Consider the following 144,179-nt stretch of genomic DNA (forward strand, 5'->3'; position numbering starts at 1 on the left):
TTTTGTTTAGTGGTTTTGCTTTGGTTTAGGTTTCTGTTGGAGGATAAAGGTGCAAACTTTTGGGGGAAATGAGGCCTGTTTTCGTGGGGAACTTCGAGTTCGAGACTCGACAGTCAGAGCTGGAGCGTTTGTTTTCAAAGTACGGGAGGATCGAGCGGGTTGACATGAAATCTGGTAAAATATCGATTCCCATGACTATAAAAGCAATGAATGTGCCCTGTTTGGATTTTAGTTTAGTGTTATTAGCTGATTGAATTTGTTATTGCTTTTTTGTTAGATGGTGGGCTCACTGAGTTGAAGCCTTTCTGAATCTAAAATTCATTTTTTTTTGTGTGTGGTTCGGTGAATCTTCGCGTTTATATTTTGTTCATAGTTGACTGAAGTGTAGTGCATTTATTACTATTTTCATTATTTTAGTTGATAAGGGAGTTTAATATCATGGTTTTTCTAATCGTTCTGGATCATTAGGAAATGGTGGCGTCTCGTCATTTTTTTTCCCACTTAACTTCAATGGAGTTTCTCTTATAACAAATACCCTAATGGAGTTACTCTTTTTGTTTGCTTCGCCCTTCACGTGGCTATGGCTAACTTTTTATTTATCTCTTTTTTCATCTGAAAATAAGAACAATTTACGTACTAATTTTGTTCTTTGCCTTTTTGCCTGCCAGCTGAGCATCTTGTTATCCTATGTCATATCTTTTCTTTAATAATGCCTTAACTGACTTGAAGCGAGTATAATGAGGGGAATATCAGGAGTGATTTATTAAGTAGTTGTGCTGCATATATCCTGGCTCGAGGATGCATGTGGCATTGATTTTTGAATGAACAAAAATGTTAAATGGGCATTTACCTTGTTTCGAAATTGGATGTCAGATATACAACATCTACAGGGGTCCGTATATCTAATCACACTTTCCGGGAGAAATTAAAATGTTATCCACGGGTTTTCAATTTACTGGAGAAAACCTCCATATTAAGTGTTTGTTTTGACGCAGGAACTTCTACTAGGGAAAAATGAGCTTCTATCCGGGTTCGTCAACTTTCTGCAAAAAAATTCTATTGCAATGGAAATATTCCTGCCCGCCTGCTCTCCTCCCACTCACAGATGGCACCATCCTGCATATTCTTTACTCAATCATGTTAGTCACCCTCCTCACTTGCTGGTGGGGGCCTGTCAAATTATCATGTCATGCCTACTACCTTTGACTATAGAGGATCACTGAAATCTATCATGTCATGCCTCATTTCTGAACTCCTGCTGTCTGAATGGCGAAGCATGCTTTGCAATGATGTCTCAGACCCTGAAAACTTGGATTTTAACCTTTAACATGCCACCATCTTGATTTAGTTCATCATGCAACGCTTCTTCATCCTTATGTGCATCAGCCTTTCCTTCACATATGTGCAGGTGTCGTATATTTTTCTTAGTTCTTGCAGGGAAAAGAAATCCTGTGATTTGGCTGATGTACCTGTAGTTGTGTGGGTATAGCACCAATTGGACAAACTTTCATTTCTGCCTCTGATTTCCGTTTATATTGCAGGGTTTGCTTTTGTTTATTTTGAGGATGAACGTGATGCCGAAGATGCTATTCGTGGACTTGATAATATTCCTTTCGGGCATGATCGGCGGCGACTGTCCGTGGAGTGGGCTAAAGTGTGTTATTGTTCTTGCTGAGTTACTCCTTTCTGCAGTTTCTGGTTTTGAGTTTTAATGGGTATGAAATCAATAATTTCTGATTGTAAGGATAATTTTATTGTCAGGGTGAACGCGGTCGGCATCGTGATGGTTCTAGATCAGTAACAAATCAAAGGCCCACCAAAACCTTGTTTGTTATCAACTTTGATCCTATTCGTACAAGGGAACGAGATATACTAAGGCACTTTGAGCCATATGGGAAGGTTCTTCATGTTCGCATTAGGCGGAACTTTGCATTTGTACAGTTTGCTACACAAGAGGATGCTAGCAAAGCCCTCGAGGCTACACAAAGGAGGTAGAAATATACTTGTTTTCTTATTGATTTCATGGCTGGATGGTATTGCTTCTAAAGTTCTATGTTGTGCCTTTACAGCAAGTTACTGGACAGAGTTGTGTCTGTTGAATATGCTTTAAGGGATGATGATGAGAGGGATGGCAGATATGATAGTCCTAGAAGAGTTGGTGATGGTAGACGTGGTGCTAGTCCATATAAGAGGTCGCCAAGTCCTGCATATCGCAGGCGACCAAGTCCTGATTATGGCAGGGCTCGGAGTCCTGTTTATGATCGCTATAATGGTCCTGCTTATGACAGGCACAAGAGTCCTGAGTATGGGAGGCAAAGGAGTCCTGAGCATGGCAGATATCGCAGGTAGCGATTAAAGCCATTTATTGTTGCTTGCTGGTTCTTTAATCTCTTTTTTGTTTAGTTTGTTTTGCTAGTCAAACATGGGTCCTTACTGTTCATTGAATTAGCAGCCGATCACCTGCTCGAAGGTCCCATACATGAATGGCTGTCAGATTCATAGGGAAAAACTTGTTCAACGCCTGGGTCCTCACGTATTTTGTCTTTCTCTGCCTGGTTGAGTTTGTGTTTCGTAGCTTTTTTCTCCTCTTTCCCATTGTACTCTTTTGTTGGGAGATTCTTACGTCAAACTACAATTAATACTCAGGTTGTGATTTTCAGTTCAGTCTCAGTTGGAATTTATGGGCGGATTATTTTGGTTAGCTGTCAAGAACCTTTTATTCGTGTTAATATATGTAGTTGTTTTCGTAAAAATGGCGTTTGCTGGTTACTTCCCTAATATCTTCTGTTGCAATTTAATTGATTTATGATTTTCTTGCAAGATTTTATATTCCCAATTATTTTCAAATATTAGGATTGAGAAATCATCCTGGAGGACCGGAAGGGTTCCCTGTTTTTGTGGATTTGTGAAGCCCATGGTTTTCCATAAGAAGTCTTCTGATTTCATCAGGATGCCCAAGTTCTACGGTAAATAGATTCCATCGAGCTGGTTCATTCGAGTTGGCTCGCGACCGAATTGAATTAACCCAAATTGATAAAAAAAGATTAAAATGCAAAAAATTTGAACTCAGAAAATTTTGAATTAAAAAAAAAAATCCAAACCTAGAAAATTCAAAACAAATACAACTCCATGAGATAAAAAAATATCTATATATCTCAAACCGCATAATCAGATTCTATGATTTGCACGTGTGATCAAGAACGTGATTTTTATGAGACTTGCCTGCAAGTTTGAATCGAGTATATGGTATGGACTCTAACAAACCATCAAATGGATCATAATTATTTTTATTAACAATAAACCTTGCAGTACAATAAGATGAATACAATATCTTGATGCACTAGATACGCACACAAAGGATCAAGCTGAGGATTTCCCTAGCTCTTGATCAATGGCCTTCTGAAGCCAAGTCTCAGCATCCTCCATCATTCCAGGGCTAAGCCTCACCATCAGGATGCAGAACTCAGTCTGGTTGAGTGCTCCATCTTCGTCAATATCACCTTCTCTAACCATCGCTTCGGCTTCCTCTTTGCTCATACCATCCATGCCTAAAAGTGCACAATTTCTCCTCAGACTCTCTGGCGTTATCAACCCTTTTTGCTGGTCAGCTAGAAGCCGAAACCCTCCACATATTTCAGACACAAAAGCTTCCACATCCAGCTTTTCCGCCATCACAGGTAACAAATCCTGGTACTCACTTCTTGTTGTTGTTGTTGTCTTTCTTCCATTAATCCTCTCCTTTTCCATCTTGAAGGGTTGCTGAAAGAAGCTTTTCCTGGTCCAACAAAAAACCAATAGTGAGGGAGCGGGTTATATAAAGGCTCGCAAAGCTAGATTTAACAATTCATTTATTTATATTGTATTTATTTTATATCGAATAAATATGTATAAAATATAAAAATTATTATGTTATAATTTTTGTTAATATAATAATATGACACATTTTTTATTTTTACAAATTTATATAAAATTTTTATTAAAATTTTAAATTATATTATTTTTATATCATATCTTTATTTCGTATTTAAAATTATAAAATCTAAATAAAATCTCTACGAGCATTATTGAGGAGTGCAATAGTCAAAGTGTCCAAGATTGATCTCATAACTCACCTTATAAAAATGGACGGTCTGATTCATATTGATGAGACGATTTTTTTTAGCCTATTTTATAGTGGTTTAACCACTTTATTTAGTGCTAATTGGTATCAAAATAATTTTTTTATTATATTTTTGTTATATTTTACTGATCAGTTAATCAATATTTTGACAGTCACATCAACATTTACACGTAATCTCAAAGCTAATCACCTCTCATCATTCATCAAATATAGAAAGGAAGAATCAAATTAAGAATGCAACATCCTTTAATTTATATTTTCTCTGCTTTCTCTCTCATTATCTTTTTCTTTTTATTTTATTTTTTTCTTATACACCTTATTGAATTAAACGTCAGAATGCATCTCAAAACACTATCTCTAACACTCTCTGATCTTCTTTTTTAGACTTGTCACGCTCTCCAACTCAATCTCCTCTAAAGTCTTCTATCTTCAAGAATTATATCAACAATTTTATTCTCAATGGTTTCAAGGAAGGTGCATATGTGGGGGATAGGGGATCCAGTAGATAAATACAATCCTTTTGACAGAAGTTATTGCCTAAATTGTCCAGTGTTGGCTTTCTATGAAGGTTCCTCTGCCCTATCTCTCTGATATATGCTTGGATTCTTGCAATTTTGTTGTCAGCCAGCCCTGTTGTCCATTATATCTACCGTCCAATTTCTCACTTATTCGTAATATTACAATTTTGTTTTTTTTTATTTCACTCTATTAGCTTTTTGGGTATTTTTATTTTCAATCTTCATGAAAAAATATATATATGTTTTTTTATATTTTTCTTCGAATGAAGTGTCATTTTGATATTGAATCGGAAATTGTCATCTATGTCGTCGTCATGACGTTGATTATATGATTGCCTAATAGAAAGAAAAATTATAATGAAATTTGGTGTCTAGCCCCAAGGGTCATTCTCCATTATAGACCACAAAAACGTTAAAGTCGACAACGTACATAAAGCCAAATGAAGTTTCTTGTTTCTTCTCTGGGGCAGTTTTTGTTTCTTTTCTGGGGGTCTCTCGACGTAAGCCAGTCTAGTTGGTCCTTCAGGGCAATTATAAAATGGGGTCATTTTTTTTTTTTGGAAAGGAGGTTTCGACTCGAGAATAAAGGAAGTGATTATAAATAATGAGATTCAAATTTTTACTTATTAAATATCATTTTTAAAGAATAATTACGTTAATTAATTGAGTGAAACTCTAACTTTAAAGGGTCCTATATCTCTTTCAATATATATTTATACATGCGTGACAACTGTCTCCTTGCACATAACTCTTGTTCTTCTGACATCAAAGCTCGAGGGTTTGTTGTTTCCATATTTTTTTGAGTTGGTACCATGATTTTGGGGCAGTTAAGTGTTAAAGCAAATATTTTATATTTAATAAATATCTAATTTTTTATAATTTTTTATTTAAGTAGAATTCTTTCGTTTATTATTAATTAATTTTAAGTTAAATGATTTTAACATTAAACATATAAAATGTTTATTAAATCAATAAAAAGTTTTTGCCATTTTTGAAGGCAAAAACTCTGGCCTTCTCCCCAAGGTGACAAAGGATAGTAAGATAAAAGCTTCATGTCTGAAATTATTGTGCCATCAAGCCGGTTCTATGACATTAGTTCCTTGCATTATTGGGAAGACGTGTGAGAAAAAGTAGTTTGTTGGTTTCATTGTTCAGTAATTACATTTATAAATTCAAAGTTTAACTTAATTAATCTATACATCATCTTTAAAAGATAACATTAAATAAGTTTAAAATTTAAATTTTAATATCTGAAGCTCATTCTCCTATCTCAAATTATGATTTTTTCTGTAAATAAAAATTAAAGCAATTAACAATGGAATAATTCATGTGCTCAATCTTTTGTTCTTAGTGCCTTTAGATTTGGTCAAGATTGCCATATAATATAATGCACTCACATCTAAAAAGTGGGCTATGATTTTCTGTCATACAAAGTGGATCATCCATCTTGGTTCATGCATAATCACTTGCCTAACTTATTGAAAACATATTGGAAATGAAATGAGTTTATTAAGACTAGTAATGCATAATTGCTGCTAATTTTTTATGTTGCTCATGGGTTTTTCTAGATTGGAATTTCCCTTTTGCACCCAAACTTCATAGCGTTTTCCAGCGCAACACAACTCTCGACGATCAGAGTAGAAAGGGTGAGCCAATGGTGCAGATGCTGGCAAAAAGGTCGCGGGTCCTGTCTAGGTCCCATGGTAACAATGGATCTTTGCAACTCAAACAAACAGTGTTCGTAGCAATGTTGGATTTAAGATTTTTTTTTTTATAAATATTTTATGATACTTTAATTTCATATTAAGATATTCTAAAAATTTATGCATCAAAGTAAACAATATATGATAGGTTGAGTGCGATCTCCACACTCATTTATAATATATATATATATATATATAATTAATTGTAAACAAAATTTTAAAATAATATATTACTATATTATTACAACTGTTTATGATGAATTCTAATATTATTTTTAAAAAATATAATTACATCATTATTAATACTATTAAATATATATTTTTTAAATACATGTAACTAAACAATCATTTAATTAAAAATAGCCGATGAATTTACCAATTCTGTCAATGTGTCATGAAAGATTTTGAGGTTATCCAGAATTTTTTTTTTTCAAAATTTTTGTTTTCTATTTTTTGATGTGTCCATAAACACTCAATTACTTTAAGACATGGATCTGCCTCTGCTTCGCAACAAGAAATGAATAGTTGAAAGTATCAAAACATAAATCTGGAAATTCTGCAAGCGCATGCCATTATCGTTAGCTTACTTTTTTTTTTTTTTTTCATTATTTTCCTGCATCAGGCACTTCTTATGAATTACCAGGGGTCCAGGGCCACCTACATCTTTATTGCCATGAAATCTAAGTCTAACTCAACCTGATTCTCATTGAGGTTATTCCACATCGTTGTGAAAGGGGATTTATTATTGCAAATTATGTTCATGAGATTGGAGATATGCAAAAGAAGATGCTGCAACAAGGCGTTACTTGCAAGTGAAGTTAACTGAGTGAAGTTAGGTGCACATGAGTATTAACTATCTTATTTAAATCAGGTAGAGTCAACACTGATTTGATTATGTGTAGTCAAGATTTCTTGAAGGCCAATGTTGTGATAAAATTTGTGTCAGGTGGAGATTTATTAGATATCGACTCAAATTCTAATTGAAAATCAATTTGAATTTCAGTAAAATTTTATTAATTAAAAATTACTTTGTAATTAAAAATAAATATTCTTAATTGGTAAGAGTTTTTAGTAAATAGGAATTTTTAGTAATCAAGTAATGAAGCTCTATAAATATAGAGTAAGTATTAACTTTTATAATTATAAGAGAGAATTATAAAATATCTATACGAGAGATAGGTTTGTTGAGATGTGAAAAATAGTTTATTAGGAAAAATACCGATGGTATGGGATAAAGGATATTCCGTGAGTTATATACTAGGGAGCATGGAAATTAAAATTGTTTCAAAGGCTTGAGATTAGTGTTTGTTTATGGTATTTTATACTTTTTGTAATCACTACGTTTATAATAGATTTTCTTTCTCATCCGTAGATATAGATAATTAAGTCAAACCACATTCAATATTACCTATTGCGTATAATTTATTTCATGTTGATCTAATTATGTTTTAAAAATCCCAACAATTCCAACAACTAAAGTCTTCTTTTGATACCCAAGCACTTATAAGCATTATAGATGAGAGATTAGGCTATACTATTAGTTGTTGTTTAAAACCATATGCAGTCCCATCCCAATGAAACATACAAGAAAAAACTTTGAGACTCGATGTTGTGCTATGTGGTTGTAACATGTGTTAAAATAAAATTCTTTTCCAATATTTTTGGTGTCTCTGTTCACATTAGACCAGACTATTTACACACGATATAATAAAAATATAAAAAAAGATTAAAAAAATGATATGGTTTAAAATTTTAATAAAAATTATATATAAGTGTGTAAAAACCAACAAATGTTTGGCTTGTTAATATGAATTTAACAAGATAATTTTTTATTTCTTACACATATTTGACATGAGACAAAAAGGATAAAAATATACAAATTACAATAAATATGAGAATTTCAGAACATGTATTAAATACTTTTGCTACTAATATAATTACAATCAACTCAAATTTTAGGATTTATCCTTTAGATGGTTTGATCATTTAGTCTATCTAAAATAGGTGATTTGTTATTATATTGGTGTCGTAATGGTTTTGGAGCCGTCCGATGAATCTAAAAATGAAAATAAAAAACAGAGTCGTCATAAATCTTTTTTGACTAGAAATGATTTGATCATCTATTAAAATTTATCATTTTAATAAAATTTCAAGGTTAATTAAAATTTACTATAAAGATAATTTTAGGGTTTGTAAAACAATCTAGGTTCAAGAGTCGGTTACGCGTTGGGAAGGATTAGCATCCTCACAACGCCCATTTGAAACGGTACTAATTAACTACGTGTTATCCATTGATTTTAACAAAAATAGTCTTAGTTTCGATATTTGAAAAAAGAAAAAAATAATTTCCTTGACTTTTTTTGTTTACTGAAAATTTGTTTTTTTTTAATTTTTTATTATTGTTCAAATTTTATTCAAGAAAAATAAACTATAGCCCTTTTATTAAAATGATTTTAAAATGTTTCAGTACATTAGTAACATTGAAAGAACTCTTTTTTATCTAAAGATTTATTAGGCATCGCTCTTAGAATACCTTAGAATCTCATCCTCGGAGGCTCAAATTTACTTTTCGTAAAAAATTATATCATGCATGCAATACAAATGCTAACATGTTGATGCACACATTTTTACTTTACTCTTTAGAAATTTTATTTATTTTTATTAATTTTTTTATTTAAAACTTTGAAGAAAAGAGAAATTTTTATTATATTGAAGACTTTTTTATAAATATTCTAATTCACTGGTAATATTTAAAAAAATCTTCTCACCTAGGGATTTCTTAAAGTATATCTACTTAAAATACCTTTAAAATCTCATCATCGGATAAAAATTTTTTTTCCATTCTTTATTACTTATTTTTAATAAATTAATTATTTTTTATTTTTTTATTTTTTATTAATTTATAGTAAGAAAAAGAAATTTTTTTATTATATTGAAAACTTTTTATAAATACTCCCACACGTTGGTAGTATTTTAAAAAAAATTTTCACCTAGAGATTTCATAGGTATCACTATTCGAAGTACCTACAAATCTCATTGACGGATAAAATTTTTTTCTTATTTTTTTAATTATTTTTTAATTATCATTTTATAAGGTTTATTTTTAAAATTAACAAAATTATAAAAATTTTAATTATATACTTCATCATTTATTTTTATCATTTCAATAGAAATTTATTCTAACAAATATAAACATTTTTAATATGTAGAAATAGTAATAATAAAATTTAAAATAACAAGAATAATATAAAAAAATTCAAAAAAATTTATCTAAACCGGACCCGTCAATGGTCTGGTCAACACCGATTCGATCGAATCGGTTCATCAATCTGGGGTTCAATGGACCAACGGTTCAACACCGGTCCAACTCAAGATTGGCAGCCCAACCCGCCCCTGACAGGTTTCAACCCGAACTCATAGGATCGATTTTTTTTTAAATTGGATTTCTGATCGAGTCGGGTAAAACCCAACCCGAATCCATATTTTATAAAAATTAATATTTTAAATTATTTTTTAATTTTTTATTTATATATATTTATATATTTATATTTAAAAAATAATATTTTATATTTAAAAATAATATTTTATTAATTTCAGGTTGAGTAAGGTACGATTTATACAATATCGGGTCAGATCGAGTTTGATTTTTATGATTATAAAGTCAAGTCAGGTTCAAGGTGAGTAAAAACCTGCCCCGACCCAACCCGTTGCGAACCTTAGTCTAACTAAACCGATTTAGGCATAGGGGAGCCAAGTCATCGAGTCAGTTGTGCGGATCTCGGGTCGGGTCAATTGGTTGAGCGCGGATCCTGGGCTTAAAATGACTCTGTTTTAGTCATTTAATTAAAACAACGTCGTTTTGGCTTTCAACTTTTTATAAAATCCTCAAAATTTTTTTAGCTCATTTTTTTATTCTCTTTCTCTGTCTAACTCCCTCTCTCTTTTACACTCTCTCTTTTTCTAAGATGATCGATCGATGGTCATCCGTCGTGTTAGTTGTCGATCATCGATCGTCGATGTTGTCGTCAGCTATCGAAAAATCTCAAAATTTACCCACAAACACCTCTCACCTCTCGCTTTTCAAACCTAGGCCTAGTTTCGCCTAATATCACTGAAACACCCTAGATCAAACCTTTTTTGTTTTTATTAAAAGCTAAGCTGATTTTTTTTTTTTTACAGGAAGGCTTTAGCACTAAGTTCCTCGTCGAATTTTTTTTGCTTTATTTTTTTTTGTAGCTTTTTTTGCTGATTCTGAATATGTTTTCTTTCTTTGTGTATGTTTAATGGGTGCGAGTTTGTAGGCATGGTTTTCTGGGCGAGGTAGGATCGGGTGTAGTAAGGGCTTGTGAAGGGGTTGAAAATGGGTGCTGAGGGGCTAGGTGTATAGGGCTTGGTCTCGGGCACGGGTCCGTCTGTGTATAAGAGTGGTACTAGTGCTTTATAGGCTTTTGGTGAACAGGGGCACAGGGGGTTTGGTCCAGGTGTTACAGGGTTTGCAAGGTTAAATAAGGGTGAACAGAAGTGAACAACGGGGCAATAGTGGTGTTGTGCATGGCACCCATTGCCACCAACCCTTTTGTTTTTTTTTTTTTGTATTTTTTGCTTTTTTATGTAAAATTGATAAATTAATATTAATGTAAAAAAAGAATAAAAAAAAGGCAAGCTTTGGGCCTTAAATAATGAAATCAAGCCTCAGGCTCGATTGGGTCTAAATTGGGTCTCGGCTCAAAAATAGGGTTAAAAATCTTAGACAAATTTATTGTTTACAGCTGTTCCTCTTTACGTATTGCTAAGAATTATGAATAGTGCAAAGACAAAGCATCAATTTTTTCCGGGGTCAAAAGATTTTTTTTTTTTTTGAATTTAAACTAATCAGAAGGCTTTTTTCATCAAATTGAAATGCTCCTCTTACTCAAGGCTTAACAACTTTTGAAAATTTAAAATCTGACCAAAAAAAAGCTCATTTTGGTAGAGGCTCAACAACTTTAAAAATTTTTATTTTGAAAAAACTTCTCTAAGCAGAGGCTCAACGACTTTAAAAATCTCATCTTGAAAAAGTTTCTCTCAGCAGAAGTTCAACGACTTTAAAATTTTTATCTTGAAAAAGCTTCTCTAAGCAGAAGCTCAACAAAAATAAATTAAACCATTAAAAAATAACTTCAAATATCACCATTAAAGGATAAATAATCTCATATATCACCACTGATAAGATGTTAATAACTTCGGATATCGCCACCAAAGAAAATGCAAATGATTTTTAACATTCAGATATCATCACCGAGAATATGTAAATGATTTCGGATTTTACCATCGAAAAAAACTTGAATATCACCATCGAAAAATCACCATTGAGAAAATGTAATTGAAGCTTTAACACTCGGATATCACCATTGAGAAGATATGAATGACTTCGGCTATCACCATCAAAGAAAACTCGAATATCACCATCGAGAAAATACAATTCAAGCTTTAATATTTGGATATCACCATCGAGAAAATACAAATGACTTCGGATATCGTCATCGAAGAAAACTCTAATATCATTATCGAGAAAATACAATTCGAGTTTTAATACTCAAATATCACCATCAAGAATATGCAAATGACTTTGGATATTATCACCAAAGGAAACTCGAATATCATCATCAAGAAAATACAATTCAAGCTTTAATACTCGGATATCACCATCGAAAAAATAAAAGTGCAAATTCAAACTTTAAACTCAAATATCATCACCGAATGATTTAAAGAATGTCTTGGTTATCACCACCAAGAAAATGAAATTTATACTTTAATACTCAGATCTCACCATTGAGAACTTTAAAAATAATTTATCATAATATTTTTTCTTGACTGATGCCAATTTCACTGGATTAATAATTTTTTTGCTAGCTAAATTAGACTTAAAGCTCTCATTTTATGCCATCTCATTAAAATTCTTGAAAATTTTTTATCTTTTAAATATGTTTTTCCCCTTTTTTTCTCTTCTTTAATGTTTCCAAAATTGGTGAACACTATTATGATGCAAATGAAATGTAAATATCTTTTCTTAAAATGATGCTCATGAGATGCAAATGTCTTTTCTTAAAAAGATGTACATGAAATGCAAATGTCTTTTCCAACAATACTAATGCATATTTTCCTATCAATGTTGGACAAGCTAATGATGCAAATGCAAAGTCAAAATATTTAAATGCTCAAATTTTTCTTTTCAAAAATAGCCAAGTCAAGTTATGTAATTGCCCAAAATCTTCTTTTCTTAAATTTTCCAAAGTTCTTTTTCTTTCAAACCCGAATCTTTCATCTCAATTCAATTCCAAATCGTTTCTTCGCTGCTTATTCTTCATCAATTTCTACTTTTTTTCTTCACAATTTGGATTTTTTTACTTTTCTTTCCATTTTTCATCTTCAAATCAAACATGCATATGATCAACTTAAACTTGAGGAAAGGGAATTGAAGAAAATAAGCCATCGAACTGTGGTAAAACTTAACTGATTAAACATACTTTTGTATTAAAAAGTGTTTCCCATAGTTTCCCTTATTTTCCTTAAAGATTTTTTTTTTCAAAATTTTATTTTCCTTCCCTAAAAACATTTTATTTTAATGACAAAATTCTCACAAAAAAATTACCTTAGTCAACCTTTATGAAACAATATGACTTTAAGTCTAAAAAAAATGGTGATCATTATTATGCACATGTCTAAATAACATGGCACTTATATCTTTTCAAATGATTTGGATGATTAATTGTTAAATTAAGGTCCATATGAAAAATTAAATTTTTATCCAAGCTTAAGAACAAATTTTTTAAGGAGGTTCTTTTGTGGTTAAATTAGATTTGACACCCATTTTAATATCATAATATGGTATTTTAATAGATGTTAAAACCAACTACGATAAATTCAATATCATATTGGGAAAGGCCAAGATTTTCTATCTCAATCATTGGTTGCAATGAGTTTTTATGTTGCAATCTCATTCTTGCTCTAAACTGCCTATTTCAGGTTTTCACATTAGAGCTTTATTTTTTCATTTTTCTCTTTATTATTATTTTTTTTACGATTTCATCATACACTTAAGTACTCTTATGAAAGAAAAAATTTTGTAAAAAAAATAGACAAAAGAGAAATTGGTCATAAAGATTCTACAAGGAATAAATTTTTCAATTCAAGTATCCATAGTTGATCAAAATGGACTTTTCAAGGTATGTAACATAGATCAGAGTTCAAAGTTTTGAAAGAATGGATAAATAATCCCAAAACATGTGTTTGAAGGTGATAAGACCAAGGATCATTTCATATCATGTAAAGGACTTTCTTTTGGACATTCATCCCTTTTATTTCTTCGATCGTGATATCCAATCATCTCATTCTTCTTCTTTTTTTGCTTTGCTTCCACTTTTGCTCTTTCTTACGTATTTCGACATTTGCTAAAATATGTTCAAAACTTTTACAATTGAATTTGTTTGACATTTGCCCCTACAACTTAAGGCATTTTTTTTTATTGTCAAATCATGACTTCATCAAATAAATATTTATTTGTATTTTTTCCTAACGAACAAGGTAATCCTTAATCAAGGTTCATTTAGAAAGAATTCACTAGGCTCAAAGGGATAGTAAATAGATAATTTTTTATTTCTAAAAGGATGAAAAAATATGGCTATAGACACCCCATTTTATCCGGGATTATTTGTCAATTGAGACTAATCCAAGCTCAGTTGCAGGGATTTTTATTCATTTTTATTTTAGATTTTTTTTATTTCATATTTATCACTTTTTTATTTATTATCTGATTATTTTAAAAAAAAAAAGAAAGAAAGAAAGATTGAGATTAAGTTGGATGATGATCAGAAAGCATGATTGGTGGCTAATCTTTAGCATTGGAGGACTAAGTGGAATAGAACTGAAATTCTATAAAAAACAGCATGGTTTTAGGAAACGAAAAAAAGATGGAGGAGAAAGAGGAATAGGAGAGAAAAAGAATCCGAATAGGAGACAGGAAGAAAAAAAAGGGAGAAAAGATAGAAGAAGAATTTGATTAGGGGAGGGAGAGGAATCCGAATAGGAGAAGGAAAGGAGAGAACAAAAAAAAAGGAAAGAGTCATAAAAAGACTCTGATATTCATCTATTCCCTTGGACTCTAGCAGCAACTGAACCCAACGTCACCCTTCTCCATCATTGCCATCACTAGCCTTAGTCCCGTGGGATGCCATGGCTAAATTGAAAACCAGACCTCATATTACACCACCATTTCTACTCAAGCCAAACTCCCACCATTGCTGCCAGAGCCACTATCTCCATTCATAACCATTTCCAGCAGTATCCAAAACTACTTTTCACCGAACCACAATTCCAGATTCGGCAATAGAACCCAAGCAGTCAATAGCTAGCACTCAGCAACGGCGCGACGCCCATAGCTCTCAGCAGGCCAAGACCGTATCAGTTGCGCAACACAGAAAACAGAAGGAAAAAGAATACTGGTGGAAAGAAAAAAAATAGAGAAGGAGAATCGAATAGGTGAGGGACAAGCAATAAGAGTACAGAGATTAGGGAGAATCATAGGAAAAAAACATAGAAAACAGAATCAGACAAAACCCACGACCTCACGTGACAAGAAACCTGCGAAGCCGTCAAGCAGCCGCACCGGCGGCATAAGCACGCTCTCGGATCTGAACAGGCGGTTTGGACTCGATTTCGACAGCGATTCCGATAGCCCCCAGGAGTATTACACCGGCGACGAGAAAAGTGGCATGCTTGTTCAAGATCCTGTAAAGAATAATGATGTAGATGAGATTTTCAATCAAGCTAGGCAACTAGGAGCTGTAGAAGGGCCTCTCGAACGTCTTCATTCATCATCAAGTTCAACAAGTTTTACTGGAATCGGTAGATTACTCTCAGGGGAAACTGTACCTTCTGCACCCCAGCAGCCTGAGGCTGTTATTCACAACATAATTTTCTGGACCAATGGTTTCACTGTAAATGATGGCCCTCTGAGGAGGTTGGATGACCCTGAAAATACACCTTTCTTAGCGAGCATAAAAAGTCTGAGTGTCCTAAAGAGCTTGAACCTGCTGATAGAAGGTCTGCTGTTCATGTCAATCTAATAAAGAGGGACGAGAAATGCCCTGAACCAGAGAAGAAGCGACAGGCAGCATTTTAGGGTGTAGGAAGAACTCTTGGTAGCAGCAGTAGTTCGGCAGCTCCTGAACCAACTATCAGTTCCACTCCTCTCAACACTGGTCCTAACCGTTCTCCTGGATTGGTTGTAGATGAAACTTTACCATCAACCTCAATTCAACTTATGTTGGCTGATGGCACTCGCATGATAGCCCACTGCAATTTCCACCATACAGTTGATGACATCCGTTCCTTCATCAATGCATCTAGACCGAGGAGTGCAACAAATTATCAATTGCAGATAATGGAATTCCCTCCTAAACTTCTAACTGATCCAACCCAAACCAAATATACGAGGCAGGCAGAAGAGGAATATAGCTATTGTTCAGCACTGGTTCCTTTTGATTCCTCCGAATTTGACTTTTACAAGGGTTTAGAGAGCAATGGTGGATTTAGGCAGAAACGTGAGTTAGCAAGTTGTGCTGTTTCTATGCAGGTTTGCCCTACTACTCCTTTATGGCTTTGCAAGTGTTGTCAAAGATGGGCTGCCAATCTTGTACAGGAGTTCTGTCCCTTTTACGGGATATTGCTACAGAGATCACGGCCAGAATTTCTTCTCTCTGTACTGCCAATGTAATCTTCACCCCAGAATCCGACATTTGCCCTTTGGACCTTGAGACCTGATCACTTTTCTCAAAAGCGAACCTTATCCCATTGTGGTGGTAAAGAAAGAAGATCTAGCATCTGGCTGTTTGTTGCCCACCACTTTAAGTCGGCATGGTCTAATCTTGGAATGGCTCCTAACTCTGGAAGGATGCATAAAGCTTTATCGCTCTCCCTTTCTGTGCAGAGTGGATAGAGATAAGCTTTTTGATTATCTTGCAAGTATCAGTTTTGAGGAACCAGACATTCTTCTCTGGAAATTTCTATTGAGCCACTGTGGGCCCATGGTTGTGTTGATGATCCGTCAGACTCTGTTTCAAGAAAGGAAGCTCTTGAAGGGGTCTTGGTATTTTTATTTATTTATTTATTTATTATTATTATTATTATTATTATTATTATTATCTATTGACTATATCTAGAATTATTTAGTACTTTTTTTATTTTATTCCATTTTTATCTTTATCTTTATTTTTATTTTTATTCTTATTTTTTTATTTTTTTTATTTTTTTTATTTTTTTGTCTTCTTAAAATAAATTCAGAAAAATATTTTTGGGAAAAGTTGAAAGTATCAATTTTCCTTAAAAATAAATTTTCAAAAAAAAGGGTTTTTGAGGAAAAGTTGAAAGTATCATTTTTTCTTAAAAATAAATTTCCAAAAAAAATATTTTTGGGAAAAAGTTGAAAGTATCAATTTTCCTTAGAAATAAATTTTCAAAAAAAGGGTTTTTGAGGAAAAGTTGAAAGTAGCAATTTTCCTCGAAAATAAAAGTTTTCAAAAAATATTTTTGGGAAAAAGTTGAAAGTATCAATTTTCCTTAGAAATAAATTTTCAAAAAAAAGGTTTTTGAGAAAAAGTTGAAAGTATCAATTTTTCTTGAAAATCGAAATTTTCAAAAAATATTTTTGGGGAAAAGTTGAAAGTATCAATTTTTCCTACAAAAAAAAATCATTATTTCCTTCCTTTCTATCTCAATTTTGATTTTGTTTTTTTCTTTAAATAATCCGATGATGGAGCCTCTGCAAGTGAAACAGTAGTTTTTCTTGCATACTCTTGAGGTGAGGGAATTTTCTCAATTTTCTGCTAAAAGTATTAGAGTCAATTGAGAATGATTTCCAACAATTAATTACTTGGTAAAATTTTAAGGCTTATTGGATAACACAAATTTAAACTGGTACCATTTTTTGATGGGCATTGTGAGGGTGCTATAACCTTCCTCACACGTAACTGAATTCCCGAACCCTGTTCTGGTTAGCAGACCTGAACCTATTCTTTTAGGGACCCTTAAACTTAGGTGTTCCCTGAAATGACAAATTCTTTAGGTGGCCAATCGCACCTAGATAAAAAAAGATTGGTGGCGACTCCCTAAAAGTCAATGTCTAGCGATAGATCTCCGGATCTAGACATTACGACAATGGCTATTTGTCATCTCAAGCCTGGTCACTTGTGCTGAAGAGTGATTCCTTGAAAATTTAAAAATTTATTTTTATCACCTCTATTTTTTTATCATTTTTTCATTTGCTCTTTTTGGGATCGTTTGAATATCTACAGTGCATGATGTAACCATTAACATTTTTTTCACAACTCATATGACAACCAATCTTTGTCTTATCTTGGCAAGTCAATAGCGTTTATGCGACAATGAAAATCATGTTGAAATGGTCTATTTAGGTCTCGATTGCGCACATCATCACCAAATTGGATAATGGCATAAACTAGGCAATTTTTGGACAATTGAAAATCATTATCTTCTATCAATATGCCCTTAGATAAAAAAAATGTGCATTCGTGTATTCGTGGCTATCTAAATGACTTTTTGTTTGAAGTATAGTCTTGACACCTATCAACTCACTAATATTTAGATTAAAAAAAAGCATCATATTAGTCTAATTTTCAAAGAAATCAAAAGGTTTTTCCAAATTGATCATTTCAGTATTTGTTCAGTTGACGAAAGGTATCACAAGGTTTAAACTTGTATCCTTTGGAGCATTAAGATTTGTTTAAGTGATTTTTAGGACATGAAAAGGACATAAGAATATTTTATTTGGATAGGTTCATAATAACGACCACCAAATTTTTTTAAGACTTTTTATTATGAAGAGAAAAGAATTTTTTTTTAAAAAAAAAACTTGAGTAAAAAAAAAAACACTCTCTCACTTAGCATTTAGATTCTACTTTCATACAAGTCATAAAGTTCATACATATGTCTAATACAGAAATGAAAAAAAAAAAAAATGGGCATACTTTTTGAATCAATCCACCTCTTTGTAACACCAAATGAACCATCATTTTCTCAGAAAAACCATAAAATCATTCTCCAATTCCTCATCTATCCATTACATCCAAATTATTCATATTAATGCTTTAACACCCTTAGTTCACCTTTTTTTCAATATATCAAGGATACAATGATCACTATTAGTTTCAAAATTTATTTTTTCAGCTTTAATAAGATCTCTAACCTTGTATTTTAATGCAAGATAGGTCTCTGTCGAGTGACCTTGATTTTCATTATGATAATCACATTTGGCATTAGGATCATACCATTTTGGGTAAAGTGGTTAAAAGGGTTCTTGTTGCACAAGTTTCAAAAGTTGATTCTGGATAAGTTGGAGTAACAGTTTTGTGTAAGATATGAGAATAAGATCAAAAGTGGTTCTTTCTTAGGTATTTCTTGAGGTTTTTGAACCACTATCCAAGATTAGGTTTTCATTTTGATCTGGTAGATGAGACAGGATAGTTGCATGAATAGTTGAGTATTCAAAAATATGGCTAAAAATAAGGTGAATAAGCTGATTGTTGTAGTGACTGATATAGTTGACATGGATGAAGGATGAATGTAACATTATATATAAGAAGGCACTAGGTTTGGTACATTGGTGTGGGGTATGGAGTGAAACTTCTGAACCATTGCCCTACGTAGTTCACTGCTTGGGCTTTATTTTTTTTATTTTTGGGAGCTTTGCCTTTCTTTACTTCACTTATCTATCATGTATCGAGCTTGTCAATCTTTATGATATTTTCAATAATCTCACATGATATCACCATATCTGTAAAGTTTTTTATTGCATTGCTTATCAGTCTCTCATAATATGATGGTTTCAAAGTATACACAAATAGGACAGTTGTCTTTTCCTCAGTAAATAAAGGTTGTACTTATACGACCATATCTTTCCATCTATGTGCATACTTTTTAAAGCTTTCTGTTGCTTTCTTTTTTATGTTCTGTAGAGATAGATGATCTGGAGTTAGATCTATGACATGTCGTATTGTGTAAGAAATGCCTTGTGAGCTATTATTAGAAATAAATACAAGTTCTATCTAATTAAATATACTATTTGGCTATAGAACCTATAATGCTATCCTAAAATATGTGCATCAATAACTTTTCGTTACGAGTATATGCTGCCATCTGTCGACAATATAATAATATAAGTTAATATGCATTTTATGCCATCATATTTTTTAAATTTTGGGCCTTGAATTTAGTTGGAATAACCATGTCTTAGACCAAATAAAGCTTAGCTGTATCTATGAAACCATAAAAATCCATTCTCTCTATGGCCTTAAGTTTTTCTTCTAATAATTTTATCTTCTATTGAGCACTGATATCTTTTACTTTTTTAGGTGTCTTTATCCCTAGCTTTTCTCTCTCTTTAGGATCATCCAAGTTAGGAACCAAGATTGGCTCGAAAGGTTTTTTTCATCATAACTGGATTAGTAAAATTTTGGATTTGTAATGGAGTAAATATGGATGTCATTCCTGGATAAGGATTAGAATATTCTCCGAGAGTAAAAATTTGTACTCTAGTTCCTTAGGAAGGTTGGGTTGGTCGTGGCTCAAACCCTAAAGGGTAAATAAGATCTACCATGTTTAGCAATTGCCTTTGAAAGCTGAGATTTCTTCCACCACTTTTCCTTTATCAAGATTCTTAAGCATATCCATTATTTTATCAATATCCCCTTTTAGTTCTTCTTGAGTCTTCTCCATCCTCTCAAATCGACTAGCCTATTCTTATTCTATGATTCTTGTTTGAGCTCTGGTATTGTATAAATGACGAGTAGGTTTGGTTGAAATTTTTGGTGGGTGAGCTATTCTTAAACCTTTATTACCATAAATTTTTAAAAATTAGAATGCTATGTGTTGAAAATTGTATTTTTTATTTTTTATGATTTTTTTGAAAGAAAATAAAAATGATGCACATGATGCATGAATGCAAGTGAAACATTTGCTCTTGGATAAATTTCAGCACCAAAAATTTTCATTGATTCATACAACTTTTGTTACATGAGATTTATCATTCTAGAAGAGGATGAGCAAATTTGTAGTTCTACTGGATCCATGAAGAACTTCTCTGGAGAAAGATATCCCAAAACAAATACTCGATGCAAAACTATATGATATAATTTATGTAAAAAAAAAGAAAGGAATACAAAATTGAGTTAGTGTGTTTATTTTGTTTTGTTTTTGTTTTTGTTTTTGTTTTTTTATTACATACAACTTTTATTCTTACATATTTTGGACTTAGATATTTTCTACAAGGGGGTGGGCAAGACTTTACCTAAGCCTAGCTTCTTAGGCTTATTTATATGCTTAGTTTAGGTTGACACTCATCTAAAGGTTCTCAAATTGTTCATATTGTCATCCATGCTAGACTAATGAGGCACCTTGATCTTCACTCATTACATGCTACAAATAGAAAAGGTTCAATTTAAGTGAAAGTATTTTGCTTGCCATTGCGAAAGTTATCATCTCACGAGGGCATAGGTACTTTATTTCCTCTTATAAAGGACGATGCCCCGTATAGAGCTTATGCATAAAATGCATCGTGTCATTATGTGTGCCAATATATCCTAATTTATCAATGGTACTATATACAAAAAAAAATAAAGCATAAGAAACATATGTGAATTTTTTTTTGTTTTCGACTTTTTTTATTGAAAATGAAAAATTAAAATCTAAGAAATTAAAATTTAAATATCGATTAAGACTGTTTAAATCAAAATTTAAGGATAACACGTAATTAATTTTGGCTTAACTCTCGAAAACAAATGATATCCCTAGTGGAGTCGCCAAGCTGTCGTAACGATTTTAGATTCGCCCGATGAATTTGAAAATGAAAATAAAAAATGGAATTGCTACCAATCTTTTTTTGTCTAAGTGTGATTTGGCCACCGTTAAAATTTATCCTTTTAATAAAATATTAAGGTTAATTAAAATTTACTTAAAAAATAATTTTAGGGTCTGCAAAATAATCTAGGTTCGAAAGTCGGTTACACGTGAAAAAAGATTAGCACTCCCACAATGTCCGTTTGAAATTATACCAATTAACTACATGTTATCCATTGATTTTGATAAAAACAGTCTTAGTTTCGGTATTTGAAAAAAGAAAAAAAAATAATTTCCTTGACTTCTTTTGTTTATTGAAATTTTATTTTATTTTATTATTATTGTTCAAATTTTATTAAAGAAATATAAATTAAAACCCTTTTATTGAAATGATTCTTAAAATGTTTTAGTACATTGGTAACATTAAAAGAACTCTTTCACACCTAAAAATTTCTTGACATCGTTTCTCGAAATACCTTAGAATCTCATCCTCAAATGCTTAAATTTACTTTTCGTAAAAAACTATATCGTGCATGTAATGCAAATACTAACATGTTGATGCACATATTTTTACTTTACTCTTTAAAAATTTTATTGATTTTTATTAATTTTTTATTTAAAACTTTGAAGAAAAGAGAAATTTTTATTATATTGAAGATTTTTTATAAATATTCTAATTCACTGATAATATTTTAAAAAATCTTCTCACCTAGAGATTTTTTAAAGCATCTTTACTCGAAATACCTTTAAAATCCCGTCATCAAATAAAATTTTCTTTCTCCTCGTTCTTTATTACTTGTTTTTAATAAATTAATTATTTTTTTATAGTAAGAAAAAGAAAATTTTTTATTATATTAAAAACTTTTATAAATACTCCAATATGTTGGTAGGATTTAAAAAAATCTTTTCACCTAGAGATTTTATAGGTATCACTACTCGGAATACATACGAATCTCATCGTCAGATAAAAATTTTCTTTTCTTATATTGTTTTATTATTTTTTAATTATCATTTTATAAGGTTTATTTTTAAAATTAACAAAATTATAAAACTTTTAATTATATACTTCATCATCTATTTTTATCATTTCAATAAAAATTTATTCTAACAAATATAAACATTTTAATATGTACAAATAGTAATAATAAAATTTTAAATAACAAGAGTAATATAAAAAAATTTAGAAAATTAAAAAAAAATTACTTGAACCAGACCGATCAACGGTTCGATAAGATCAATTCAGCAGTTTGGGGTTCAGCGGACCAATGGTTTAGCACCGGTCCAACTAGATAGGTCTAGGCATAAGGGAACCGAGTTGTTCAGTCGATTGCACGGACCCCGAGTCGGGTTAACGGGTTGATATGCAAATCTTGAGTTTAAAATGACATCATTTTGGTCCTTTAATTGAAACGGCATTATTTTAGCTTTCAACTTTTTATAAAAACCCCATATTTTTCAGCTCATTTTTCTCTTCTCCTTTTTTCTCTAACTTTGTCTCTCTCTCTAAAATGATCGATTGGTGGTTGTCCACCCCGTTGTCGTTGATCCTTGGTAGTCGATGTTGTCGTCAGTCATCAAAAAATCCTAAATTTTGCCCACAAATACCTCTCACCTCCCTCTTTTCAAACTTGGGCCTAGATTCGCCTGAATACCATTGAAACGCCCTAAATCGAACCCAAAGAGTTCGATCAAACCTTTTTTTTTTATTAAAAGCTAAGTTTATTTTTTTTCTTTTTTTGCAGGAAGGCTTTAGCACTAGGTTCCTCACCTATCTGACAAGGACTATGATTTTTTTTTTTTGACAAGTCCTTTTGTTGATTATGGGTATGTTTTCTCTTTTTTTATGTGTTTGATGAGTGCTGGTACGTGGGCATGGTTTTTTGGATGAGGTAGGATCGGGTGCAGCAAGCGCTTGTGGAGGGGGTGAAGATGGGTGCTGAAAGGCTAGGTGTATGGAGCCTGGTCTCAAGCGCGGGTCCGTCTATGTAGGAGAGTGGTGCTAGTGCTTTATAGGCCTTTGGTGAACAAGGAGTACTGAGGGATTGGTCTAGGTGCTATAGGATTTGCATGGTTAAGCAAAGGTGAACAGGGGGTGGCAGTGGTGTCGTACACGGCACCCACTGCCACCAACCCTTTTGTTTTTTTCTTTTTTTGTTTTGCTTTTTTTTGCATTTTTTATATAAAATTGCTAAATTAATATTAATGTAAAAAAAAAAGACAGGCTTTGGGCCTTAAATAATGAAATCAGGCCTCAAGTCTGATTGGGTCTAAATCAGGTTTCGACTCAAAAATCGGATTAAAAATTTCATACAAATTTGGTGTCTTCATTTGGTTTTGCATGAGTTTCTGATCCTTCGTAAACTTGGATTCTGCAAGGCTCGCCAGCTGTTTTACTTCATCAACAACTCCTATTCCCGCTGTAATTTCTACCAGCAAAGAAACAACCGTGACCAGTGGAAGAATCACCATGATAGGAGGTACGTTGGCTGCATTGTCGTTGGTTGATTCTTCTATTGCTGATGATGATGGCACAACTAGGTCGCTAGGCAAAGATTTTAAAGCATCCTGAAGTTCTTGTACTGCGAAGTTCATCTCTGCAACTCTGAAATCTATCCTGGACGACCTTTCCATCTTCTTGATTGTTAATGCCAATTCCTTCAAGACATTAGTTGAATAGAAGCTGACTTTCAAGCACTTATCACTAAGATGTTTCCTAGTACATGGAGGTGCCTGCGTCCATGTATAAAATCAATAGTTTAAGCTTAAATATACCATTTCTGTTAAAAGCTTTATATATCTGATTGAGTTTATCCATATATATATATATATATATATATATCTATATATATATATATATATATATATATAAAACAAAAGAGAGGATAAATGAAAAAGTTGCAAGTGTTGAAATTTGAATTTTAAATTTACTAAATAATACTTATTAAAGGTGATTACATGAAACAATTAGATTAAGCTTCTAATTCTTATTAAGATATCCAAATAATACGTATCCAATGAATTGTCCTATTTTGATTTGATAAGAACATTTTTTTTAAATTGAGAATCAGGTTAAAAAGGAGTTTTAAGATGTTTCACTCTTACCAACACCATGATATATACAAAATATATAATTTTTTTTTTTGTTATATCAAGAGGACAAAACCTTATTACAATTAAGGGAAAAAGGGAAAGTCTAGCTCGAAATCAAATCTTTAATGTCCCTTCAAACGTTTTTAATTATTAAGTCAAAGGCTTAAAAACTTATTTAATTTTATATTTATATATATGTATATATATTAATAACATTATTATTTAATATTTTAATTTTAAAATATTAATTTAATAAAAATATTATATTCATATATAATTAAAAAATAATTTATATAAAAAATAATATTTTATAAATATAATATTAAATTAAAATTATTAAAATAATTTTGGATCAAATGCGAGTTATATCGGATCGGAATTAGCTATCAAAAAATGATATTCTAATATCAAATTTAATCGAAATCGGATAAAAAATTTTAAAAGTCAGAACAGTCCTGTCGCCTTATAATTCCTAGTTCTAAACCCTTATCTTTTTATACAGCTAAGATATCTACCTGAATTTCTGAGCCGATGCAACCATTGAGAGTCTCAATGCAATAAGCGCGGTTGCGCAATGAAGCACGAATCTTGAGGTATTGTTTCCATGGATGTCCAAAGTTGGACCGGCCATGTGTTGGCTCCCATCTGGCAAAATTGGCCGGTGAAATTGATAAAAAGAAAGATTTTCAGTTTTCAAGGAAACGAAATATTAATCCCCTTAAAAGACATTTTTTATTAAATTAATAATTTTCTACCGTAGATTCTTCTGTTTCCTTGGAATTAAGCACATATTTATACCCCTGCATCTTCTTGTTCAGATCCTCCTCACTAATTGTCAACTTTCCGTTGCCTTTGAAGTATTCAGCCACACACCCTGCAATTAGTTCGACAAAGAAAGTTATTATGTCTGGATCCATTTAGACAGGTGATAAAATTAAAAATAGCAATGACGATAAAATAAGGTGAGATTGATACTAAGTGGTAATCTTAATATATGATTGGTGGTGAAAATTTTCATTTTCATATTAAGACAAATTCGTCTATTTATTTATACACTAATACTGTATCAAATATACAGTAGATCTTTCCCTCTCTGTCACAAATGTAGATCAACCGGCGGCAACTGCACCGTGAGATGCTATCCAAATGCATTCAATTGTAATCAACTTCAAAAAATTTGGGTTCCACTGGACCTCCGGTGTGGTGAAATTCAAACTGGCCCTTAATCTATGTTACATATAATCTCATTTCATTAGCAATTATTTTTTTCTTTATTTTTTCTTATTCCAATCGGTGTGGTGCGCGTTTACATACCATCCAATGAATCCTCAAGCTTTTCCACGTTTTGATGAACCAGACAGTGAAGCTCGCAACCGGCCCAGATGGGACAAAACAGCATGGTTACAAGGATGCACAAGGATGTTCAAATGGTAATTGTGGCTAACCTCTGATGAGCCAACTCAAACAACTCTTCCACGCGGTAGCCAGAAACTGATACCAAGCTGAAGGTGAGGATGAATATCAAAGCGCCATAATCGAAACGGGCCTTAACCGCTGGGTTAAACCTAGAGAAAGTTGCTGCTGAAGCTGAATGAAAAAATAACAACAATATATATAGGGAGTTTGAACTGAGAAAATCGACAATTTCTTGGCATTTGTTTTTAATTTACTTACCAAAGAGAAAAACTGAGATACCAATAATTATGGGTTTCCATTCATCTCCTGATTGATCAGCCACCCAGTGAATACCAACACCAAGTGCTCCAGCAAGAAATGTTCCTGTTGCTCTGTTAATGCACTTAAACAATGTAGCGCCTGAAATGGAAAATGAGTTATCAAATTCAATATCGAAAAACAAGAAAATTTTCTCTGACATCTCAGACATCATTTTTCTTCAATAAAATTAATAAATTCGTCGGTATTTTTTATATATATATATATATATATATATACATATTATAAGTGGACACCTCCAAAAAATATCTGAATTCGCGACTGCATAAAACATGAAAACATTTCAAGTCACAGGAAAGAGAAGAGGCCTTGAAGACTAACCTACAGTGAAATCGAAAACAACCACAACGGTCATCATATCCCACATAGCATTCCCTCCAACATCATCATACAAAGGCCTCATGTAGTAGAAAAGTGACACAATAGAAAGTGGCAGCCCTACTTTGATACAATGGATGACCTTTCTAGGGTCTGCAACTCCTAAATCCCAAACCTTCATCAAAATCCCCCAAACTTTTGAAATTATTCCTCCCATAAAACCTTTTAATCCTAGACATATGTTGGCTGCTAGCCCAGATTCAAGCTGCAATATCTTCCATGTCCCATCAGGTACATTTATCTTCCATTCCAATTTGCTAGAGGCTTCCTTTTCCATGTTGAATGGAAATAGAACTAGTCAGGCTGGTGGGGTTTTGATTCTACAAAGAAAGGAGACCCGCACTGTCATTGGACTAAACACCATTGTCAAGCACATATTTATACATGGGGAGCCTCTGAGGCCCTGATTATTTGACTGCTCCGAATAAATTCAGTAGAATTTATGTTGTATTATCCCACTATGAGAAATAACAATTTAAAACATGGTATGAAAATAAAAAAAAAACGAAAATGACACAATTTAAAATTTTTTAATTTAACAAATATCAAAAAATATTTTATATTTTTCATGTCGATATAAATTATAGCATTTAATTTTTTTATATAAATTATCAATATTTTATATGATATAAATATACAAATCATAATATTTAACTTTCGATAGTTAAGTTAGTGACCAACACTCGGCAATTCTTTTTGGTCCACTGTCCTTATTAGGGTATATATTGGGACAATATGGCTGAAAAAATTCGATCACCTTTCTAGCTGAGCGTCATTTGCTTTATGGTTTTTACTAGTAAATGCAAACCAAGGTATTTTTGCTGTTGTCTTTCATGACAAGTGGATCTTTTATTAAGCATAGAGAAGAGAAGATCTCTCAGTTCTCACTGTCATTATAACAAGATATGGAAGCAGCACAAACTCAGGAAAATGAACTTAAACGTTTGCAAATAATATGGTAGCAGTATTAATTAATTCTAGAGTAAAACACTAAAAATGAAGGGATTCTTAGGACAATAATACTGTCAGCAGTTGTGTGATCGTTTAATAGAGTGCTTCACATTTAGTTTCAATACTGTCAAAATTTAATTCGTGACAATTTCATTAATTCGAGAGTAGAACACTAATAATGAAGGGATTCTTAAGAGAATAACATTATCAACGATTATGTGATCCCTTGATAAAGTGTTAAATTCTCAATTTCGATGACGAAAGTTCAATCCTCAATAATTTCAAATTAAAAAAAAAATTATCACATGCTAATACTGATGATTTTTCTAATTACTGCATCTGCCTTGTTCAGGCTAATTTAGGTTGATGGTCCCAGATCAGTGCTTGGTGATGTGATCGGCACATGGGATGGATGATCTTAGGTACAGTTGGCCAGCTTATTGTCTTTGCTGATCATTGTGCAAAACACAGCAAAAGCTAGCCAATATGTATTAGTTAGTTGCTGATTAATTCAAAGATAGTACATTTTCAGTTTGAGAAGGCATGTATCCAAGTGACTGGTGCTTTCATTTTAACTATATGGATTGAACAAATTTTAATTTAACCAGCACCTCTAAAAACATTATTGATGAAACTCTGTTTCTTACATGAAAACTGCAAATGTAACCTGCAAAAACTATATAGCCTCTGCAATCATGACAAATAATACAGTAGAAAACAAAATATAATCTTTTTTAGGGTAGAAAACCCTGGGTTAATATCATGCTCCTTCTTAAATTCTTCCCATCATTCACAAATTTTTTTCAGTCTTATATAATTTGCATACCAAAAAAAAAAAAAATAAAACCCAACATAAGATTAAGTTTAGCAAATTTCCATCTCCAAAACTTAAATATTCACATCATATATATGCAAAATTCTGTTCCTCTACCAACTGACCATATAATGAGTATATCATATTAAGCTATTTGAGCTTTTTTATTTTTTTTTATACAAAAGAGGCTGAAACCTACGAAATAGGAAAAGAGAAATTGCAAATATCGGAGATCAAATCTTAACTTTGTAAGAATTCATCTCTTAAAAAAAATAAATCAACCATTTGAATTAAGTCTCAGGTTCTATGTAATGACAAACATTAGAAGAGAGATACCTAATTTAATGGGGTCCTCTTTTTGTGAAGGCAAGAGAAAGAGAAATTATGTTAATATCCATTAACCAATGACCAATGTAGTTAGCCATAAGTGGAAAGGCACCTTCAATATAAAATTCATGCATATCAACTACTAATATAGATCAAATATCTGATAGTACTACAAAGATATCCAGTCTGTGGTCTTCGAGCAATGAACATCAATTAGGATTTGCCAAATATGTTTCGCTTATCATCACCACAAAAGATCTGTATACTATATATATGACAAGTTAATTTCAAAGTCTACTCAATTGGTTAAATATTCCTGTCAAATCAGGTTATAATCTATTTGTACCATGCTTAAAATCTAGGGATCTTCTCCTCCATGAGTTTTTTTGTTTATCTAATTTTGATGGGTATTTGTCCAAATCATGAAATAAAACTGAACACTTGACATTACTTAATATAATGACTTTTCATAGCAAATGTGGTTTGAAAACCTAGCTGCTTTGATTTTCTATCAGATATGACTAGTGCTTTCCAGTACTGGTACTATATTATCTGCTTGTAAAGAAAACAGCAGCTCCCGGCTCTTGTTTATCAAGTAGGAAAGCATAAACATAATCCATCGATAGATTATTAAATTTTTAATTTTAATAATTAAATTTAAATTTTGATAATTTTAAGCAAATAAATAATGAGCTTGATTGTTTTAGATACAATTTCTTTTCATGTTTTTTTCTATTTTTAATTATTTAATCTTTTCATATGTTCAAATAGTAGTTAGAGATGTAAATTAATTGAATATAAACAAATTTTATTATATTTGTGATTTATTCGTTTAATTAATAAATATTAAAATATTATTTTTTATCTTTTATTAAGCTTAATAAATGAATATAAATGAATGTAAATCAAATTTTTTCACATAGGTTTATCAAATACTTTGTTCGTTTACACTCAAAAAATAAATGAATCAAATATGAATAAATTCTATTATATTCGTTATCTAGTCATTTAATTAACGAATTTTGAAATATTATTCTTAATTTTGTATTAAATTTAATAAACGAATAAAAATTATATTTATTCATGACTTATTCATCAAACCGTTCTGCTTACTTATACTCCTAATAATAAACACTCTTTAGTTTATTCAGCCATGTAAGTATCACCCAACAGTGTGAATAGTGGGTGATTAAGGATCCATTCAAAGCTTTAATGGAGATTTGTATCTTTCAAGGAGTTTAAGTCGATTGCTTTCTCTATCCAATTATAAGTTGATGGCTTTGGAAATAGCAATCGATCACGATGATTAGAATATGGTCCAATCCTCACCGTTTTGCTATGAGAAATACTGAACAAAAACAATCAAGAGAAGTTTCATAAAAATTGAGTAGGACAGCACATCTCTACTCCCAGAGGCAGACTCAGTAGCAAAGGTAAGATGTCCATAAATACTTTCAAAAATTGAAAAACAAAAAAATTTAAAAAAAAAATTCTCTAAATACCCTCAAAATGTTTTTCTTAAACATTTCTACCATCGATGGAATTGATAAATTTTTTGTCCATTCTTTTTTATAAATTATAAGTTGACACATTAAAAAAAAAAATTAGGAATCCGCCATTATCTACTCCCATGCAAGTTCAAGATAGCTTCAACGTCTATTTTTCATATTTTTCCTCCCTGTCATTATCCGATTAATAAACAAAATGACCCACCTGCCTAATCTTCTTATATTAATAGTGGTTATCTATTCAAGTTTCAAGCAAAAGAAAATGTTGATACGACATGCCCGATGCTGCTGCTACAAGTTTCGGCCCGCAAGCTTGTCGCCTGGACGAACATATCTCAGTTTAGGCCAATCTCTCGTCAAATATATCAGAGTATGGGTCAGCCCAGTGGTATGAACAACTGAACTGGCTAGCTCTAGTGCAACTTTTAATTCGAGTTGTTAATTTTATGGATATAGAATTCGATTTTTTTTTTATTTGAACAGAAGCATATATGAATATCAAATTTAATAAATGAGGATAGGTATAAATATGAATTTAAAATATTTGGATATGAGAATGAATAATATAACATTTGTCTCATATTTATATATATTTAAATATATTTGATGAGTTGATTTATGGATTTGAGTGGTATTGAATTGTGTTATTTTTCGATGATGGGTTTTTGTGTGATGGACTGATTCGTGTGATTTTGGGGGTTTTTTTTTTTAATTTTAGATATAGTTTTATTTGATCATAATTACGAATGATAAAATAATTTATATTTGATAAATTATAACTCATTACGAATGATAAAATAATTTATATTTAATAAATTATGACTCATTTTAATTCGATAAGATTAATGTTTTTTTTTTTTTGTGTAAATCACGTCGGATTAATTTTTTCTAAGGTTGGATTAAGGTCAAAGTTGGATTTTATGTGGTATCGTCTCAATCCAGTTTATATATATATATATATATATATATATAATTTTTTTATTTATTTAATAATTTAATTTTAAGATGTTATTTTAATAAAAATATTATATTTATGTATAATTAAAATATAATTTATATTAAAAATAATTTTTTAATATTATTATATTAAAATTATTAAATTAATTTTGAATTGAGCAGTTACAATTTATAAATATATGAATCAAATGATTAAGTATGAAAAAAATAATATTTTATTATCAAATTCAAGTATGGATATTAAAGGATTGGGTCAAGCGAAAACCACCCCGACCCACCCATTATCATCTTTAATTATGATTTGATTTATGCTAAATTATGGAATAATATTACTCTCTAATCCTTTCTATCAATCTATTTCATAGAATTATATTTGGTTTTTATCATTTGGATAGTACAAAATCCCCTTTCTAATACATTTTGAATTTTTATTTTTTTAAAAGAACATGAGTATAGAGATTCTCTATTTGTAAATTTTCGCAAAGATGAAAATGTTATAAATTTAAAATAACTTATGAGTATGAAAACAAATATAATAAAAAAATAAGACAAAAATAAAAAAGATATTTTATTAATTTCATATCACTTATGTTGACATTTTACTTTTAACTCATTGATTCAAATTATTCTGCAAGTGCACAGGTTATACAAATAATAATAGAGATTAAAAATCTATATGTTGATCTTATGATGATTAGATAAAGAGATTCTTAACCTAAATATTTTTTATCACCATACTCTATCTAAAGTTGGTTCAATCAAATAAATGTAAATATGAAATTAAATTAACTAAAAAAAAAAAGTTAAACAAAGCATTAAATACAAGTATAGTAATATATAAGCTTACAAAATGCAAACTAAGTAAAGTAAAATAATGTGTAAAAACAGTAAGTAAAATACAATGAACTAAGTAATAATTAAGATGTAAATCCAATCTAAGAATTGAAAATGACAAGTGGAAGACTTAACAAAGATAATAGCTAAGTAAACCTAATTGAATTAACTAACTTTAATTAATGGCAACTAACTTTAATTAACTTTTAACTTCCACCTAGAGAACTACTCGTAAATTTTTAAAACTTGATCCTAACAAACTAAAATTCACAAAAACAGAAGGTAAATTGAATATCCAAATAGCTTTACAATGGAATTAATGAAGCAAAATAAAAAATCTAAGCAAAACATGCCAGACTAAATATATGCTTCAAAACTAGAAAACTACATGGTCACTATGAAAAATGGATCTAAATTGCATCAAAGTAAATGAAATCAAACATGAAATTGCAAAAACAGTAAAAGATCTAAAGTAAAAACAGAATTGAAGTGCAAGTGATGTAAGGAATTATAAGATCTAAACTAAAGAAGTTAAAATCAAAAGTTGCTAACAAAGTTGAAAACTAAATGATCAACTAAAAATCTGGATCTAATTGGTGTAAAATAGAATGAACATAAGCTGGAAATAACAAGAACATTTAAAGAACTATGAGAAAGACTGAATTAAAGAGTAATAATTGAAAAGAAATTGCAAGAATTAACAAAGAAAAGTGAAAAATTAAATTGAGTTGAAAACTGGAAACTACCTAGTCACAAAAAAAAAATTAAATCTGGAAGTTTCTAAGAAAAACGAATTGAATCTGAGCTAAAGCAAGCTAAATCAACAAGTTTAGAACAAAAATCAACAAAGAAATCGTAGCAAACAATTGAATTACCAGCTCATTGAACTATAATTCCAACCTAATGCAAAAACTAGAAATTTAGAGTAGTTACAAAGAAAATCATCCAAAAAGCATGGAAAAACATAAATTTAAATGTAATTAAATGAGAATTAAAAAAAAAAACCAAATAATGAAAAGATAAATAAAATGGTAACTTGATTAAGTATATATAATATCTTAATAATTAAATGAGACATTCTTTAATTAAAGAATGCATGTTTGCACATAGTGTGGTAATAAGATTTTAGATAATTTTATAAGCAAATTATACAAACTAATAAGTTTATTACACTTACTAAAGTAAGATCATTAAAAAAAAGTATTTATATATCTTAAAAGGACTGAAATAGATTGGTTTATTTATTGAGTTTATCTAACTGTACTAGAAGTATAATTGTATTAAATATGTATAAAAGTATGGATATAGAATGAATGAAATTTACAAGTATAGAGTTTTTGCCACAATCAATACCAATTTAAAAAAAAAGAATGAGACAACAATGTTAAAGTATATAAATGATATGTAAAATAAAATGTTTAGACATGTTAGTTTTTAAAGTAATTATATTAAAGATTCAATCTCGAGTGAGAGTAATTATTATTAAAAAAAATTGAATTTCATGATATTTGATTAGTAGTATTACAAGTAAAATGGATTTAAACCCTTACTATTAGACATCAATAATGGGAATCTAAATTCGAATTAGTAACCTCTAATTATAAAGTTTAATGGGTAAAAATAAGTTATTATTATGTGTTTATTAAACATTAATAAGATTCATTCAAAGTTTAAAAACTAATATGATTCATTGTGTGGGAAAGATGAATTTTATACTTTTAATAGAGTTTTTAAATGCCTAATGCAATGGAGATATAATAGAAACTCCATCTATTTAAATACAGAAATGGTTTTCTTCAACAAGAAAAATTAGGATTTTTTTGTAAATATTTATAAATATGATAAATACATTGCTATAATAATGTTAAAAATTGTTATAAAACTCTTATAAAAGAATAAATAAGTATTATCTATTGTATTTTTAATTTTAACACTAAAAGTTGATATTCAATTTGCGGACACTATAAACTTCTTTAGAATTCTAAACTATATATGCTTATTTGAAGGTTTTAATTAAAAGATACATTTTTGTATTAATAATATTTATTTGTGTAAAAAATTAAAGATTAAGTACTAACATTTCAAACTAGTAGGAGATTGTTGATAGTTTAGAATGTGATGCATCCCATGTTAGATAAAAAAGATTGAATTATTGATAAATAAATTTAATATTTGTATTAATTTTATTCATATTTTAAATAATTATATTTAAACAGAAATAATTATTATATAACAAATAATCATAACTATTTCAATATAAATATATAGTTATAACTATTTAATTATAATTAGATGTTTGTTCATATAAGTCATAATTACATTAATGGTTATAATCATTTGAATAAAAATTTATATTTATTTATTTATTATAAATAGATCTTTTAATATAATTATTTTCACTACTCTACTTAAACAGTTTTAAGATTTTGCTATTTTCTAAATATATAATTATCTTTTAAAAAATATTCTTTACATGCAAAACCAAAATTTTTTTTTATTATTTTATTTATTTTTTCTAACAATATGTATTTTAGAAAATCTAATTTGATTTTAAAAAAAAAAAAATCAAGAGGAGAAAAATGAGTTATTTTTAAGTGAAACTGACACAAGTGATGGCCCGACGACATAGCACTATGACCAACAGTCGAAATCTAGAGAGAATTAGAGTGAATGAGCGAAGTATTAAAAGAGAAAGAGACAGAAAAGATGAGAGGATTTTATTTTAGTTTTTATACTTACCCTATCCACCTATTTGGTCCGGTTGAAACTTTTATAAGAAGTACTGTTGTATTAGAGCTCTTTTAAAAGAATTGTAAACAAAAATTAAAAAGAGTTTGGTAAACTTTATTAATAAATTAGTAAAAAATATTTGATAGTATTTTGTATATTTTTAATAGATAAAAAATAAAATAATTAAGTTTATTAAATTAAAACACATGCTTTTATGTGAAAAATATATAAAATATAGAAATATTTTATTAATTATAATAAAAACAAATAAATTTTGTGGAAAAATGAGCCAAATAAAAATAATAATGTGAAATAATATAACCATTCTTATAATTTTATAAATTATTTAAAATTAAGATGAGAATGTAAAAATTTTCATTAAATACTTGTTATTAAAATTAGCACTTTTTTTAAAAAAAAATTAATTTATATCTTCATCTCAAAATATTAAATCTATTTTTCATATAAGCAGCATTTTTAAAAATTTTGAAAGACAAACACTTGACTCGACTTCTGTTTTTGCAATAGATAAATCCTTTATAAGCTGGGTCAAACACACATTAACCCTTCAAACAACAAATATAAGAAAAAAAAAATTGTTTACAATAAAAATTATAACCTTACAATTTTTAATTACATTCTTTCATCCCATTTTATTTGGTTTTTTTTTTTTTTATATATGACATCTAAAATTATTACTTTTTAATTGATTATTTTTTAATAAAAATTGACATTTTTAAAAAATTATATTTATAATTTTTTTAATTAGATATAGAATAAAATAATGGTTTAAGAGTAATATAAAAATTTTATAAAAAGGCTACTGCTTTTTATATTTTAAAATTATTTTTTATATTTTTATTCTTAAAATTAAAATTGATAAAATTTTAATTTTATAAAAATAATTTAAATTTTAATATTAAATACATTAAAATCTCTCTTTTTTTTTCAACTCGTTGAAAAATAGGAAGTCCCGATCGATATCGATGGCAATAAGGTATCATATGACCCTTCATCCCGTCGTCATCTTTTACAGATTAAAAAGGAGGGACTCTGGGTTTTTGCTTTTTAGATTCAGAAATCAAACAAAATAGCAAAGAAGCCAAGTTTTTGATATATAAATCGATCAAATCAAAAACCAGGGTGGCTTTTGAGAAAAGGGATTTGGTGAGTATTCAAAATCAATGGCGAATCTGTATGTGAAAGCGGTGCCACCTGCGGATCTGAATCGGAACACGGAGTGGTTTATGTACCCTGGAGTATGGACAACCTATATTCTAATTCTCTTCTTCTCGTGGCTCCTTGTTCTCTCCATCTTCGGTTGCTCTCCTGGCATGGCTTGGACCATCGTCAATCTCTCTCACTTCGTTGTACGAATTCTTTAATTGTCTTGTTCTATTGAATGTTCATTTGGGTTTCTTTTTATGCTTGCAAATTACCCTATTTTCTTTTTTATTTTGGATTTTATTCTTGTTGAAATTGGCTTTGTATGGGTTGGTTTTGAGGGTTTTGTACGGATATGTTGTTGTTGCAATTTTCCTTTTTGTTCATTTGTGGTTTGTTGATTTATTTTTGTTTTAAGCTGTGATTACAATCATTTTTATCATTCTATGTCTTATTTCTCATAGAACAATTGTTTAAAGTTTGAACTTTGCCTTGTTTTGCTGACCTGCTCTCCATTGAGAACTGAAATCATATCAATTGATGTAGTGTATGGGGATATTTGACGAGCATAAGATGGACCTTCCAATAGTTTGGCATGCACCGCGGCAGATCCATGATTTTTTTTCAGTGGTGTTCATTTATAGTATATATAAAAAACCTGCGATGAATTTACCAATTTTATCAATGAAAAGGGTGGTGGGGGGATTTTTAGGGTGTCCGGAGGAGTTTTTTTTTTTCAATCTCCATTTGGATCCGCCCTTTTGCATGCATATATCTTTGACTTGGTTTGTGACATTTTATTTATAGATGGGGAACATGGAAATCAGGGGTTTTGGTCATTGAACAATGTCATAAGTTCTGAGAATTTGTTTCGAATTGAGATATTGGGTGTTATATATTCAAATGCTCATTTCCTAGGCATTTCCACGTCTGACATCAGAAATTAAGCTTTTGTTAACGCAAACTTTGTCCATGTTGAGCAGTTTGGCTGCTTGACTAAATATTTTTACCATACTAGTATTTTGGCACACACTTATTCATCTGTTTGAATTTGTTTGTGGCATGCTTTATCTTCTGGTTCATTTTCTATTCTATGTTCAGTCGTTAACTTATTAGAAAGTCAGCATCTTTGTAATCATATAAGTTTTTTCAACTAGTTGATTCTTGTGTTTAAAATATTCATGGTAGTTCAATCTAGCAGATCCTATGCTTCTTTCTCTTGTAAAAATAAGTTGATTTGCTATTGTACAAAAACCTTAAGCCTTCTCTAAGAAACTTTTGTTTTTCTGGTAATGCACTTATGTGTCATTCTTTCACTTTTTCTATTTTGTTTAACAACATGACTGATCTGCTTGAGAGCTATCTGAACCAATATAACGAGAGTGGTCTATTTTCAGGTCACATACCACTTCTTTCACTGGAAGAAAGGAACCCCATTTGCTGAAGATCAAGGGATTTACAATGGCTTGACTTGGTGGGAGCAGATAGACAATGGAAAGCAGCTTACACGCAACAGAAAGTTTCTAACTGTTGTACCTGTGGTGCTGTAAGTCTGCTTATATTATAGGTTACAACTTTTCCGTAACTTGCTGATGATCTTGTGCTATTGGTTTTTGCTGTGTATATGTAATTTATGTGTTTATGTTCCTGTTCATTCTCAAGCATTGAATGTTGATTATTCAGCTCTATTCTGTTTCCCATAACTGGAGTAACAAACTGACTGGAATACTAGGCATGCCGGCAACCAAAAATGAGTAAATACATAGGGATTGCCACCAATCAATACAACATTGTTTGTGTCGTAGTATTGCAACTGGATTTGAGCCAGATGGCTTTGTTATTATGATATTTGCATAAGGTCTCCTCTCATTGATCAAATGTGTATTCCTGTTGCCTAGCTGTAAACAAAGATCAAGTATGTTTATGTGTACTGTTAGTTATTTCCTCTTTTTCATTCTGCTAACATGTATTATTCCATTGGATTTCTAAAAAAAAGATTGTGTTTATAACATTCCTTGGCTCATCACCAACATGGTTATGTTAATAAAACATAAATGTTATGCATTCATGTCAACTGGATATTTTTAATATTTCAAGTTTCTGCCACCTTGACATCCATATATTAGCTTTAGACGCATATGTTAGTGCTAGTGCTAATTTTTTCATAATCATTTAGATCAACACTATTGTGATGCTGTATCTTGTATAAGACATCATCAAGGAAATTCTGCCTTATTTAAATGATTTATTAGCTTTTTTCTTGGAATTTACTTCAGTGCTCAAGATAAATTGGAACTAGGTCCAATGGTAAACAGAATGTCCAATGACTTGGGAAGTAATAGGTTTAAATCTCCCACCCTGTGTGTGTGAATAAATTGTTCAATATTGAAAAGACAAATAGAGAAGAGCCTCTATTCTGTGATCAGATTATAGTTTTGCTATGGGATTTGGGAGATTCTGTCTGCCAAGGATTGCAGGTTGTGTTCAACTTGGCGCAGACTGCAGAATCTTGTTATCTCTGAGAAGTCTGATTAATTGCCCTACAAACCGGATATCGACAATATTTTGATAAATAAAAGCAACAGCTTTTCATCCTTGATTCTCTTGCTGCTATTATGAACCTCTGTGACATGAGTTCGTACATAATTTGTTGTCTTTCTTGTTTTACCAGAGAGAGTTTGCTGTTTTTAGTTACCATGTTCTTCTTTTTTCTTTTTTTTTCCTGACAGATACTTGATAGCCTCGCATACAACCGACTACCAACATCCTATGCTCTTTTTGAACACTCTTGCAGTGATCGTGCTCGTCATTGCCAAGTTCCCCAACATGCACAAGGTTCGAATCTTCGGAATCAATGCAGACAAGTGAGTGTGCCTTCTGTTAAGAATACTTGATTTTGCCTGCTAGAAAGCCACCATGCCTTCCCCTCTGTTAAAATGGGTATATCTTTTTATAGGAGGACATTTTGAAGGTGTAATGGTTTTTCCTTTTTCTGCTTAGTAATGCTGAGTTTGCGGAATATCATTATGCTCTTAGCAGCATTATCACATATCTTCATACTTTTATTTGTTGAAATTTCATATCTTTAAAACTCTTATGGGAGCTGATCAAACATACAGGAGAGCCGGGTGTTAATTTGTAGACCTGACCATTCGTGTACTTGTTATCTATTTATTTTGTGTTTAACACATGTAAAATATAAAAATTGACATGTTACATTTCATGTCAATATGTCAAACAAAAAATACATTTTTTTGTTTAAACACGACACAAAAATTACTAGGTCTAATTATAATTCTCTTATATTTGTAGTTTCGTTTAAAAACATGGGTTAATATCATGAATAGCCTCTAAGGTCTAAATTACAATAAAATATTTAATGTGGTACTTAAATTTTACAAATATCTAATGTGGTATCAAAATTATGAATCTGTTAATTAATGTGATATTCATTCTTAATGTGATTAGTTTTAAATGATGAGACATAGGGGACAAACTACCTTCTACGTATTAAATTAGTTAATAAAGTTGTAATTATCATATTATAGATTTTTTAAAGTTTAGATATAAATTAAATATTTTATTATAATTTATGGTTCATTCATAATATTAACCCAAAAAATCATATGCAATCTATTATTTACTTTTTTGGATGTGGATTTTCGTTTGAGTTTTGATTAAAATTTTTTCATAGATGAGAAAATTCAATATATATGCATATAAAACTAAGTTGAGTTTTTTTTTTTTTTTTTTTTTTAATGTCTTGTTGTCTTTTATATATTGCTTGCCTAAGCAGGAGAATTTTACACTGTCCAAGAGCCTTGACTTTTCTTGAATATGCTTTTAATAGAAGGTTAGGCTTTTGTTAGTGCTTTGGTGGAATTTAAATGCATTACCATAATGGGGGGAGTTGGAGTATGGTTGGAAATCATGGAAGACATTTGTCTGGTAATCAAATATGAAAACATTGGAATATTTATTGATATTCTGCATTTTTTTTGCTAATCTTTTGGATAAAATTAAATATGATAATTTATATATTGATATTTGTTTCGTGTTAAATAAATATAAAATATAAAAATTATAATGTCACAATTTGTATTATTAACATATAAACATGAAATATATTTTTTATTCTTTTAAAATTTATATATAATTTTTATTGAAATTTTAACTAGTTTTATTTTTATGTGTGCATTATTTTATTGTGTTAACAGGGCTAATAAAAAGTTAGGTAACTCCCAACATGTTTTCCCTCGTAGCTTTAGTGTTAAATTTTTAATTTCAATGACAAGTGTTTCAATCCCTACAATTCCAAACATAAAAAAGAGTTCATTTCAAGACAACCGAGAATGTACAAATATAGATCTTGCCGTGGTCATCCTCGCAAAAAAAGTCACTTCCAGTCAGCAAATTTGCCCATGCTTTGGTGTTCTTTCTTTTTTTTTTTAATGCGGTCTGGAAGACAAGTTGCCGACAATTAATTGGCATTAATTTACGAGCATTGTGGTTGTTGATATTTTTTCCACCCTAATCGAACTTATTTTATTTTATAAACCAAAATTATTATTATTTTTAGATATTTTTAATCTGAAGGTGTCTTTGAAAATAATAATTTATTCAAATGACGATCACATTTAAAAAATAATAATCTATGATAATTTTATCATTTTGTATCTAGCAATAATTTTCATATTTGCACATTATAACATTTAATCGAACAATACTTAAAATATACGATCCAACATTTTATCTTTTTACCTGATAATTAGTGTGCGAGCCGCGCGTTGGTATAATTTTTTACTGATCATTTTATTTCCATTTAGATAGAATCAGAGGTTTGTGCATGCTGTGAATTTCTGATTTAATTTTATATATATTTACCAACAAATCTGATCACATATCAAAAACAAAATCCGAATTCTATTAACAAGAACGTATATTTAATTAAATTTCATGCACCTTTTTCTTTTCACCTGCTGCACACTATATATTTATTTATTGAATCTAATTAGAACATAATAAATTATGAAAGTATGATCAATTTTTGTCAATTTGTTATGAATACGTTAGAGAAATTTGTTAAATCTATGTGATATGGTCACATGTGATTCAATTATAGCACGGATTAAAGAAAAAAAAAAGCCAATGAGGCTTCCGTTTAGTGATAAGGAAGTTTTAAAATCTTAAAATTTCAAATTTAAGTGGAGTTTGATTATTTAATTAAATTATAATTTATTAATTGATTATTTTATTTATTAATTGATTATTTAATAATGTAACAACTGATTATATAAATGTAATATTTGATTACAAGTGAAATTAAAAAAAAAAAAAACTAATGTAGATTTGTCAGTGATGGTGGACTCATATATTTATGGGTCAAAACCTCCTTCAATTCTGGCTTCAATAGCTGCCTTAAATCTAAGTTTTTTTTTTTTTTTTGCCAGGAAATCTAAGTTTAATCAAACCTTTAATTACTAATTCCATTAATTAATTTCCATTTCAACAATTTATGATATACAGTATCCTATTCATTGGTGGGAAAATTTTAGATGAAATTTCTTAGGTGATGAAGTTTGAAAAGTTGTCTATTGAAAAAAAATTAAATAAAAATTCAAATTAAGAGATTAAAAAATCTTGTTAAATAAATCAAGTATATTAAATTTAATAAATTTTAATTTATTTTTATATAAATATTTTTACTAAAAAATTTTATAAAAATTTTATAAAATTAAAATTATAAATGACATTTTTAATATTTTTTTATAAATCTTTTCATTAAGTTTTATTAATTTAGCAATTTAAATTTTTTATTAACGTTTTCATTGCATTATTTTAATAAAAAAATTTTACAAATTTCATCTAAAGAATTTTATATAATTCTTACTCTCCATTGCTCCAACAAAGGAAAGAAGAGTAGCAATAATTTATATATAAAAATAATAAAAAAACTAATGTGATATAATCAACTTCATTAATTGGCCAAAAGAAATCAACTTCATTAATTAGATTAATATGGACCTTAAACTGACTATCACATGTTTCCATTGATATGACGGCCATGAAGATATTTATACGTTCTTAGTTTATATTCCACATAAAGCTTAGACTTGGTCAATAAATTTGAGAAATGTATATAATAATATTATTATATATGAGATATTTTTTATACATTTTTTTATTTTAATAATTAAAATTAAAAAACTATCACATATTTTATTTTTAATTTTTTTAATTTTTATCATTATTTTACTAATCTTGATAGTTTATATTTATCAATTTGTGTATTTGTAACGTATTTATTTTTTGTCAAATTATATGTAACACAAAAAAATTATCATATTATAATTTATATTAACATAAAAAAGAAAAAATATTTTTAATTTTTATTAAATTTATATACAAATTTTATTAATTTTAAATCATATTATTTTTATTTTTGTATTATTTTTTATTATGCCTACATGGACAGATGGTCATTATAAAGAACTTGGCCCCAAAAAATTTAAGAAACTCGTAAGTTATATTTTTACATGAAGTTGTAAAACAATTATATTTAACAACTTATTATTTTATACTAATTTTATAACTTCACGTAAAATTTTATACCTTTTTTTATAACTTTATGTAGGATTAATATTTTTTTCAAATCAATCATTATATTTAACAATTTATTCATATTCGTCATGTATATAAAATTTTAATATTTTATAATTTTTATTTTTATATATGATAAAATTCATAAAATAAATTTTATAAAAAAAAAATAAAATATAACATTATTTGGTCCTCTTAAAGTCAAATCTCAAAATTCGTCGATGCTTGCCGTGTTCAAAAATTTTAAATCTTCTAATAATAAAATTTAGAAACTTTATTATCAATGATGTGATAATTTATATTTATATGTATTAAAAACAGTAAAAGGAAAGATAATGCAAGGGAAGCTAGAAAAAGAAGATGAGTATAGTTTGGTAAAAACTAGGGATGAGGAGTGAGAAGGGCAGATGGGGGAGAAGGGCCGTTGGGTTACGTGTGAAATATTCTGCCACAAAAATATATATATTTAAATTTGGTCACGTGATTTGTGAATTGTACAGCGTACAACCTTTCATTTACGATCCAAGCTAAGCTAAAAATAAATATTGAATTGATTGATAAAATTATTTATTAAAAAAAAAATTTTTAATTATGATTTTGTTAAAAGTAAAAATAAAAAATATATATCCTTTAATGGTTTATTTAAAGAGTTTGTTTATATATATTTTTAGTACGGTGCATGGTGTATATTTAATATATTATTAGTATATAAAATTTAATATATTACATATCATCTTTTCATTAATTTATAATTTTAAAAAATTTGAAATCCTTAAAAGATAAATTGGGAAAAGAAAATTCAATAATTACTTCTATTTATTTAATTAAATAATTTTAATTTTTTTAAATATTCTAAATATTTTAATTAATGATGTATCTGCATATTATATATTTATTGTATCAAATTTATACATGTAAATCAAATATAAACCTTTATTAATATATCTATTTTAATTTCATAAGTAAAGTTAAAGAAATTAATATAATGTTATTGGTAATTAATTTTTAAAATTTTTTAATATATCATAAAAAACGTATCGTTTTACTAATTGAATTTCTAAAATCTCACTAAATGAAATAAATTCTCTTATTTAAAAGGAGAACGCAAAGCTTTCGGCTACTCGTGCTCCTAAGAGCATCAGTCTTTTGAACTAAATATCCTCTTCTCTGTCTTTCTTGTTCTCTGTCTCTCTCATTTGTTAATTTCATTTTTGATAAGAATTTAAGAGAGAAAGAGAAACAGAGATTGTGAGTTGAGTTGAGTTGTTTGAGTAGCTAGGCGATAGCTAAAACGAAGAATAAAAATACAGAGATGGGAAGGGCTCCTTGTTGTTCAAAGGTTGGGTTGCATAGAGGGCCATGGACACCTAGAGAAGACACATTGCTTGTCAAATACATTCAAGCTCATGGTGAAGGTCATTGGAGATCACTTCCAAAGAAAGCTGGTAATTGAATTCAACATTTTTTTAGTTTAAAATTATTAAAATTTAAATCTGACTACTGAAATTAAGAGTTCAATTCTCTGTGAACACACCGGACGACACGGTTGCTATTTTTTTCACGAGTGATTTCTTTTTGTGGGGTTTGTGAATTTGTCATGTAATTTGATTTTTAAGTGGTGAATTTGCAGGGCTGCTTCGGTGTGGAAAGAGTTGCAGGCTGCGATGGATGAACTATCTAAGACCAGATATCAAGAGAGGGAACATAACACTCGATGAGGAAGATCTTATCATCAGATTACATTCACTTCTCGGCAACCGGTGGTCTCTCATTGCCGGGAGGCTTCCTGGTCGAACCGATAACGAGATAAAAAATTACTGGAACACCCATCTCAGCAAACGACTTCTAAGCCAAGGAACTGACCCTAATACTCATAAGAGACTATCACAGCCAGTGGTTCAACAAGTGAAGAAGAGGAAAAAGATTAGAGGTAGCAGTAATTACAAGAAGCAGAACAAGAACAAGAGCAAAGAAAAATCAACAGTTGAGCCTGCAGAAAAGCCCAAAGTCCATCTCCCAAAACCCATTAGGGTTTCCACAACTTTCTCTTTACCAAGAAATGACAGCTTTGACCAATGCAATACATTCAGCACAGTGTCTTCAAGCCCAGTTTGGTCAGAATATGTCAATGATGATGCAAATGGGACAGGCTTTCTTGCTGCTTATAACAATGGTGATCATAATGATTTTGTTAATGGCTCAGGTTTTGACTGCAGGTCCCATGTCCCCACAAGTGAAGATGACAATTCTCTAGAAAAGCTTTACGAAGAGTATCTGCAGCTTCTAAATACAAACAATGACCAAGAGCAGTTGGATTCTTTTGCTGAATCATTATTGATCCGCTAGCAAAAATAACAAAATAGAAGTCGTATGTTCACTGTTATGTGTGCATGTCACATGGTCTAATGTTAATTTTCTCCCAATAAAGTTGGTTGAAGTTGAATCTTAGCTTTCACGTGCTTACCTTCTAGCAACATGTACTTCTGTATATGGTAGTTGATTTTACATATATATTGTGTAATTATGTGCGGTGGACGTTAATGAATGATACAAAGGATTTTGTAGTACGAAAATAAAAAAAGATTCAAAGGTGATTCGATTCTAATAAATTCAAATTTTATTGAATATAAATTCTTAAAAATTATTATATAAATTAATTATACGTTAACGAAAATATTAAATTGGACTCGAATTCCGATATCATCATTCAATTGTCACTTTCCAAAATCTTGGGGGGGGGGGGGTCTGCCCTTCCTCATCCCTAACAACCTATTGAATTGATTTCTAGTTAAATTTTATAATTACATTAATATTATAAGTTATATATTATTAATAATTTATTGTGAGGAAAAATAAACGGTGATTAATTTTTTTTTAGGAACATATGGAGGACATAATCTAAATTTTGTCCTTTTTTTAGAGAGTCATGATATGAAAATAAAAAATATATATAACATTTAGAATTTAAATTTTAAATTTGTTGATGTTATTTTTTAAAAATAATTGTATAAATTAATTAAATTAATTTTTTTTTTCAATTATGCTGATTTGTTGCAATATTAGCAGAGTATCTTGATCTATACAGTCCAATATTTCATTTAATTTTCAGATACATTAATTATGGTTGCTTCCCTATCTTATTAAACCATTTTGGACATCATTTTCAGTAACGTTGTAGGGTGAATCTTAAATGCGAAGCTAATGGTCACACCTCACAAGTCTTCCACAACTTAGGGAAGGGAGAGAAATATCAGAAGCGAACCGGTCAAAAGTAACGTGGACAATACAGTACTGATGTACTGTATATGGAAGTGACTTGCTTATTAGTCCATCATTTCCAGTTATTTATATTTTTATTCATGAAATATCTCAATTCTTAAGTGTTAAGAATTCAAGATTCAACTCAATTGAGTTATATAAACATAAAATAACATTCAATAAATTTAAATTTAAATATCAAATTTTATATTTTTTTATTGCGAAATTAGAATTTTTTTTATATAAAAAATGTAATAGTAGTATTAATTTAGTCTAAAAAAAGTTTTTTTTTTTTTTTTGCATATTTTCTTATATGCATTTGTTGCAAATGAATCATTTAAACTTCCTCCTAAATAAAAAAAAAATTGTAATTATTATCAATAGTAGTTACTAATATATGCACATATGCAAACACATATAGATTTAAATTTAAATATGATATTTTTAAAATTTGAAATTAGACCATTTCAACAAAAAAAAAAAAATCATTGGCAAAGTTAGGATTTATGTATGGCACATGACCAAAGGGATACATTCATTTTTTCATAATATGTTTATTCCATTTAAATCTTTCACTCAAAAGTAAACACACATTTTTTTAATTAAATAATTAGGTTCGAATTTCCCATACTAATAGGTTAAAGAAGCATTTGCATACTAAAAATAAGAATATAATAATTTCTTTAAATTTAAACTCATAAAAAAAGCATGAAAATTAATTAATTAACTTTTATTACTAGAATAATCAGACAGCTACCATGCACGTTCTCTTTGTCTTACTAAGTTTTTATGTACTAAAATGAACTATTCATTTCCCGAAAGTAAAAGGAAAATGGATAACATTTCTCTTTTTCTTTTGCAGAAACTCAAAAAGTTGAAGTTTAATTTTGCAAAAAAAAAAAAGAAAAACTCTAAGAAGAAATTTTAATAGTGAAAGCAACCATTCCAACTAAAAAAAAAGGTTGTAAAGTTCTTATATGATTTATAAATAGAAATTTCCAATTAATTCATACAATGAATTTCTTGATTGGCAGCTTGTTGTCTTGAAAATATTAAAACAAAACCTAAAAATAAATGGAGTAAATTCCTGGTGAACCACCAAAAATAAAACAAAGGCCTGGATAAAACAAATAATATGAATTCCAGAAATTGCAATGCTATGGAGATGAATTAAGGAAATGATGAGTATCCAACAATACGAAGATTCTGTCCTTGATATGAATACTTGAAAGAAATTAATAAGTTCAATTGGATTCATGGTGGCAGGCACATTCATGTTGGGATCATATTAGTACATATAACCACACAAAAAAAACTCATTTTCGACTTTGAATCTTCAAAGCTTTTATGATATTATTTTACATATTATTTCACATCGATATTATTTTAAAAAATGAAATTGTAAAAATCAGATTCCTTCGATTTTATTCGATCGTGTATACGAAAGAAACTCATTATTTTTATACAATTTCGCACTCAAAAAATTCAGTTCTCACTTCTAAGAAAAGGAAAAGAAAAAACATTCCCGTGAAGAGAAAAATAAAAGTCCAAATTTCTCTTCTTTCTTATAGGTAACATTAATGCCTAGAACATGTTAAATGACAAAATCTTTTGAAAATTAATCCCCATATATTTGTCTGAAATGAGAACAAACAAAAAAAGGGTGACATCAATATGAAAGGTTTGTTTAGAGAATAGATTGATTCTCAACTTATTATTTTTTATAAAAAAAAATTACAGATATTAAATTTTGAAAATATTAAATTTATTACATGAATCAATTAAATTAATTTTTCGATTTGATTTATTATTGAAGTGAGGAACATCAGTAAAAAAACGCAAAAACTTAAAACTTTGTTTTCATATGCATTGGCTTAGACTTTTGAAGTTAGATGAGCTCGTGACCAACTTCTATTCCAAAATTGGTAGATGCACAATTTACTTTGACAATATGGCGAAGAACAATGGTTATAAAAAAAAAAATGGATGATTGATAATTATTGTGATGTCGACACTTTTTACTTTCAATATATCATAAAAATTTTCCTAAGTCGCCAGCTGATTAATCAAACAAATTATGTTCCTAACTTACTACATTGTGCAAGGGTCAAATGATATATTGGAGTCATGAATATTTTTAAAAATTAAAAAATAAAAAAAAATTTGAAGATAAATTTTTTTAATTTATTAATATTTTTTATATATATTATAAGTGAATTTCTAAAAAAAATTATTGAATTCTTCATTCATTGAATTGGACGGGGACCTTAAATTCTTCGAATCAAACAAGGGAAATTACGACTGAATGGCATGTCATGAACCTTGAATTGCGGTCCAAATTTAATAGTTTAATATATGGAATTGCAGAGTCCACGTCACTCGACATCTTTGTAGAATGTAGTGGTTAGCTATGACATGATTTCAGGATTAATTATTCCGATCTCCATGCCTGAAAATCAAACCATACCTAAAAATTTTAACTTTAAAATGCTTTCAGTTAGGGAGCAGTTATCTTAAAGTGACATATAAATTCAATGTCGAAATGGAATTTAATTGGTTAATATAATTATTTTTAAAAATTAATATTTAATAATTTTAAATTTTAATATTTATAATATTTTTTTTATTTAGATTTGATAGTTTATATATTTTTATAATGTTTGTATTATATTAAATATATATAATATAAAAAAATTATTATATTAATTCATATTGACATCCCAAATGCAAAACATCTTTCTTTTTTTTTTTTTTGTTTTCATCCAATTGATATGCAATTTTTTAATAAAATTTTAAATCATAATTTTTGTATCTTCTTTTATATTGTTTTTATTACCTCACTATACCATATTTAAATTGATCATATCTACATTTATCCTCGAGTTGTAACCTTTTTGTACAAAAAATAATAATATAAAATTTAAATTTAATTCAATTAATTTATATAATTATTATTAAAATATGATATGCAATAAATTAAAATTTTAAATTTCAATATCAATAAATCTTTTTTCATATATTTAGATTTTAAGACCTCTTATATATATTAAAAAACAATAACATGTATAGCTGGACACTGCATCCAAATTTTCTATTGCAGAATTGCAGTTTCTTTGTAGCTTAATTCGTAAGTATTGGGCTGCTAGGTTTGAAAAGCACATGAAATAGCACAATGATGTAAGGTGACCAATAAGTTTTCTAAAATAATTGATGATTTGAGTCAATTATTGTTATAATTTACACAGAATTGTTAATCCACGGACGATTTCGATCATGATTGGTAGACAAATCTTAATCAATTGCCAAGTTGCCTTTGTTTTTTTTCATGGTAATCATGCTGTTTATTGCAATTCAAGGGCTCTCACTGGTTCGTTTTAGCTAGGATAATACAAAGATAATGACTGGTCAAACTCTTGCCTTTTCTTTTATGGGGTTTCATTTTCCTAACTCATCCTGCAGGAAGAGAAATGGACTTATGAATGCCACGTTCAAAGTCCTATAATTCTCACTTAATAAACAATTTATGATTTGATGTAATTTCAGATTTGATAATTGAAGAATTTGTTAGAGATTGAATTGAAAAATATATCAAATTTATCGTAAAAAAAAAAAAAAATTTAAGATGTCATAGATAATATTATGGAGCACGTTCTGATATTCAAATCAATCAAATACATAAGGAAAAGGAAAAAAACAAAGGAAAGAAGAAAATAATGAGAGAGGAAACAAGGAAGATGTAAAGTAAAAAAACTAATGTATGCTTGATTTTATTTTAAGTTATGCTTTATTTTATTTTTTATATATTTTATGGATAATGATGGGATTAGTCAAATATGTATGTCTATCTTTAAGCCGTTTTTCCATTAAAGATGTGATAGCCAAAACGTTACTTAGCCATTAAGCTATAACAGTATGAATTGAAAATCACATCATATATCTTTAAAATTCTATGTTAAAAAATTTAAGAAAACAATAAAAAAGAATATATAATTTTGAGGCGTGAAAAACACTATTTTAAAGATAATTATGCCTATAGAATATAATACAATTTAAAAAACTCTAAAAAACAATGAAATTAGTCAGACAAAAAATCATCTATAATAAATGAGTAGTCACCAATTAAATCAATTCAAAAAGTCATGGCATTTTGTATAGTTATTTTTTTTTTTAAATAAATTTTATTTAAACAATCATATTTTTCTGTTCAGATATATTTATTCAAAATTAATAATATTTTAAAATAAATTAATTAATTAATTTAAAATTTTAAAAATTAAATCTATTTGTCAAATAAAACTAAGTGCCCCAAATGTTCAAATTCTTATTTTTTATTTTTAAAATTATCTAACTCACTAAGAAAACTTCTAGCAAATCCAAATAATTTGATACACTCTAACATTTAATTTAATTATTTAAATAATATAAATAATCTCTTTTAAATTGCATATAAATTATTTTTTTTATTCAATATAAGATACACAATGTTCTAAATAACCAACATTCTAAACTAATGCAAACAAATTTTGGGAATATCCAAGCTTCTTTTTTTTCAATTGTTCGTATTTTGTTAGCTGCTGCCTTCTGAATTTCATATGTACCTTCTTCTCAATATTGATTTAAAAAAAAAAAAACTTTTCATAGAAAAATTTGGTAAACCAATTAGAAAATTTTAGGTCAACAAGGAGTACCTTCCATAGAAAAAAGCTGGCAATAATTTCCTGGGCAGACTCCAAATCCCATAGCAAAATTAGAAAATAATTACTACTAATATATATATATATATATATATATATATACACAATATGTATCAGAATCTTGAGTTACTAAGAAATTAAAGAGTGAAAATTGCTTGACTGGCTTTGATAAAGTGATGAGAGCACATGGTTTTTTATGTTAGTGATTTTGTTAGATCTCTAATTTATGTTGACCGTTAGATATTCAAAGATATTTCAATTATAATCATTAAAATTAATTTATCTTAGTATAATGTAAGTTGTTGATATTAATCTTTTTTATATAGGAAAAATAAATTTCATTCATTCAAAATAATAAATAATCATCTTCGAACCTTTTTCTTTGATTTAACTATTATATTATAATGTTAATATTAAAAATAGCTTTTAAATTATAATAAAATGTTTAAGATATTATTTAAATTGTAAAAATTTTCAATGTGATATCAAATTAACTTATTTTTACAAAAACATAATTGATTCAAAATTTAATTCAAATAATTTATATAATTATTTTTAAAAATAATATCCAATAATTTTAAAGTTTAATATTTATAATTTTTTATCACAAACTATGATTTTTTAAAAATATATATTTTAAATGTGGTATGAAAAAAATATTTTGAATGTCATTGTCAAAATGATTTGCCACGTACTTAAATAAAGGTCCATTTTTCCGGTCCATAATTTGGAGAGTTATTGCCTTTAGAAGAAGCAATACCTCCACGAAAACAACCCTTGCCTAAGCCGGCTCTCCTTATTTCGGACATCTTTACAAAAGAGGCTGCCAACCCACCTCCCCCACCTCAAGACCCCATTCTAATTAAGGCTCCTGCCCCAGTACAAAGATGAAAAAATAATTTGTATTTAACGCCTTTTGATTTATTTCAATATGATAAAAGCAATTTTTTTTATTTTAAAATTGAAATTCAGAACGATTTTTTTTTTAAAAAAAAATCCGAATCTAGTCGGAGATGAATTTTAAATATTCTATCTCAATCCGTCCTAGGTTATATATAAATGTATATTTTATTATATATTTAATTTTTTATTTATATATTTATATATATTAATAAATTATTATTTAATATTTTAATTTAAGATATTAATTTAATAAAAATATTATATTTATATTAAAAACAATATTTTTATGAATATTATATTAAATAAAAAATCCTTATATTAAATTTCAGCTAGAAACACACTAAATGTTGATTATCTATATATATGGGGATTGGATACCAAAAACATAAAATAAAATTTCAATATTAGATCGGATTGGAGTTGAATAAAAACTTTTGAGGTCAACAAAAACTTACCTAAAATGATATTCGTATTGTATAAAATATTAATAATTTATATATTTATATTATATTTTATACAAAAATTATATAGTATGAAAATGTAATAATAATCAGACTCATGGGCGAGAATATCAGGCAAAAACTTGGAATCAGTTTCTAAAATGATTCCTCTAACTTCTTCCTTTCTCATAACCCTTTCCAAATTTTTCAAAAAAGGGTTAAAAAAACAAAAGAGGAAGGCAAAGTTTTACACTACAACTCTTTTCACCATGATACAACAGAATTGATAACCGAAGAATTTGTTAGAGATTGAATTGAAAAATATATCAAATTTATAGCAAAAAAATAAAAATTAAGAAATCATAGATAATATTATAAATCACGATTTGATATTCAAATCAAATATATATATATATATATATAAACAAAGAAGAGAAGAAAATAATGAGAGAGGAAGCAAGGAAGATGTAAAGCAAAAAAAAATGAAAAATGATGTATGCTTAATTTTATTTTTAACGTATGCTTTATTTTATTTTTTATATATTTTACGAATAATGATGTGATTAGTCAAATGTGCGTATGTCTATCTTGAAGCCATGTTTACATTAATGACGCATGGCCCAAAAAGTTACTTAGCCATGAAGCTATAACACTATGAATTGAAAATTATAGTATCATATACCTAGAATATCTTCAATATTCTAGACTAATGCAATCAAATTATGGGAATATTCCAAGCTTTTTTTTTCAATTGTTCTTATTTTGTTAGCTGCTGCCTTCTGAGTTTCAGATATAACTTCTTCTCAATAATCATTTAAAAAAAAATCTGTTTTTCATGATTATATATTACAATTTTATGATTAAATTTGATAATTTATATATTTATATTATATAATTTATATTAAATATATATATAATATAAAAATTATTAAATTATAATTAATTAATAATTTCATTTTAATAAATTAAATATAAAATATTTTTTTACTTTTACAAAATTTATATATAATTTTTATTGATATTTTAATCATTAACATTTTTTTTATATCATATTTATATTATATCATCATGCTAAGATTAAATTGTTAGATATATTTATTGTTCACATTAAGTTGGTAAATTTAGGTCAACAAGCAGTCCCTTCCATAGAAAAATGTTGGCAATAATTTATTGTAGACTCCAAATCCCATAGCAACATAGAAAGTAACTGCTACTATTATATATACACAATGCATCAGAATCTTGAGTTACTAAGAAATTAAAGAATGAAAGTTGCTTGACTGGCTTTGATAAAGTGATGAGAGCACATGGTTTTTAATGTAGAGTGATTTTCTTAGGCCAATTCAAAAACAAAAAGAAGAAGTGACTTTGTTAGATCTCTAATTTATTTTGACCGTTAGATATCCGAGAAGATTTGAACCGTCATCATTAAAATTAATTTATTTTAGTATAATGTAAGCTGTTGATATTAATCTTTTTATATAGGAAAAATAAATTTAATTCATTCAAAATAATAAATCATTATCACGAAACTTTCTTTTATTTAACTGTTATATTATAAGGTTAATGTCAAAAATAATTTTTAAATTATAATAAAATATTTAATATATTATTTAAAATTTAAAATCTCTAATGTAATATTAAATTAATTTATTTTTACAAAAACATAATAGATTTAAAATTTAATTCAAATGATTTATGTAATTATTTTTAAAAATTATATCTAATATATTTAAATTTTAAATTTTAATATTTATAATTTTTTAATCTCAAACTGTGATTTTTGTGAATTTTTTTTTAAATATATATTTTTTGAATGTCGTATGAAAGAATTATTTTGAACGTCTTATAAAAATGATTTGCCAAGTACATTAAAAAAAAAAAAAAGAGTCCAATTTTCCGACACTCAATTTGGACAGTTACTGCCTTTAGAAGAAGCAATATCTCCACGAAAACAACCCCTGCCCAAGTCGCCTCCAGCTCTCCACATTTCGGACATCTTTACAAAAGAGATTCCTAACCCACCTCCCCAACCCCTAGACCCCATTCTTTCACTCCACTCTAATTAAGGCTCCTACCCTTGTACCGAGATGATAAAATAATTTATATCTAACGGCTTTTGATTTATTCTGATATATGATAAAAGCAATTTTTTATTTTGAAATTGAAAGTCAGATTGAAGGTAGAACGAATATTTAAAAAAAAAATTCAGAATTTACTTAGAGATGGATTTTAGAATATTATGTCCTAATTCGTCCCAGATTATATATAAATACATATTTTATTATATATCTAATTTTATATTTGTATATTAATAAAATTATTATTTAATATCTTAATTTAAAATATTAATTAACTAAAAAATATTATATTTATATATAATTAAAATGTAATTTATATTAAAAATAATATTTTTACAAATGTTATACTGTATTAAAAATCCTTATATTAGTTTTGGGCCATAAACGGATCAAATGTTGATTATCCATATATATGTCAAATCGAGATTGGATGCCAAGAAAAATAACCCGATATTGAATCGGATCAGAGTTGGATAAAAGCTTTTGAGGCAAGCAAAATCCTGCCTCGAATGCTATTGGTAGTGTATAAAACATTATAATTCATTTATTCGTATTATATTTTATATACAAATTACGTAATACAATTCCTACAACCACATAGAAATGTGATAATAATCAGACTCGGGTGAGAATTTCAGGCAAAAATTTGGAATCAGTTTCTAAAATGATTCCTCTAACTTTCTTCTTTCTCGTAACCCTTTCCAAATTTTTCAAAAAAAGAAATTAGGGAAAAAAAAAAGAGGAATAATGAAGGCAAAGTTTTACACAACTGCAAAATCTAGCACTCACCAGCACCTACGAATCGTTACAATTTGGTGTCGAAAAGCATCCATTGCTCACAACTGCAACAACCGAAATAGAGAAGAAACAGAAACCCTGCAATCAAGCAATAAAACCAACCCGTGAGAAGGCACACCCCAAAGAAGAAGCTGCCGTTCAATCTAAAACATAAAAGGAATTCATTATCTTTGGAAACGGAGCAGATATAAATCTGCAATGGATTAGAGTTCAAAAGAAAGGGGAATCCAGATGCATAAAGAGAAAATCAAGAGCTTTAATGGGTGACTGAGCAAAATTATTAACTGAGCCCTACATGATTCCTGAAAGGGATCATAAAAACACAATCTGGACTATTAGGCAGCTTTTAGAAGGTCAAAAATTCCAGCAGTTAGAAGTTTAGATAGCGTTCTGGCTAAAAAAAAAAGGATCGTGATAGCACTCCACACTCATTTAAATCAAATCAGGATACTAATTCAGTGTTAAAAAGAGCAGAATAACAGGACGGACCCCTGCCCCTCCACAATCCGACATCTAAACCAGCATTCATTTTTTACATAGCAAGACAAAAGTAAACATGGTAAAACAAACAAACAGGAAAGCACTTACTCAAACTATTGCACAATTATAAGTGCTGCAAATCTGAAGTAGTGATGCTTGATTTGCTCGATCAAGATCTTCATTGATGATCTGGGGGTATCTCCCTAGGCTAAGTGCAGAAAGTTTTGCCAATGAAGCTCCTAGGAATTGCTTTGGATACTTTACATCAGTCAGAAGGTCATCCTCTTTCTTCCCAGCATTGTAAAGTTTAACAAAAGTGGCTGTATATCCCACGTTTTCAGCAATATCTGGCATTTCTGTTTCTTCTTCAACTCTGTACTGCTCCGGCATCCAAAAGGGTATGCAACATTTTGCCCCAGTGTCTAGTAGCTGCGGCATCCAAAAGGACTGGAGATTCCCAGCTGAGTCTTGTTGAAGCAACTGCAGTTTACTTAAGTTAAACTGCTCCAGTGATCAGCTTAAGATTGGGAATCCAAAACTGCTCCAAGAAAACCAAGAATATGTTGGCCTGAACTGCATTCATTGTGTCCACTAGATTTTTAGCCCCATGCTTGACTAAAAAGAGTGACACGAAAATCTCAAGAGACTTCTGAAACTTTATAGTACGATTGTTTTGGAGGCGCATGAAAAGGACATTCCAAATATTACTCACGTAGGGAGATATGACACCATATTCAAGATTCTCAATAACAGTGTTAAGCACATAGAAGCCTTGTTCCTCTGTGCTAAATGATGAGACGAGCAGGTTGAATATACCAAGTGCCTGGTTCAGCCTTCACTCTTGATTGAGCTCATGCGGTGCCTTCTGAAGGAAAGCCTGAAGCAGAAGCACAAGGACTGGAACATTTGAAGATCTCCTCTATGAATCAGGGGAGAGGAGAAGCACAAAAATCCACATATAACTTGGAGAGATGTGGTCTGTTCAGCTCAACAAGCTGGGCCAACAACTGGAATAAATATGGCAAGAACTCAGTCACATCATAGGCCAAAGTGGTTTGTAGACAAGGAAAGAGGCTGGCTTCAAAAGTTGATACAAGAGAGGCATCCCTCTCACATGCTCGTCTGATAAGAATTGCCACAGACTCAAAAAGATAGTGGTTAAAAATTGGATTTTTTGGATTTTTGCAAACTTCATTGAGAATAGATGTTAACCCACCAATGCAAGGTCCAGCAATCTCACTGGAAATGTCTGCAATTCCAGGAACACGCATTATACACTTTATTACATATTGGTTCTCCTCAGACTCTGGAAACTTCAATCCATTAAAAAGGTTGTTCATCAGCACTGGAACACAAGGAATCATATCAGCTGAAGTATATCTAGCTTTTCCCCCTTCATCCTTGACAAGCAAGAGTTTTTCTATACAGATTAGAGCATATGAATGAACCACATTTGATTCCGCACCAAAAAATCGAACCAAATCTGGGAACAATTAAAATGCAACTGGTTTTCGTATCTGACCACAAAACATTGTGAAAAATTTAAGAGCACCTGCCTTGTGCATGGGAAAGCCATTCACATATTGGCTTTGCAACTCGGAGACTATAACTGATCTGAAGAAGGTCTGAACATCCACAAGATCAGTTAAAACAGAAGTACCCCCAGCCTTCTTTGTTGCAAGTGCAACAACGAATTATGTGGCACAGTCCTTGTCCTTCCAATTGGCAGAAGGTTTTGTAGCAAATCAGCTCAACAACTTTTGTATCTGAATAGAAACAATATCAGTCACCTCTTTCTTGTAATTAATCACAATTCCTTTAAGCAGTTCACAAGCAATCCTTTGCCTCGTATCAAAATCACTCCCCTCAATATCCCTCCTTATAAACCCAACATAATTCATCTCAAAAAGCTCTTCATCCTCATCCCTCAACTGCACATTTGGCATCACAATACTCTGACAAATCTGTGGTAGTACTCCCTCCTTTGCAAACAAAGTATGATGCACACTTGCACTAACTTCATTGCTGTAACAGCCAGTTTGTCACGGCTTGAAGACTGAGACACATTCGTAAGCAAACCCCAAACAGCCGATGCAAAATCATTTAAATAACCTTGAAACTCCTTCTCATTATTTTCCATGTAAAGAATAATATTTTCACATACTGCAGCCCTAAGTTCATCGACCAACACTAGCCCATCTGCGCTACTCTCTAGTGAATGGTCAAATACTTCCTAAACTCACCCATCCACTCTCTCATATGATCCTCAAAGAATTCAGGCAGTTCTTGAAAGTTCAATGAATAGAATATCCTACAACATAACCTCTGAGATTCAAAGAGTGGCCGGAGGGTCACAGGGGAACCACCACCAGCAGAAGCACCGTAGTCAATTAAGGAAGCAGTTTGAAGAAAATCTCTAACAATGGGGCAGTGAAATTATCCAAACAATACTTTAAATCAGGCAAAAGATCGTTTGTTTTATGCCGATACCTAAATTTCTTAAAAATTGAATTAGCAGTTCCAAAAATACCTTTAATGGAAGCATAATCAGCGGATTGGGCTGCCTTTAGAAGATTGGAGACGAGCTCTAGAACCAAAGTCGGCCATGATTTGGGGAAGTCATGTTTGCCGACAATAGCTAGGGCCACACTGAGCTGGCTCTGAATGCGAGGATAAGAAGATAGCATGAGAGAGACGATTAGGGTTTTGATCAGGTCCTTCTCGGGGTCGGGTATCGGAGAAAATGTGGGGCCGGCATAGGGGTCGTTACAGGGGACGCAACGGGTTCGGAGGTAGTTCTTGAAGTTAACAGCAGCCGCTTGACGGATCTGTTCCTCTACTGAAGGCTCCGACAAGAGGCGAAGCACGGCGAGCGCGAAGTTCGGACGATTGGCGGCTACAGACAGGGAGGACTCGGCGGCACGTCGGGGTCCGGCAGGGGAGAGCGTATGGAGAAAACGCTGTGAGAGGAATTGAAGGGTTTGGGGATTCCAGTCCATTATCAAATTCAAAAAAGAATAATCTGAGATCGACCCAGTACAAACGCAATTCAAGAAATGAAGTAGAGAAAGTGAGGGGAGTTCGCTGGAGAGTGTCGCAGCGACAGCGACGGGTGTTACGAGGTTGAAGAAAAGGGCAATTTTTGCGCTTGAAGAGGGAAATAAGACTATAGGAGGGACCGAACAAAGCTGCCAATACAACGTGACATAGGAAAACGATAAAAAAAAATAATAATAAATGTAATATGGTGTAAAATTTAAATAAAAATTTTATACAAATTAAATAAAATTAAAAAATATGTAATTATTTGAAAATTTAATAGTATAATATTTTAACTTTATAAATGAATTTAAAATGATAACATATGTTTTATTTTTAAATTAATTTTTTATTTTTTAAATATATATTAAAAAATGTGTTCTCCTTTTAATTCTCTTTATAAAATTAAAATATTTCACTATAATGTATTTGATAATTTCTCAAAATATATTTTTATTTTTAATTAATACAAATTATGACATAAAACTTTTGTATAAAATATAATATGAATATATTAATTATTAATATTTTAATTAATATAAATATATAAATTATTAAAATTTTATGCGATACAAATATACAAATTTTAAAGATCAAACTCACAATTTATATAAAAGGTCCAAATCTAGAATTATAAAATAACCTTATCTTCTTCTTTGCATTGTAATGTTGAAAAAAATATATTATTTTACATTAAAAACTAACTTTTTAATCCCTCCAATGCATAGGATTTTTTATTAAAATTTTCATAATTTTAATTTTAATTTTTAATTAACTTTAATTTTTTATATTATCTTAATAAAAAATATAAATTTTTATTGATCTAATATATAATCATATATTCATAAATGCTAAGCTACAAATAAATGACAATCTATATATAATATATTATAAATAATATTATTCATCTAAAAAAAGTCTAAACTTTTATAAATTTTCAAAAATTATTAAAATATTTTTTTCAATTCATTTGCTACACACTAAAAATTTTACAATTACTTCTTTCTTGTTTGATAAAAAATTAAGAGTCAATCTTTAAATAGTTAAGATTAATAATTGTTTTTATGATAAAATCAATATGGATATATATATATCATTTGATTAAATTATGAAAAATATTTTATATTTGTAGAATATTCCTAAACTATTGAATCATAATATTTTATAATATATATTTGATTAAACAATAAATCACAATTATTAATTTAATCATAACCATTTACTTTTTATTAGTTCTTATTTTTTACATACTTCAAGTAATTATTTCACAAATATATTGATCTAACAATTATTTTTATGTCAACAAAATAAAATTATTTTTTTAGATAAAAAAGAAATAATGATTCTTTATGTTATGCTTGAAAACACATCATATTTTTAATCGTTTTTAACATAATTGATAGAGTAATTTTGGTGGGCACCATTCATTATAGACAAAGAAAATCAATAATAAAAAAATATAGCAAAAGAAAATGAAGAATATAAATTTACATATAAATTTATTGATATTAAAAACATACAGTAATAAGAGTAAATACATTAATGAATTAACAAAGAATAAAAACATTAAAGAAATGAATAAAACAAAAAATATATATAATACAAAAAATTAATTATAATCAATCTAAACAAAAATTAAAAAAAAAAGTAATGAACTAAAGAAAAACAAATAAATTAACCAAACATATAATATAAAAATATAATAAAACATTATATTTATTCCAAAAACAAAAACATACTTTTATCTAATTTTTTTAGCAATATTCAAATATCTCATGTTTTCATATAAGAATGCAAACTCATATTACTTTGTAATACATACTTTTTAATCAATAATTCATTAATTTACAGTCAATCACCATATAAGTTCTAAGTAAGTCCTAACATCTAGCAAATTCAAATTATAGTTTATTTTCTTTTGTTTAATTATTAATTTCAATATAAACCACATTTTAAAGAGTAATAAAGATAGAAAATAGACTTACTTTTTCATGAGTGTAACTTGACTTTTACTTCTTTCTAGCTTTTGTCAATTTCGGTCAAAACCAATAAACCATAATCATCAAATAGAAAAAAATTATTTTCTTCAATTTTTAATTCTAATAATAACAAATAAAATAATTTTAATTTGAATGGGATAATTTCCCTTATACTCTTCATTTTTGTTTTCAAATTCTAATTTTAGTAAATAATAATTTATTAAGCACATATTTATATATATATATATAGAACCATGATTAAATTGAAAATATGATAAATTAAGATTTAATATGTTTGAATTTAAAATTTATGCTAAATTTTCTTTGATTTGAAGTGAAATGACTTATCAAGCATACAAGAATAAAAACAGATACTCGTCTTCAATACTAATATCCCAAAAAAGAATACAAGAAAGAAAAGAGACAACATGTGTCTTAGCGTTCTGGTGCAATACCCATCGCACCCTCACTTACTTCTCCAAAAATATTAAATTTAAATAATTTATTAAATAAAATTATTTAGCAAAAAATAAAATGTTATTAAGTATATATATTTGAAACTGTGATTAAATTTAAAAAGAAAATATAAATTATAATTTAATATATTTAAATTCAAAATTTATGTAAAATTTTCAATCTCAAATAGATTGTGATTTGAATTTAAATAATTAATCAAAATATTAAATTTAAATAATTTATTAAAAAAATTTATTTGATAAATAAAATAATATAAGCACTATTCTATTTGTCATTAAAAAAAAGTATTCACCTAACATCCACATAAGCAATTTTTATCATGTAACATTGTATATTGTAATATATATATATATATATATATAAGACTAGATTATAACTCGTGTGATGCATGAAATAATTTTATTTATTTAATATGAACATATATATATACAAATTAGTTTTTTATTAAATTATATTCAAATATTTAAAACTCATAACATATATAAAATTTATATATATATTGACTTGTCATTAAAAAATAAACTTCATGAAAATAACAAAAAACTTATGTCTTTCCTTTGAATTTTTTTGTTTACAATAATATTTATACACATGTAAAATCATATCAAATAAAAATAAATTGTCTTTTTTTAAAAAATAAAAATATATATTATTGAATGATAAATTAAATAATAAAAGAAGTATTAACACACTTTCACTTTAGTAATCTTGATTAAATTATTATACAAAATATGAAAAATGTTAGAAAATATGTGAAAAAAATAAATTAAAAAAAAATATTTTTCATAAGAATGAAACTATAATAACAATAAAATATATCTTAGAAAAAATTTATAAACCAAAAAAAAAAATGCAATAGTAATAGAATATACCTTTAACAAAAGTTATTGAAAAAATAAAAAAATTGATGTATAACACATTACATTTGTAGAAGAATTCTTTAGTAACAGTTAGGATTAAATAGATAATTTTTAAAATTTAAAATGGATATAATAAGTGATAAAGATAATATTAAATTTTTTGCATTTATTTGAAATATAAATTTGATAATTAAAGTTCAAATAGATATAATCATTTTGATAATCTTATTATTTAAAGATTTAAGATGAATTTTTTTTGAAATTTCGAAATCTTACATAAAATTGCTTGAATTTTTTATAGCTTATGTAAATTTTTTAAAAAGATAATTTTTTATATCAAAATTTTTAAATCAAGATAAAAAAAATTGTTGAAAGATTTAGATAAACTTAATCTTTGTAATTTTTAAACATGTTTGAAAGATTTTGATAATTAAATAATTTTTTAAATAAGGTTATTTGGTAAACAACTAAAATTATTTATTAAAAAAATAAAATCCAAATTTCATATTTTTAATTTTAGAATATACATCTCTAAATTGATTTGATTTTCAATTATAATTTGAATAATTTTGAAATTTGAATAATTAAAATTATCCAATTTTTAATTAAAAGAAACTATCTTATTTTTTTTAAAAATTATCCTATGTGTCATTTAAGAGAATTGTTCACATAAGCGCTTATGTGACAAACTTGTTTATGTATATTGTTATATTATATATATATATATATATATATAATTTGAGATGTTACATGATTAGAATGAATTCACTGTGCTATACCGTATTCAAACGCTATTGAAGGTGCCATTGGATAAAAAATTTCCAATCGCATCGAGACAAGAGTGAAATTAGATCAAATCAGACTTGAAGGAAAAACCATAAGAAAGATTAAATGAAAAGTCCCAAACATAAAAATGTATAAAAACAATACGGATATTCCAAACCTTGTAAAAGAATACAACATTGAATATAATTTATATTTAAAAATGAAATCATTTCTTTACAATACATAATCCAATCCCATTGAATACAAAAAAAATGAAATCATTTCCTTACATATGCATAATCCAATAATATATATGGACTATCAAAAACTATACATATATTTTCATAGATTCCATTGTAATTATATCAACAATTACCAAGCAATGAAAATCACATTTTTACCTCAATCAACCGAGCAATCCCCAAGTATATGAAAAATCACCAAATAATCACCAAGTAAGCAATCGAAAATAAAAATATAATAATAGGGATTATATGAACAATTAATTGAATAGTTAAACAAAGGTAAAAAATCACATTTTTACCCCAATCATCGGCAAACAATGACGACGACGGTGATGAAATGACTATGAAAACAAAGCGATTTAGGGTTTCTCATATGGGTTTTGAGGTTCAAGGTTTGGATGGGGGTCAAGGTAAATCCTCAATAAAAAGGTTAATAGAATAGTAGGTAGGGTTTTTGTGTATTTACCAAATAAAAAAGATCAATTGTTGCATTTATGGCCTTTGAAACGCAATAATGGATAATTCTAATTTTTTACAAATGATCAATTACTACTTTTCTTTGTTTTATATTGCAATAATTGATCATTATACTTTTTTTACAATTATCAAATATTGTGTTGCTTCATTTTATAATGCAGTAATTAATAATTGTAAATTTTTAAAAACAATCAATTATTACATTGTTTTATTTTATAACATAGTAATTAATTATTATAATTGTTTTAAAACAATCAATTACTGCATTTATAGGCCTTGAAATAAAGTAATTGATAATTCTAATATTGTTGAAATGATCAATTACTGCATTGCTTTGTTTTATAATGCAATAGTAAAACAATGTAATTGTTTAAAAACAATCAATTATTGCATTTATAAGCTTTGAATCACAGTAATTGATAATTCTAATTTTTTCAAATGAGTTTTTATTGCGTTACTTTGTTTTATAACATAGTAATAAAATAAATTTTAATTGTTTTAAAACAATCAATTAATGCGTTTATAGGTTTTATAATGCAGTAATTGATAATTTTAATTTTTCAAATAACCAAATAGATGCATTGCTTTGTTTTATAACATAGTAATGATCATATAGTTGTTTCAAGTTATTAATTACTACATTTATAAGCTTTGAAATGCAGTAATTGATAATTCTAGTTTTTTTCAAGTTATCAAATCATGGGTTGCTTTGTTTTATAATGCAGTAATTTATCATTATAATTTTTTTAAAACAATCAATTATTGCGTTACTTTAAAATATAATGCAATAATTGTTAAATTTTTACAAACAATCAATTACTGTGTTGTTTTGTTTTAAAACGCAATAATTGATCAATGTTATTGTTTTAAAATAGTCAAGTGATGCATTTATAAGTTTTGAAACACTCAAATAATACATTTACGCTATTTGAAACTATATTATTTGTCGATTATTTTAATTGAAAAACTGTTGTGTTTGTTATAGTGAAGATACAAAATTAAGTAATCTAACTTTCCCCTAACTAAACACAGGAATATAACAATCCCATGCTATAAAAAATCATTTCTTGCCAAGAATCCACACTTTTCTTAAAATCACATTTTTTCCCAAAATCTAAAATTTTGCAAACCAAATGCCCCTTTAAAGTGTTTAGATACATTGCATATGTGTTAGATATACTAATAATAAAAGACCAAAGATTGGTGGTAAAGATATTAAGTCTATTTTTTTTAGTTATGCATTAAAAAGCAAGGCAAGTGGATTTCTTAATTTAAAAGCTAATTATGTGTTTGAATCTACACAAGCTATTTATTTTGAGCATTTGACTATTAAAGATACTAATGATCTAAAGATAGAAAAAGATTTATCAAATGAATTGATTAAGCATGGTCTTTTTTTGTTAATAATAATGCATATAACCATATTAGTAATAGTCATAATGTTGTATCTTATGATAACGCATCTCAAGATAATGAATTTAGAAGAAGCAAAAGAAAGAGAATTAAAAAGAATTTAGAATATGATATGTACACATACATGTTAGAAGAAGATCTTAAATCATTTCAAAAAGCTATGAGCATGATTCTATTTTGTAGAAGAAAACTATGGATGATAAGATTAAATATATTATTGAGAACAATACTTGGTTTTCAGTAGATCTATCTCCTAATCTAAGCTTATTGGCTCAAAGTGGATTTTGAAAAAAAAAAAAGCTTAAAATTGATAGTAATATTGATAAATTAAAGCAAGATCAGTAGCCAAAGGTATAGTAAAAAGGAAGGTTTAGATTATTTTGAAACCTTATCACTGGTCACCAAGTTTATTTCTATTAGAATGATGTTCATAATTACTTCAATTTACAACTTGAAGTGCAGCAAATGGATGTAAAGACAACCATACTCAATAGTGATCTATAATAAAAGACATACATACACCAACTAGAAAGATATTTGGTTCAAGGTCTAGAATACAAGGTATGTAAACTTAACAAGTCTTTTTATGTTTTAAAAAAAGCACCTAGACAATGGTATAAGAAATTGAAGAAAAGGATTAAGAAATTTGGCTTTAAAAGTAGCAAATATGAAAGTTGTGTCTTTATTAAAGTCACATATGAGTTCAAGGTAGTTATTACTCTTTATGTAAATGATCTATTTATATTTGGTACAAATATGGACTATATAAATGAAACTAAGTCTTAATTGACTCAAACTTTTGATATAAAAGATTTAAGTCCTATTGATGTGATTTTAAGAGTTAAGGTTTATAAAGATAATGGAAAGTTTGTTTTTTCTCAAGCACATTATATTGAAAAATTGCTTAAAAAGTTTAGTCTTTATGATTGTAAGCCTAATAAGACACCTATAGATCCTTATCATAGTTAGAACCTAATCAAGGAGAACCATTAATAAAAAAAAATGTGCAAAGATCATAAGTGATTTAATTTATGCTATGAATTAAATAAAACAAGATATTGCATGTGCTGTTAGAGTATTTAGTAGATTTACTAATAATCTTAGAAGTGATCATTGGCATGAGTTAAAAAGATTGTTGAGATACTTGAAACATACATTGAACTATGGTTTGCATTATAATTGTGTTACTCTTGTTTTAGAATGTTACAATGATGTTAATTGGGCTTCAGACAAAGTAAGTTCCAAGTTTATAGGTTGGCTATATTTACAACATATGGAGCAATTGTCTCTTGGTCATTTAAGAAACAAACTTGTTTGACATTGTCATCTATGGAATTTGAGTTTATTGCTTTATCACATGCCACTAAGAATGTACTTTATTTTAAAAGGTGTTTAAAAAAGCATACCTTTCATAGAAAAAACTAAAAAAATAATCAGATTATATTATGATAATAAGACTGTTATTTATAACACTAAGAATGAAAGCTTGTCCAATAATAGCAAGCACAATGTTGTGAGAAACAATCATGTAAGAAGTGTTGTAGAGAAATGAAAAATCAATATAAAATACCTTCCTATAAATCAAATGTTAGTAGATCCCTTTACTAAACTTTTTTGGGGAAACAAAATTGCTTACATGATGAGATGTACGGAATTGTTATCAATTACTAAGAGGTAATCTTGATTAATTCATAATCTATCTTATTTTTGCCACTTAGGAAATTAATTTTTTTCAAAATAAATGATAATTTTCTCATGAAGAAAACATCGTGTATAAGATTTAAGGGCTTTCAATTATATGAGATATAATAAATTCTTTATGCAACATTTTTGGAATAATGGGGGTAATTATTAAAACTATTCCCTAGAAAAGTCTCATATTTAGTGTAGACACCTTATTTAGTCATGAGTCAATTTATGTTTTGAGATTAGGCTTTGAATTTTTTTATTTATTTTTGATGTTGTATTTAGTTTAGAGTTATTATTATTATTTAAAAAAAAAAAAGAAAGAATTGTTTTTATGAAACTTAAAGAGTGTTTAATTCTAATTGAGTTGTTGAATTGAAAGTATTCGAATTAAAAAAGAACGGTAAAAAAGAATTGGCTTGAGAGGTGAATTTGGATTAAAAATCTAAGGTTGAAGTTGATTAGGAGATTCAAACCAATAAAACTCCTTTTTCTTATTGTAGTTGGTATTAGAGGCCTTTAAAGAGATCCCATTTGAATCACTTAGAAAAAATTAAGAGATAGAGTAAAAAAAAAAAAAAGGCAAAAAAATTAAAAGTTTTTTTTATAGTCTTTTCTGGTGTTTTGGGTTTAGATAATTAAGATTTTCTCTTGGGAGTTGTGTTGGAGAAAGGAGTTGAAAAGAAACACAAAAGGATGCATTCAACAAAAAGTTTTGACAGCAAAATTTTTTAAGGTTTTGGGTATATATGTTTAAGGTTTATATTTGATTTTTGTTTAAACCAGAAAGAAAGGCAATCAACACAAACAAAGGGCGCTAGCGAAGCCATAGACTATTTTGTAAAGAAACAAGAAAGAAGACAATAGGGTGAAGAAACAGGAAAAGTAAAAGGAGATTGACCAAGTTTGAGGATCCAATCCAATAAGAAGCTCAAATCATAACTGGTTCTAACAACCGACAAATTGAAGTGAGCAAGTACAATTACAAAAGCCGACATGCTTTGGAATCAATTGTAGCCCAATTTATTTGGTAATTTCTATTTTTTTTCTTCTTTACTTGTATATCTATTTATGTTACTTAGTTGTTTCTTTTTCTTGTTTTATGCATATTTAAAATAAATTTTGTAATAAATTCATAATTCCTACTAAACTATTGGAAGATTTTTATAGGTTTAAAAATTTTAATTTAAGTTCTATCAAACGATTGGAGCACTTAATAATTTTTTAAAAAAATAATTTTTCAATCCTACCAAACGATTGGAGAATTCAAATTTCTGTTAAATTTTATCAAACTATGGAAAGATTTAATGACTTTTATTTTTAAAAAAGGTTTTTAAATAAAAATATCACCAAATGATTGAATGATATGCATTGATATAGAATCTTACCAAACAATTGAAAGATTTTATTTATTGATTTTTTTAAAAAATGATTTTTTAAAAAATATGTTAATGAATCCGACGACAAAGCCTCCTCAAAATGTTACAAATAGTCTATTTGAATACTCTTAAGATGAAGTGATGTTTTTGAATTATTACCAACTTATTAGAATAATTTAAAGATAATTTTCGATATTAAATTACTTGGTAAGTTTTTTAGGCTTTTGGATAACACAAAATCAAGCTGGTACCATCCTTTTGGTGGGTGATATAATGATGCTATAACATTCCTCATATGTAACCATACTATTGGACTTAGTCAAACATAAATCTACCTTTTAAAAATACCTAAATCAAACTTGAGATATTTATTTAAAATGGGACAAATTCAATTAAATGACCAATTGCATTTAAACAAAAAAAAGATAGTTGGCAACCCCCCCTCAAAGTCAGATCTAGCAATAGATTTTCGGATTTATATGTTATGACATCTAGATGCATTATAATCCAAATAATTGGTTGGACATAAGTCCTTGATAAACTTACAGCTTATTTGAGAAAGTGTTGAGTAAAAAAAAGAGGTTGTGGAACACATTAGATAAGTCTTCCAATGCAAGTAAAAAAGTGAGAGCTCACTTTTTATGGACTTTCGGTTAATCCTAGAGTACTTGCTAACACAAGAACTAGTAAAGCCCATGTAATGAATTGTGCTACTCTTGGAGAAACTTTTGAACCAATGTAAAGTGTGAATATGTTTCATTGTGTCTCATATTAAATCTAAAGGTTCAACTGATGGTCACTTTTGTTGGGATTTGCCTTGAATCTCAGAATCCCACATCGAAAGTTAAGTAAGTTTGAATTTGTCTTGTATCCCACATCGGGAGTTTAGTAAAGGTATAAAGGGTTTCACCCCTATAAATAAGATGTTTTAGTTTTAGTTTAGTAACCCCAGAGAGTTAGACACCAAGAGAATAGCTAAGTGAGTAGGCTATTAAAGGGTGTAATTGGGTTTTGGGTTAAGTTTTGAGTAAGGAGTTTTAGGAGACTTTTCTCATTCTAAAAGTCTCACAATTGTAAAGATTTATTTGATAGTGGATTTGGTTTGGAGTAGGCCATTTTGAGTTGGGCCGAACCAAATATATTTGTGTGTTTTTATTCTTGATTTGAACTTGTTATTTTGTGTGCGGTTGCTGCGCGTAGGTATTGTTGTTTTTCCCAACAAGTGGTATCAGAGCTGAAGATTCAAAACGTGAGAAGAGTTAAAGATTCAAGATGTAGAAAGAACCGATGGTTCGAGACATGAGAATAGTTGACAGTTCGAGATATGGAAAGAGCTTGGTTTGAGACATGGGAAAAAATAAGCTTAGAAAAGCTCGATTCAAGAGAAAAGTTTAAGTTTTGAAGATTGAGGATTAGTTTGTATGAAGCGTGAAGACACAAGAGAAGAGAAGATGATTGTGAGACTTTCATTGCAGGTGGAGCCAAGCATGTCTAGCATGAAGATAGATGATTGATGGAATTTGAGTCAAGGTGGAGATTGTTGGAAATATTGACTCAAATCCCATAAGAGATTTGTTTGAGATTTGTTAGAGATTTGTTTGAGATTTTTCAAATATTGCTTGATGGACAAGAAGACTTGCAAAAGAAGAATTCTAAGAGAAAGAGGATTCTTAATAGGTAAGTTTGACTTGCAAGAGAAGAATTCTAAAAAGAAAGGGATTCTTAATAGGCAAGTTTAACTTACAGAAGAAGAATTCTAAGAGGAGATGGATTCTTAATGGGCAAGTTTGTATGGTTATAAATAGGTGAAGTCTCTACAAGGTTAGATATGAGAAAAAGATGTAAGAGAGTTGTAGGGTTTTGTGGGATAGACACCCCATAAGAGTATTGGGGTTCTACGTCTTATGGGTGTGTATGTTTGTTTGTGAGTGGATTAGAGAAGATTGAGAGGGTCCAAATAGGTATGGTGTATGAGAGCATATGGATATGTGTTTGGTTATGTTGAAAGGGTGCACAAGGGTTTGAGTTTGTGTTTGTTTGGGTTGAGAATACTCAATAGGACTAGATGAGATTGAGAGTGTCTTATGAGTATTGATTGTTGAGTGAGGTTGATGATTTGATGTAAGTTTGTAATTCTCTACAACTAGTGGATCTTGTTTCTCATCCGTGGATGTAGGTCAGTTGGACCGAACCACGTTAAATTGTTGTCTCTTGTGTGTTTGATTTATTGTTTGATTTCGCTTCCGTTGGTGTGATTGGATTGGAGGCTTTTAGCCCAACAAATGGTATCAGAGCTGTGATATTTCCCAACAAGTGGTATCAGAGCTGTGGTGTTTCCCAACAAGTGGTATCAGAGCGAGGTTCCAGGTTCGAGGTTCGAGGTTTGTGGGTCCAAGAGATCGTGAAGCAGTATTTGAAGATGTCTGAAGAAGGTATGTCTGGTATGTCTATGCCTAAGTTTGAGATTCCGTTATTTGATGGAAAGAGTAATTTTATGTTATGGCAAAGTACGATTCAAGATCTGTTAGTACAACAAGGGTTGGATCAAGCATTAGAGAGTAGTAAGCCTGAGGGAATGTCTGATGCTAATTGGAATAGGATTCAGAAGAAGGCTGTTAGTACTATTAGATTGGCGTTAGCTCCAGAAGTAAAGTACAGTGTGTTGACTGAGAGTACTCCGAAGAGTTTGTGGGATAAGCTTGAAGGTATTTATGCTTCGAAGTCGTTGACTAATAGATTATGTTTGAAGATGGATCTGTATTCTCTGAAGATGGAAGAAGGTATGAGTCTTCATAATCACCTGAATGAATTTAATAAATTGGTTTCTCAATTGTTAGCGATTTCTGTTGATGAGTTAAAAAATGAAGAGAAGGCTTTAATTTTGTTGTCATCTTTGCCCAAGTCTTATAGGCCTTTAGTTCAGACTGTGTTGGTAGGCAGGTCTACTTTGAAGTTGGATGATGTGACTGCCTTGTTGCGTGAGAATGAAAGGTTTATGGGAGCTCAGAACTCATCACCTGGGGGGAGTACACTAGCTGTAGAGGGTTTTGATCGAGGGATGACTCAAAAGAGGATTGATGGATCGAGATGGAGATCCAAGTCAAGAGACAGAGATTACAGTGATGTAGAATGTTATTATTGTGGTAAGAAGGGACATATCCAAGTGCGCTGCAGGAAGCTGAGAAGGGATATGGCTGCTTTCAAAAGGGCGAATGATGAGAAGAAATCAGATGAAGAAAAGAGTGATACTGCTGCTATTTTGTCTGATGATGATGATGTTGTTTTGACAACTTGTGTGGATGAGACCCAGACTTTGAAAAGTGACAAAGGTTGGGTTTTAGATTCAGCTGCTACAGTTCATGTTTGCAATGATAGGAGCTGCTTTGTGGAGTTGAATGAGAATGAAAAGTATGGGGATATTGTGATTGCTAACAAAGAAAAGGTGCAGATTCAAGGCATTGGGAGTGTTCGCCTTAGATCTCACAATGGTGTTATTAGGACACTTCGTCATGTAAGGTATGTACCAAATTGTCACTACAATTTGATTGCTTTAGGTGAGTTATCTTCTCGGGGATACACATTTTATGGTAGTAATGATTGGTTGAAAGTGTATAAGAATGATAGTGTGATTTTACAAGGGAATATGGTCAATCACTTGTACATGTTTGATGGAGGCTCAGTTGCTGGAATGCCTGTGATGAAAGAAAAGAAGAAAGGTAAGCATGTTAGCTTTGCAGATACTGTTGAAGTGTTTGAAGATTCAAGTCAAGGGAGGATTTGTTGGGATTTGCCTTGAATCTCAGAATCCCACATCGAAAGTTAAGTAAGTTTGAATTTGTCTTGTATCCCACATCGGGAGTTTAGTAAAGGTATAAAGGGTTTCACCCCTATAAATAAGATGTTTTAGTTTTAGTTTAGTAACCCCAGAGAGTTAGACACCAAGAGAATAGCTAAGTGAGTAGGCTATTAAAGGGTGTAATTGGGTTTTGGGTTAAGTTTTGAGTAAGGAGTTTTAGGAGACTTTTCTCATTCTAAAAGTCTCACAATTGTAAAGATTTATTTGATAGTGGATTTGGTTTGGAGTAGGCCATTTTGAGTTGGGCTGAACCAAATATATTTGTGTGTTTTTATTCTTGATTTGAACTTGTTATTTTGTGTGCGGTTGCTGCGCGTAGGTATTGTTGTTTTTCCCAACAACTTTTAGACATACACTTTGTATAAAAACCAAAATTGCGTTTTCTTTAAGTTGTATAAGCATTTGTATTTCTTTAGAATTAAGTGGAGATTGTTGTATATATCACCAAAGAATAATGTTTTCTAACTAAGAACATTGTTTTAAAGCATATAGATTGAATGTGTGTTGAAAATAATGTTCAAAAGCATTTAGAATGAAGTATTAAGGGGGCAACTGACTGAGCAGTCGATTACCCTAGCAACTTCTCTTGAGCGAGCCAATTACCCTAGAAACTACTCCTAAACAACTGACTGCCCTAACAATTACTCATGTATAGGAAGTTTGAATGATTTTTTGTTTCAGAAGAACAGTCGACTCGCCTAAGAAGCAGTCGACAACCTTACCCAAAAAAGTGGGCAATCGACTTTCGAAGAGATGGCATCCAAATGCTTGCATTATATTTTAGCAAAGCAGTTGTCTGCCTTAAAGGGCAATTGACTACTCATACTAATTATGCCACAAGGAAATCGACTGCCTAAAAGACTGAACAAAATCTTACATTTTGTTTGAAAAAGTAGTCAACTATACTTGAGAGCAGTCGACTGCTCTTTCCCATATTGCATTGGGCAATCAATTGCCATGAAGAGCAATCAAGTACCTAACAGAATCTGGGTTTCTGTTTCTATAAAATGTTTAAAGTAATCAACTGTCCTTGTTAAACAGTCGACTTTTCCTGTTGAAAATTCAAAAAATAAATACGTTGGACATATTCTTTCAATCCAAAAAAGATGTTACTTCATTCAAATGGTGTCCATTCATAAAACAACATTTAAGATATCTTTTGTGACCTATAAATACTTCCTTAAACACTCATTTTCATACATCTTTACATTATTTCAAATTAAAATTTAGAATTTCTCTTCTTTCACTCTATTTTTTGATTCATAGTTTAAGAAAGTTCAAAAAAGAACTAGAAGTACAATCATCATCTTCTTCTTCTTCTTCTTGGGCATTTTATCCTAAGAACAACGTTTCTTGTAATCATTTTGCACCTAGTGAAAAACTATTATTCTTAAGAAAGCTTCCAAAATTTATCTTAACTAAATTCTTCTTTTATTTTCTTTCATTTCCAACAAAATTGCACAGTTGCCATTAACACATATACAACAGGTTCTTTTCAATGTACTAATATTCATACCTCTACTATTTATACTTTCATAGTTTAAACTTTAAACAAGTTTAAAGAAAAGCAATAGGAAAAGTTTAGCCATTAATGCTAGCCTATCATTTAGACATCACCTGTGGATATAGATTTCTAAGTTAATTAATAGGCTTAAACATATTAGGAGTATTCAAAGGCACCTGAATTTCCCTCAATTGAATAAGAAAATTTGATTTGTACAAGTTAACAAGTTTGAGTACAAATTTGACATTACATTTAATCTCTTCATATAAGAAAAACAAATTATTCGTATTCTCTTGGTTTTGTTAGCTAATCCAATGATTTTGTACTGAATTACAGTTAATCATGTGAAACGAAAAGATCATTGCTGTTAGTGATATCATATGAGAGCATTCGATCGGTTCAATCTTAAAAATTCAAAAATTAATTAAATTGATTATAATCGATTAATGCTCGCTTTAGAATCCGATCATGAACTTTTAAAAAAATATAAAAAAAATATTCTTCAATTTATCATAAATAATCAATTAGATTGATGTATGGATGTGAATTATTTTTTATTCCATTTCATCATCTCAAAAATTTCCAAAATATATAAATGTCAAAACCCTTGGATGTTTAACAAATAAGGTATCTGAATTTGAAATTTCATTAGAAACTTACTGTTTTTTTTTTCCTTTTGTATGAAATTGAAGAAGATTCCAACTCAAAATTTCTTGATGTTTTTCAAAATAAAAGAACCTCACATCATTTGCTTAATAAAAACACAGTGATGTTTTTGTTTTGTATTAAGATTCTTAGTATCCAATAGTTTCAAAACTGATCAGTCTGTCGTATTCTTCGATGTTTATATCTAGTACCAACATGAATATCACATGCAGTCTTGTTGTGGTGACAGTGAAGTGAAACCAGAACTGAGGTTTGTCTTAGACTACGAGGTTTGGTATATATTTGTTTGTTTAGATGTGAGGTCCAAAACAATATATATATATATATATATATATATATATATACATTTCAAATACCCATGAAATTGAAGTTGATTTAGCGGTGCTAATAACATCTTAATAAAATGCTGAATTCTTAATTTTAGTAATTAAATTTATTTTTTGATGATATCAAATATAAAAAAATTGATTTTTTAGTTGACAATAAAATAACTTGATTGTCAATAACTGTGTGATCTATGGGTAAAGTATTAAACTTTTAGTTTTAGTAACTGTATTTCCGATCCTAACAATTTCAAATACAAAAAATTAGGTTTCGATTGAATCTCAAATGCTTTTAAGTTACTACCTAATAAAAAGCTTATTTTTTATATACTTATAATAAATATTTTAACTTCACAATGGGGATTGAAGGATATATATATATATATATATATGTTCATCTTTTTAATTGTTTTACCATACCCTAAGAGTAGTGTAACTTGCATCTTAAACCACTTATTAAAAGACCGCCTCAAAAAAAAAAAAAAAAAAAAAAACTTATTTGAGTCATTCCCTTCCAAACATTTGAAACAAAACTGTCCCATTATTTATATTATTATAAATTTAAAATATACCCCTTAAGGCCATATTTGTAAATTAGTAAAAATCAAATAAATGATATAGTAATCAATTGCTAATGCAAATTACTAATATTTAACTTAAAACATTCTTTGGACATTTCCAAAAATTTTCCGTGCACATCATTTCCGTCAATAAAATTAGCAAATTTGTAGACTATTTTTTATATATATTATAAGTAGATAGTCTTAAAAAAAATTTTAGATTTATTATTAATTGAATTCAAGATATAACTTCTCAGTTCATAAAATCACAGATTGCTTTCGACAAATTTAGAATTCAAATCTTAGTAATTACTACCTCTTTTCTTATTATCAGACTGCTGCTACCTTTGTAATAAAATCATCGCTCTTCCGCTTCTTAGTTAAAACATAATCAAAATTTTATAAATCGACTCGATTTGAAGCCTACAAGTCGAAGGAGCAGTGAATTAAATGGAAACCAGGTGCACCTTACGTAGCCAAATTGTGTGCCATACCACAAAACTTAAAGCAATATATAATGCCAAAATAAACACATAAAGAGCGTTGACGAAAGGTTGGTGAAACATTTATGAAGTTCTCTTTACAACGCAACGCAACAAATACGCATCAGAGCCATGCCAAGAACTGTTGCTGTTGCTGAGCCTCTCCTTCTAGCCAGGACGAGTCGCCGGTGAATGTCCACTCGCAAGAATTCCATTGGCACCCATTATTTATCAATCTGGCATCTCAATTTCGCCCCAAAAATCGTCACTACCATGCCCATCCCCATATCCGTCATTGGATGATACTTGATCACTTTTTGCCGACGAAACTGATGAATGCGCCGCCTTTGCAGCTGCAGCCTGAATATCTCTAGCCGTACACGTTGGCGGTGTAGGTAAATCCTCCACCTCGTCTGGGAAATTTAGTTGCGCTTTACGTCCCCTTAAGCAAAACGCCGCTACATCATAGGCTTTAGCGGCCATTTCTGGCACTGGGAATGAGCCAAGCCAAATGCGTGACTTTTTGCGTGGCTCTCTAATTTCCGACACCCATTTGCCCCAACGCCTTTTCCGGACACCCCGGTAGACAGGATGCCGCGTGCCGCCTCGGTTGGAGGCATGTTTCGGGTGAGTTTCGGTGGTGGAGGTGTTCAATTCATCTTCAGTGAATGGTGGTTGCTCCATTACATTAGAACCGTTGGCTTTGCGTGTGTCGTCGGCATTTATATTTGCGTTGATGGAAACTACAACGGTAAGTAAAATTACAGGAATGCCCATAGTAAACAGTGACGAATGTCCTTTGTGAGACATTCAAGCACGTTAAGCTTCCTAAAAAGAGAATAAAAATAATTGTAGTAAAAAAAAAATTTATTTATTATCACTTCCCTCAACTGATGAAGATTTTAGTGAAAGAGCAATACTATATATTTGTGTTATTCTTGGAATCTTGGTTAAAAAAAATTATTGTTAGAGGATTAAAATGTATTTGAATTATAATTTAATTATCATTTAAATTTTTAATATTTTATTGTATTCAATTAAATTTTTTACCTTTTATTTTGATTCAATTGAACTCTAAAATGAACGAAATCTAATCATGTGATAAAATTAATCAATCAATCCCCAAACAACAACCAATTGAATCTTTAAAAAGATTTTAGAAAGAGAGAAAAACAGAGAAAATAAAGAAGGAAAAAATTATTTTATTTAATTTTCACATATATTAATTGTATCATGTGATAAATTTTTATCTATTTTATTAATATTACATAAAATTTTATCTTAATTGAAAAAATAATCAACGATATTAATTTTTTATTCAAATAAGGATTTAATTGGATGCAAATAAATATTGAAAAGACCAACTCAATGAAATAAAAAAGAAAAAAAAGAGCTTGGATGATTTTTTTAAAATTATAGTTTAAAGGCTTTTTATACTCTGTAGCCAAAAATTATCTTACATTAAAATAGTATTATCTTATATTTTTAAATATTAAAATTTTTATAATTTTATATTCAAATTTAATCCCTATTATAATTAATCTTAAGTTTGACGCTTAATTATAAGAGCCGAAATTCTGTTTTGTATTTATATTTTTTATGAGTATGTCACATAATAGACTTTTGCTTTTGTCTATACTTAATAAAAGCTTCTTAAAGTGAAATTATCCCATATTTAATGAATATTAAATTTATTATGATTTTATATTTAAGTTAAGTTTATTTACCTATTATCAATTAATTTTAAAATAAATGCTTAATATCTTATAAACGTTTCTAAAGTTTTTAAATTCACGATCTAGATTAAAATATTGGCATGCGTTCTATTAAGATATATTCATTAATTAATAAAATTTTTATAATAGTTAAATAGATTATATAGTAATATTTTAAATATATTTCTAGAATTTAAAAACTTAATTGTCAATGTATAAAAGTAACAATTCTATTAATTATTATTATCATTTTTAACTAACATTTTATATTCGAGTTAAAATTACAAAAAAAAAAAAAAAGGAAGTAGACTGTTGTTCCCTCGAGAATAGCCATGAAGTAATGATTAGTAAAGGAAGATGTAGGCGCCCTGCAATGATCGGGACTAAGTGATAAATTCAAAATTTTATTAAAAGATGTATAGTTATAAAATATATATAATTTATTTACAGATTTTTTAATTTTATTGATAACAATAATATTTATGAAAAATTTTTGAAAGTATCTAAGAAAATTTTTTTAATTTTTTTATTTTTCAATCTTAGAGATATTTATAAAATTTTTTTTGAGGATATTTAATTTTCAAATTTTTTTTACTATCATGGGTACCTTACTTCGCAATTTATATACGCCACTGTTGATGCATGGTTTCTGTCTCCTAGCTACCACGAGTGGTCGAGCATCGACAAACTGGCATGACAATGACCGACCTACCCATTCACGTTTACTCATTGTCAAATAGGCTCCAAAACGGGTAGGGCTCTTGAAAGAAGGGTTTCTGTCGTGTAGGCTCAGGGGATGGTTCACACTTTCACGTGGTGGAGACTTGACCACCAGAATGATATGACTACTTTTCGTTTTCCTTTAGGGCTCTGTTGATGTGATTTTTTTTATAGGTTCTTTAAGGCTTTACCTACGTTTATAAGCTTGATTTTAACGATGATTGTAGACGAATTGAGTAAACAAATAGTTTATGAATAAATTTGATTTTTGTTTATTTATTTTTATATTAAATTTAATAAATGATTATTAATAATATTTTTAAATTCATTAATTAAAAAAATTATGAATATAATAAAATTTATTCATATTTAAATTATTTATAATTTAAAATTATAAATAAAAAAAATTAAATGAACAATTCATAGATAGGTCAATTTTTATTTATTTATCAAATTTAATAAATTATCATGTACAAAGTTTTAAATTTTATTAATTGAACAAATAAATTACAAATATAATAAATTTTATTCATATTCAATTCGTTTATGTTTTTAATTTTAACATGAAATCTTGCATGTTAGATTGGTAGAGATGATGACCATTTGCTGTCCATTCTCATTTTTGAGTTTGTTTTTGGTTGGAAACTTTCTAATCAACATTCAATCAACTTGATTATAGATTGATAAACTCCATCATTAACTTTGACAATAATATACATTGGATGAACTCTTGACATAGAGATGACAGTATTAAAACTTGAGAACTTGGAAAATGTCATGGGCTGTCTTACAAAGGTGACGAAGAGCTCATCGAAAACAAGTTGATGGAAATTGAACAAAAGGAACGAGATGATAATGTCAGCAATTAGTAGTTTATGACTATCTTTAGGAGCTTTGACGAATCTTTTGATACTTTGAGATGCAGTATTATATTCACTTAACTAGATCATTGTTAGTAGTGTTTTCATTAAAAGTGGCCATGAAATTTATCTTTGTTTCTGTACTATCGATTTATTCGTACATTTGATCTAAGTGTTTCGTATTACTTCTATTAATTGTATCGAAACTCTGTTTACTAACTTTTGTTAGCTTCGCAACCTCTTGGTTGCTTTAATAAACTTAGCTTTAAAAAAAAAACCAAATGCCACCAGGGCACTGCTGCAGTAAAGTGCAAACAGCCCTTGTTAAAACAGATTACCAATTACCATCGAGCCATGGAAAATTCTTCTCTATCTACTCGTGCGTTGACCAATACATCTTCTATCTCATTTGATTCCCTAAAAGAATGCATACCAAGAAATTTGGATAATTGGCATTAACAATCTGGTTTTTTTATTTTTTTTTTATTTACATAGAAATTCGAAATTTAAGAATAAAAAAAAAATTATAAATGTTGAGATTCGAAGTTCAAATTTTTTAAATATATTTTTTTAAAGATAACTGAATAACTTAAATGAACTAAATTTTAAATCATCTAATCTTACAAAATTCTAGAAATCAAAATTATTTCACCAATGGTGTTATTTATGACAAAAATAACGAGAACACTACTAACGATGATCTAGTTCACCGGATGTTGCTATTTATGATAAAAATAACGATAACACTACTAACGATGATCCAGTTAAGTGAATATCTAGTTCACAAGTTTTTTTTCCAGTTTAAAGTTAGAAGCTGTTCATTGGCAATGTTTTAGGAGAAGATATATAAGTAGGTTAGCCACAAAGCCACTCAAAACTCTATTTATTCTATTGACATATATATATATATATATATATAATTGAAACATGATTATGGAAAATGGGCATTTCTTGTATTGAATCTTGATTGCAAATCTGCCCCGGATGACCATGAACCACATAGCTCCAAACCCCAAAAGAAAAACCACATCTTTTTGAATCCTTGATCAATCGACTGCCCTATTATTTAAGATAGTCAATTGTTTTAGTGTAGAATTAAAAAAAATGTTTCCATTGTGATAATTAATTACTTTTGATAGAGCAATAAATTGATATATATAATTTTATTATAATCGTTATATTTATATTTAAACATATATTACAATATAAAATAATACTAATGTCATCACCATTATTGTTTTTAATATAAAAAAATCAATTTCATCTCTAATCCAAATTGACCATAAAAACGAATTTAATTTTTTTTTCTTTTCCTAATGTAATAATGTCTTTTCTTTGATTTTGTTGGGAGTAAGAATTGTTTACAACTTTTCCTTTGAATAAATTTTTTCATCATTACCGATATTTGATGATTCAAATGATAAAAATTTTAATTTTTTTAAATAAAATTTCGACTCCAAATTTTATAAGTAGAAAAAATAAATTTTAAACAATTTATCCTTTTCATAAAATCGACTCAAAATAACTATCAATTACCGAAAATTTTCGTACTAAAAAAATTTCCATCATTTGCTGTGTCGTTTTATGCCCCTAGAAATTAGTATACCAAACAGGCTATAAGCTAGGAAAATGTAAGACCTTGCATCAAATAATTGAGACGAGGAAGCTAGGATTACGGAGAAAGCGGCCGGAATTAGCTATCTTCTAGAGTCAATTTGACATGTTTGATTTGACTGCCTCTTTTCAACAATTAATTCAGAGTTCAGCATTGTTTCTTCATGGTGTGAAAGATTTCCCATTGGGCAAACACAGAGAAATTTTGGAGTTTAGTGTAGTTATTTTATATAATTATTTTTAAAATATATTTAATAAATCTAAAATTTTAATTTTTAATATTCTTAATTTTTTTTATTTTCATATTATTAAGATCTCCTTATTTAAAAAAAAAACCCACAAAATAAGTCACTATAATCCAACAACAATTTCACCAAAGTGACAAAAAAAAATTAGGAATTGGATTTATTGCATATTATGTCAAAAAATAATAGTACTTAAATTAAAAGTTAAAATAATCAAATCATTTTGATTGAATATTGAATTTATAATTTTAATAATCAAAATTTTAATTTTAATAACTTTAAATAAAAAGGTTAAAACAATCAAACAACGGTTAAAATACACATTTTTTTTTCAATTTTAATCTATATATGAGACAATATCATGTTTTATCACAACTTCCTTTCATCATTTTTATAGCTATTTTATCATAGAGTTAAAAAAATATGATAACATGAATTAATGCAAATTTTTATTTGGTCATCCAATTAAGATGATCTATATTTTAGTAACACGTCTGGGTGTCTATTGATTGGGTCAAGTTCGTCTGGTCAATCTTTTAAAGGCCTGGTTTATAAGATCCAATAGACTTGAAATTTTCAAATATTTATTAAAATATTAAAAACATTAAAATAACAATATTTTAATATTTATATATTAAAGTTATATTAACAAATATTTTTATTAATAATTTAATTTCTTAAGTTAGATCCGAACTCAAAAATCCTTGTTTATGGACTAGTCTGATAGAGTAATCTAACTCATAGAAAAACATCATCCACCAAAGTAATAGAGTCCATAAGACTATAACAATTTATCAATATTTTATATTACACGAATCTTCAAATCGCCAAGTTTAATATTAAGTGATTACACTACCATTAATCCATCATATTCAAGCGGAGATCAGCAAACAAAATAAATGTAACGGTCAATTTTATTAGGATGAAGCATTGGTGCCTCTTAAATATATATGATCAACTTATATAAAAAAGTTTTATATATTTTTTAATTATTAATTTTAATAGATTCAAGAAAAGAGATTAAACTTTCTTTTTCTCTTTTCACTTATCTCACTTATCTTTTAGATTTATTGAAATCTATGTTTAAAAAATATGTAAAACCTTTTAGTTTTACATCAGTGTAAGTTGATCCTTAATATGTATGTACATTATTTAAAGGAATCAATTTACACCATATAAAACTAAACCTTTTTTAATTTTACCATTTTTTAACCATTGAACTAATGGATGAAATTAATTTTTTTTTTAATTTTTACTTGTTTCTTTCATCACTTAAATTTATTAAAATTTAATATAAAAAATTGTGCAAAAATAAAAAAGATTTACACTGTGATCTCCCCTTTCATATATATATATATGTTCTTTTTCTCCTCCTTTACTGTGACTTTTAGGCAGAAGGCTAAAGGAGTAGCAAAAGTTAGCATAATAATGGTTTGGATCGTATTAAGTTTATTTATTCTAGCTAATTTATAATATTTTGAATTCTCAAAATTTGATTTGAATCTAAATCAATTTTATTTTTTAAATTAAACTGATTTTTATTGATTTAATTTGGTTCAGTTCACCGAATCTTGAAAATTAAATTTTTTGTTATTATTTTCATATTATTTTAAATAAAATTAAATATAAAATAATTATTTTGTTTTATAAAAATATAAAAATATAATTTGATTCAAATATTTTTTGTTTTTTTACTTCATAATTCTAACTAAATTAAAATATTTAATATTAAAATTAAAATTAAATCAAATAAAAAAATTAATCCAAATCAAATCTAATATTATAATTTTAAATTAATTTTTAATTTTTTCAATATTTTCTCAATCCCATTAAAAGCACTTAAAATATTTGCCCTTCATATATTTAACATTTAAGTGCAAAAATGGAAAACGTGAATCCTACATAGCTGCTTCTGCGCACTGCTAATTTTATAGCTAGGTAGGCAACATCTGATCAATTAATTATTTGTAGTACTAATTTCATCATCTAAACAAATTAAAATTAAATAAAAGTTTTGCTAAATGATACGAAAAAGGAAAACCCTTGAGTAAAACAACGCAATTTAAGAACAAAGATTTGATGTGTCTTATTAATTTGAAATATTATTCGAATAATTTTATTTTTGGATTCTTAATTTTTTTTTTTCATATCTATTCAAGATGGTTAGAAACATTAAAAATATATATTTTTATGCTGACACATACTTTTTATTTTTTTGATAAAAAATTAAAATTATAAATTATAAATATTAAAATTTAAACTTTGAATTTTTTAAATATCAATTTTAAAAAATAAGTATATAAATTAATTAAATTAAATCATAAATTACATGTAATAATAATTTTATTCTGTAATTAAATGAATCTTATTTCTATTATGATAATTATTGACTCAGCTACTGCCATGACTTGAAGTTTTTTTTTTTTTGTCCTTTTTTTAAAGTCTACGCTCGTACGAATTGAATTTACCATCCCTTGAAGGCCCATTCCATTTTCAAGGCAAACGTCACCTCTGAATTTCAGAGAATGGTTTGAAAACCTGACGGTTGTTTTTCGTTGAAATGGACAAATAACCAGTCGATTATTCATATATTTATATTATATTTTATATAAAAATTATGTATTATAATTTTTATATATAAATATAAAATATTTTTAATTTAATTTAATTAATATATAATTTTTATTAAAATTTTAATTTTTTAATTTTTTATTATTTTTAAATCGTATGATATATTTTAAATTATCAATTAAATTTAAAAATTATATTGTATATATAATATAAAATATTAATAATTTATATATTCATATAATATTTTATATAAAAATTATATATTATAATTCATATAAATATAAAATATATGAAATATATATTTTTTATTAAATTTATATGTAAATATTTAAATAGTATTATTTTTATATTTTTTATCATATTTTAAATTAACAAATCAACTGAAAATGGCTGTAAAACTCACTGTAGATATCCTCATACATATACCTGCGTTTCAGATCTTTGCGGCTTCCACATTGGATTGACTGCTGTCGAGACTGATCGACGCTGCGTTGACGTTAACTTGGCTTCCAATCAAACGTGAATGGAAATCGTGGATGGCTCTGGACTGCCGCTTTTGACTCTTTGGTACTGTTGAATTGAATTAATTTTTTAAGCGAAGCGATTAAAAATTTTAGTTTTGGTTATATTTGATAATTTAAAATAAGATTTAATAATAAAATATAAAAATGATATAAAAAATTAAAATTTTAATAAAGATATTAAAAAAATTAAAATATATATTTTATACCATGTATTAATATCTTGCTTTTTAAAGTTTTATCTTCACAAATAGTTATATGATATATTGGTAGAATATTAAATTTTTTATTTCGATAATTAGATTCAATTTTTGATATTTTTTATTAAAAAAATAATTTCCTTTTTTTTTTCTAAAAAAAAAAAACTTGAAGTACTCATTATATAGAAAATATTTAGAAGAATGTTTTTATGTTGAGATACACCGAATGGAGAGCATTTTATACGGTGGGTGAAATAGCCTTATTCTTAATTTCTTTCGAAATGATGGTATTTAAATTATTTTAGTTTCAAAATTTTTTATGGATTTGGATTTAATCATCGACGATCCAATATAGAAATGGTAATGCATATTTTATAAATGAATATTCAAAATTATTTGATCTGATTAAATAAAATTAAGATATTTTATAATTAGATTTAAATAAAATTTGAGTAATTGTTGAGTTTAGATATTTTAATAAATAATCAAATTCGGATATAAATATTTTGAAAGTCGTAAATATTTTATCCCTTGACATCTTTGTTCCGATATAAGGTTTGGACTTGAAGACGAGGGAAGGGAAGCATGGTAGCCGGGCCGCCCACTGATTATCAGCGCCGAGCCTTCTTACGACTGCACATGTATTTCCACATCTCTTCACACCCAATTGCAAAATGGGCTCCTACCATCCAAAGAGCTTTATCTATTTTTCTAATATTGTACTTTCTTCTTTTTTTTCACAAAAGGGGTTATATGCTCGCAATCTAAGTTTGGGAATTGAAAAGAAATTACAAGTATTATGATTTAAATTTTAGATTTATTAAATATTATATTTTAAATAGATCTAATTATATAAAATATGATACAGTGATACGATATAAAAATAATATAAAAAGATGAAAGTAAAAATGTGTAAAACTTTAACAAAAATCATATATTAATTTAACAAAATAAAAAATATATATTTTACTTTTTATACCAACACAAATTGCAACAAATTATTTTTTTGTAAAACATGATAAAAATATATGAATTATTAATATTTTACATTATATAAATATATAAATTATCTTATCTAATTTTAAAAATATTTATATAAACCAATCGATTTAAGTTTTGAATTTTATTTTTCTATTTCTTCTTGATGATGGCTCGATGTCATAGCCACTAACTTATATAAGTGGAATCAATAAAATAACGTTATCTTTTTAGTTATAGTATTTTGTTATTTAGTACAACATTAAAAATTTTAAATATAGAAAAGAAATCTCATAATATAATAGAATTTCAAAAAAATAATAATAATTTCTTATAATTTATCTATAATGAAAATTTATCTCAATTGTTTCATTAATTGTTCAAAAAAAATTTTTTTTTCTTGTACCAGTTAAAATCTTAAAAAACATGGATAAATTATACAATCAAATAACGAAAGTATGTATGATATCAAGTACAACAAACTGAGCAATTATAAATTAGATTAAACTCATATATAATATGTATTTTATTGAGATAATTAAGAAAAAATCATAGTTGGTAAGTATGATAACAATAAAGAAAAAAAGAAATAATTAAACAAAAAAAATAATTAACAAATTATAATTAAAAAATGTTAAAAATGTGATTAATAAAATTCAATAAAAATACACGCTAAATTTTTTTTTCAAACTCATGTGTAAAACTTACTCATGGTAAAGAAGATTATTAAAATTCGCAAAAGTAAAGATGAAATTTATATTTATCCTTTTCTTAACAAATTTTAGTGATATCAATATAAAAAAAATACTAATTTTTTTTATGAATTATATATATAGTAGTTCAGTTTTAGTGATTGGCAGTTTGATCTTTTAGTATGAGTTTGTTTTCGATACACTAACAACATAATTTTTTTAATTTCATAAACAAAATTAAAAAATTATCACATGTACTGTTGTCAATGGAGACGATCATTTCTCTTTTAGCATACTGGTTTGCTAATTTTGTTTAACAAATCCAAATTCCAATCGAAACCAAATTGATCCAAACTCCAAGGAGAATAATTGACATTTAGATTGTGTTTGGTAATAGATTTCTACATACATGAATTTCTGTTGCAGTGTTGAGCCACCAGACAATTGACATACTTTCTTATATTCTTTTTGTGTAGAATGGATTGCCTATCAATGGATTGAAAACTTGTCCCATACAAAATCATGTATGGCCTTCGTAATTTCTTGTACATTTCCAACGTAGTTGATTCTTTGTTAATTTTATTAATCTATAACTGTATCAATTGATGTTGATTTAAGTGATAAGAAAATTTTATTTTATTTTTGCTGTCTTGAGTTTAAATTCGTTAAACTCGACATAAATAAATATGATTGTTCTAAAATAACAAATGATTTTTCATAAATTTGCTAGATTTGATATAGATAAACCTATTAAACCAATCCCATAAAAGATGTAAGACATGAAGTCTAGGGTCCCCTACTGTTAAAAAAACTATAAAACCAGTCTCACGAAAATCTATATCCCAAAATAACATATCGAAGTATGAACTTGTTGGGTTATACCCAATGGCCCAATTTAAACACCATATTTATATTTGAAAAATTGTATATTTATATTATATTTATTTTATGTCAAATATATATAAAATAAAAAAATTTAGACATGATAATTTCAAATACGACATGGTAATATGACATGAAAAAAATTATTTATGTATTTTAAAAAAACATATTTGACATTTATTTGCATCGACATAAATTTTGATATACAATTTGTGTCTTATATATATTGATATATCTAAACACATGATACGATACGAATAATACGTTTAATTTAATATTGTCATACAAGTACATATTTAAAATGTTTAACACATTTAACATATTTTTTATATTTATTTTAATTTAATATAAACTAATGAAGATTATTTTAATTTTCAAACTTTTAATTATGATACTCATTTAATAATTATTATAAAATTATTTTTTATGTTAATAATATAAATACAATATAAATATTAATATTAGTCTTATATATTTTTATTTTATTCTTTAATATTTAATAGTTTATCATTTTGAATTTGATAATAAAAATGAATGTAATTATGTAATATATATTAAATTTTAAATATATATTAAATACATATTAAATAGTATTTAATTTTTTATTTTTTTAATATGTAAGTATTTTTTTATATTATTGATATGCTAAGTTTATTAAGTTGTAAATGATGGTTAGTTTATAATTATTTATTATTTTAGTTGTGTTCTTACACATATTCATATTAATCGTATCTATTCATGTATATTTGTGTTAGTTATATTTATTCGTATATATCTGTATTATTCATGTTTATTTATATCACTTTTAAACATATTAATTATACACGTGTTAATCGTATCATGTAACGTGTAATACATATAATAAATATGTCGTATTCGTGTTTAAAATTTAAGCACATATTATAATTTGTATCATATTTGTGTGTTAATAATTCGTATCATTACATATATCAAATATGACATAAAAACACAAATTACTAAGTCTAAAAAAATTCATGTTATAATTTATGTCAACAGGTCAAATATATATATATTTTTGTTTTTTTTATCAAATCCGTATAAAACTTTTATTAAAATTTTAAATAATATTATTTTCGTAATTTTTATATTATTTTTATATTTTGTTATCATATCATTTTTAAAATTGATAAATCCAACTAGCAATAAAGGAAAAAAAATCATTGCTCCTACTTGATTATACCTCTATCAGTGCTTATGAAGATCCATAGTTTCTCATTTTGTGCAATCTTTTTTTAATCAATGAACTTGATGTTTAATGTTCATGGTGAATGATTCGTTGGAACATTCTGGGGTTACAAGAACTAGCAGCTAAGATTCGAACCTCTGACTTTGTCTTTCTTCAGCATTGGCAACTATTTTAACAAGTTTCCGAGGCTTAAAGATGGATTTGATAGTAATTATTTTGATAGATATGATAATTTATATATTTATATTTATTTATTTTATGTTTAATATATATTAAATATAAAAATTATTATATTATAATTTATGTCAATGTATCGAATATAAAATATATATTTCAATTTTATTAAATTCATATTAATTTTAATTAAAATTTTAAATCATATTATTTTTATATCTTTATTTATATTATATGATCATGTAATATTTAAAATTATCATGTTGATTTAATGCGTCAACAAAGCTTTCAAAGGAACACTCAGCTTCTAAGGCTGTTTAAATTTTTATATATTATTTTAATATAAAATTTTAATATATTTAAATAGATTTTGATATAAAATTATTATTTTTATTTTATAAAAATTTAAAATATACATAAGAATTAAAAAATATATATATATAATTCGGTTCAGTTCAATTTTTTTTATTTTTTATTTTTTGATTCAAAATTTAATCATATTCATTTAATATTCAAACTTGATCTAAATTGAATAAAAAAAATCGATTTGAATCAAATCAAACATTATAATTTTTAATCAATTTTCAAATTTTTTATTTTTTTACCCCTAAAAATTATTATATTATAATTTATGTCGATATATTAAATATAAAATATATATTTTATTTTTATCAAATCTATATATATTTTTTATCATTTTAAAAAGTACTTTTAATCTAATCTCAATATTAAACAAGCCAAACAAATTGTACTTTTGAGTCTATAGAGGTGGTTTATAAACCCAAATCAAAAAGTTTTTTCAAAAGGTAATTTTGCGATAAAAAAAGTGCCTTTAAAATAAAAAATTTTTATTATATTATCTCTATTTTATAATATTTTATTATTTTATACATATTTTAAAAAATATTTTAATTATTTATAGTAATCTTTACAATAATATCAAATATTTAAAAATTTTAGCTATATTTCTATTACCACACTTTTTAAACATAAATTTTTTTTCTAACTATAACAACATACTAAGGACTTTGTTTTCAAAGAAAATTTTGTTTAATTACCCTCATGTTGTAACTCAGATGTAAAATAATTAGCTCGCAGGTACTTAGATAAAAAGGACATTGAAAAAAAACCTTCAAATAAGGCGGATATGTCATCCTAAATGCATTTGTCCGTTTTATGTTTGCAATCGATTTTTATTGGATAAAATTTACATAAAAGTTTTTAGTAAAATTTATTAAATCTTTTTTAAATAATTTAATAAAAATTTTAATGAAAAATTTAAATTAATGATTAATAAAATTTAATGTGAAAATCAATAATATATTAAAAATATTATTTATAATTTAAATTTGATCAAAATTTTATTAATATTTTTACTAAAATATTTGTATAAAAAATATATTTAATTTTTTTATTTTATACTCTTTATTTATGTAATAAAAATTTTTAATTGATCAATTTTAATTTTAATTTTAATTTTTAATTTAATTATTTTAAATAAAAATTTTCATCAATTTCACCTAACGAATATTATTTAAATCTTTTCCACATTAGTTTGCCATTCAAGTGTTGTTGGCTTGAAAAGGTCTTATCGTACCAAGGTATATAAATACTAAATTTAATTTTAAGGTATATAAATAGTAATTTAAATACCAATTAAAAGTTTCATAATCTTAGAACTTTGGTTAAGAATATCACACCGACGAAGCTAAAGCGACAGGCTTGCGGTGAAAATGGCGAAAAGGGGTGGACCAAAGAACCTCACCTGCGTTCGATTTACTCTTGCGTGCTGCTCACGAGCTTTTCATTTTCTTTTAATAAATTGAACTTGTTGATTAGCTTATAATATTATTGGTTAAGATGATATTTAAAATAATTAATTTATAATTAATGCTTTATTTTTTATTAAATTTTGTGAAAATTATGTATAAAAAAGAAAAAAAATCTTTTTTAAAATATAATTTTAAAAATAAAATCACATTTTTCTTATTAACGTATTTTTTATTAAATCTAATAATTTAAAATACGATTCAATGACGTAATATAAATAAAAGATGTGAAGATAACATAATTTAAAATTTTAGTAATAATTATATATAAGATTAATAAAATAAAGATATATATTTTATATTTTTATATTAATATGAATTATAACATATAATTTTCATATAAAATATGACATAAATATATAAAATTTAATATTTTACATTATATAAATATATGAATTATCAAATTTACTTTTTATCAAATGAAAATTCATGATAATAGCTGTCCAAACCTCCTAAGCAAATAATAATAACTATGCATTTTATGTAATTATTATTATTTATAAAATATAACAAAATTTGTTTGGAATCTTAAATATCAAGAAAACCTTTTTTTCCTAGTATAAAAATAAGGAAACTTCTTAGTTAGTATTGCTACCATTGCATGAAAAATTATGTCTGAAAAAACAGTAAACTCTATCCCTCATGTCCCCCTTTTTATATTTTATTTTATATTATATTATATATTATTTATATTATATTTTATGATAAAATTTATCATAATTCATATTTATATAAAATAATAAAAATATATTTTTAAATTTTTATTAAAATTTTAACTTATATTACTATATTTTTTAATATTATATAACATATTGTTTTTTAAATTATCTAATTTCAAAAAGAAAGCTCGAAACAAAATCTTTGCCCATTACCCCTCAACCGCCAACCAATTACTCCAACCAATTAAAAATTTAACCTAAATAATTTTAACCATGGTTAATTTTAACCCTAATTCCCCTTCCTTAACCATGGTCCATTTCTTGCAGTTAGGAGTTTAGAAATGAAATTCCCGTCTTCCCCCTCAAATCTCTTCCTCTCTCTTTACAATCTCATGATTTGTTTCAACTAGGGAAATCAAAAGAAGGCTTGGCTTGTTTCTTCTTCCGCTTTTTTTTTTTTTTTTTTGTGAAATCAAAAGAGGGAATTTTTTTTTTTTATTTTGTGGTTTGGACAGTGCCCTGTGATTTTTCAACGCTCTTCTGCTGATCCCAAATTTGCTTTTCCATGTAAACTGGTGTGTATTGTTCTTTAATCTTGAATTATTATGTCAAATTGGCTTTAATTATAGCTTATTTTTTCTGGGTTTTATTTATTATTTACAAGTCAGTGAGATCTGAAGGGGGGGAATATGGTTGCTTTATGTTGAGCATGTGAAGAAAACCTCATGGTATTTGTTTCTAGTTTATCTAGAAATGCATTTAGATTTAATTTTTATTGTTTTAAGGGTGAGATTTGATCTGGGTATTTGAAAAAAAAATTGATCTTTATTTGTTTCTTGGGGTTTTTTTGAAGATGAAAATTGAAGTGGGTATGGGAGGTGGGGCTTGGAACGATGAAGATAAGGCTATGGTTGCTGCTGTTTTAGGAACAAGAGCATTTGACTACTTGATATCAAGCTCAGTTTCAAATGAGAATCTTTTAATGACTGTAAATAGTGATGAAAATCTTCAAAACAAGCTCTCAGATCTTGTGGACCGACCCAACGCTTCTAATTTTAGCTGGAACTATGCCATTTTTTGGCAAATTTCAAGGTCCAAGTCCAGTGATTGGGTCCTTGGTTGGGGGGATGGGTGTTGTAGAGAGCCAAAAGAAGGAGAAGAATCTGAAGTTACTCGGATTCTCAATCTGCGGCTGGAAGATGAGACTCAGCAGAAGATGAGGAAAAGGGTTCTGCAGAAGTTGCATACTTTGTTTGGTGGATCAGATGAGGACAATTATGCTCTTGGATTGGACAGAGTTACTGATACTGAGATGTTCTTTTTGGCATCCATGTATTTTTCTTTTCCACGAGGAGAAGGCGGTCCAGGGAAGTGTTTTTCGTCCAGGAAGCATGTTTGGATCTCGGATGCATTGAAATCAGGTTTGGATTATTGTGTTAGATCATTTTTGACAAAGTCAGCTGGAGTTCAGACTGTTGTTTTGATCCCTACTGATGTTGGTGTTGTTGAATTGGGGTCAGTGAGATCTGTTCCTGAAAGCTTGGAGTTGTTGCAATCAATAAGAAGCTCATTCTCATCGAATTCAGCATTGCTTAGGGCAAAGCAAATGGCAGTAGCAATACCAGTGGTGAATGAGAAGAAAGATGAAAATATAGATTTCTTGAATTTGAAGATTGCGGAGAGAGTGGAAGGCATTTCAAAGATATTTGGGCAGGATCTGAAGAACACTTCACATGATCATTCCAATTATCGAGAGAAACTTGCTGTTAGAAAGATGGAAGATAGAACAACATGGGGGGCTTATGCTAATGGTGGTAGGCTTTCATTTTCAAGTAATCAAAATGGTATCCATGGTTTAGGTTGGTCGCATGTTCATGGTTTGATACAAGGAAGTCCAACAGAATTTTATGGTTCTCAAAACGCAGCAAATAATTTTCAGGACCTTGTTAATGGGGCTGGGGAAGAGTTTTTACTTGAGAACTATCAGTCACAAAAGCCAGTCCAAATGCAGATTGATTTTTCAGGGGCTACTTCAAGGCCTTCTTCTATTACTCAGCCATTAAGTGTGGAATCTGAGCACTCAGATGTTGAAGCTTCATGCAAGGAAGAGAAGCCGAGTGCAGCTGATGAAAGAAGGCCCCGAAAAAGGGGTAGAAAGCCTGCTAATGGTAGAGAAGAACCTCTTAATCATGTTGAAGCTGAGAGGCAGCGGCGTGAGAAGCTGAATCAGCGGTTCTGCGCATTACGAGCTGTGGTGCCCAACATATCAAAGATGGACAAAGCTTCGTTGTTAGGAGATGCAATTGCTTACATCAATGAGCTTCAGGCAAAGCTTAAGGTCATGGAATCGGAAAGTGAGAAGTTTGGTAGTACTTCAAGAGATTCAGCAGGGTTGGATCCTAATCCAAATGTGGAGAATCATAACCGAGCTCCTGATATCGATGTTCAAGCTGCTCATGATGAGGTAGTCGTAAGGTTAAGCTGTCCCTTAGATACGCATCCTGCATCAAGATTAATCCAAACATTTAAAGAAGCACAGATTGATGTTGTCGAGTCAAAACTTGTTACAGCGGATGATACTGTGTTTCATACATTTGTTATCAAGTCTCAAGGATCCGCGCAGCTAACAAGGGAAAAGTTGGTTGCAGCATTTTCGCCCGGATCAAATCCCTGACGGTCATTGTCATCTCTTGGATAGCACACAATTGCATTTAACATAGCAAAATTATAGTGAAGAATTTGATTGGAAGCTTCTTCAAAGGTTTTTTTTTTTTTTGGTTACATGGGAGGTCGTAGTGTGAGGAAAAGAGAAGAGATTGCAGGTGTTTTGATATTCGAATCCCAGACTGGTTAGATGTTACCTTTACGGGTGGTTACATGATCCAATTGAATTAATCTCTGAGTTTTTGTTCAGAGATTTTTTATATACATGAAGTGATCCTTAAAAGAGCAGAAGTGCCTTGTAGGAGTAGATGTAACTACTAATTGACCAACTAGGGCAGCAAATTTTCTATGATTGTTTATATCATACATATACTGTCATGATGAGGTATTTTTGCAAGATGAATTAAATTTGTAAGTTTAACTAATTATGCTATTTTTTTTTTTTTAATTTCAGATTGTCAAATTTAACCTTTAGTAACTGAATTGAGAGTACAATATTTTATTTACAGATCATGCCGTTGATGGCCAATTATGCTAATGTTGGTTGTTTAGAAATGAGTTTTTTTTTTTTGGTTCTTTGCGTTGTTCTTTGCTTGTAATTAATTGAATTTAAGTTGATATAATATTAAATTTGAACATGAGTTCAATTTTAGATTTGAAGTTCAAAATTTGATTCGAATTTGATCGAATTTTATTTTTTTAATTAATGCTTCATTCGAAATAAAAATCAAATTATTCGAATTTGTTCGATTAAATTTAATTAACATAAAAAAATAAATTTAATTTTTATATTTAATAAAAATTTAATTATTTGTGTTTGAATTCAAGTTTGAAGTATTTTATTAATTAAAATATATTAAAATATAAAAATTTGATTAAATTTATAAATTATTCGAATCGAATATAAAAATATTCAAATCGTGTATAAAAAAATTTAAATTCAATTTGATTAATAAATCAAAATACTTAAATTTAAACTCGATTAAACGATAATCTAATCAAATTTTATTACTATTTAAATTAAATTCGAATAATTTATAAATATTAATATATTATTTATATTTTTAATCAAAATCATTACATGTCAAGTCATTCTAAAAAATATTCATTTTCAAGGATTAAATATTGATTTAATGTAAAATCATTGAACAATATAATAATATATTTAATATGGAAGATGATTTTTTAGATATGAGGATTTGATGTGAATAATTGAAATTATAAAATAATATATTATTTTAATTTTTATTTATAATTTTTTTATATATTATAAATTAACTTTTTTTTTAAAAAAATCTGAATCCACCATTGAAAATATGCAAAAAATTCTAGCAAGGACTAAGCAAAGTACATATAAAAGGTTTTTTGCTGTGTAAATCTTTTTGTATTTTATTGGAAATAAACAAAACAATGGGAACTGCATAAAGGAATATTGAAGCTTCTTCATATGCACATTAAAAGGTATGAAGAACCGATTCTCTTCTCAAATTCAAGGCCATCCCTTCAAATTTTTTTCTTCTTTCTATAAAGGGTATGGAGGCATCTCCAGCTTTAACAGAAAAGAACACGAGGCTTATGAAGATAAATGAATTTACTACTACAATTACAGTATATAAATAGTTTCTAAAATAATAATAATTGATCAATCAAATAGACAAAATGTACTATGAACAGTTCACGAATAAATTTGATTTTTGTTTGTTTATTAAATTTAATAAATAATTATGAATAATATTTTATAATTTGTTAATTAAATAAATAAATTATAAACATAATATAATCTATTCATGTTTAATTCATTTATAAAATATTCAATAAACAATTTGTGAATGTGTTTGATTTTTATTTAATTATGTTTGCTTATTAAATTTAATAAATAATTATAATAATAATTTTAAAATTTATTAATTAAAATAATAAATTATTAATATAATAAATTTTATTTATATTCAATTCGATGATATCAATAAATCTGAAGATAGAGCTTAGTAATCCAAAGGTATCCAGACTGTTCCCACCCCGTGAATGTGTTTCCATCCAACCAAAGAGCAGTGACATTATTCACGTGGTAATTGTGTTTCCCTTTAGGTTTCTATGACAAAAAGGTTGAAGTTTGGAGCTTGATAAATCAATCTAAAAACTTGAAAAAGCCACATCTTTGTGTCACATGTTATTACTCTCTTTTTTTATAAAATTGACTTATTGGAACATACAATTTCAATGCTTATATGTCAAATGATATTCCCTTTTCTATCTGACATGGGATGAATGTATTTTACTTAATTTCTTTGAACGTTTGGTGTAATATTCTTCTCATTCTCGCTACATCTTTGGTTATGGTTCAGTACTTGATATGATTAGATTTTATTATCATGTTTTACGGTAACACCTTATTAAGTGGTCCTACTAATTTAGTTTATTTATTTTGCTGGGGTTGTCATAAAATTGATAAGTTAAAAGTTGATTTTAATATCATTTATCACGTGATTATTATTTTTATTTTATAAAATCGACTTATTGAAATGTACAATACTAATGTTTATATGCAAAATATTTTTTTTTTTCTTTTTTGATAAGGGATGAATATATCCTGTCTACTTTATTTGAACGCTTTATGTGATATTTGCACGTGTTTTTTTTTTAATAAACCAAAACCCTAGAAGCCCATGCTCGATCTTTGGCTCTGGACGTTAGCCCAGCTCACCAAATTATGGGAGTTCATAATTCAATTAAAATTTGATTAATTGATCAAATTGAATTAATTTGATTAATCGAACCAATCATAAAATTAATTTTGATAGGTTATGAAAATAATTTTAACCCTATATAAAACTAAGAATACATGAAATAAATAATTTTATTTTATAAATTGGTAGAATTTTTAATTTAATATTTTGTTATTTAAATATTTTATTTAGTTTACTTTAAATATGAAAAATTAAAAATTAAAAATATAATTTAACTTGAATATCTTCTATTATTCAATTAATCAAAAAATTAATGAAATCGATCGAATTAATTGTTGAAACTAAAAAATTAAATTAGATTAATGAAAATAAAATAAACTAATTTAATTAATTTAATTTTAAATAATTTGATTCAAAATTATATAAATTAATCGAATTAATACTCTACACTAAATACCTTGCATTTCTGCCCAGGCAAATTTATTGGATGAGGGGCCACCAAACAAGTTTCATGATTTTGCTGGTTTCATGGATTAATAGTGTTTATGGATATTCTCAAAAATTAAAAAATAAAAAATTTTAAAAGAAAAATTTTCTGTAACACTTAAAAAAAAATTTTATAATATTTTTTCATCAATAAAAGTAATAAATTTATCAATAATTATATATATTATAAGTAAAAATATTCGCAAAAAATTTTTGGATGAAATTTAGAAATGAGATTGAAAAGCATTAGCACTTGATGATGGATCAAATTCAAAGCTTTCATTTACCGAATCATAGTCGTTCAATTATTGTTTGACTCATTCTTGCAATAAAATCAATGTTGAAACTCGAAATATAAAATATAGAGTAGAGAGAAGCAAAGATTTGAATTTTACTAGTATTTATAATTTTTTTATTTTTAAATTATGATTTTATTTGTATAAAAAAAATAAAATACATAAATAAATAGAGTGTTTTACAAATAATTTGTAAATATACTCAATTGCTGTTTATTCATTAAATGATAATGATTAATTAATTAAACAAATAAATTATAAATATAATAAAATTTATTCGATTAATTTTCATTTAGATATAAATAAATTCATAAATATATTTAATTTTTATTTATTTATGAATAATATTTTAAAATTTATTAATTAAACAAACATATTATAAATTTAATAAAATTCATTCGTATTTGATTTGTTTATATTTTTATAAATCTATAAAATATATAATGCGGTTAGTAATATAGAATAAATGTAAACTTGGTACAGTTTTGGAAAGACATATTTACAAGGGTCAAACGCTACGCCAATTGGTCCCAACAGCACTCTGTAGATTTTTATAAGATGTTTAAGAAATTGAGGATATTTTGACACTTCCATGAAAACAGGAACACCCGACCACAAAACGGCGGCGTTTGATAAAGCACGTTTTTGGCAAACTAGAATTACAGCAACAGACAATTCATACTTCATAAAGGTTATACTTTTATTTATTTATTTATTTATTTAATAAATTACATTTCCATAAATACATATTTTCATTTATTGGGAAGGAAAAAAAAAGATGTTTGTTCTTGAACATGAACTTAAATTTTGTACTTTTAGGCACAAGTTCGAGGCTAAAAAAATTATATATATTTAAAATAATTACATAAACTAATTAAATTAAAATTTGCATTTTTTATTTATATATTTGATTAAACAATAAATATATTATTATAAGCTCATAATAGCATTCAAATTTTTTTTCTCTTAACAAAACAATATATAGTCAACATATAAATTGCAATGAAAGCATTTATAATATATAAACAATATATATAGTTTGTTTAAACTTGTAAAAATGAAACAACTAACCATAGCTCAAAAAAAAATTAAAATATGAATTCAAAGTTTAATTTAATTAATTTATATAATTATTTTCATGAAATGATAGTTAATATATTTAAAATTTAAATTTAAATGTTTATTATTATTTTTTTTATTTTTAAATTATGATAATTTTATAAAATAATTAAAATATATCATTTTTTGCTAATTTCCCTTTCAAGTTGAAGTAATGTGCAACCCAAGTCACCTCTTTATGCCATTATTATTTCAATATTTCATAAATTTTCTAACAACCCACATTCAATAAATACTTATTGCAATTAGTAGACACTCTAAAAAAAAACAAATCAAAATTATAAGATTCGATTATAATCTCAACTTGAAATCATATTTAAATTTAGTAATTTATATTAAATAAAATATTAATAATTTATATATTTATATTAGATTACTATAAAAATTATATGTAATAATTTATATTAACATAAAAACATAAAATATTTTTTATTTTATTAAATTATAAATAATTTTGATTAAAATTTTAAATAGTATTATTTTATATCTTATTTCGTATATTTTATATTGTATCGTATCATCGTAGACTGTCATATATACTCCTATCGTGTCCAATCGGTTGTTTGAATTTCCAAGAAGGTGGGTCGAGGCATTGAATGTGGAAAGAACTGATAAGGATAACTGAGGCAACTCACCGCAAGAGATCCTGAATTGCTTTTATACTACATAAATACTTGAAAGCGGAAAGAAACCCATCTCTGCTGCCGTGACACCTGGAAATTTAGAGGTTCGAAACTATTTGATTTATTAAAATTAAATATCATAATTTAAAATATTATACGATGATATAATATAAAAATAAAATTTTTATATCAATATAATATATAATTTTGATGTCAAGCAGGACAAGAATAAAAGAAACCATGCTTTCTCTTTAATCTGAAACCGTTTGATGTTGATCAACTCTCAGAAAATTTAGACGGTGACAACTCTCTTTCTCTCTTCTCTTTTCTCTCTGCAACCAATGAAGAAAAGCACAAAAAAAGAGAAACACTAGGTTTTTTTTTTTTTTTTGTTGTACAGATTCAATTCATTGTTTGTTCTTTAATTATCTCAAAAACTGACTCACCATTCCACAGGACTAAACAAAGAGCACCCAAAGTTTCTTTGGTATGGAATTAGATAGCATTGATTGTGTGACATCTTCAGATGTGATTGATGATGATGATGAGATCCATCATTATAATCATCAGTTGCCTTCATTGTCGAAGCCCCATAGCAACAATGGGAACAGCAACACTACCGTGTTGTCAGCGGTTCATCCAAGCACCACCAGTGTCCATGAACTCCTTGAATGTCCTGTTTGTACCAATTCTATGTACCCTCCTATCCATCAGGTCAGTCTTTAATCCAATTCCTTTAATGGGTTTTTTTTGTCTTTTAGAAAATTTTGTTTTTTGGGGTGTTTGAATTGTTTAAATTTGTTTATTTTATTGGTTTTTAATATTAATTTATCGGCTTTGGGTGATTGTTTGGGTGCACTTTTAGGGTTAGAATTAGGACTAAAGATTGGAGAAAGTTGTTGGCAGGGATGCTATTTTTCTTGGTATTTACTTTGTTTAATTGATTTTTTGCTTTGGGGTTCTGCTGGAGAGGCTGAACTTGAAGGGCATTTGATGGGTTAGAGGATGGCATGGGTCTAAAGTTGCATCTTTTGGGAATTTGAATTTTTAAATTTATGTAATTCAGTTTTGCTGGTTTTAGTGTAGAATTTTTGTAATTAAAAAAAAAAATTGTACTCTTTTCATTAAGACTAAGGCAGATATGTGTGGTTTCATAAGGGTGAATTCTTTGTGTTGGTTTTCTTATTAGACCTTTCTATAAATTGCTCACTGCCCCAATTTTAATTGATCAAAGAAGTGAACATGAAAATCCTTTCCTAATAATGATGAAATTTATAGCAGCTTTTCCACGAGTAGGATAACAAAGGAGCAAGTAGAAGAAGATGATGGATTGATCATATTATAAATGTGAGAAGTCAGCATTGCATTTTTTTAGTTTCCTCCAGTTGGTATTGCCCGTTACCTCGCCCCCTATGCATGACGATGTCTTTTTATATTTGACAAAGGTTTCCGATGCTGATTCAGCCTTTCAGATCTAGCGCAGGGAATCGTGGATTGTAAATGGAGGTGGCATGTGTAGCTGTTTGTGGTGGGAAGGGTATTAGAAAAGCATGGTTTTAAGTTTGGTTTTCATTTTCTCATTCTGGAGACGCTGAGAAGGGCAAGTGAAAGGGAAATTAAGGATCTTTTAAAATACTATCTGATCATGCATGTATAAGAATCCATGTATACTCCCATTAGAGTTTACTAGGATATTTGGGAGATGTGAAAATTTGAAATAGATGCTTTTAAGCTGCATAATTTCACAGAAAAAAGCATAGAATAGTGGCTTCATCTACACAATAAGAAATGCTGATAAAGATTGTGTTTATAGGTATAGTAATTAAGAGTGCCTTAGGTTCTGTTGTTTCTGTTCATCTTCCTGCAAGAATGTATTTCCTATGGTAAAAGACTTGACTTGAGATGGAGTATCATGTTGAGGTAAAGTGAATTCTGTGTATTTTTCATTTTCTTTCTTCTTCTCATGGGTTCATGGGCATATCATTAGCCTGCACAGGATTAGGTGGTTGGTTAAATAGGCTGCTGACCGATGATGCGTAAGGACAGCCTTTTTTTTTTCTTTCTTTCTTTTGGGGTTTAGGGGGTGCATTGCAGGAACTTTGGCACATGTACATTTTTGTTTAGACATGGTAGAATTGCACGTTTTTAGGTTCGTCTGTGTTGTGTGCTGATAGAACCATATTTGTATGTTTTGCTCCGAAAGTGGTGTCCCAAAGTCCAGTTTCTGTAATTTCACATGTGGAATGCTAGATTCTGTTTTCTAGACCTTTGGTTTTTGTGCAATAGAGTTTTTCAATGCCTTTGAACGCTACTACTGGTCTGGATTTCTCATTGTCTTATGTGGTGCGGATCAAGCTGCTTAAAATAATTTGGTACCTTATGAAAGGTGTTTTAACGATTTGTTGTTCCACAGTGCCACAATGGGCATACCCTTTGTTCAATCTGTAAAACAAGAGTACACAATCGGTGCCCTACTTGTAGACAGGAGCTTGGTGATATTAGGTGTCTAGCACTAGAGAAGGTAGCTGAATCACTTGAACTGCCTTGCAAATATACGTCTCTCGGATGCCCAGAAATCTTTCCCTACTACAGTAAACTCAAACATGAGGCCCTTTGTAACTTCAGGCCATACAATTGCCCATATGCTGGATCAGAATGTGCTGTTGTTGGTGATATTCCATTTCTTGTTGCTCATCTAAGGGATGACCACAAGGTGGACATGCATTCTGGATGCACATTTAACCATCGTTATGTGAAGTCTAATCCTCGGGAAGTAGAAAATGCCACATGGATGCTAACTGTAAGTACACTCATTCTTAAGCATTTTTGTTCCGATTAATAACTGAACTAGTTAATGGATGATGGATAAGAATAAACGAGATATGCATCTTACTGGTAATTTATTGCATCCTTTATGCATGGAACATGGTCTTTGACATTTCTGTGACAAGGAGTTGGAAATGTCTATTCTATGTACTTGAAAAAGTTAAGAGTTGTATATATGTTAGCCATACCCTTCATACAAGTGCTAGAAGTTCAACTAACATGCATGATGAATAGCCAATAATGTACAATTCTAACGATTAAGTTATGTAATGTTTATGATTCCCAAATTATAAAAAGTTGCCCATTTCACTGTTGGTAGTTTTTTTTTGGAGCCAGTGCCTCAACTTATTTATATTTTTTTAAATCAAAAGGGAAATTACAATGAAAGGATGCTTAGTCAATCTAGAGGCGGATTCAAATGATGTATTAGGGGCGTCCATGGACACCCCAAAGATGGGAAAACAAGAAAACTTGAAACAAAATTTTAGCTGGACAGCCTTCAAAAAAATCCTGAATCTGCCATTGAATCAGTCCATACAATAAGTCTGCATTCTTGTGCGCGCTTTCTGCCTTCATTGAATCAATTTGGTGCTTTAATTTTTTCAATAAAATGTATTTTAGACATAGATATGTGACAATGTAACCCTTGTTAATCTGCTTTGATGTAGATAATGAATAGTATGCTGTCGACATATGTTCATCGGCAGTTATTCAAATTTCCAGTCCCGAAGTCCCACTGTATACTACATCCTTAAATTTTCCTGTATAATAAATGGTTTGTGTCTTTTCTCATCTATGCACAGGTATTCCACTGTTTTGGCCAGTACTTCTGTCTCCATTTTGAAGCCTTCCAGCTGGGGATGGCCCCCGTGTATATGGCATTCCTTCGTTTCATGGGTGATGAGATTGATGCCCGGAACTACAGTTATAGTCTAGAAGTTGGGGGGAATGGCAGGAAACTGATTTGGGAAGGCACTCCAAGAAGCATAAGAGATAGCCACCGGAAGGTTAGGGATAGCCATGATGGTCTTATCATACTGCGTAACATGGCGCTTTTCTTCTCCGGAGGGGATAGGAAAGAGTTGAAGCTGCGAGTAACTGGACGGATATGGAAAGAACAGCAAAACCCAGAAGGCGGTGCCTGCATACCCAACCTTTGTAGTTAAAATGTCCAGTTGGATCCCTGGCGCCACACCCCATAATAATGTTTGCTGCACATTCTTGTAATATTTAATGGTAGCCTGCAGGTAATGTTGAGGGTTCTTGAGCTCAGTATGGATATTGGAGGTTTAAGCCTTTCTAAATCAACAATAAGCTTCCTAGCCTTTTTATAGCCAAAAAATGAAGTTATATGTGGTCTGCAAACTATGTTGTAATTGTTGAGAAATGCAATCTAAATCAAGTTATCCATCAATTCCTCTTGCAAAGCCAATCCTCCCTCCATAAAAAATTTTGCTCTAGTGAACAACTAAAACTGCGGACTTTTGGATTAGAAGAACTGATTACGTTTGTTTAATGGTGATTTAGACAGATAAAACATAACCAATCGATGTTTGGTTTAAGCCACAACAAGAATATTCCATTCTGAGTTGTCTGTCTTCGAATTTATTTGATTTAATGTAGATAAGTTTGTTGATAAGAGTTTGGAAATGGAATTTACTAGGTAAATAAACCTGTTTTCCTGTGAAGATATTAGGTTTGATGTAAATAAACTTATTTTAGATTGATATAAAATGGGATATATTAGATTTGGCGTAAATAAACATATTTAGATTAATCTAAAAATGAAATGTACTAACTAATAAGTCTAAATTAATTCGAAAATGATATGAATTAGGCAAAACTTAAAAATTTTTTACAATTAAAAAAAAAAAGATAAGTGGTGTTAATTTATGTTTTTATGTCATATTTTACACGAAAATTATAAATCATAATTCATATTAATATAAAAAAAACATGAAATATATTTTTGTTTTTTGTTAAAATTTTAACTCAGATAACTTTTAGTGTTTTTATTGATATTATTTTCATGTCATATCTTTTTATTATGTTTTAAATTATTGAGTTCACTTTAATAACAATATCATAATGCATATTTACGTTTCTAAAACTAGGGATGTCAATGGTAGGATATGAGAAAAGTAAAGTATTTTTATCTCTATTTTTCAAATTTTATATTATATCTATTCTCATATCCATATGTAATAAATATTTCAAATCTATTTTCATCTTTATTTTTACATATATTTAATAAATATAAGTAATTTTCATACTCATAACTTAAAAAAAAATCAAAATTTATTTTTTTAGTTTTTTTATTTTTATTTTATCTATTTAAATAATTTTTTATAAATATATATTAATATATATATTTTTAATAAAAATATATTAATTTTAATTAATTTAAAATAATAATTTATATTATTTAATAAAAATTCTATTTACTAAACATCTATAAATATATATGCCACGTATGAATACAAAACAAATACTTTATCATTCATTCCTGATTTTATATCCAATAAAAATTTAAAACCGTCTCTTTTCTCATTTTCATTTTTATAATGTAATACCATTCCGTATTTTTTGGGTAAAAAATCTTCCCATTAAAATAAAAAATGGGATTGGAACTGACTATGGTAGATTGACATCCCTATCTAAAACTCCAAAAAGGGTTTAACATCTCCGAGAGTTTGCAAAGCCTCGCTTCTTCACCCTTCAAAGTACTGTTCTTTTTTTTTTTTTTTCTTCCGCATAAATCAGAAAATTTTCAACCTTTTCAAGAGCTCCAATTTTTGTTTAATTTCTGATGGAGCTTCGCAATCCTCTTCTTATCTTTGAAACCCCACGGCTTTTTTCCAGCTTCTCATCTTTCACTCCCCAACTTACCATCAAAACTTCCAACAAAAAGCCCCTGCATGGATTCCGCAAAACACCATTGTTTCCACGCTTCTTACCATCATCGGCTACCTCTGTTTTTCACGTCTCAGCTCATTTTGGTCGGGCAACGAGCCGCCGCAACTCGCTGAGGAAAAAGCTCCTGCTTGATCATCAAACGGTGCGTCAAAATCCCACTCCTTTAAACCCCACTCCTGATTTTCAAAACCCAAGTAGCACCAAACAGAGTGATGTAGATGAATTGAAATCAAAGCTTTTAGGTGAATCTGTTTTGTTGACTAAATTAGAGGATTGGATTGACCAGTATAAGAAAGATACTGAGTTTTGGGGTCTTGGGTCGGGTCCTATTTTCACAGTTTTGCATGATTTGGAAGGGAATGTAAAAGGGGTCACAGTTCATGAGGATGAGATTCTGAAAAGACTTGAATTTGAAGACATGGAGAAGTTGAATTCTAAAGTTTTGTATGCTAAGAATTTGGCTAGTGAGATGGAAAGGGGTGAAAATGTGATTCCAAGGAATAGTTCAGTAGCCGAGTTTGTTGTTTCTGATCAGGAGTCTAGTTTGGTTAGTGGAATTCATGGTGTTATTCTTCATCCTGGGTTCATCCCAAAACTCTCAAAGGTTGGGGGTTTGGTGCTTGGTGGTTTGGTTGTACTTTGGGCGGTGAAGAAGTTGTTTGTTCTTGGAAACAAGGAGGTAGAATATACAAAATTGGAGAAGGAAATGCTGAGGAGAAAGATTAAATCTAGGAAGGAGAGAGAGGTGTTGCAGAAGGGTAGTGTTGAAGTTGTTCAGACATCCGTTGATCCGCCTAGTGTGTCCTTTCAAAAACCAAAGCTGGATAGGCAAGAACTTAGAAATAATATATTTAAAGCGAAGGCGGCAACAGATAAATTGGCATTGCTTGATTCTTCTGGCTTTCAGAGTAGCAAATCTGTGGATGTTGAGAGTGAAATCCAGGAAATTAAAGTGATGGCCAATAAAGCCCGGGAGACTGAAGGTAGAGAGCAATCTGTGGTTGGTAAGGATGAAAAAGAAGTAAGCACCACAAACAATGAATTTTTTAATGAGATGCAGGCAATTGAAGCTGCAGAACAAGGCAAGGTTAGCTACAGAACTGTGGAGTCAACGTATCCATGTGAACCAAAAGATGATGGTGTTAAATTTCTCAATGGAGTAGCTTCTTTAGATAGTAGAGTTAGGCAAGTCACTGATGCTTCAATTGTACAGTTATCAAAAGACAAGCAAAGCACTGAAGAGGATTTAAAAAATATGAAGAGTACTTTACCCTTATTAGTCAAAGAAGAAGTTATGCAGTCGCCCATTATTCCTGATAACGAATCGTATATTGCAAAGAGCCAGTTATCAAAAGACAAGCAAAATACTGGAGAGGATTTAAAAAATATGAAGAGTACTATACCCTTATTAGTCAAAGAAGAAGTTATGCAGTCGCCCGTTATTCCTGATAACGAATCGTATATTGCAAAGAGCCCATCTTTTGGAAAGAAACCAAGGGTCATACTGTCAGTCAAGGAAGCTAGGGAGTTCCTTTCCACAAAATCCAACAAAGAGTTTAACCCAGAACCCATGGTGAAAGATGTGCAAGAAAGTGTTCCTGGTTTAATGCTACCAAGTAATAAAAGATCAGGTAGAAGCACAAAGCAAATAACAGATGAAAACAACAAAATGTTCCCACATGCCATTTCCAGTGGAGAGTCAGAGTCTATGCCTTCTGAAAATGCTTGTCAGCATGCTATTCAGGGGGATAAAGAGTCTGTCCATAGTGAGGAAAATGATGAAGAATGCACAGAAGAGGTTCACCAACAACCTCCATTTTCTTCTCAAGAAAGCACTGGTATGATTGCAGAACAAAGACAATCAGTAAAGATGGAGAACTGGATAGAGAATAATTTTCACGAGGTTGAACCTGTACTCAAAAAGATTGGAGATGGATTTAGAGAAAATTACATGGTTGCCAGGGAGAAAGTTGGCGATCAATTAAATATGCATACAGAGATTACACAACTTTGCACTAACGAAGATGAAAGTGAACTTGAGTGGATGAAGGATGATAGACTTAGAGAAATTGTTTTTCAGGTCCGAGAAAATGAGTTGGCAGGCCGAGATCCCTTTTATTTGATGGATGCTGAAGAGAAACTTGCATTCTTCCAAGGTCTGGAGAATAAAATTGAGAAAGAAAATGAAAAACTGTCTCACCTGCATGAGTGGCTCCATTCAAATATCGAAAATCTTGATTATGGAGCAGGTAGATGTTCTTAAAACATAATTATTTCATTTATATTTTGTCCCCTGAAGAAGAAATAAGTGGCTTTAATTCTGTATGATATAAAATTAAATCTTTGTTTATAGCATCATTACTTTATGACTTATGATTCATAAATCCAGAATCCTTTTTAAGGCATAATACATGTAAATGCTGGACCAGCTCTCAAATGGTTTTGGCATACTGATTTTTAATTACTTGAGGTGTTTAGACATTGAAGTTAATGACACACTGATGCTAATAAAGTCTTTGGCTTTTCTTCTAGATGGTATCAGCCTGTATGATCCACCAGAAAAGATTGTTCCACGCTGGAAGGGGCCCCCATTAGAGAAAAGTCCTGAGTTTCTCAATAACTACCAAGAACAGCGAAAAGCACTTTTTACTGGAAATGGTGGTATAACATATCCAGCAAAAACTAATGGACAAAGTTTCCTTCAGAAATCTGCAGAATCCCCCATTAATGAAAATTTAGCTATTTCTTCATCAGAGTCAGATTTGAAGAGAAAATTCAGTGATGGTGATCCAAAAGATTCCAAGATAGTTGTAGAAGGCAGTGATGGTTCTGTCAAACCTGGTAAAAAATCAGGAAAGGAATATTGGCAGCACACAAAGAAATGGTCTCGTGGGTTTTTGGAATCCTATAATGCAGAGACTGACCCAGAAGTTAAATCCATCATGAAGGATATAGGGAAGGATTTGGACCGATGGATCACTGAAAAAGAGATGCAGGAAGCGGCAGATCTGATGACAGAACTTCCTGAGAGAAAAAAGAAATTCATGGAAAAGAAACTCAACAAGCTTAAAAGAGAAATGGAATTATTTGGACCACAAGCTGTTGTCAGCAAGTACCAAGAGTATGCAGAGGAGAAGGAAAAAGATTATTTATGGTGGTTAGATCTTCCACATGTGCTGGTAAGTGTGTCAATATGTGTATTATTTTGTGTCAGATGACCCTTGATTTAAGTTGCTTGTTTTTTTTTTTTTTTTTTTTTGCTTCTTAGTGCAAATACTAGCTTTGGTCTATTGAAAATGATGTTAAAGTTTTTAATATCATGATTTTTATGCTAGTTTTGTGGTTCCTGAAGATTATTTAGTAAGATCCTTGTGACCTTTATGTGTGCCACATGTTTCCATTGATGCACTTTTGGCTTGTACCATGCTTGTATGATACTGGTTGTTGATCGCATTGTAATCTTCTGTTCATGTGCTAGTGTATTGAATTATACACATTCGAAAATGAGGAGCAGAGGATGGGATTTTATGCACTGGAGATGGCAGCAGATCTTGAATTGGAGCCAAAACCACACCATGTGATTGCTTTTGAAGATACCGGTGATTGCAAAAATTTTTATTACATCATTCAAGCTCACATGGAAATGCTAGGAAATGGGCGGGCATTTATTGTTCCACAGCCACCTAAGGTAAAGTTCAGATGGATTCCACTGTGAAATATGGTGAATCATATTGTATTTAGCTTTGTGAAGAGTAACTTAAGCGGGATTCCCTGAGAAGAGACCAATATAGCATTCTTTTTTCCATAACCTGGAAATAAAGGAAGGGGTTGCAAGTACTGGACCCAGACTTACTGGATGCCATTTCTTAAGGGTGACTACATGAACCCACTGAGTTTAGTTCTGGGTTCAAAACCTTAATTTCTTTAAAAGAACAATAACATCGATTAGCCGGTCACACTGCTGATTATTAGGTCTTTAATCCCTTCTAGAAAAGCATATAGAGGTGATGGTGATTATATTTTCTTTTCATTTTCCTTTGTTTCTTTTGAGGTTGGAATGCTTCGTAATCTTAGCTTTTGATAATCTATGCTAGGATGCATTTCGGCAAGCCAAAGCAAATGGTTTTGGTGTAACTGTCATCAGGAAAGGAGAGCTAGAGCTCAATGTGGATCAAACTTTGGAAGAGGTGGAAGAACAAATATGTGAGATTGGGAGCAAGATATACCATGATAAGATGATGCGGGAGCGCTCTGTGGATATAAGCTCATTGATGAAGGGCGTGCTTGGTGTTAGTGGCAAACCCACAAGGAGGTAATTTCTGATCTTTAGTGTTTTTTTCAAAATTATGCAGTCCAGTATGGAATTTGACATTTGACATGGTTGATGATAGGGTTGAAAAAAAAAAATGAAAAAACCAAAATCCAAAAACCAAAAGCCAATATGAAACCAAAATGTTTGGATTGGTTCAGATTAATTTTTTTATTTGATTCCGGATATTAAGTGTTAAAATTTAATTTAGTTCAGTTTAAGTTAAAAGTCGAAAATATTCAAATTGAATTGAATCATATATTTTAAATTTATATAAAATAAAAATAATTATTTTATATCTAAATATATTTAAATATATTAAAAATAATAACACTAATTAAAAAAATTAAAAATTTTAAATTTGATGAACAACCAATAGAATTTAGTTCTTTCGGATCAATTTTTGAAAATTTAAAATATTATATATTAACTGAAATATTCGAACCGAATCCCTTAGCTGATGGGACAGCATAGATGAGTTATAGCATGAGTATTGTTTGGAAAATTACTGACATTTCAATGTATTCTTATTTCTTGTTAGAAGGAGGTCAAAGAAGAAGCTGAAAAGGCCTACCAAGAATGAAATACTCAGTTCTTACACCCAAGTGAGAACAGAGGACTGACATCAAAATAGACCACTTGAGAAGTTTAGGGTCATTGAGGTTTGAGGACTGCTTTGAATTCTTTTCCTTGGTCTCCCAATCTGTCAGCAAAATCTAACTGTCTGCAATTTTGTTGCAACTGGTGATGACAGAAAAAACACTCTGATAATGTCTGAAAATTTTCCAACATTCGATTTTGTATGGCCTGTCCAGTAGCTTTATGTTCTCCAGAAATGATTGCCATTGAAGCTGCGTCTAGTGTGTGTCAGTCAGTTGCTGCTCAGTACCTATCCATTAGAGGCACTGACATCCTTGCTTGCTTTCCCTGAAAACTAAGCAGCTAGTACGTCAGCTGTCTGTAACCTATGGGGTAACCGCAAAACTTTCCTCTTTGTATCTTTCTCTGTAAACTGTAGTTGGTCTGCAATAGATATGACCGATATGTCTGTTATGTAAAATATTGTATAATATTTTATGTTAAAATTACATATCACAATTTTAATTAATATAAAAATATAAAATATTTTTTTGATTTTATTAAATTCATATATAATTTTTTTTTAATTTTTAATTTTCATTTTTATATTATTTTTATCATATCATTATATTGTATTTAATATTGACAGATTTAATCTGTAATGACAATTTGATTATCTTGATTTGTAGAATCAAATCTGATACAATGCTTTTCATTAAACCCGTTGAATCCGTCATAATTGAGTTAATAATGATCGAATATTTTATTTATAATAAGAGTTAAGTAATTGAATTGAAAAAAATTGAATACTTTATCTATCTATAAGACTTATATTCAGTTCTTGTTACCGGCAATTTTTTTGATAAGTAATATGTAATCTGATGTAATTTTTTTTAAAACTTGCAATGTACTATGATTTTGAAAAAAAATAGTCTTCCTCAACTAAATTTTGCAGAAAAAAAAAAAAAAACTATAACTTAAAAAAAAAAGAAAAAAAGAAAAAGAGATCAATGTCTTCTATTCGAGTTTCAAAAGACCAATAAAAAAATATGTTGACAAATAAATTGAAATAATTGTGAATCAAGACCTCAAATTAAGAGGCATTTTGTTAAGTGCCATAAAAACTAGAGAATCACATGAAAGGTATGAAAAGAATATATCATTGTGCATTTCATAACCAGCATGCTGGGCCATTTAAGGTCACATCATCTAGCAATGGATGCAAGGGATGAGAAGTCATGTGCAACTACGCAACTATCAACTATGAACCGGCGTTCTCTACAGACGTTCAGCACTTCTATGGTCATTGACAGATTCGAGATTTTTTTTCTGAAGTATCCCTCTATATATATATATATATATATATATATATATGAGAAGGATCAACTTAAATAAGTTTGGTGAAAGTTTAATAGGTGAGCCTGTCGGACCTGCTAGAGAGAAGAAGGTCAGGGGCACCAGATTTAGGGTTTCAAAACATGTTTTAACGCTCACGTCAGTGGAGTATCTTAGGGAAAGACTATGCATGTTAAGGATGAAAGAAAGAGTGCAGTAGAGAGAAGATAGTCTGCCTTTCTCCTAACCCTTTTATACCTCATGGATGATGACGTGGCTATCTGTACAAGTGGTGTTACAAGTAGGAAAGCTACTGAGATGGGAACGAAAATGCCGCATCTTCATGTTTTGATTATTGATGATTAGAGTACAGTAAAATCAGCAGGACATACAATCGAGCCAGAGTATTTTAAACAAGCAAAACACTGCCAAAACGATCTGATCAAAACTTGCCTGCAGAAGCAGTTCTAGGTTGCAACCAAGCAACCTTGACAGCATATACAAGCTACCACAATTCCAAGCATAGCTCCAGCAAGGACCTGCGATGGAGTGTGGCCAAGAAGCTCCTTGAGTTTTCTTTCACAGATAGGATGCCCTTGAAATAGGTCCTCAACAATCATATTAAGAACCTACAACCAAGAAGACAAATGATCAGAAGGTTGTCTGTTCGATTCATGTCGGGTTCAATTCCCTAAATGATCCTTTCCTTTTGCCAACAGTTGCATGATCTATTGGTAGAATGTTGGACTCTTAGTTTTAATGATCAAATTTTGGCAACCTCAAGACCAAAAAAACAAGACAACAAAAGTATTCCATGATCTGAACACAAACGACGATTCTCAAGGAAAGAACATCAAAATGTTGGGATATTGCATGTATAATTGTTAGATGAGGAAATAACATTCAAGATCCTGTTTGTACCCAAGGAAAAAACACATTAAATTAAGGCAGATATAAGTAGGCAATAGGGACACTGCAGCTATAGACCAGTGAAAAACAAGCTTAACCAGATGTTTTACATGTTTTTGTGCGATAGAACAAATGCAGAGACATTCATATTATTTATGAAACATTGATACGAGGCAGATTATGACAATTAACCATTATAAATTGAAGCAAGATGAACCTGGAAATTAGCTCAGTTGGTTCATGCAGCCAACCTAAGAAGTGACGTGCAACGGGTTTATGATTTAAATCTCAACACCTGCAACTCTTTCCCTTATCTCAAGGCTGCAGCCACCTTTTGTTAAAAAGGAAAAAAGTTGAAGCAATGGCCATCACATTTATTTCACAGATCCAGATACAATTGGCTGCTGATTATTTGAAAGTAAAGCAAATACTGCAAGTAAGAATCTATTCACAGCTTAGGGATAACTTCAAGCATCATTTATTGTGATAACATCTTTGCTTCTGGGATGGTTAAAAGAATCCATTGCAACACTTCCACTTGAAAGATCAAAATCATGGTATATGGGTCCAATTCAAAGCTCCAGTCACCCTGGGGAAAATTATATTAGGAAATCTACTTATAGAAGCACAGCTCATAATGCCATATACACTAGGGGTCCAGAAATAAATTGCACCCTCCGGTGCAGTGGAAGCCCTCCAATCGAGCTCCCAAACAGACTATAAGCATACTGTCTCCAAGGCTCCCACATCCATTTTGAAACGGAAATCCAATGGAAATAGTTACTGCAGAAATACCCTGTGGTGTTATATTTACCAGGGTCGATGTTAACAACTAGTCATTCACCCAGAATTTACTCATACTTAAGTGCTCAACTTTGGCAATGTCCATCTATGGTTATATTCAGATTTTTTACCTTAAATAAGGTTTAATTCCAACAACCACTCAGCATTAAAACAATTCTAATTTCAATGTCTAAAGGTTTTTTAAAGGTCTTAGTAGGGATGTAAATGAACTGAACATAATCAAACTTTACTATGTTAACAATTTGTTCGTTTAATTAACCAACCTTAAAATGTTATCATGATCATTTGTTAAGCTTAATACACAAATATAAACAAACAAAATCAAGGCTTTTTAAGAATTGTTCGTCCAATGCTATATTTATTTACATGCCAGATGTAAACGAACTGAACATGAATGCTCAAAAATATTATTTATGATAATTTGTTAATCTTAATAAAATAACCGAGCTTATTCACGAACTATTCGTAAAGCCCTATATGTAGGCCTTGAAAGATGCATCTAAAACTCAAAATCTTCAAAGTAAAAACCGTGAATAAGAATAATCTTTGCTACTTACCGCAGCTTGCATCCCAGCATGCCTTCTAACTCCAATGGCATCGTACATAACAATCAAACTAAACCACAGACAAACAGGAAACAAAGAGTCAGCTATTCCATGACAAATCGCCACTGATGTTGTCAAAGCAGTACACAAAGCAGAGTGTGAAGAAGGCATCCCTCCAGAAGCAAACAATATCCTAAAGTCCCATTTCCTTTCTATAAAGAAATTCAAAACCATCTTCATCGATTGAGCAGTAAACCATGCTAGCAAACCGGAAACAAACGTTGGGTTCGCCGCCAATGTTGCCACAAATGGACTGATTCGAACCTTAGCGCTCGTCGTTACACTTAACAAAGCCACCCCAAAACCTCCATTTTGTAAGCAATTCCCATTGTATTGATCCAAAATTTTCTCAGATTCTGTGGTGTAATCGTCCAAACGTGAAACCCATTTCTCAGAATGTGCGAAGGCTAAGCCTTTGATGCTGTTTAACACTGGAACTATAACCAATATGGGATTCAAAATAAAGCTTCGATTTTTACATACGGGAGTTGGGTTTATGGGATGAGAAGGAGATTTGAAGGACAAAGAAACAGAGGATGCTTTGAGTTTGAGGAAAGAGAAGTGGGGATTGAAACAGAAAGTGTTTGATATTGGTTTTATAGTGACAGAGCCCATTAAAAACGCTGGTTTTTATCAGCTTTAATTTTATCAGTCAGCATTTGAGAGAGAGAAAACAAGAAAAACAGAGGAAACGGGAAAGAAGAAAGAAGGTTGAAGAAACGAGTGGGTGACGATGTTTTATAGGAGATAGAAGCGTGCGGTGGAGAAAGAACATGGGTTTTGTTTGTTTCAACGAATATGCCACTGTTGCGCCTTTTTTTATTTTGTTAAGGCTACAAAGAATATGCTGGAAGCTACCGGCAACGAGCAGCCGGATGGACCAGTCAAGTGAACAAATTAAGGGCTCGTAACTAGGGTTGGGAAAAAAATTGAAAATTAAAAATCGATTTAAAATTATAATAATTGATTTAGTTTGAATTGATTTTTTTATTTATTTAAATTAAGTCTAAATATTAAAAATATATAATAGGTATGATCTAAAAGTAAAAACTCAAAATAAAAAAGAATAGAATTATATATTTTTATTAATTTTTATATTATTTTAAATTTTTATAAAATAAAAATAATATTTTATACCTAAATTTATTTAAACATATTAAAAATCATATTAAAATAGTATATAAAAAATAAAAAAAATTAAATTTAAACAACTGATGAATCGAATTAATAGAATTTGATTCAAATTGAATCATATGAAAATTGAGTTCAGAATCGAATCAAATTTTAAATACATTATTTGAAAAAATCAAACTAAATCTAATATAATTCAAACTATTATCATTTTTACTTAAAACTCATACAACATAAACACTGATGTAGATATTTTGGAGTATAATGACCTAAGATTTTTCAACCTAAAAGACATCATGGTGTTTCAAATTGAAATGACGTGGAAAAAACGATTATAGATATGCTTTAGGATGATGATTCACCTACCATAAACCAAAAGAGTTATTTCAAGTTTAATCATTTGAAGGGGATTGTGTATAAATATATAGAGTATTAGCAACATAATTTTATAAATTTTTAACTTTTTAAAGTCAAGATCAATTAATAAGATTATACAAACACAACAATTAGTTTAAGCTAATAGTATATTACCTCTTATGTCGATTTTACTTTGCACTAAGCAAGAGTTCACCAAATTTGTTTTAGCAAGCTTAGAGACAATGTCTAAATGTTCAGCCTCTAATGGTGATACATACAAATAAAGTGAAAAAACCTTTTCCAAAGGATGTGAAGAACTCAACACAGAAATTTTTAGCTAGCTAGATTAGTTGATTGCCTTTTTGTATTTTCTCTTAACTGTTCTCAACACGTGAGATATTTATTCTCTTAGAATGCTATAAGAGAATGGTGGCTTAAGTTCTTTATATAAAGACAAGGGGTAAGTCAAAACTCTAGGGTATTATAGTCTTCATGCTTAATTCTATTCTTAATAAAATAATCCCTTCACCAAGTCTTATTCTTAATAGAATTATTTACCTAGCCAGCCGTACAATGTTTCATTTAGTATTGTGCTTTTGTATGTTTCTTTATATTCGATTTTAACTCAACAAATTAAGTTGTCTAACTTAATTTATTCCAATTTTAATATTTCATAACGTGTCCTATTATGTGTAACCCAATAAGTTCCTTAGCATGCTAGCAACAAACATAAGTATTGTAATCCTTATATTCAGACTTAGATAAATAAAACCTTTTGGCTTCATTAGTAATTCTCTAATTAGCCAATCTCATGTTTATATAAATAGTCAATGCTAGCTATATTGTCAAGACCTTCAATTGCTAAAGAAAATCGATGTGGCTTGACAATCTATCTGTATATGGTCTTAATGTATAATTAATATCCTTTCATCATTAAGCATCTCATTTGAACATTGAGTATGGTTTATTATCTACACAATTTTTGTTTAATAATATTAAGTCTTGTTCTTGACATTAACTGGCAAAAAAGATTTGGAACAATTTTAAACTCTAATTTCACTTTGACAAAGATTTTTTTAGTTAATTCAATCATTACTAATTGAGATACTCTCTTGATTACATAAGGTGATGAATCTCATCTTAATTACTTCATGCATTTTCATATGCCTCATGTTATACCCAATAATCTTGACTGGAGCACTATTGGTTAGAACTATAAGTAAAGTCAAAGTATAACAATCATCATATAAAATCATAAGTAATCTCAAGTCAAAAGATCACTTTCACAACCATCATATGAAAATATAGCTATAAACACTATGTAAACTATCATATAGCATTCTCATTTTGAGTCATATTTAGTAAACTTGTTCTTATAATAAGCACCCGTATGTTAACTCAAGTTTACCTAAACTTTAACCTATGAGATTAGTTGCTTACTTTATAAGCAAGAGTATAACCATATATCAGTCTTAATAGCTTTTATAATATCCTTTTTTTGACAAAGTATCGACTAGTAACAATTTAGAAATATTGCTTTAATGCAATGATGATCTCATAATTACGATCTCATTATAATTCCTTTACAAAGCATATTTATTCTAAAGACTTTATCTAAAAGAAATAAGTAATATTAATTATGTATATACATTCTCGTAGATAAAGAATACCTTTGATAATAATAGAAATGCATAATATGACATGTAATCCATAGCGAATCCAATTGGTCTTAAGGCATATACCAGTAATCTCCCACTTGTACTAATACCAATCGTTTTGGTATCTAACATAGAACACTTTCATGTAGCAATCATGGTAAAGTGGTATAGTGAAAAGATGTGCTAGATTTATTCTTTGCGGGAACTTGTTATACTTATGTACCATTTTTCTTGATTATCTTTATAATCAAATGGTAATGCCTCAATATATATTTGGATCATTTTTTAGACCTTGATTCCTATCATTTATACAATGGCCTCATTGTTCTCAACAATGCTTGAAATTGTAGGGTTCAACTTTTGAACTTTTTTGATCCAAAATTCTTCTTTTTGCTATCTTAAAGAAAGAATTGTTTTTGGCATAGATTTATAGAATTAATGGTCATATTATATTTGAGACTCTTTCAAACTAATTTTTTATTATATAGAGTAAAACATAATCACTTTGTAACTTGCTATTATCCTTGTCAAATGATAGCTAAATGTGAAGTAACCATCTATAATGGTTTTCAGCTTTTTCATATACTAAAACATTTAGTATAGATAAATGTCCTTTTGTTAAACTCTTTTAACATCTTATCTATTTGTGTGCTATGTAACATAGGCAAGGATTTACTTTTAGATTTCATTATGCTTCACTACATTTATGGATTATGAGAGTTATGCAACCATTTGGATTTATCTTTATAGATCTTTATCTCATTATGTGTGTTGCCTTTTTTATATCCAATATGAAAATCATCTTTGGATAATTTAATTTACTATAGATTGTAGCATATGTACTTGGTTTCTAACGAGCTATAAGTCATTCATAAAAAGCTTTATCAAAATGATTATACTCACACTAATTTCTTATACACATAAGGTTCATCCTAGTATTTGATGATGTTAAACTTTTTTTTATTATCTCATAGAACTTAAATGTTTCATCTCCTTTTATAGTCCCATCATGTATGAGAATACATCTTTGTCCATAAGAAATCTATATTTCTTTGAAGATTAATGTATCCTACTTGTTTTTTAGAGTTTATGTGTACTTTGAGCTTTCGACTGCACACTTAATACCTTAGTTTCTAGCCCATGTTCCATTGAAATGCTTAGTTTGTGTTCTTGAACTTTTCAAATTCAACTTTACTCCATTACCTTTTTCTAGAATGAACAATTCATTTTAGAAAATGGCATACAATGGCACAAACGTCTTTGTTCATTGTGATTGTAGAATTAATATTCAACCTTTTGGATTTTCACAAACTTACATTTATTCAACCAAACTCTAAGCTTATTAGAAGATGCATACTTCATGCAAGTAATACATTTTCCAAATCTTTTAATTATGACATGTGTGGCATCTTGCCATTCCATACCTCATATGTTAATTATGCTTAGTTTTTGTTCTTAAACTTTTCAAGTTCAACTTTACTCCCATTACCTTTTTTTAGAATAAACAATTCATTTTAAAAAATGGCATACAATGGAACAAACATCTTTGTTCATTGCGATTATAGAATTAATATTCAACCTTTTGCATATTCACAAACTTACATTTATCCAACAAAGCTTCAAGCTTATTAGAAGATGCATAGTTCATGCAAGTAATACATTTTTCAAATCTTTTAATTATGACGTGTGTGGCATCTTTCCATTCCATAACTCATACGTTATCATGTCAATGGATTTGGATGGAACCTCTATTTAGTAGGTAAATGGCGATCTCTACGGTATATCCCTCAAAGAAGTAGGAAGATTATATATCAATGATTGAACCATGTCCAACAAGGTTTAGTTTTTCCACTTGGAATTGTTATCTTTGGTTGTAAAGTTTCCAATGAAGTTCACTATGAAAGAATCCAATTCTTTTTCACATAATCCAAAGTTATTGGCTTAAACTCTCCATCTTGAACAGATCTTGGTGTTAAGATACTTTGCCAATTTTATTTTCAATCTCATTTCCAAATACTTTAGATCTTTCAAAAGATTTAGACTTATACTTTACTAGATTCATATAACCATACCTTGAATGATCTAAAGTGACTGATAGTGAAATAGGAACATTTTCTTTTTGCAATTTAGACTTACTAAATAAAATACATTTGAATGTATAAGTCCAAAGAGCATACTAGTTCTATCTTTTTTTCAAGTAAGAGGTGATTTGATCATTTTCAAAGCAAACATGATTCATAAGTTTAATAAGATTCATAATAATAAGGATCAAGATATCCTTGATTATGTAACTTTGTGATTCTTATTTCTTTGGTATAACCAAATCTACAATGCCACATATAAGATTAATTTGGTTTATCTAGTTTAGTTTTTTCTTAGCATTTACATTAAACATTTTGATTTTATACTTTTCTTTAATTCCTCAAATTTGTCATACAAATGAGAACTTTATTTAGTATCTAATACTAATGAATTAAAAGTTTTCTAAATCATAAATTATGCTTGAAGTAAAAACTTAACTAAATTCCTTCTCATTCAAGCTTTATTAAGTAAAACTCTCAATTTTATCTTCCAATAGCCTATCTTGTCATCATATAACAAGTGCCCTTGTTTTTGTCATTCTTTATTCTACCTTTCAACTTAGCAACTTATGATACTTTACTTTCTTCTTAATCTTAGAAAATGAAATAAGAACAAAACTACTTTTTTTGTGTTGCTTTGGAAACTTAGAACTCATAATAGCCAATATCATATATATGGTTTTATCAATATCATCTCTATGATTTTGATAGATTACTAGTCTCTTACTATCCTCAACAGGGATAGGTAGAATCAAACAAACAAGTTACTTTCTTGATTGAGAACTATTTTCAAGTTTTAATACCAAACTAAGAAGTTATGGCCAAGATGGCATCACATATGCCTTAAAGTGACATATTATTATTTTATATTCTAAAAACCATACAAGTATAAAGTATAAAGAAGTAAAAGTCATATTGCATTAAACCAATTTAGATGTGGTTTTTTATCTTTTAATTGGTTGCTTCCACTATTTTTTATCAAACTAATAACCCTTACTATCAATTTCAAAAAATCATATTTTTCTAGTGGGCTAAGGATCACATTTAGTTTATCATAACCTTGAGTTTAACTCAACAAGTTATGATAAGTAAATTAGGTAGATAACTTGCTTATCAATAACATCCCATGTGACTCCTAGATCAATTGGGTGACAACTCATTATCAATTACATCTTAAGTGATTCATGCAATCATTGCCTCTAACATTATACGGTCAAGTTTTGTGCATCCGAACAATATAATGTCAGTTAAATAATACCCATCACCCATTGTCATAATATCTAAGTTGGAAAAACCTACCCATTAGACATAACGTTTGTGGAGTCGTCACCAATCTTTTTTTATCTAGGTGTGATTGGTCACCTATGTGAATCTATCTTTTCTAAGGTTGTCCTAAACATAAACTAAGGGTCCCTAAAAAGAATAGATTCTGATCTACATCATCAGAACTAAGATTCAAGAGTCAATTATGTGTAGGGAGGGTATTAGCACCCCTTTACTTTCAAAATTGGTATTAGGTTAATTATGTGTTATCTAAATTAAATCTTAATCAAAGATAGTTTTATTATACAAATCAAACAATTCTAATTTTTTTATTTATTTACAAAACATGGTGATACAAAAAATTCTATCAAGAATATCAAGCAATCATGCAATAAATATTAAATCATACCATGCAAAAATTATTATGCAAATATATTATAAATTATACCAAATATTATGTAATAATATCATGCCTAAATTATGCTAAAATATTCATGCAACAATGTCATATAGATATATTAATTATCATGCAATAACAACAATTATGTAAATATACAATATCATGCAAATATATTAATCATCATGCAATAATATAAAATACCATGCAAATATATTAATAACCATTCATGCAAATATATAATCATGAAATTAAATATAACCACATAGATATATTATGTATAATCATGCAATTATGCACACAATAAATATAGAAACATGTAATTAAATATCATTCAAATATAATATTAATGATGCAATAACATATAATACCATATCATTCAATAAATATAAAATTATGCAATAATAATAATAATAATAAATAAATAACTATGCAAATAAATATATTAATAATCGTACAATCATATAAATTAATAATGTAAATTATGCAAATAAACATGCAATTAAATATATAATCATGCAAATAAAAATATATAAACCATGCAATTAAATATATAATATGCAACTAATAATACATAAATCATGCAAATAAACATGCAATTAAATATATAGTCAAACGAATAATAATATATAAATCATACAAAAAAATGCAATTAAATATACAATCATGCAAATAAATATATTAATAATCAAGCAATTAAATATATTAATAATCATGCTATCAAATTAGATATAATCATACAAATAAATATATTAATAAATCACACAAATAAATATATTAATCATGCAAACAAATATATTAGGCAAATAAATTATCATGCAAAGATAGTATTAGTCATGCAAATTCATGCAAAAATAAATACCATGCAATAAATATAACAACAAGAGTAAACAATTAAATATTATAAAAGTTGTGCAAGAATTACTAAAAAAAAATGAAAGCAAACATTACTTCAATGAGTTCCAACAATTTTTCACTTTTTAAAAACTAATACTTTTTACTATAAATCTTGCATTCTTTCCAAAAACTCTAACTGGATCTTTTTGCAAATTTTTTCACTTGATTGTTTTGTCCTTATTGATTTAAAACTTTGCTCAAATTTTCTCTATTTTTAATGACCTCTGTTTGATTTTGAGTCATTGCTGTCAGGCCCCCTTCTGATATTGGATTCAAGGTTATGATAAAGGGATTGAATCCCTCTTGATTTGGAAAAAATTAATTCAATCGAATCTAAGATTTTTTTTTCAAATTTTATTTTCTGTGTAATCTTTCATTTTTCAATAGATTGAGCTCCAAGTCTTTTCAAAATTATTCAACAATTAAAGTTAAAATCTGAGATAGAATCTAAGAGTTGAATTGAATTTAAGAATTTTCATACAAAATCTCATTTTTTTTCCTTTTTATCCTATTGTTTTTACCAATTGATTTGGACTCTTTTGACTAACAAAAAAAATTAAACTAAAAAAATTAAAATACAAATAAAATTTAGGGTTTCATCACTTTTCCAATTAAGGCTTAATTGCATAATCAAAATTAAAATTCGAAGCCCAATGAATTTCAAAAAATCTTCAGACAAAATAGGGTGTCTATAGTTGTCCCTCTTCGTGCATTTTCTGTGAAATAAGAATTGTACAAAGATAAAAAAAACATCCATTTTGTTCGGGTTAAGAAAAGTAAAAAAAAAATGTTAAAAGTTCCCCCACAACTGAGGCATCAAAACTTTTGGAAAAGAAAATACTCCTTCATAACTGAGGCTTAAAACTTTAAATAAAAATACTTCTCTACCGAAGCTTTAACTTTGAGAAAATAATGTACTTCTTCACTGAGATTTCAACTTTGAAAAATAAAGAACTCTTCCACCAAGGCTTCAACTTTGAAAAAATAAAAAACACTTCCACTGATGCCTTAACTTTTGATCTTAAAATGCTCATTTATAACTAAGGCTTTGAAACTTTTGAAAATAAAATGCTCCCTCACAACTAAAGTTTTGAAACTTTGAAAAATAAAATGCTCCATCAGAACTGAAGCTTTGAAACTTTTGAAAATAAAATGCTCCCCCACAACTCAGGCTTTGAAACTTTGAAAAAATAAAATGCTATCCCACAACTGAGGCTTTGGAACTTTGGAAAAGTAAAATATTCTACCACAACTGAGGCTTTGAAACTTTTGAAAAATAAAATGCTCTCCCGTAACTAAGGCTTTGGAACATTGGAAAAGTAAAATATTCTTCCACAACTGAGGCTTTGAAACTTTTGAAAAATAAAATGCTCTCTCGTAACTAAGGCTTTGGAACATTGCAAAAGTAAAATGCTCCCTCATAACTGAGGCTTTGGAATGCTGGAAAAGTAACATGCCCCCTCACAACTGAGTTTGTAGAACTTTGGAAAAATAAAATGCTCCCCCATAACTGAGGCTTTGAAACTTTTGAAAAATAAAATGATCCCCCATAATTGAGGCTTTGAAACTTTAAAAAATAAAATACTTACCCTCATAATTGAGGCTTTGAAACTTTGAAAAATAAAATACTTCCCTATAACTAAGACTTTGAAACTTTTGAAAAATAAAATGAGATCATTCTTACCTTTGAAAAAGCTCATTCCTGATAGAGACATTGAAACTTAAAAAAAAATCTTACCTTAAATTGAGTTTCTACATCTCATTTGAATCATCATTAATTACCTTTCAATGTTTCTTTTCAAAATTATTTTATTATCTAATTTTTCCTTATTGCTTTCCAAACATATGCAATGAATACATGCAATGAATAAAAAGATTCTTCATAATTCTCAAATTCAATTTCAAGATTCAAACTTTAATTTTTCTTCCTTTCAAACATACATGATGGATGAAATGAATATGATGAACATAATGTATGCATATAATGAATGTATAAGACAAAGATTTTTTGAAATTTCATCCTAATTTCACAACTTAAACTTAATCTTTCTTTTCCAAACATGCAGTGCATGAGTGTAATAAATGCAATGGTATATGCAACATGTAATGAATGTAGTGAATACAATGCATGGATGTAATGAATGCAAAATTGCCACCTAATTTCAAACTTTAAACTTTTTTTTCTGTTGCAAATATGCATGATGAATGCCATGAATAAATGCAATATTATTAGTATGATGCATGCATGTAATGCATGTGGTGAATGCAATGTATGCTATGCAATTCATTTATCTTTTTAATTATGGTAAATCAAAGAATTTTCAAAACTCTTGATTTATCTTCTCACTCTTTTTAACTCATCAAAACTTGTGGTTTTCAACATGAGCTATCATGCACTATTAAGTAGTCTCATACATTATATCATCCAAATCCAAAGTTTTCTTCTTTTAATGGATTTCAAGGCTCTTCTTCATTCTTCTTTTCATCTTTTCATCATGTTTTTCTTTAACTTTTTTAGAACTGGCCAGCAAATGCATCAACTAATTTGTAACCCAAAATTCCTCTTTATTAGCTTCATCATTTGATCTTAATATTTGGAATGTTTATTTTCATTTGTAAGCCATAACGATCAACATCATTTTAAACTTTTTTCATTTTTCACATTTTATTTTCAATATGCCTCAGTCACTTTGAAATAATGTAAGGATCTTTCATAACATTCATTTATTCATTCACCATCATTTCAATTCAATGCCAAATGTAATCCATCACATTTCTTTAATTCATCATGGAAAGAAATAAATGGTAAAGAATAAGAAAAATAAAAAAAATGGTATTCATTATAAAAATAAGTTTGGTAAAGAATAAATAGGCAAAAAATCATTTTAAGATGAATCATCAAGATAAATGCTAAAAAGGATACGCAACATCTAAAATAATGAATATTTAGACAATTTAAGACAAATTAATTTTGAATTCTTTTTCAAAAATTCATTCCATTGATATTCTTAATCTTTCATTAATTCAAGCATTATCCCTATTTCTTGGGGATCTTTATCAAGGTTGTTTTTTCAAGTTTCTTTTTTTTCACTTAAACCACCACTTTAGGTTTTTAGTTTAAGTTTTCCTTTTTCTTTATTATTTTTATTATTTTTTTACTTTTTTTGTACGTCATTTCCTTCTTATTTCCCTTTTCCCTTAATCCATCAATGACATTTTGATTAAAATTTTCAATATTTCTATTACAAGTTTATCTTAGTTCAATTCATGATTCTCCATTTTGGGCATTCATATTCGATCAAAATAAACTTTTAAAGGGTATAACATAGGCTAGGGTGAGGGGTTATGAAAAAAAATGGATAAAATAAGCTTGAAATTAATTTGAAGGGCTATAAACCAAATGATTATTTATTATCATATGGACCAACTTGGTTTTTTGCCTTATTCTTCTTCAATTTTCTTTTTTTTCTTTTTTTCACATTTTTTTGATTTGCACTTTTCATCATTTTTTAAGAAAGATCTAGGCACCAAAGAAGTTTTTTTTTTTACCCTTGAAGTTATTATAAACCTTCACTTTCTTTTTTCTTTGTTTTTCTCTTTGTGATCAAACATTTTTCAAACTTTACCTCCAGTGAGAAAGGTGATCATTGTTTAGGGTTTCTTTCAAAAAAAATTTAATAGGCTCAAATGGGATAGTAAATGGATAATTTTACTCTTTATGTGAAAGGTAGAAGAAAGATGATCATTTTTTATTTCAAATATGAATACTTTCAATAAAGAACATTTATTGACTGAGAGCAAACTTGTGAGTGAACCATCACAAAAAACCACGCATTACATCACTTTTGTCTATGAATAAGTGAAATCCCATGCTAGTTTCATTTCATGACACATGTTCTCTTTTACTTCAATGATCCTAATAGATTAAGAGTCTCAACTTATCAATTTCATCAATATAAATAGTGTTTTCAAAATTGTATCTTAAATTATTGTCATGATTGTTTGAATATTTATTATTTAGAATATGAGAGTGGGTGAAATATGAAAGGCATGTATATAAACGCAATGAAAAAATGTAATGCAAATGCATCTATCACTTTATTAAAATGATGAAAGATAAATAAAATATCAATATAAAATACTCGAATGTTCCAAACTTGCATTATTTTTTAAAGTTTCTAAGGTGATAAACATTTATAAAAACTCTTTCAAAATTATGCCCTTGTATGGTTAAGTAAAAGATTCTTAATAACACATGTTATTGCTTCTTGATTAAAATTCACCAATCTATTTTTAACCAAACTTTACACTTTATACTTCAATGCTGTGTAATTTTTTGTAAAATGGTCAGCAATTCTAAGATAATAGTCATAAGTAGCATTAGCATCATACCACTTGGGGTAAGAAGGCTTTATATGTTTTGAATAAATTAGTGTGACCAAATAGTTCTCAATGAGTTGAGGGAATAGCTCAATGTATGTCATAAAAATTGGATCTATAGGAGCTCTTTCTCTTTTCATCCGATTCTTAGGTTGAGCAACTAATTGAAATTAGGTAATTATATGACTAGTTGATGAGCATAAGGACTTGGAGAGACATTATTGATGGTTAGATAGTAAGGTTGAAACATCGAGTAAACAAAATATGAGGTGAAGCTTCAAACCTGTTATCCCTTATGAATTATAGCTTGAACATCTCCTTCTTTCTTTTTTAGCATAGTCTTTTTCTTTACATTACCACTTTCAAGCTTTCCATTCTTGATGGCATTTTCAATGATCTCTTCAGAAATTACCATATTATTAAAATTTTTAGTGGCATTTCCAATAATCTTTTCATAGTAAGAAGCCTTGAAAGTATTAAAAGACAAGATTGTGTCTCTTTTTCAATAAACAATGGTTAAACTTAAGTAGCGATATCCTTTCATCTTTGGGCATATTCTTTAAAACTTTCAGTATCTTTTTTTTCCATACTTTGTAAAGACATGTGATTTGGTGTCAAATTTATAATGTGATTGTATTGTGCAATGAAAGCTTTTACAAGTTCTCTCTATCCACGAATGCGAGATCTATCCAGTTGCCTATACCACCTTGTAGTTGAACCAATAAAACTATCTTGAAAAATATGGATGAGCATTTTTTCATTATGAGTGTATGCAGTCATCTTGTAATAATATATCATAATATGTATGATAGAGAATTTGGTCCCATCATACTTTAACTTGTGTAGGATCAGATGTTTTGATGTCAAGAACAAGGAAAATGAGAGCATAAACAACAATTATCAACATGTCAATCTGCATATAAAGATAACTTGTAATGAATGGCATTTAGTATTGGGTCTTTTGGGATGCATGTAATAAATATGGCCCAAAACTAGAGGGATATAATAGATTAGTCTCATGTTGTATCACCACATTTTCTACCATTTTCCTCTCCTTACTCATGTTTTTCAACAATTCGATAATAGTTTTCAATTGCCCTTTCAGTTCTTTTTGTGTTTTCTCTAGCTTTTGAAGGTAAAAAGTTTTTTTTCTTCTATGATTCTTGCTTGATATCTAGTGTTGTAGCATCTCAGATTGTTTGAAGATTAAGCCATCCTTGAATCTTGATTTTTTACAATATTTAAGAATTAGGATGACTTATTATCATGTACTTTAGAAAGTTGTTTATATATGAATGCATAAATGCAATAAGGAGGATTTACCACATAACAATTGTTAATAAAGAAAATCTTTATTGAATTGAAAGTTATTTCTAATCAAATCCAATATTATACCCATGAAAAATCTAAAATTTGTTGTGGAAAGAAATCTCTAATTTATTGATATTGGCATTACAACAAATTTGGTCATTAGTGGTGCATGGAATAATGTCACTAAATATTTATTTTTCATCATCCTATATATTCCGTGACAAAAAATTAAAGGTCATGATGTTCGTCATGTTTGTGCCGTCACTAAAGGTCTAATATGATGACAGCAAAATATTGTCACCTATTGTGAATCTATTGTGACAATAAACTAAAATGTCACCCTATGTTTTTTTTTTTTTTTGTGACGTTAGTTTTCATCAACTATTTATTAAAAAAAAAATCATTGAAGGCTATATTCATCACAAAAAAGAGAAAATTTGATAGATTAGTGACGAAAGATAAATCGTTACAGTATTAGTAACAAAATTATTGTCACCAATAATTGTAAGATAATGTTTACTGTGACAATAAAATCAAACGTCACCTTATGTGTTAATCTTTATGATGTTAGTTTTCGTCAGCTATTAATAAACAAAAACATCATTAAAGGCTATATCATCACAAAATAAATTATAAAATCTTATATATTAGTGACAAAAGGTAAATTGTCACAATATTGGTGACATAAGTATCGTCACGAATGATTATATGATAATATCAAACGTCACCTTATGCTTTTTTTTATATGATGTTAATTTTCGTTAGTTATTTATAAAGAAGAACGTCATTAAAGATTATAATCATCACAAAATAAATGATAAAATCTGATATATTAATGACGAAAGGTAAATCGTCAAAGTATTGGTAACATAATTTTCGTCGTAAATGGTTGTAAGATAACGTCAAATGTGACAATAAAATCAAACGTCAATTGTGACAATAAAATCAAACTTCATATTAGGCCTTTTTTTGTGATGTTAGTTTCGTTAGCTATTTATGAAAAAATATCATTAAAGGCTATAATCATCATAAAATAAATAATTAAATATGATATATTAGTGATGAAAGATAAATCATCAGAGTATTGGTGACATAATTAACATTATTAAATCCTATATATAAAAACATTTTTGTGGAATAATCTAATGTAATATTCTTGCAAATTCAGCAAATATTTAAATTGATTTTTGAATGTATTATATTCTTTAAAGTCTACCCTAAAATCATATAAAAATAACATTGTTTAAAAAATAAAGAGTCATAACTATGAAATACGTAGTCATCAAAATCTTATCTTTAAACTCTCAATCCAAATCTTGTGTCGAAGGTGATTGTGTTGATGGTGAGTTTGTGTTACTTGAAGTTGCAATAAATAAATAATAACAAATATAAAAACTAACCAAAGTACACATAATACGATCAAAACTAATATAAAAAACAAACTAATCCATTTTATGCATATGAAATTTTTAAATGAGGCCCTACTTTATATTAAAGAATAGATCTTGTCAAGAAATTGACAAGTAAACTTCTCAACCTGCAATGTTGATACTAATAATAAGAAATAGACAAAAAAAAAAGGGTGGTTCATGTTTAAACAAATAATCACTATTACCTAAAGCCTATTTTTAAATCAATTCGGATAAATCATAAGAAAAATACAATTACACCTGCTTTTAAGGAACCTATGTCATTATCATATTTTGATATATCTTGCATCACATGAATGACGTTTTATCATCCAAATCAAGACAGAAAGGTAGAAGTTGTAATAATAACTTAAACTAAGATATAAACATGCAAACAAATAAAGCAAAAACATAAAGATATAGCATAGGAAGCCACATCAAATCAAGAATCACAATAATCGAGCAAGGGCTTTTTGATAGAGAATTTAGAGATAAAGCTTTCCTTTTAAAGATGTAGTTGTAACTTGTTAGAAGGTGAAATTTGTAGTAGGATTATGGGAGTTTTTATAACTTTGAAATTGACAAGTAAATTTTATAAAGACTTAGCAAATAAAGAAAAATCAAATGATTTTTAAAAATTGAGTAATAAAAAAAGTACTAATTCTCACATTTGAATTAGGCATCAAAGAAAGTCTAGATATATAATACTTGCAATATCACAACCACAACAAAATCAAGTATATACTTGAAAATTAGGGGATGGACACTTGGATTCTAGCGACTACTAAAGCATTTGTCATAGCTTCAATTTGAGCTTGAAAAAACCCAAAAGTTGACTTATATTACTGAAGTTCTTCCTGTGACTTTTTAAGACTTTCTTCTAAGTTCGCAGCACTTGCAGATGAGGTTTTAACATTAGGTTTAAGCTCATATCCAAGTCTTTAATGTATCTCGACTTAGTACCAAACACTTTATTTACTATCATCAACGGTTTTAGGTTATGTTCCTTTTTCAGTAAGAATTGATTGTAACTCCACCATTTCTTCCTAGCATTTAATTGAAATCTTGGTTAACTTAAAGAAATATACTGCAACAATAAAATTATAACTCTTATTTTGAAATTTCTTACATAGGCTGCTTGAGCTTCAGGTGTTGACCATCTTTTATTTTTTGAGTAATAAGTTGTCTTAAAAAAATTCTATCCTATTAGGTTTGTCATCATCCTTGTGCCACAAAGTTGTACATACAATAAAAGTGTTTGTGACCAAAAAAGTTTTTAAATAAAAAACAATGGTGTTGAAAAATTTTTGTAACTTAAAATTTATCATGGAATAACGACTAGCCACAAAAGGCCCTCAATCCTTTGTTATGAGTTAACTTGACATTTTTTCTAACTCTTGCATTTGTCTCACACCTCTTCTTCATTTTAAAAAAAATGAAATAATATCAATATATTTATGTTTAATATTTGAACAGAATTAATAATTGTTATATAATTACCTTAAACAGTTAAACATAATTACTAATTTAATATCCAAGCATGAAAACTTAAGAAAATAATAAGAAAAAACAAGCTTTCATTTGGTTGTTGCTTCATTTGAATAATTATTATATATTAATGTTAAGCATGAAAACTTAAGAAAATAATAAAAAAAATAGATTACCATATGTTAATTAAACATAAAAGTGAATAAGAAAATAACCTGGTATTCAGGATCACTAAACAAATCACAAAGCTTTTTCCAATTTTCTTAAGTCAAGTTATACTTCGATGGGTTGTTTTGGCATGCCACTTCAGCATTTGAAAACTTTTTAAAGTGCAAGTGGTGCTTATATTGTTGATTTCTTGATAATTTCGATAAAATTGACAAGATAGACATCTTAACATCATTATCATCCAATTTAATTTGAAACTTTGTTTAAAACATAAAATGAATTAATTGATATATTCAAAGAACATAAATTCAAAACTAATCAATAATAAACTTCGTAATAATATTTTGCACTTATATTAAGTCTCTCAAAGGCATGTAACTTGTCTGTATCTTTCATAGCTTTCCATTTGTTAGGATCGGGATGAATTGTCGAGTAATGACTCCAATTTTAGAAGATAATTTAGTTCATTGAACTTCACAAACAGGTCTACCTTTAGTTGTTGGTATGTCTATTACTAGCTTATTTTTCCTTTTAATGAGTTTTTCTAATCCCATCCTTTGAGTTGGACTTCGTACCTTTTTTGATGGCATAAAAGCTACATCTATAAAATCAATACATTAAACTAGCATAATGAATTGAAGCTTTTAATTTTTAAGAACCAATAAAATCCATAACCATCATGAAACAATCCAGCTTTGTAAGTTATGAACCTAACCTAAAGCTTAAAACAACCATCATGAACCAATATAAAACCTCAAAAAATTACAAACACCCATAACATACATTTAGCTACTTGCCCATAAATTATGAGTAAGCTGTTAAGGCTACTTTCTTTGGAATGGCTTTCATGTTTGCAAGGTAATCAAATTTACAACTAACACTATGCTGTTTCAAGAAATAGTACACAATACATTCATTAAAAATCATATTATTTAGCAAAACCCTTGATGCATATAGCATTTTCTATGCATTTAGCAAACTAAAAATGCATATACATTAGGAGAAATGATTTCATACTAGAATTTTCAATGGGTGAATCTTGATTAGCTTCTTGTAGTGATTCAATTGACTCATGAGCTGATTGGACTTACTCTAGTGATTCTAGTGAGTCATTAGCTAATTGAACTTGATATAATGGTTCTAATGAAAGGCGTTGCATAGCTATTGCATTAGTTGACTGAACTTGTTGTCCAATAGTCCTTTTCTTACCTAATTTTCCAAGTGCCATCCCGAAGTATATACAAAAAAAGTCTAAACAATAATCTATCTATAGTATAATAAAATTAAAAAGAAACATATCACAATAACTAATATGCTAATTACCTTAAATTAGTTGGAACAATAATAGTCATAGGCCAAACATTTAAACAAAGTTGGCAAACATGATTTAAAAAATAGTTATCTAGATAAAATAACAACCAATATGTAAAAAAAAACTATTAATGTTAGAAAAAAAAACTATATCAATGTCGTATTTATCATAATATAAGAAATAATATAAATACATAGGATCTATATCACTATCATATTCCTTATAATCAAATTTCTTCTGTTTACTATAATCTTCAAGCCCTTCTTCACCATCTTGATTAGATTCTTCCATAGACACATCATTAAGTATTTCATTTGTTTTTTCCATCAAATCAAACTCAATGACGTCAGGAGCAATATCATCCCTATCTAGTAGTCCTTCATTTTCGTCAATTTGTATAATCTTATCATTGTCAAACATTTCATTCTCTTGATCTATTTGATCTTTTTTCTCATTAAACATTTCACCAACTTTATCATGTTGCATCTCTGGAACATCATACAAGTGCTTATGATTAAACTTTTGCACTACTCTCCAATCTTTTCCTAACTTGGTATCATACAAGTAAAACACTTACTTTGCTTGAATTGATAAAATAAATGGGTCATTCTCATGCCAACATTTATTAACATTAATACTTACTAAATGACCATCTTTATGAATTCTTTTTCTTTTTCTATCAAGGTCAAATCACTCACACCTAAACAAAACAACTTGACAATCTTTTATGTAATATGACTGAATTATATTAGTAAAAATACCATAAAAATCAATTTGCTCATCTTCATGATTGCCTTTAACCATCACATCACTATTTTGACTTTTTAAATGAAAATTATGCTCTTTCGTGTGATACCTCATTTTATTAACAATGCAATCTGTATACTTTCGAACACGTCTATTAGGACCATAAGCTAATGAAAGTAATTCATCAAAAATTTCTTTAGAACTTTGATGTTGCAACCATATAACCTGTCATTTAAAGAACACAGGTCAACATAAATATTATTAAAAATATTTTACAATGTGTATTGTTATTCAATAAAAATAATTTACTTACGTGTCTTTTAAACCATAAGGAAAATTGTTCTTTATGTCTTTCTTCGATAGATAAACTATTTTGCATTTCAAGCTCTATTTTATGTTTTCTATATCACAGTAAAAATAATTGAAATGGAAGTTAGTTTATTGAACTAAAAGTTTAACTTACTTGAATAATTAGATATTGGAGACAATAGACTTACTCCAAATATGGTTCAATTTCATCACAATTGTTCAATATATACCATTGAATCTTTTCAAACTCATGTTGTGACAAGACCTTATATTTTGATGCTCCGAGAGGGCAAACACTTCTTGCAAAAATAGCTAGTCCATTCTCATTCACTTGATTACCTTTATCATAGTTCTCTTTTCTCGATTAAATTTTGTCTCAATCTCAGAAAGATACATAAAACAAAATGTTAAGCATTCACTAAAAGTATATGCCTCAATTATACATTTTTTTGGATGAGTTTTATTTCGTGCATACGTCTTGAGTTTACCTAAGAACCTATTAGTAAACAAATGAAAATTTATTAGATTTTATTATCACTTTAAACACTTTGAAAATTAAATTTGTAAAAATTTTATCTACCTTTCAATGAGATACATCTATCAATATAATGCACAGGTCCTTCAAGTATGAGTTTGTGTGACAAGTGTATAGCCAAATGCACCATCACATCAAAAAATGCTGGAGGAAAATTTTTTTTTAACTTATACAAAATGAGGACAATGTTTACTTGTAAATCTTTCATATAATTTTCTTCAATGTCTTACAGCACAATCTTAGAAAGAAATTGCTAAGATCGTCCAGTGCTTCAAAGATTTCCTAATAGCAACCGAAAGTAGTCTTTGTAAAAGAATATGACAATCATGACTCTTCAATCTTGAAATCTTACCATCACTTACATTGGCATATCGTGAGATGTTCGAAGCATATCCATCTGAAAACTTTACTGATTTCAAAAAGTCACAAAATATCTTTCTTTCATCTTTTGATAAAATGTAGCATGTATGAGGCATCAAGTAAGAACCATCTGAGAGCTTTTTTAAGTGTAGTTCTTTCTTTATTTTCATATCTTGTAAATCTAACCTAGCACTTATTGTATCCTTTGTTTTTCCTTCAATATTCAACAATGTTGCTAAAACATTATTACAATTTTTTTTCTCAATATGTATGACATCAAGATTATGTCATAGCTTCAGTGTTTGCCAATAAGGCAACTCAAAAAAGATATTATTTTTAGTCTAGTTCAATTCTTCAAGAGTTCGCTTTCTCTTCCTTTTGTTTGAATGCTTTCCTAAATTGACATCTTTCACAACCCCTAACTGTTCTAACAACTTACTCTCGAATAACTCCGTAGGCTTTGGCCTATTTTTTGTCTTACCATCAAACATTTTGCTTTTTTACCAAATATGATCAGAAGGCAAATAGTGATGGTGATACATATAACAAATTTTATTTCTCAACTTTCGTGAAGCAACATCATCATTACAAATTGGACATGCCAAATACCTTTTTATACTGTAACCTAATAAATCCCCATAAGTTGGAAAATCATTTATAGTCTATAGAACTGTAGCTTGCATATGAAAATATTCCTTCTTGTAAGCTTCATAAGTCTTCAACCTATTTTTTCATAAATCTTTCAACTTATCTATGAATGGTCTTAAGTATATATCAATGTCTTTTCTTAGTGAATTTTGTCTAGAAATAAGTAATGACATCATCATGAAAGGCTCTTTCATACATTTCTAAGGTGAAAAATTATATGGCATAACCACAACGGGCCACATGTTATAGGTAAAGCTCATGAGCCCAAAAAGGTTAAATCTATCAATTGCTAGGCTAAGTCTAACATTTTGTGCATCATGTGTGAAGCAATCATTCTCTTTGTTAAATTCTTTATAAGAATCCCCATTTGTTGGATGTTTTAGTGTATCATCATCAACACACTTCTCCTTATATCGCATATCCTCTTCTGTTTTCTTAGACATAAACAATCTTTGGAGTCTTGGTTTCACGGGAAAATAATGTAAGACTTTCCAAGGAATTTGCTTGTTAACCACCTTTCACCTTGACATCCCACAAGTATGACAACTTTGTTTATCTTCAAACTCCCCCCAAAATAGAGTACAATCATATTTGCATACATGAATTGGCACATAATTAAGTTTAGGTCTCTCAAAGTTCTTGTTGCCTCATAATATGATGAAAGAATTGTACTAATAGGAAAAACCTTCTTCAATAGTCCCAATATTGTATTTATTGCTTTATTGCTCATTTGGCAATAAACCTTTATGTACAATAATTTTACAATAAATTTCAACCTAGACATGTTGGTGTATTCTGGCAATAGTCCACATTGTGCCTTATTCAAAAGTTTGTTAAATTTTTCAGTGTCTTCCTCACCCGTATTAGAATTAAAACTATGATCATTTGCATCCACTCTAGAAAATACATCTTTTAACAGATCATTCATACCATTATCCAAAGGTTCATTATTAACAATTGTTCTTTCATAAAAACTAGTAGTCCCAGTAGATTGATTACCAAAAGTCGGCATTGTGAAATCAGATTGCTCACCTTGATAAATCTACTTGGTATAGCTCTCTGATATACTTTTCAAAAGCAAATGATCTTCTACCTCATCTTGACTTCTAGTAAATACATTTAAGCAAACTTGACAAGGATAATGAATTTTACATTCAGCTTCCAAATTTGTACGTACAAATTCCATAAAATTGAAACTCCGACAACATACTTGTTAGAATACTTAGACTCTATCATCTAACTTTTATCCACGTTAATCATATGTTCCTAAAGAATTTGAACACCAAACGAAATTACTTTATGAAATTAACACAAAAATCTAGACACAAAGCATGTGTAACATTCATAATAATTCAATCTAAACCAAGCATGATATAATTCAATCATTATAACTATATATATAATGTGCCCTAAACATTATTGAAATATTCATATTCCCTAAACATGCACATAAAAGGGATCAAGGTTCATTCAATATATGTTCTAACAAAACCTAAGGCTAGTGCATCACACAAGGATTTTGTTAGCAGCTGACAAGAAATAACACAACTCAAAACTATATTAAAATTCCTATTTATTTTTGTTTTTGACAAACTTCAAGTGGTCCAAGCCAAAGGGAGAACCTTTTTTGACAATCTTTGCAACAAAGAAACATTTTGCAAAACATCAAACATTACAAACAACAAGTATACATGCAGAATTACATCTATATAAGCATCTATATATATATATATATATATATATATATACAGAATTACATTTATATATGTTGAATCGAAAATTGTGGTTGCGGAATTACATCTATATATGTAGAATTACATCTATATATAAAGAATTACAATTCAAAAAATAATAACCAGCATCTATATATATGCAAAATTACATTTATATATGCAAAATTACAATTTAAAAAATAATAACTAGCATCTATATATATGCAGAATTACAATTCAAAAAATAGTAACCAACATCTATATATATGCAGAATTACAATTCAAAAAATATTAACCACCATCCATGTATATGTAGAATTACATCTATATAAGCAGAATTATATCTGTATATGCAGAATTACATGTATATACGCAGAATTACAATTCAAAAAATAATAACCAGTAGCTATATATATGCAGAATTACATCTATCTATGTAAAATTACAATTCAAAAAATAATAACCAGCATCTATCTATATGCAGAATTACATCTATATAGGCATAATTACATCTATATATGCATAATTACATCTATAAATGCATCTATATATATACAAAATTACATCTATATATGCAGAATCGAAAATTATGGTTGCAAAATTTAATTAAATTACTAATATAGTAACTAAACTAAAAAAAGATTTGAAAACTATTATGCAGAAACCAAAATTGTAATGAAGAATTAATTTAATTACCTAATGCAGCAGCTAAAATTAAAATTGTAAATTAAAACAAAAACTAAAGCTAATGCAGAATTAAAAATCCTAATCAAAACTAATGCAAAAACGAAATTAGACTATGCAGTGATGAAAACTAGAAATTTTAAAATAAAACATTATGCATAAAATTGAAAAAACAAAAAAAAAATGAAAAACTGGAAAGCAAAACAGAACCGAAATAGAAAACTGGACAAATAGAGAAATTAAAGGCAGAACAAAATTAAGAAATTTTAAAAAGTAGTAGGGAATAACGCAGAACTAGAAATTAAATTGAGAACATAATTAAATTAAACTGTATAACAGCATGCAGACAAAACATCAAACATTACAAACAACAAGTATAGGTAGAAGTAGAACTAAGAAACAAAGGCAACATAAGCAGTATATGCAGAACAAGTAAGGAGCAGAGAACATTCTTACTAAAATTAGCTTGCCCAGGCAATCCAAAACAAAACCAAATAAGGAAGTATTAACTGAAGAACTCTATGCTTAAGCATGCAAATGCTTCGTGTACTGTCAGCAGATTGTCTAACAAGATTATCAGTGCATTATCTTAGCAATTGTAGAGTATTACAATTCAAAAAATAATAACCAGCATATATATATATATATATATATATGCAGAATTACATCTAAATATGCATATATATATATAGAATTATATCTATATATGCAAAATAAAAAACTATGGTTGCAGAATTTAATTAAATTACTAACATAGTAACTAAACTAAAAACATATTTGAAAACTGTTATGTAGAAATCAAAATTGTAATGCAGAATTAATTTAATTACCTAATGCAGCAGCTAAAATTAAAATTGTAAATTAAAGCAGAAATTAAAGCTAATACAGAATTAAAAATCCTAGTCAAAACTAATGCAAAAGCTAAATTAGACTATGTAGTGATGAAAACTAGAAATTTTAAAACTAAACATTATGCACAAAATTGGAAAAACACAAAATAGAATAATGATGCAACATTTCTATGTACATTAGGTGCATCAGCAATTTGGAAAATAACAGATGAGAGAAGAAGCTGTTGTCAATTCACCAAACATAGCTAAATGATGTGAAAATATTCACCTATAACATACATTTCTAAAACAAAGACCAAGGAATCTGAATATCAGTAGTTTAATCCCTTGTTAAATTGTAAACTGAAATTCTACATGGGTTTATCAGTTGACAGATTATAATCCACATGGGTTTATCCTACAATATAAAACCCAATGGAGCTGCCTCTTAGCCTGTAAGAGAAAGGAATAAAAAGAGCAGCTTGTTCTTGAATACTATTTATAGAAGCAGGAATACCTCAATTATATCAATAGAAGAACTTTATATAGCATGAAAACATTCTATGATTAGACCTCAGATATTGAAATAAGAATAATTTAACCCATTCAAATTAAAGTAACAATTCATGTAATTATTTTTAAAAAGTGGTATTTAACATCTGTAATCCCTGTTATATATAACCAAAAAATAAAAACATATTTAAATTAGAATAAGCTCTACGAACATGAATAGTAGCATGAACAATATTCCTTTTCTTTTTTTTTTTTTTGCTCTTTAGTCATCAGAGAACTCCAGGAATTGAAAACTGCTGTCAGTTTATGGTGTAAACATATATTACACACTCTTAGAGAAAAAAAATAAATGCTAATTTATAATGTACCTTTCACACATTTCTTAGTCATTTTGGTGTTACTTTTTAACACCTATCTAAGATCCCTACCTTTTACAGACTGCTGCTTGAGACTCTATTTTTGACTTGTGTAAAACAGTAGTGGTATCTTTAGAAGTTTTTGCTTGCTTGTTTCATATAACTCGGCCAAGAAATTTGATTCATATACCTCTAATAGAAGATTTCCTAAATTAGGATTGTTTTTCATAAACTCTTTATCCCTTATTTCAATTTTCAAATAAAAATCAAGCAACACAAATTATTTACATTCAAAACAAAACCTAAAACCAAAGATTAACGTGAACAAACAAATATTTTATGGACCCGACTGAAGATTGAATATAAACATGGGCTTCTAGTCAATCAACCTCATTTCATCTAACCAGAAAACATATGAGAATTGTTTGAGAAGAGCAAAGGAAAGTCGCAGCACTGGTTTGAGCACGACTTTAATGATATTATGCAGAGAAAAAAGTAGAGGAAAGTCCAAAAGAAAGACAGTTTTGGCAAAAATAACTCACAAGATTGTTAGCTTGGGTGTTGGAGGAAGTGTGAAAAACCTAATAAAAAATCCAAACGGTGTAGTTTACGGAAAACTTGAATTAAAATTTTTTTGTATGAAAATTATTAGTATGTAGTAAAAAATTTTTATTTAAAATTCATTTTTTGCTTTAAAAAATTTCTTTTAACAAAATTTTTAAATTAAAAATTTTTTAAATTTTTAAATTTCTTTTAAAATTATAAACAAAATATGCATTTTATTTATTTTTATTATATGTAATATTTAATCCTTTTTTAATTAGAAAATTTTTATATATGAATACATACTTAACTCAAATCCAATATTTTTCTCTTTTCTTTTTCAATAGTTTCTAACAATAAATTATATTAAAATAAATAACACTTAAGGGTCATATATGAAAAACGTAATTTTTTAACAAATAATATGTAATTTGTTAATAAATTATTAAGATTTTGATTTTAATTATAAAATATCAAAATTATAAAATTTTCAATTAAGTATTTGACTATTGTTAAAATTTAAAGAATAAACTGCTAAGACAATGCCAATAAACCAAAACAGTTACTAATAGTAGTACTCTATTAATTATTAAATAGTGAAATAGGATTGTAATTTATTTTCTAGTTACAATTAGCCCTATCCCAGTACTCTTACTAACTTGGCCATAGGATGGGAAAATGCCAAAATGGCATTGGGCCTTTTAAGGCTTCTAAGCAATAAACAATCTTATGTTTGTATCAATTAATATAATTTTTCTTAGGGTGTAGTTTACGGAAATTTCAATTAAAATTATTTGTTTGTATGGATATTAATAACTATTTAAAATTCATTTTTTTACTTAAAAATTACTAGTATGGTCAAGTATAGTTAAATTGTCACTTATAAAGAATTATAATCTAAGTAAAATTGTTACTTATAAATTATACATTAATTTAAACTTATTAGTGACGAACAAATAATATCATAACATCATTCAAAAATTTATGACATTTATGTTATCCTCATATAACACTATACATTAACATGATGAAATAGCAATGTCATTAATAGTTAACTAAAGTATTTAATTTGTGACAAAAATCCGTAACATCACCTTAAATCTATTAGAAAAAATATGTCACAGTTAAATTTTTAAATTGGTGATAAAATTATAATGTCACCTAAAATAAAAAAATATCACAAAAAAATTTTTCACCAAATAAATTTGGTAATAAAAGTTTGTGACATTTATGTTATCGTCATATAATATCATATATTAAGGTGACAAAATTGCAATGTCATTAATAGTTAACCAAAGTGTTCAATTTATGAAAAATATTAATAACGTCACTTAAAATCTTTAAAAAAAATTCATCATAGATAAAATTTTAAATTAGTGTCAAAATTATAACATCACCTAAAATAAAAAAGTCACAAAAAAAAATTTCTCACCAAATAAATTTGACGGTAAAAGTTATTGTCATATAACACCATACATTAATGTGATGAAATTGTAATATCATTAATAGTGAACTAAAGTATTCAAGTTGCGACAAAAATTAATAACGTTACCTGTTCTCTTATAAAAAAAATTCATCACAAATAAAATTTTAAATTGGTGACAAAAATTATAACATCACCAAAAATAAAAAACGTCATAAATAAATTTTTCACCAAATAAATTTGGTGATAAAAGTTTGTGACATTTATGTTATCATCATATAAACCATACAATGACGTGACAAAATTGCAATGTCATTAATAATTAACTAAAGCATTTATTTTGTGACAACAATTAACAATGTCACCTAAAATAAAAAATGTCACAAAAAAATTTCCTACTAAATAAATTTGACAGTAAAATTTGGTGGCAAGATTTTGGTAACGTTATCATGTGACGATTTTATATATCATCATATAAAATATCAAAACAATATAAAATGTGACGAAATATATTTTTCGTCACCTTTTACATGCTTTATGTGATGAAATATAATGCGTCACTTAGAGAAATCATCACAAATTGCCAGATTTGTTTAGTGTGGCCTTGCACTTCATTAAGGAAAGCTAGTATCTCTTGGCCATATGCTATCATTGGTGGTACTTTTGTCTTCCATTCTTCAATTTTTTTGTCATGTCCTTGGTTTTGTAAGTAGCCATAGTGATTTGATCAAACAGACACTCAAATTGGTTATGTTTTCTCACATATGCCTTTTTTGTTTGCTCACATTCTTCACTAACAATACTCATTTGTGTTTCAATTTTGACCACTACTCCACTATGCATTTGGATGTGTTTTTGTACTTCATGAGTGCTTCCTCTTTTTATTGTATCTTTGCTTGCAATTGTCTATTTTTCTTCAAAAGTTAGGCTAACTCATGATTGGTGAATGACCGTGTGATGTTGATATAAAAAAAAAAGACTTTTCCATTCATCCATTTCTTGTATGAGTACTTGAACCTTTTTGTCCATTCTTCCCTCTAACTCTCTTTTTAGCTTTTTGTTTTCAAGCTCTAATTCATCTTTTTCAACTTAGAGCTTTTTTTTAATAGTTTCCACTACCAATAGGGGATCAAGAGGTAGTAATTTTATTAGGTTATTTAAAGTTGTTTCTTCAGGGATTTTAATATCTTTACTTTACCTAATGTGCCACACAAAGTACTTATGGGTAACTTCATTTAAACTTTTTTTGTATCTTTCCTTTAAGGCAAATTCTAAGCTTGCAAGGTTTTGGCTATCTTTGTGGAGGTATCAATTTCAACATATGAGAACTTCATTTTACTAAGTCCAGAAGTGGCTGGAATAAATTGTTCATAGCAATATTGTCTTAGTACCATAATAGAGACTAACTCATTGCACCCCAAAGGCTTAAAAGAAAAACTCAAAGCTTATTTTCATAACCATACAACATTGGTCCAAAGGCATCCAAAGAGCTTTCTATATCACATCTTGGCTAATGAGTTTACGTAGAAATAAGATCCATGCTTCCTTGAATTTTTATGTAGGCCATTCATTTTCACAAAATTCCTTGATAGGAGTGCTTGTAGTGAAATATGGCTTACAAAATTTACTACTATTATTTTCGATATGACTTTTCATCCAAATGGTTAACAATTAAGCACATCCAGTAAAACGGTCCTCTCTACTTTGGTGACAATGATTTAACGATCTCATAATCTTAACCAAATTTGTAAGAATAGTTGATTTATTAACCAAGTTGATCAAAGGAATTTTGGCAAGAATAGTTGATTTGGCTAACATTACCTCAATAAGTTTTAATAATTTTTCACCTTTCAAAAATTGATACTTCCTACTATAAATCTTACATTCTTTCCACAAACTCTAATTGGATCTTCTTGCAAAACTTTTTACTTGATTACTTTTTCCTTGTTATTCAAAACTTTGCCTAAATTTTTTCTTTTTTTAATGACCTTTATTTGATCTTTGGTCAATTGTTGTCAAACTCCTTTTTTTATTTTAGATTCAAGGTCTTTATAGAGGGATTAAATTCTTTTTTATTTTGAAAAAATTAATTCAATCGAATTTTATTCTCTATGTTATATTTCTTTTTTCAATAGATTAAGCTAAAGTCTTTCCAAAATTATTCAACTATTAAAGTTAAAATCTGGGATAGAATCTAAGAGTTGAATTGAATCCATGTTTTTTCATGTAAAATCCCATAATTTTCTTTTTTTTTCTTTTTTACTCCTTTTTTATTTTTTATTTACCAATTGACTTTGAATCTTTTGACTAAAAAAATAAAAATTAAACTAAAAAATTAAAATACAAATAAAATTTAAGACTTAGTTTTTGGGCCCAAAATTTATTTTACTAATTAAGGCCCAACTGCACAATCAAAATTAAAATTCGAAACTCAATGAATGTTGAAAAATCTTTAAACAAAATAAGGTGTCTACACGCAAACATAACTTTATCTCAGATAATGAATACTTTGAGTATAGTTTCAACAAGCCATACCAATAAAAAGTTTTATTGTCTATGTTAGTAGAATGCATCAAGACTTAATATTTTTCTTGAGAGATTTTTAATTTATCATAAGTCTCATATAGCATACATAAGAATTCATCATATTTCTAATACGTGTGATCTTATCATGCATCTTACAATTATATATGGCATTTATTTCATATAGCATGCATAAGTATTGATCATATATCACATATTTGTAATCTTATCATTCTCATTTAAATATACATGGCATTTTCATATTTCAAACATATATACAAACTCTAGCATGCATATTTACATATTAACATAACATACATGGCATTTATCATATATTAAGCATATATATAAATCTAGCATGCATACTACTTTGGATGATTATGGACTTTTCAATAAGCTAGATTCCTTTAAGCCAATAAGGAGCTAGATGGTCAAAAACCTAGGGATTGTAATGATAAGACTTCCAAAGCAATCTTGCCGAATTTCCTTGCTGCCATAAGTCTCCATTCTTGGACTTGTAATTTAATTTCTATTTTAGTTCTAATGTAAGTAACTATTACATCATTTAAAGAAACCTTAAGTTACATTCAAGGAAAGTAAGATGAGAAAAGAATATTCAACTCCAGAATTCAAGAGATAAGACAAGGTGTGCAAGCCTTATTTCAAAAGAAATACCATAAAGTATAATTTAACCATCCATAAATATATGTAAAAGGGTCTTAAGTCCATAATCGTTCAATCACACAATCATATCCAAAATGTGATAAATAACATGTTTGAATCAAGTTCATGATTTTACAAATCTATCATTTGAATTAATATTAATATCATATATCCAAATATTAACTCAACTATTACAATGCAAGGCTTTACTTAGTTCAAATAAGTCATTATTTAGAGCCTAGACAAATTAGGACAACATGACCGATCATGTCTACTACATGTTTTAGGATAAGTAGTTTGTAATTATTTATTCTAAACCATTTTGGATTTATAATTCAATTTGGATACTTAATTTCAATTGATAATTCATGTCCTACACCATTTAGAATTATCAATTAATTAAAATCCAAATCAAACCACTTATATTGAGAAATCTTAGTCATACTAGGATTATTAGTGTAGTTTTAACCATAATAAGATTTGCAGTTCCTTATGCAATTAATATCCTAAACTATTTAGGACTATTAATTCAGCTAGGATTCTTAATTTATTCTAGTAGTACAAGTTCTAATCTAATTAAGATTATCAAGTTAATTAAAATCCAAGTCCAACTATAGATCTTGTGAAGTCCTAGTCCAACTAGGATTTTAGTTTTAGGTCAATTAGGAATCTTAAACCATTTAGGAATTCTAATTTGATTTGGAGTCTTAATGAAATCCAATCTCTTAAATCCTAAACCTTTTAGGAATCCAAATCATACATAGAGTAAAACAAATCTAGGGTTTCGCTGAATCTTATTCCAAATAAGAAAGTTTGCTTTTGGCTAGCACTTCCTCCTTGAGGAATTTGTGGTTTTCGGGTTAGACTTCCAATGTCGCACCCTTTAAGCATCCAATCTAGAGTTCACAACTCCTTGATAAGCTCTTATTTGCATCAGTTATGAATCTCAAACCACAAATAACAATTACTTAGGTTTCAAGTAAAATAGTTCACTTTTCTTGATGATCAAGAAAGTAAATATTGAAATCTTGATGAACAAATTTCCTTAGATTCCCAAACTTTATTACCAAGTTAGTTTTAATTAAAACTTTAGTGAATAAGTTTTAAAGGCTCTTAAGATTTAAGAATACTAACTGCATCTAGAAAATATAGTCCCATAATCAAATTAGGGTTTTTATGTATCTAAACAATTTAGACAAATGCAGCCGCCAAAAATAGTATTCTAGGTAGATTTTGTCATCAATGTTTGAATAACTAAATTAACTCCAAAAATTCTGAAAATTTTAAACAATGACCCAAAAGATTTATACTATCTTGTGTTAAAATTTTGTATGAAACCGATAACCCTAGAGAGAGAATTAATTTTTCTTCTCCAATGTTGCTGGTTTTGCATGAAACAATGGAAAGATTTCAAACCAACTCTAATTTGGCTAGGTAATCTCGTCCAAAATTTCTCAAATTTTAAACCATAGATGCTTTATCAGTATAGAATCATGGGTTAAAATTTTAGATCAATGAAAGATTGATAGAGGGAGAACCGTAATTTTTTGTGTGCATACAACAGACTGCTAGAACCTAGAACAATTTACTAAACATGAAGTAAATTCAATCTTGGAGAGTAAACCACGCCCATAAATCATGAAATTTAATCCTAATCACCTAAGACATTATATTTTGATATTTTAAAAGAATCAACTAAAAAAATAAAAAAAAAACTTGTTTTTTTGGGCTTCTCATCACAATAGATAGATTGTAATCAAAATAGTTTTGATATCAAAAACAACCAAACAAGGTTCTAAGTTGTATAATCTATATTGACAAGGCTTTGATACCACTTGAAAGGAATTTTGTATCAATATACAAAGTGTTAACAGTAAAATTTTAAAAAAATTTCATCTTCCTAAAACCAAGATTAATCAACAAGATTATACAAACACAACAATTAATTTCGACTAGTAGTATATTATCTTTTATGTCGACTTTGCTTTGTACCAAGCAAGAGTTCATCAAATTTGTTTTAGCAAGCCTAGAATTGTCCAAGTGTTTAACCTCTAATGGTGATCCACATGAACAAGGTGAAAAAACCTTCTCTAAGGGATGGGAAGAACTTAAAATTGAAATCTCTAGCTAGTAAGATTAATCGATTGTCCTCTTTATGTTATCTTTTAATTATTCTCAACATAAAAGATGTTTATTTTCTTAGAATGCTACAAGAGAGGAAGCAGTTTAGGTTCTTTATATAGAGCAAATGAGTAAGTCAAAACCCTAAGGTAATGAGGTTTCTTTATGCTTAATTCTATTTTCAATAGAATAAACCCTTGACCAAGTCTTATTCTTAATAGGATTACTTATTTGGCCGGCCATACAATGTCCTATTTAACATTGGACTTTTATATGTTTCTCTGTATTGGATTTTAACCAAATAAATAAAGTCCAACTTAATCTATTCCAATTTTAATCTTTCACAGCATATCTTATTGTGTGTGACCTATTAGGTTTCTTAACATGTTGACAATAAACATAAGCATTGTAATCTTTAAATTTGGACTTAAATGAATCAAATCTTTTAACTTCATCACTAATTCTCTAATTAGTCAATCTCATGTTTATAGATCATAATCAATGTTAGCTATATTGTCATGACCCCTAATTTCTAAAGAAAGTTAATATGGCTTAATAGCCTATCCATGCATGATTTTGATGTGTAATTAATAACCTTTCATCACTAAGCATCTTAGTTTGAAAATTGAGCATGGTTTAGTGTCTATTCAATT

General features: G+C 28.5%; 7 protein-coding genes and 5 pseudogenes across 18 annotated transcripts in view; 7 read left to right on the plus strand and 5 right to left on the minus strand.

Annotated features, from left to right (window-relative positions):
* LOC111287542 (serine/arginine-rich splicing factor RS31-like) overlaps nucleotides 1-2,753 on the plus strand; it is a 2,957-nt gene extending 204 nt beyond the window's left edge. The window contains exons 1-6 of one of the 2 annotated variants that reach the window (XM_089759236.1): nucleotides 35-174; nucleotides 996-1,139; nucleotides 1,542-1,654; nucleotides 1,762-1,991; nucleotides 2,070-2,345; nucleotides 2,453-2,753. In XM_089759236.1, the coding sequence (XP_089615362.1) occupies nucleotides 1,106-1,139; nucleotides 1,542-1,654; nucleotides 1,762-1,991; nucleotides 2,070-2,345; nucleotides 2,453-2,483 (684 nt within the window). In that variant the 5' untranslated portion in view covers nucleotides 35-174; nucleotides 996-1,105 and the 3' untranslated portion in view covers nucleotides 2,484-2,753. Of the gene's footprint in view, nucleotides 1-29; nucleotides 175-995; nucleotides 1,140-1,541; nucleotides 1,655-1,761; nucleotides 1,992-2,069; nucleotides 2,346-2,452 lie in introns of those variants that run through there. The other variant, XM_022878164.2, reaches the window with a different exon arrangement.
* Nucleotides 2,754-3,261: 508 nt separating this feature from the next.
* On the minus strand, nucleotides 3,262-3,831 carry LOC111287543 (calcium-binding protein KIC pseudogene; annotated as a pseudogene).
* A 748-nt stretch (nucleotides 3,832-4,579) lies between these two features.
* LOC111288735 (plant UBX domain-containing protein 4 pseudogene) lies at nucleotides 4,580-16,833 on the plus strand (annotated as a pseudogene).
* Nucleotides 16,834-22,447: 5,614 nt separating this feature from the next.
* Nucleotides 22,448-26,858, minus strand: LOC111288737 (aluminum-activated malate transporter 10-like; annotated as a pseudogene). Its single transcript, XR_016341913.1, has 6 exons — nucleotides 26,376-26,858; nucleotides 25,995-26,135; nucleotides 25,635-25,907; nucleotides 25,078-25,194; nucleotides 24,836-24,981; nucleotides 22,448-23,960 (listed from the first exon to the last, which is right to left on the minus strand). The product of XR_016341913.1 is annotated as an aluminum-activated malate transporter 10-like (transcript).
* An 8,642-nt stretch (nucleotides 26,859-35,500) lies between these two features.
* On the plus strand, nucleotides 35,501-38,862 carry LOC111288361 (uncharacterized). 2 transcript variants are annotated; one of them, XM_089759237.1, is made up of 3 exons: nucleotides 35,501-35,923; nucleotides 37,115-37,284; nucleotides 38,447-38,584. In XM_089759237.1, the coding sequence occupies exons 1-2, from the start codon at nucleotides 35,738-35,740 to the stop codon at nucleotides 37,265-37,267; spliced, it is 339 nt and encodes a 112-aa protein (XP_089615363.1). In that variant the 5' UTR covers nucleotides 35,501-35,737; the 3' UTR covers nucleotides 37,268-37,284; nucleotides 38,447-38,584. The 2 variants fall into 2 exon arrangements, with proteins under 2 accessions (XP_089615363.1, XP_022734973.1); XM_022879238.2 differs by having other exon boundaries at nucleotides 35,508-35,923; nucleotides 37,115-37,263; nucleotides 38,447-38,862.
* A 4,578-nt stretch (nucleotides 38,863-43,440) lies between these two features.
* Nucleotides 43,441-44,765, plus strand: LOC111287499 (transcription factor MYB7-like). The gene is made up of 2 exons (XM_022878107.2): nucleotides 43,441-43,762; nucleotides 43,948-44,765. The coding sequence occupies exons 1-2, from the start codon at nucleotides 43,630-43,632 to the stop codon at nucleotides 44,661-44,663; spliced, it is 849 nt and encodes a 282-aa protein (XP_022733842.1). The 5' UTR covers nucleotides 43,441-43,629; the 3' UTR covers nucleotides 44,664-44,765.
* A 9,664-nt stretch (nucleotides 44,766-54,429) lies between these two features.
* LOC111287939 (exportin-2 pseudogene) lies at nucleotides 54,430-58,156 on the minus strand (annotated as a pseudogene). The gene is made up of 2 exons (XR_016341395.1): nucleotides 55,080-58,156; nucleotides 54,430-54,569 (listed from the first exon to the last, which is right to left on the minus strand). The product of XR_016341395.1 is annotated as an exportin-2 pseudogene (transcript).
* Nucleotides 58,157-74,486: 16,330 nt separating this feature from the next.
* On the minus strand, nucleotides 74,487-75,562 carry LOC111288132 (ethylene-responsive transcription factor ERF023 pseudogene; annotated as a pseudogene).
* Nucleotides 75,563-89,878: 14,316 nt separating this feature from the next.
* On the plus strand, nucleotides 89,879-92,638 carry LOC111288278 (transcription factor MTB1-like). Of its 2 annotated transcripts, XM_022879098.2 has the most exons (3): nucleotides 89,934-90,124; nucleotides 90,403-90,970; nucleotides 91,070-92,638. In XM_022879098.2, exons 2-3 carry the CDS (start codon nucleotides 90,403-90,405, stop codon nucleotides 92,221-92,223), a joined length of 1,722 nt encoding a protein of 573 aa, XP_022734833.2. In that variant the 5' UTR covers nucleotides 89,934-90,124; the 3' UTR covers nucleotides 92,224-92,638. The 2 variants fall into 2 exon arrangements, with proteins under 2 accessions (XP_022734832.2, XP_022734833.2); XM_022879097.2 differs by having other exon boundaries at nucleotides 89,879-90,124; nucleotides 90,403-92,638.
* A 4,695-nt stretch (nucleotides 92,639-97,333) lies between these two features.
* Nucleotides 97,334-101,664, plus strand: LOC111287491 (E3 ubiquitin-protein ligase SINAT3-like). 2 transcript variants are annotated; one of them, XM_022878091.2, is made up of 5 exons: nucleotides 97,334-97,528; nucleotides 97,646-97,723; nucleotides 97,881-98,138; nucleotides 99,838-100,224; nucleotides 101,054-101,664. In XM_022878091.2, exons 3-5 carry the CDS (start codon nucleotides 97,914-97,916, stop codon nucleotides 101,414-101,416), a joined length of 975 nt encoding a protein of 324 aa, XP_022733826.1. In that variant the 5' UTR covers nucleotides 97,334-97,528; nucleotides 97,646-97,723; nucleotides 97,881-97,913; the 3' UTR covers nucleotides 101,417-101,664. The 2 variants fall into 2 exon arrangements, with proteins under 2 accessions (XP_022733826.1, XP_022733825.1); XM_022878090.2 differs by lacking the exon at nucleotides 97,334-97,528 and having other exon boundaries at nucleotides 97,646-97,798.
* A 1,184-nt stretch (nucleotides 101,665-102,848) lies between these two features.
* Nucleotides 102,849-108,137, plus strand: LOC111287639 (uncharacterized). Of its 2 annotated transcripts, none has more exons than XM_022878305.2 (5): nucleotides 102,849-105,415; nucleotides 105,699-106,345; nucleotides 106,645-106,854; nucleotides 107,261-107,478; nucleotides 108,020-108,137. In XM_022878305.2, the coding sequence occupies exons 1-5, from the start codon at nucleotides 103,060-103,062 to the stop codon at nucleotides 108,096-108,098; spliced, it is 3,510 nt and encodes a 1,169-aa protein (XP_022734040.2). In that variant the 5' UTR covers nucleotides 102,849-103,059; the 3' UTR covers nucleotides 108,099-108,137. The 2 variants fall into 2 exon arrangements, with proteins under 2 accessions (XP_022734040.2, XP_022734039.2); XM_022878304.2 differs by having other exon boundaries at nucleotides 102,852-105,415; nucleotides 108,017-108,137.
* A 237-nt stretch (nucleotides 108,138-108,374) lies between these two features.
* Nucleotides 108,375-112,588, minus strand: LOC111287642 (uncharacterized). Of its 5 annotated transcripts, none has more exons than XM_089759240.1 (3): nucleotides 111,660-112,507; nucleotides 109,843-110,018; nucleotides 108,375-108,498 (listed from the first exon to the last, which is right to left on the minus strand). In XM_089759240.1, exons 1-2 carry the CDS (start codon nucleotides 112,320-112,322, stop codon nucleotides 109,857-109,859), a joined length of 825 nt encoding a protein of 274 aa, XP_089615366.1. In that variant the 5' UTR covers nucleotides 112,323-112,507; the 3' UTR covers nucleotides 108,375-108,498; nucleotides 109,843-109,856. The 5 variants fall into 5 exon arrangements, 4 of the variants coding, with proteins under 4 accessions (XP_089615366.1, XP_022734045.2, XP_022734046.2 ...); XR_002690005.2 differs by lacking the exon at nucleotides 108,375-108,498 and adding an exon at nucleotides 110,516-110,887 and having other exon boundaries at nucleotides 109,880-110,018; nucleotides 111,660-112,518; XM_022878310.2 differs by lacking the exon at nucleotides 108,375-108,498 and having other exon boundaries at nucleotides 109,709-110,018; nucleotides 111,660-112,588.
* Nucleotides 112,589-144,179: the final 31,591 nt, after the last annotated feature.

This window comes from Durio zibethinus, chromosome 4 (genome assembly GCF_047325235.1).
Source record: "Durio zibethinus cultivar Kanyao isolate XHJ-2024 chromosome 4, ASM4732523v1, whole genome shotgun sequence".
NCBI classification, from domain to species: domain Eukaryota; kingdom Viridiplantae; phylum Streptophyta; class Magnoliopsida; order Malvales; family Malvaceae; genus Durio; species Durio zibethinus.

Bases quoted from the DNA above. Each gene is read 5' to 3' on its own strand.
- LOC111288361 (XM_022879238.2), top strand. From the start codon at position 35,738: ATGGCGAATCTGTATGTGAAAGCGGTGCCACCTGCGGATCTGAATCGG. The intron at 35,924-37,114 runs GTACGAATTCTT...GTCTATTTTCAG, and splicing joins TCAATCTCTCTCACTTCGTT to GTCACATACCACTTCTTTCA. The intron at 37,264-38,446 runs GTAAGTCTGCTT...TTTTCCTGACAG, and splicing joins ACTGTTGTACCTGTGGTGCT to ATACTTGATAGCCTCGCATA.
- LOC111287499 (XM_022878107.2), top strand. From the start codon at position 43,630: ATGGGAAGGGCTCCTTGTTGTTCAAAGGTTGGGTTGCATAGAGGGCCA. The intron at 43,763-43,947 runs GTAATTGAATTC...GTGAATTTGCAG, and splicing joins ATCACTTCCAAAGAAAGCTG to GGCTGCTTCGGTGTGGAAAG.
- LOC111288278 (XM_022879097.2), top strand. From the start codon at position 90,403: ATGAAAATTGAAGTGGGTATGGGAGGTGGGGCTTGGAACGATGAAGAT.
- LOC111287491 (XM_022878091.2), top strand. From the start codon at position 97,914: ATGGAATTAGATAGCATTGATTGTGTGACATCTTCAGATGTGATTGAT. The intron at 98,139-99,837 runs GTCAGTCTTTAA...GTTGTTCCACAG, and splicing joins TGTACCCTCCTATCCATCAG to TGCCACAATGGGCATACCCT. The intron at 100,225-101,053 runs GTAAGTACACTC...ATCTATGCACAG, and splicing joins ATGCCACATGGATGCTAACT to GTATTCCACTGTTTTGGCCA.
- LOC111287639 (XM_022878304.2), top strand. From the start codon at position 103,060: ATGGAGCTTCGCAATCCTCTTCTTATCTTTGAAACCCCACGGCTTTTT. The intron at 106,346-106,644 runs GTAAGTGTGTCA...TTCATGTGCTAG, and splicing joins TAGATCTTCCACATGTGCTG to TGTATTGAATTATACACATT. The intron at 107,479-108,016 runs GTAATTTCTGAT...ATTTCTTGTTAG, and splicing joins AGTGGCAAACCCACAAGGAG to AAGGAGGTCAAAGAAGAAGC.
- LOC111287642 (XM_089759240.1), bottom strand. From the start codon at position 112,322: ATGGGCTCTGTCACTATAAAACCAATATCAAACACTTTCTGTTTCAAT. The intron at 110,019-111,659 runs GTAAGTAGCAAA...TCTTGGTTGTAG, and splicing joins ATGCTGGGATGCAAGCTGCG to GTTCTTAATATGATTGTTGA.